At 34.4% G+C, this 144,179-nt stretch overlaps 6 protein-coding genes, 2 long non-coding RNA genes and 2 other non-coding genes across 17 annotated transcripts; 4 read left to right on the forward strand and 6 right to left on the reverse strand.

Annotated features, from left to right (window-relative positions):
- Nucleotides 1-239: 239 nt before the first annotated feature.
- Nucleotides 240-15,377, reverse strand: LOC128214476 (uncharacterized). The gene is made up of 3 exons (XM_052920965.1): nt 13,648-15,377; nt 12,675-12,854; nt 240-875 (listed from the first exon to the last, which is right to left on the reverse strand). Exons 1-3 carry the CDS (start codon nt 15,301-15,303, stop codon nt 726-728), a joined length of 1,986 nt encoding a protein of 661 aa, XP_052776925.1. The 5' UTR covers nt 15,304-15,377; the 3' UTR covers nt 240-725.
- LOC128214477 (uncharacterized) lies at nt 4,755-8,928 on the reverse strand. Its single transcript, XR_008257927.1, has 6 exons — nt 8,858-8,928; nt 8,084-8,211; nt 7,665-7,777; nt 5,949-6,053; nt 5,175-5,302; nt 4,755-4,868 (listed from the first exon to the last, which is right to left on the reverse strand). It is a non-coding gene; the product is annotated as an uncharacterized LOC128214477 (long non-coding RNA).
- LOC128214478 (uncharacterized) lies at nt 8,932-11,838 on the reverse strand. The gene is made up of 4 exons (XR_008257928.1): nt 11,768-11,838; nt 10,994-11,121; nt 10,575-10,687; nt 8,932-8,963 (listed from the first exon to the last, which is right to left on the reverse strand). It is a non-coding gene; the product is annotated as an uncharacterized LOC128214478 (long non-coding RNA).
- Nucleotides 15,378-16,776: 1,399 nt separating the features above from the next.
- Nucleotides 16,777-16,848, forward strand: Trnap-ugg (transfer RNA proline (anticodon UGG)). The gene has a single exon. It is a non-coding gene; the product is annotated as a tRNA-Pro (tRNA).
- Nucleotides 16,849-17,162: 314 nt separating this feature from the next.
- Trnap-ugg (transfer RNA proline (anticodon UGG)) lies at nt 17,163-17,234 on the reverse strand. The gene has a single exon. It is a non-coding gene; the product is annotated as a tRNA-Pro (tRNA).
- Nucleotides 17,235-17,324: 90 nt separating this feature from the next.
- LOC128215332 (BAG family molecular chaperone regulator 2-like) lies at nt 17,325-22,347 on the forward strand. The gene is made up of 2 exons (XM_052922029.1): nt 17,325-17,502; nt 19,726-22,347. Exons 1-2 carry the CDS (start codon nt 17,325-17,327, stop codon nt 20,235-20,237), a joined length of 690 nt encoding a protein of 229 aa, XP_052777989.1. The 3' UTR covers nt 20,238-22,347.
- A 5,601-nt stretch (nt 22,348-27,948) lies between these two features.
- LOC128214658 (ras-related protein Rab-23-like) lies at nt 27,949-60,827 on the reverse strand. 7 transcript variants are annotated; one of them, XM_052921231.1, is made up of 10 exons: nt 60,721-60,784; nt 59,747-59,850; nt 50,327-50,422; nt 47,313-48,537; nt 45,114-45,199; nt 37,266-37,342; nt 34,726-34,805; nt 33,755-33,837; nt 32,931-33,017; nt 27,949-31,829 (listed from the first exon to the last, which is right to left on the reverse strand). In XM_052921231.1, exons 4-10 carry the CDS (start codon nt 47,468-47,470, stop codon nt 31,594-31,596), a joined length of 807 nt encoding a protein of 268 aa, XP_052777191.1. In that variant the 5' UTR covers nt 47,471-48,537; nt 50,327-50,422; nt 59,747-59,850; nt 60,721-60,784; the 3' UTR covers nt 27,949-31,593. The 7 variants fall into 7 exon arrangements, with proteins under 7 accessions (XP_052777191.1, XP_052777190.1, XP_052777194.1 ...); XM_052921230.1 differs by lacking the exon at nt 59,747-59,850 and having other exon boundaries at nt 60,721-60,827; XM_052921234.1 differs by lacking the exon at nt 59,747-59,850 and having other exon boundaries at nt 60,771-60,789.
- Nucleotides 60,828-65,006: 4,179 nt separating this feature from the next.
- On the forward strand, nt 65,007-86,661 carry LOC128214056 (ubiquitin carboxyl-terminal hydrolase 14-like). Its single transcript, XM_052920293.1, has 18 exons — nt 65,007-65,127; nt 68,515-68,660; nt 69,502-69,534; nt 71,129-71,233; nt 72,228-72,331; nt 72,741-72,799; nt 74,191-74,321; nt 74,958-75,038; nt 75,539-75,603; nt 79,188-79,270; nt 79,716-79,747; nt 80,339-80,404; nt 81,201-81,293; nt 82,315-82,440; nt 82,798-82,876; nt 83,686-83,793; nt 85,224-85,298; nt 86,094-86,661. The coding sequence occupies exons 1-18, from the start codon at nt 65,112-65,114 to the stop codon at nt 86,171-86,173; spliced, it is 1,482 nt and encodes a 493-aa protein (XP_052776253.1). The 5' UTR covers nt 65,007-65,111; the 3' UTR covers nt 86,174-86,661.
- Nucleotides 86,662-100,897: 14,236 nt separating this feature from the next.
- Nucleotides 100,898-125,438, forward strand: LOC128213070 (uncharacterized). Its single transcript, XM_052918585.1, has 4 exons — nt 100,898-101,144; nt 123,175-123,417; nt 124,525-124,611; nt 125,065-125,438. Exons 2-4 carry the CDS (start codon nt 123,185-123,187, stop codon nt 125,420-125,422), a joined length of 678 nt encoding a protein of 225 aa, XP_052774545.1. The 5' UTR covers nt 100,898-101,144; nt 123,175-123,184; the 3' UTR covers nt 125,423-125,438.
- Nucleotides 125,439-129,330: 3,892 nt separating this feature from the next.
- LOC128214715 (tafazzin-like) lies at nt 129,331-143,550 on the reverse strand. Of its 2 annotated transcripts, XM_052921337.1 has the most exons (9): nt 142,915-142,953; nt 142,487-142,593; nt 138,942-139,068; nt 138,257-138,385; nt 136,916-137,047; nt 136,124-136,246; nt 134,822-134,937; nt 133,701-133,778; nt 129,331-132,939 (listed from the first exon to the last, which is right to left on the reverse strand). In XM_052921337.1, exons 2-9 carry the CDS (start codon nt 142,511-142,513, stop codon nt 132,847-132,849), a joined length of 825 nt encoding a protein of 274 aa, XP_052777297.1. In that variant the 5' UTR covers nt 142,514-142,593; nt 142,915-142,953; the 3' UTR covers nt 129,331-132,846. The 2 variants fall into 2 exon arrangements, with proteins under 2 accessions (XP_052777297.1, XP_052777298.1); XM_052921338.1 differs by lacking the exon at nt 142,487-142,593 and having other exon boundaries at nt 142,916-143,550.
- Between the last annotated feature and the right edge of the window lie 629 nt (nt 143,551-144,179).

A 144,179-nucleotide genomic window follows, 5' to 3' on the forward strand; every position in this document is an offset into this window, starting at 1 on the left:
TGTGTTCTACATTTTCGCAGCCAGTCAGACTCTAAAGTCTCACTTAAACCGATGGAAACTTACATAGCATGTAGAACCCCCAACACCCCGATTATATTAGTAACCAAACTTGAAAATCCAGGGTTTAGGAACCTCGTGACCCTTCAAAGTGAGCAGTGAATTACATAAAACATTAAATTCAATTTCTTAGTTTTTATTTTCTTTTATTATGAAAAAAGAAACGGTCATCCATACTTTTGAAAAGAAAGATCGCTTAGACTGTCAGTTATATACATTGTTATCCAATTTCATACAAAAGTAGGGTGGCTTATTTCTGCCATTTCATGTTTACGGCCCTTTCGCGAATACTCGTCACATGGTTGGGCGGCAATGTGAAAAAAAGCCACATGGTGGTGCAAAAATGCGCCAAGTGTGGGGAGAAAATGCGAAATAATGATAAATGCGGAGCATTTTCGCCCTGCAACTTGTCATTTTCGCGGCGTCATATGACGCGTTATCGTAGTCTCGCCCGCAACAAATTTTAGCCTTTTCGCCCCACTACTTTCGTCCCCGTACAAAACTCTCAAGAAACACAAATTCGGTTTTCAACATCAGACACCTTCAATAAAGATACAAAATAACATATCAGCTAATGATGTCACAGCCAGAACTGTTTCACAAAAACACACTATATAATTCAAACATCTCTATATGGACGCCAATATAAAGAACATGGAAAAGCTTTGTCAACGGAATGTGTAGATGTAGACGATATCGCTTCTACCGACGACCACCATCTTGTTGGCGCGTGGCACAATGGCGATATCCAGGGGAGCCAATGGCGAGGTAGGAATCATTCGGATACGTTCTCCCTCCCCACTTAGTTGCAGAATACCCTGAAAGATAAAATATAAAAGATCAGAAAACTGTTGAAATAAATTTTATAGGTAACTTTTCTGCACAAACAAGGGGAAGTAGCACGAGAAAAAAAAAGATGGTGGATAGAGGAGGAATTCAGATAGGGAAAAACGGGGAGCGACAAAGTAGATTGTAATAGAGGTTGAAAGAAGAACAGAAGGAGAGGTGAAATAATATGAGAGAGGGGAAATGAAAGAGAGAAAGGAAATTGGAGAGCAAAATGAGGTTAAGAGAAATGGGAAGAGAGAAAGTGAAGAAAATATAGAGATGGAAAAGAACGGAAATAGGGAGAAGGGAGAAAAGAGTGAGGAAAATAGAGAGGGCGGGGGAAAGAGAAAGTGGGAAAGGCATAGAAAGTGGGAAAGAATATGAGAGAGAGAGAGAGAGAGAGAGAGAGAGAGAGGTTGTGAAGTAGGTTCAGAGTGGGGAAGCGGGGAAGGGAAAGAGAGCGGGGAAAGAGAGAGAGAGAGAGAGAGAGAGAGAGAGAGAGAGAGAGAGAGAGGGGGAGAAAAAGAGAGGAGTAAAGTAAAAGAGAAAGAAGAACGGAGAGGTTGCGAGATGGAAGAGTGAGTGGCAAAAAGTGAAAGAGAGGGAGAGAGAGTGGAGAGAAAGGGAAATAGTGGGAATGATAGAGAGATGCATAGGGAAGGGAAAGACGGAGAGATGGAATAAGAGAGAAAGGAAACGAAAGAGAGTGAGAAGAGAGGAGAAGAGGTTGGAGGTTCAGAGAAAGCGAGCGTGGGAAGAGGGTGAGCGGAGAAAGAGGGAGACAAGGAGAGAGTGAAAGGAAGAGGGGCGAGAAAAAGGTTGGTAGGGAGGTTCAGAGGGTAGAAAGATGAGGTTGAGAGAATGAAGAATGGGAAGTAGCTGAAGTAGATTGTGGGAGAAGGGGCATATGAGTAATAAGGGGAATGTAAGCTGCAAAAGAGAAAGTCGAAAGGACAGTTTTCGTAACATGCGCGACCATATGCGCAGGGACGAGTCTGGCTTCGAAGGCCAAGGGGAAAGACAGCTAAGAAGACAGATCTCGTACCATGCACGACCACACGTACGAGCGGTGGCTCTGAGAGCCGGGCTCGAAAACCATCAGAGATGGTTCCCGATATAATCTAACTCAGGTCTGAATCCTGGGATTTTGTTTATCCAAAGTATAAAACCCAGGGTTTAAATGGATGATTGTAGTATCCTTTTCCGTGGAAATAAGAAATTGCAAATATGTGCAGTAGTGTACGAAAAGCCATACATATTAAAGTATTTTATTCATAAATGTTTAATCCAGAATTATAATCATTCAATTGTGTTAAATGGCATATTTTAGGGATTTATAAAAAAATAAATCAGTCTTCCGGTTTCTTCGTCAGTCTACCTTTATTATTAATAAATTTTCTATAAATAAGTTTATACGATTTTCAATGCTTTAGCACGTTTGGCGATTTCAATAACAGGTGCGAAAATATAAATAATGAATGAAAAACGGTTTGAAATAATTCATCATTATTATTATTATTATTAGTAGTAGTAGTAGTAGTAGTAGTAGTAGTAGTAGTAGTAGTAGCAGTAACAGTAGCAGTAGCAGTAGCAGCAGCAGCAGCAGCAGCAGCAGCAGTAGCAGTAGCAGTAGCAGCAGCAGCAGCAGCAGCAGCAGCAGCAGTAGTAGTAGTAGTAGAACTGAGGGCCCTCTTGCAATATAGCTACCAGTCAGTCCACAAGTATTGGACGGACCGAAGCCGAAGGCTGAAGGAGGGTTGACTTGGAGGTACTATTTCTTACATTATACCGCACTTTATAGGTTGGAATTTTTAAATAGTTTTTACTACAAGGAAACACGTATTCTGTAAAACAAGCATATATTAATTCAGAAAACAGTATTCCCCTTAGACTGGTACTGCTCACCGGTTACACACAACTACTTTTTATAAGACTCGCTTAACTGCATGTTGAAATTGTACTGTTTAAAGGCCCGATGTCACTTATATAAGTAAATAAGGAACATAATTATGTAAAAATAAATATAACATATATTAAAGGTAACATATAGAACGTCACACAATATCACGTGACGATATAAAGTGAGCGCAATGTTGTGCAAATTAATCAAGAAAATATGTTTCGATTTGCATCGGCGCATCTTTTTCATTGACTGCCTAGACGTTTTACTATTTATAGTGGTGTACAAATAGAGAAAAGATGCCACATTTTAGCAAACAAATATAGCGTTTTCGTCTTCTGACATTTCCAAAAGGCGAGGGGCGAGATCGTGATTCCGTATTTCGGTTAATATTGTGGAGCGGACGAGGTGTTATGATTCAAAGCAATATATCTGGAACTCTAATTACATTGTGTATGTCTTTTCGAGCATTCTTCAAAATGAACATGTCAATTGGATGTTATTTATAGGGTGGGCTTATTTGCAAACAAATCACACCAATACATTAGAATCAACATCAGCAAATACTAGTAAGATGTTTATTGTAAAGGGGAGTAAGGACGTTATGTCGATCAAAAGGAGTTACACTGCGCTTAATTCCCCTCTGTTAAAACGTGTCCCACATTGTAACTTCCGGTAAAAGGCGTGAGACCACAGTTATTTTTACTATATGTTTCATATAGACACTAACCTGGCTTTTGACTTTATACACACCCCAATTGAAAAACAAGGACATGGCATCTCTAGAACAATTCAAGACACAAAATATAATCACAAGAAAACACCATGTTGACCATTGACCCGACTGTCAAAATTGAGTTCAAATACATAACCCTTCCGCCAGGGAGTCAATCGGCTACAAACAACTAATTTTCAGACTTCCACAAGCTATGATTTTTCCAATATTAACATTGAAAACTATCAATTTCTGCAATAGAGTGTCAAATTCAGTCAAGTTCTCTGCAAAAAGAACATTTTTTGCTTCTTTTTCATTCAATTTTAATAAAATATTGATACTTGAACACAAGCACTCTTTGTTTCTGTATTCACATCCGGATCTTGGTCAACGGGGGGCAGATAACTGTGGTCTTGAGCCTATTTAAGCAACATTTTTTCAGAAACAGACTTCAAAACTCCTATAGTTCAGCTTCAGGCTATATGCAACACATACTGAAAGTTTGGCAATGATATATCAAACACTAAATGAATGAGACAAGTATTAGCACCTGTGGTATTTTCATAAAAAGCAGAAACAGCCATTTCCCTCAAATGTTAAGCCGCAAACCTTTGAAGAGCCATTATTTCCTTATGCATTGGAATAATTTGACCAAGTAAAGTTTTCCTTGTAGCTTTTAATGGTGTCTATAGAACAGCACCACAAAACTGGCCTGCCTACTCTTTTAAGATTTTTTCTAAGCAAAATAAAGTTTTTCCACTTCATCGGCTTAGTGTTTTATATAAAAAAATGACATAGAGCCCAACTGAAATGCCTCAACTTGTCAAAATTTTGCTTTTCTGGTCCACTTATATACAAAGGTAACAGAACTGTTCAGTTTAACACAAGAAATTTAGTGATAATGTGTTAATAGACAGTCTAAACAACACTATATGCCAAATTGTTGGCTTCCGGGACAAATGGCGCAACAAAGGAAATGGCAAAAAACACACCAAAACTTAAAGATTCATGACAACTGCTAGTGTTTTCATGTATGAGGTGGCTACATGATGTAGAAAATGCAGAGATAGCATTATTATGCCCATTTTTAAAAAAATTTTACTTTAAGAATCTGTTTTGAAGGCTAGATTTGGCATTAAATTCAGAGTACAGCACTTCACTATTGTCTATAAGATGCTTTTTTACACCTGATTTGCTATAAATCTCACTCATTGGAATCATTTACACACAAACAAGCACTACAGAGTTGACTTACATCTTCATTCTTCTGAAATATTGGATTCAGAGCTGCATCTCCTGGTTCAGATTGCAGGACTACCGCCTGGGGAAAAGGCCGCAGCTAACTGGAGCTTATTGGCACATCATGATCTGCAAGCAAGACACAAAAGCAATGTTTTACACAAATAAAACTATCTGCCACTACTGTTAAAGTTTGAAAAAGGCCTGTAAACACTCATTTGAGGCATACACAACCTTTAATATAGTCATAAATGTGATAAATATGCAGAAAAGTTCATGAATTCAAAGATTTTCAGGACAAATTTAATAGAATATATAGTCTTTTGGACATTTTGCAATCAGTTTTTAACAACTCAAAGGTAAACCTCATCTTATTGAGTACCCAGATGCATTTTGCAAGCATTCAAACCAGACATGCTTAGAATTTCTTCTTACTTGGAGATGGTATTCCTTTCTTGAAAATCCTTGCCGAGAGCCGGTATGGAAAACCACAGAGACCACAGTTTTACCAGCACTGGTTCTTGTCCTTGAAAATTCCTCTGTGGCTACAGCAACCAGGCTGGCTATTAAAATAAGCAATAAATTAGGGTTTTTAAAACATTTATACTGTATTAAGGTTGTGTTTTTTAATGCATTAAGGGAAAAGGCTCTATTCTTTATGAAAGCTGCTCACTTTTTATTTATTTTGCCTTGAGAAATGTCAAGTTTTTCAATGAATAAATTGAATAAATGAATGAATTAATGAATATATATATGAATGATTGATAGAATGAATTAATGAATTAATGAAAGGTGGCATTATTTCTTTAAAATTGGGATCTCATTGTGTTGCTGTGGTTGTTAAAGTATATGTTTTCTTGTCCATAAGCTGAAAATCATATGCACACTAAATAAAACATCATTCTGCATCCTATGTGCAGTAAGTTTTGTTTAATTGCTTATAGAATTTGCAATTATTGTAATGTTTGCTTAAAAGAGAAAACAAAATGTGTGAATAGATGCACAATACAGACCAAAGACTGATACAAGTCAGCAGTTTCATTAGAAAATAATATTATTATCAAAGCCACATCAGAAATGATTGACAACATGAAAGAAATTCATTTAGGAATGGAACAAACAGTCTCAATGGGCTTTTATGACCAAATTGTCTCACTTTGTACTTCAGTTTGGATACCATTTTCTAATATATTAGCTTGAAGTACTTACAAATTACAGCATGTTGGCAAACACCAAGTACAGCTTAGCCTCTGGTGGGCAGCTTGGTGGGGGGGGGGGGGGTCTTCAACAGACAGTTCCTCCTGGGTCTGCTTCCTATGTTAAAAAAATCCCTCCATTTATACTTTGGAATTGAAAGTGAGGCTTTCATTCATTAGTTACCATCATTTGGAACTATTTCCAAACATTAAATTGAAAGTGAAAGTAGTTTTTTTTTTAAAATGTCAAAAATATATAAGAAAATTATATATTATTAATTTATATTATGTAATATAAGATTTTCACATTTCATACTCAAACACCAATATTCTATGGCTAAGCACTGTCAACTGGCCAAATTTCAACCAGATAGCTGTATAAATTAAGAATTTATAACAATTTAAAATAGGCCACCCCTCCAAAAGCTTCCTCTATATCAGGCGTGAGACCACAGTTATTTTTACTATATGTTTCATATAGACACTAACCTGGCTTTTGACTTTATACACACCCCAATTGAAAAACAAGGACATGGCATCTCTAGAACAATTCAAGACACAAAATATAATCACAAGAAAACACCATGTTGACCATTGACCCGACTGTCAAAATTGAGTTCAAATACATAACCCTTCCGCCAGGGAGTCAATCGGCTACAAACAACTAATTTTCAGACTTCCACAAGCTATGATTTTTCCAATATTAACATTGAAAACTATCAATTTCTGCAATAGAGTGTCAAATTCAGTCAAGTTCTCTGCAAAAAGAACATTTTTTGCTTCTTTTTCATTCAATTTTAATAAAATATTGATACTTGAACACAAGCACTCTTTGTTTCTGTATTCACATCCGGATCTTGGTCAACGGGGGGCAGATAACTGTGGTCTTGAGCCTATTTAAGCAACATTTTTTCAGAAACAGACTTCAAAACTCCTATAGTTCAGCTTCAGGCTATATGCAACACATACTGAAAGTTTGGCAATGATATATCAAACACTAAATGAATGAGACAAGTATTAGCACCTGTGGTATTTTCATAAAAAGCAGAAACAGCCATTTCCCTCAAATGTTAAGCCGCAAACCTTTGAAGAGCCATTATTTCCTTATGCATTGGAATAATTTGACCAAGTAAAGTTTTCCTTGTAGCTTTTAATGGTGTCTATAGAACAGCACCACAAAACTGGCCTGCCTACTCTTTTAAGATTTTTTCTAAGCAAAATAAAGTTTTTCCACTTCATCGGCTTAGTGTTTTATATAAAAAAATGACATAGAGCCCAACTGAAATGCCTCAACTTGTCAAAATTTTGCTTTTCTGGTCCACTTATATACAAAGGTAACAGAACTGTTCAGTTTAACACAAGAAATTTAGTGATAATGTGTTAATAGACAGTCTAAACAACACTATATGCCAAATTGTTGGCTTCCGGGACAAATGGCGCAACAAAGGAAATGGCAAAAAACACACCAAAACTTAAAGATTCATGACAACTGCTAGTGTTTTCATGTATGAGGTGGCTACATGATGTAGAAAATGCAGAGATAGCATTATTATGCCCATTTTTAAAAAAATTTTACTTTAAGAATCTGTTTTGAAGGCTAGATTTGGCATTAAATTCAGAGTACAGCACTTCACTATTGTCTATAAGATGCTTTTTTACACCTGATTTGCTATAAATCTCACTCATTGGAATCATTTACACACAAACAAGCACTACAGAGTTGACTTACATCTTCATTCTTCTGAAATATTGGATTCAGAGCTGCATCTCCTGGTTCAGATTGCAGGACTACCGCCTGGGGAAAAGGCCGCAGCTAACTGGAGCTTATTGGCACATCATGATCTGCAAGCAAGACACAAAAGCAATGTTTTACACAAATAAAACTATCTGCCACTACTGTTAAAGTTTGAAAAAGGCCTGTAAACACTCATTTGAGGCATACACAACCTTTAATATAGTCATAAATGTGATAAATATGCAGAAAAGTTCATGAATTCAAAGATTTTCAGGACAAATTTAATAGAATATATAGTCTTTTGGACATTTTGCAATCAGTTTTTAACAACTCAAAGGTAAACCTCATCTTATTGAGTACCCAGATGCATTTTGCAAGCATTCAAACCAGACATGCTTAGAATTTCTTCTTACTTGGAGATGGTATTCCTTTCTTGAAAATCCTTGCCGAGAGCCGGTATGGAAAACCACAGAGACCACAGTTTTACCAGCACTGGTTCTTGTCCTTGAAAATTCCTCTGTGGCTACAGCAACCAGGCTGGCTATTAAAATAAGCAATAAATTAGGGTTTTTAAAACATTTATACTGTATTAAGGTTGTGTTTTTTAATGCATTAAGGGAAAAGGCTCTATTCTTTATGAAAGCTGCTCACTTTTTATTTATTTTGCCTTGAGAAATGTCAAGTTTTTCAATGAATAAATTGAATAAATGAATGAATTAATGAATATATATATGAATGATTGATAGAATGAATTAATGAATTAATGAAAGGTGGCATTATTTCTTTAAAATTGGGATCTCATTGTGTTGCTGTGGTTGTTAAAGTATATGTTTTCTTGTCCATAAGCTGAAAATCATATGCACACTAAATAAAACATCATTCTGCATCCTATGTGCAGTAAGTTTTGTTTAATTGCTTATAGAATTTGCAATTATTGTAATGTTTGCTTAAAAGAGAAAACAAAATGTGTGAATAGATGCACAATACAGACCAAAGACTGATACAAGTCAGCAGTTTCATTAGAAAATAATATTATTATCAAAGCCACATCAGAAATGATTGACAACATGAAAGAAATTCATTTAGGAATGGAACAAACAGTCTCAATGGGCTTTTATGACCAAATTGTCTCACTTTGTACTTCAGTTTGGATACCATTTTCTAATATATTAGCTTGAAGTACTTACAAATTACAGCATGTTGGCAAACACCAAGTACAGCTTAGCCTCTGGTGGGCAGCTTGGTGGGGGGGGGGGGGGGTCTTCAACAGACAGTTCCTCCTGGGTCTGCTTCCTATGTTAAAAAAATCCCTCCATTTATACTTTGGAATTGAAAGTGAGGCTTTCATTCATTAGTTACCATCATTTGGAACTATTTCCAAACATTAAATTGAAAGTGAAAGTAGTTTTTTTTTTAAAATGTCAAAAATATATAAGAAAATTATATATTATTAATTTATATTATGTAATATAAGATTTTCACATTTCATACTCAAACACCAATATTCTATGGCTAAGCACTGTCAACTGGCCAAATTTCAACCAGATAGCTGTATAAATTAAGAATTTATAACAATTTAAAATAGGCCACCCCTCCAAAAGCTTCCTCTATATCAGGCGTGAGACCACAGTTATTTTTACTATATGTTTCATATAGACACTAACCTGGCTTTTGACTTTATACACACCCCAATTGAAAAACAAGGACATGGCATCTCTAGAACAATTCAAGACACAAAATATAATCACAAGAAAACACCATGTTGACCATTGACCCGACTGTCAAAATTGAGTTCAAATACATAACCCTTCCGCCAGGGAGTCAATCGGCTACAAACAACTAATTTTCAGACTTCCACAAGCTATGATTTTTCCAATATTAACATTGAAAACTATCAATTTCTGCAATAGAGTGTCAAATTCAGTCAAGTTCTCTGCAAAAAGAACATTTTTTGCTTCTTTTTCATTCAATTTTAATAAAATATTGATACTTGAACACAAGCACTCTTTGTTTCTGTATTCACATCCGGATCTTGGTCAACGGGGGGCAGATAACTGTGGTCTTGAGCCTATTTAAGCAACATTTTTTCAGAAACAGACTTCAAAACTCCTATAGTTCAGCTTCAGGCTATATGCAACACATACTGAAAGTTTGGCAATGATATATCAAACACTAAATGAATGAGACAAGTATTAGCACCTGTGGTATTTTCATAAAAAGCAGAAACAGCCATTTCCCTCAAATGTTAAGCCGCAAACCTTTGAAGAGCCATTATTTCCTTATGCATTGGAATAATTTGACCAAGTAAAGTTTTCCTTGTAGCTTTTAATGGTGTCTATAGAACAGCACCACAAAACTGGCCTGCCTACTCTTTTAAGATTTTTTCTAAGCAAAATAAAGTTTTTCCACTTCATCGGCTTAGTGTTTTATATAAAAAAATGACATAGAGCCCAACTGAAATGCCTCAACTTGTCAAAATTTTGCTTTTCTGGTCCACTTATATACAAAGGTAACAGAACTGTTCAGTTTAACACAAGAAATTTAGTGATAATGTGTTAATAGACAGTCTAAACAACACTATATGCCAAATTGTTGGCTTCCGGGACAAATGGCGCAACAAAGGAAATGGCAAAAAACACACCAAAACTTAAAGATTCATGACAACTGCTAGTGTTTTCATGTATGAGGTGGCTACATGATGTAGAAAATGCAGAGATAGCATTATTATGCCCATTTTTAAAAAAATTTTACTTTAAGAATCTGTTTTGAAGGCTAGATTTGGCATTAAATTCAGAGTACAGCACTTCACTATTGTCTATAAGATGCTTTTTTACACCTGATTTGCTATAAATCTCACTCATTGGAATCATTTACACACAAACAAGCACTACAGAGTTGACTTACATCTTCATTCTTCTGAAATATTGGATTCAGAGCTGCATCTCCTGGTTCAGATTGCAGGACTACCGCCTGGGGAAAAGGCCGCAGCTAACTGGAGCTTATTGGCACATCATGATCTGCAAGCAAGACACAAAAGCAATGTTTTACACAAATAAAACTATCTGCCACTACTGTTAAAGTTTGAAAAAGGCCTGTAAACACTCATTTGAGGCATACACAACCTTTAATATAGTCATAAATGTGATAAATATGCAGAAAAGTTCATGAATTCAAAGATTTTCAGGACAAATTTAATAGAATATATAGTCTTTTGGACATTTTGCAATCAGTTTTTAACAACTCAAAGGTAAACCTCATCTTATTGAGTACCCAGATGCATTTTGCAAGCATTCAAACCAGACATGCTTAGAATTTCTTCTTACTTGGAGATGGTATTCCTTTCTTGAAAATCCTTGCCGAGAGCCGGTATGGAAAACCACAGAGACCACAGTTTTACCAGCACTGGTTCTTGTCCTTGAAAATTCCTCTGTGGCTACAGCAACCAGGCTGGCTATTAAAATAAGCAATAAATTAGGGTTTTTAAAACATTTATACTGTATTAAGGTTGTGTTTTTTAATGCATTAAGGGAAAAGGCTCTATTCTTTATGAAAGCTGCTCACTTTTTATTTATTTTGCCTTGAGAAATGTCAAGTTTTTCAATGAATAAATTGAATAAATGAATGAATTAATGAATATATATATGAATGATTGATAGAATGAATTAATGAATTAATGAAAGGTGGCATTATTTCTTTAAAATTGGGATCTCATTGTGTTGCTGTGGTTGTTAAAGTATATGTTTTCTTGTCCATAAGCTGAAAATCATATGCACACTAAATAAAACATCATTCTGCATCCTATGTGCAGTAAGTTTTGTTTAATTGCTTATAGAATTTGCAATTATTGTAATGTTTGCTTAAAAGAGAAAACAAAATGTGTGAATAGATGCACAATACAGACCAAAGACTGATACAAGTCAGCAGTTTCATTAGAAAATAATATTATTATCAAAGCCACATCAGAAATGATTGACAACATGAAAGAAATTCATTTAGGAATGGAACAAACAGTCTCAATGGGCTTTTATGACCAAATTGTCTCACTTTGTACTTCAGTTTGGATACCATTTTCTAATATATTAGCTTGAAGTACTTACAAATTACAGCATGTTGGCAAACACCAAGTACAGCTTAGCCTCTGGTGGGCAGCTTGGTGGGGGGGGGGGGGGGTCTTCAACAGACAGTTCCTCCTGGGTCTGCTTCCTATGTTAAAAAAATCCCTCCATTTATACTTTGGAATTGAAAGTGAGGCTTTCATTCATTAGTTACCATCATTTGGAACTATTTCCAAACATTAAATTGAAAGTGAAAGTAGTTTTTTTTTTAAAATGTCAAAAATATATAAGAAAATTATATATTATTAATTTATATTATGTAATATAAGATTTTCACATTTCATACTCAAACACCAATATTCTATGGCTAAGCACTGTCAACTGGCCAAATTTCAACCAGATAGCTGTATAAATTAAGAATTTATAACAATTTAAAATAGGCCACCCCTCCAAAAGCTTCCTCTATATCAGGCGTGAGACCACAGTTATTTTTACTATATGTTTCATATAGACACTAACCTGGCTTTTGACTTTATACACACCCCAATTGAAAAACAAGGACATGGCATCTCTAGAACAATTCAAGACACAAAATATAATCACAAGAAAACACCATGTTGACCATTGACCCGACTGTCAAAATTGAGTTCAAATACATAACCCTTCCGCCAGGGAGTCAATCGGCTACAAACAACTAATTTTCAGACTTCCACAAGCTATGATTTTTCCAATATTAACATTGAAAACTATCAATTTCTGCAATAGAGTGTCAAATTCAGTCAAGTTCTCTGCAAAAAGAACATTTTTTGCTTCTTTTTCATTCAATTTTAATAAAATATTGATACTTGAACACAAGCACTCTTTGTTTCTGTATTCACATCCGGATCTTGGTCAACGGGGGGCAGATAACTGTGGTCTTGAGCCAAAAGGTTGTGTATTAAACACTAACCTTCCCTGCGTGTGAGGCGACGTAAACGGTGCTCTCCTTGTCCACCGCCATCCCCCGGAAGTCCCCGTATCCCTTGTACGCGTTTCGGAAGACGAGACGCCCCCTAGCGTTGTAGCACTCCACGGCGTCGAAGTCCGTAGAGATGTAGATCTTGCTTGTAGCCTCGTCGTATGTGATGCCCTGCATGAAAACACATCAAAGAATGTTAGCATTTTTAAATTGTTGTTTTTTTAATTCAACGAATTCCCGAGTTTAAAAAAAACGCCAAAATATCGCTAATATTATTTTATGTGTACACAAATCAACATTCTCATTTATCACAGGTTTGATAATGATAAATCTAACATCGAGTGCAATACGCATAGCATCATCACTCTGGTGAACAAGAATGACAAATCAAATGTTGTTGTTGTTTTTTGTGTTTTTTTCGATGCGCCTTTAATGTCATCAATATAAGATAACATATTACACGAATCACTATATATCTACCTAAGTATCATGTATTCATATACAGTAAATCAAATACATTCCATATATGTGATAGGGGCGGATCCAAGAAGTAAGGTGGTGTGTAACTAAGGGGCGAAACCTTTTGACATGCACTCCTCCCTCAGAACGAAAGTATATGGCATAAACTGTTTGTATGGGGATCTGGGGTTACTCCCACAAGAAAATTTTAACAATTTGTAGTCGTCATTATGAGCGTATTTTATTACTTTTTTTCTCCCATATTGATATAAAAAGTAAACTTCGACGAATTAAATCCGCTAGTGTATGTGCTATTGTAAGGTTTGTAACTTAAGTAATAGTTTGTACTGAAGCAAGAGCTAAGACGTTTAATAAATAATCAAAATTGCAGCGCAAATATACCGGCCGCCAGGTGTGGTAGAACACCTGTATGCTGAATAGCCACGCTGTTGCAATACATCGCCCAGCTAAATGGGATATAAAACGACATTGGTACATTAAATACCTGTATATTGTCATGGTTGGCAGTGATGTCAATGGCCACCTTGTGAGTCAGCTGTTTGTCCGACTGTGCGATTTGGACACGCCCCTTTTCCTCTTTCTCCTCTCGGTGCTGAATGGCCAGGTACTCTCCCACAAAGTTGGTGAGCGCAAAACAACTGATGCCCGTGCTGATGGTCCTGAAGTCTTCTAGGCTCGTGTATGAAGATTTCAGAATGTGGATTTCCCGCGATTCCGGAAGTGAGACGCACGCGGTACGGACACCAAGAACCGCCACACCCCAGGGGCGCGCGTTGAAATTCACATGACTGACGAACTCTCCGCTGTTGCGGAAAAGGAGGACGGATTTGCTCATCCGGTCTGAGATTATGACGTCACCGTTGTGAAATGCGTCAACGCCTCGTAGGTCGTCGAAGGGTGTTCTTGCACCAAATATGCTTGTCTCTCGTACTGAACATTCTCGCAGTGGTTTTGATGAACCTTCGTCGTTTTGAATTGAAAGATGGCCAAACTTCCTCACCGTTGTTGCGACCGACCGCAACCGTTCGTCCATTTTGAAGGTATAAACAAGCTCTTTGCATTCTTTCCTGTTTTCTAATGTGTATTTCTCATATCTTCTACACTCATCTTGTATCTTTTCAAATGTTGTGAAGAGTTGGGAGTCAGATGCATGAGTGATGGCCGCTTGCAGCATAGATGCAGTGTTTTCCATTGTTCCAGTAATTCTATTTCCTGCGTCTATGGATGCTTTCAGCTCATGCTCGTGTTCTTGGTGCAACAAATCAAACTCCTTTATGAAAGCAGTCTCCATATCGTCAAGTAGCTCTACAATTTTAATTTTCAGATCTCGAATTTCTTTAAGTGTATCAATTTTCTTAGATACCAGTGCATCTCTTGCATCTCCTTTGTTTAAAAGAGCGGTTTGTTGCTCTTCAATACAAGCATGCAGACGTTTAAGTAACTTGTCTGCTTTTCCTTGAGTGCGAATATCCTTTCCAAGTTTAGACATTTCAAGGACATTCTCACAACGACGATGGACGGCAATGGCGCAAGTTGGGCAGCATTGTTGACGGTGGTCGCGACAATAGAAGACAAGAAATTGATCGCCGTGATCCGGACATTTTTCGTCTTGTATGATGGCAGCCACCGGTTGTGACGCGATTGTGCTAAGATCGATTAAGGCGTGACCACGTGTCAAGCGCATGCCACGATGACTGCCTGTGCATGTGGAACAGAGAGCCTCCCTGCACGAGCTGCACCACGTGATTGCCAGAGCACGTTTCCGGTTTGTCCGACAAGGGTCGCATTTCCGGTCCCCTTTTCGCAGCTCTATTGCGTCAATTACGGTATCAACCAAAGGATTGGACGTAAAATGCTTTGCCCATTCTTCTGCTTTTAGATCTACCGCCGGCGCGGGAGTTGACTCCCCGCAAACCGGACACGGAAACGTTTTCCCGAGGCGCCCGGATGCCATGATGTGCGCATGCAAGCATTTCATACATACCGAGTGGAGGCACGGTAGGCACTTCGGCGTTTTCAGCGTCTTCTTGCACACTGGGCACGTGATTAGTTTCTCCGGAAGTCCAGGGATAAGATTTTCATCCTGCTCATGCAAGGTGGACAAGGTCCCTCGAGTTGAAAAAGATTTTTCGGTAGACATTTTGAATCTTATTAGATTATTCTTAATTCACTTTAAATCAGTACCTGTTTTTATTTTTTAAATATATCCTTTAAATTAAAATATATCACCCGAAACATTTTGCTAGTTTCATATATTTTTATATAAAACATGCATATTTGCATATTTTTACGATTAACAGTTGAATTAAACGTAGTTAAGATAATGTTTCATAACAAATTTGTTAAAATAAAAGACAACAATGGCTTTTGAATTTGATACTTTAATTTGGTAGTACGATATATTTCTAAAATGAAACACTATAGTTTTACGGTGAACTGAGTTTAGACAAATAATGCTGATATAGGGATATTCGGTTTCTGCATACTTTTCCTTCTTCGGCCGTCTGAAGATAATGCATTGAACATATGTAACAGACATATAGTGGTTTGAGGAATGGTGCGTGATTTAAGACCTTAATGATACTCCTGGAAGAACCTTAAATCTCTTTTTATATAACCTGACATATAAATCAGACTTAGAAATACATTACCAGTCCCAAACTCCCATATTACTGTTTCAGGGAATTTGGGAATAATTCAAATTGCATGTTTGTCCATTTATAATGTATTTCTAGTTGTGATTTATGTGTCTATATGTGTGTTGTTATTTAGACCTTGTGGTCAGGGATAACCAGTGAAGCACTTATTTCCAACGAGGTATTTTTTGTAGAAGGGACAGCACGTGAAAGAAATTGTGGTCAGATATATGGAAGTCCGGGTGCGATACCCTAGCTCTTTTCGATGAGACCCAGTAGTTAGTGCATCAGTTTTCCTTAAAATTCCGAGCGCCAGGCAATCGAGCTACTTGTATCAACGTCTTTCGGTATAACGCGGTCGAACCCATGACCTCCCACTCCGTAGGCGAACGCCACAATGCCACGGAGACGGATAGAGTTTATAAAGTATGATTTAAGGTTTACCTTAAGAGTACCATAATTGCCTTAAATCGCTCACCTCTCCTCAAACCACTGTGTTTACAGATGTACTTGAATGCTTGAAATTGTCTCCAACAGCTGTTAGCGGCTTTGAAGTAGCCTAGCTAATAGTAGCTAGCACCAATGTTAACACTAGCGCCGGATCCAAAGGGCGCCCGACCCCCCTCACAACCCCCCTCCCCCGTCCCTTTTATCGTCCGAGTTTACTTTATATTCAATTTATGAGGGAAAAAATGAAAAACGCTCGAAATGCACTATTTCGGACTAGATTTTCTTTAAAGATTTCGGTTTTGAGGGAGGGGCGCAAACAGTCAAGGAGGTTACGCCCCTAAGTTACGCTACCTCTAACGACAAATCCTGGACCGCCCCTGGTTAGGTCTGACAATAAGGAATAAATAATACAAATTGCTGGTCATTTGTAATGTTGTTTCTTCAATACGCTTCTTGGCCAAAAAAAAACATTTAAAAAAGGTTCATTGAGGTATATCTTTTAACTGTTTTGATATTTATTCATGTGCGGCTGCTTGGTCTAGGGGTATGATTCTCGCTTTGGGTGCGAGAGGTCCCGGGTTCAAATCCCGGAGCAGCCCTGATATTTTTACCCAACTTTTTATTCTAACATAGTATGTTTTAAAAACAAGTGTAAATCAATGAGTTGTTACAAATGCGTTATTTAGTTGGTCAAGAATAGTACAATTTCTAATTTGACATTTTAAACGAGTTCAGGTCAGACCCAACATTAGCGACTAATATTGGGGCAATATGAAGCATTTAAGTACCTGTGCGTTCATACAGCATCATGAACACAAGGTGAATGTAATTGATTCCTAAATGGAAGATATATTATACACGTGTGACTATATCCAGGTAAATGAAAATGAGACTATTAAGGACAAAAAGTACAGGGCTGCTCCGGGATTTGAACCCGGGACCTCTCGCACCCAAAGCGAGAATCATACCCCTAGACCAAGCAGCCGCACATATCAACAGTAAGCTCAGGTTAGTTTATAAAGGAGAACTATCGAATGAGTAGCCGTATTATCACGTGATTTTATCTGTTTACAAAATGGCGGACGAAGAAGTTGATACAACAACAAATCGTCTGCATAAACTATTGAATGATGTAGAAAAACGGGTGGAAGATCTTCGAGACAATGCACTAGCTGTTCAAAGAGAAAAGCAAAGTATTTTGGAAATGCTCCAAGATATGCAGGATGGAGCGTTTCAACAAAGAATGTCTGAAGGTGAATTTGTCATGTGTTTTCGCGATCGTTTTTCTTTTATCTAGAAATTTCTACTGTCATTTGATATAGTTTTAAACGGATGGATTCCTTTGGTAGTGTTGTTATGTCAATGCATCTAGACAGGGATCTCTTTTTTTAAATGTTGTTTTTGTCTTTGATTATTCTTATAAGTATAATTTACCGAATATTTATGACGAAATTATGTGTTTCATCTAGTCTAAAATAATAGACATTTTTTATGGGATTCTTCTAATCCCTAACGTCTAGTTGTGCAAATACTGGGGGTTTGAAAAATATTGAAATTGCATTTAGTTAAGTATTTTATGTTTGAAATGGATTATAAAGGTTTATATTCATATTTTACCGTGTAAGTGCAAAGCTATTTTGCACACAACAAGCATTAATTGCATTAAAACACATGATTTACCTTTCCAATAAAACAAAACTTGACTGACACAGACAAAAGTTATGCCAAGCGGAACAACTCGACCCATTCGTAATAACTCGGCCACCTCCAAAAAGCTTCGAGATATAGCTCGTAAATACAATCGTAACAACTCGGCCATGGCCGAAGTGTTCTGATTGATGTAAAACTGTGAACTGCAGCCTTGCATGTATATATCGTTATGTTTTGACAGAATGAAATGAAGAAAAACCCATCAAACTCATAATTACTCGTTGGATATTAATGTTTTTGTGTACGGAACTAATATAAAATAACATTATCTGGTAATATTTCTTGTTTTTATGATATTTTATAGACACAATATGCTTTAACCCAGAATCCCGATCGGAATAACTACCCACTTTTGGTACAAAACAATTTGTACGTGAAAGATTTGCCATATCAAAAATTGTAAAAAAAATCCGTCAACGTACAATTATTTGGACTAGTGTTTCATCTAGCTTCAATAATCAGTCACTGTTTTTTTGTATATTAAAGCATCTGAAGCTCAACTGTTAAGCCTATTGGAAAGTTACCAAATAATGAATTTTACAATAGGTGTAACTTTCTTTAATTATTTCATTAACTTCCTGTTGTTCAATTTTGTATGATGTTATATGTTCTAAAAGGTAATACCATTATGTAACAGAGTCCATATAAACAGCCACTTCAGAGTCTTTGACAATTTTTGATCTGGCAACTGCCAAGAATGACATATCCCAGCGCTCAGTATATTGGGCGGAAAGATAACAGGCACCTGCTCAATGGTTCCAAAAAAGTGATGCTTTATTGACAGATCTAAATTAAACTAATAATTTGTGTTTCATTAAACACTTAAGTGTAATAAGTAAAAGGTATTGGCTAAAATAATTAAAGTGTACCTTTTGTGTTTTTATTTAACAGAGAAGTGTTAAGAATTGTGGAGTAACAGTTGAAGAATTTATTTTACATTGGTATGGATCAGTCAACTTGTGGCGTTAAGGGAACAAAATGAATATCCAAATGTTAAAATAGTTCCCTAAATGCACATTATTGTGGCTAGTAACGGAAATGGATGTTTCGGAAATTTATATTGGATTCGGTGGAACTTGGGCATTGTTGGATTATTATTTACTTATTGGATGTTATGAACGATATAAAAGGAGAGGATAATAATCATTCAAATGATCAGATGATGTATAGTTTGTAATATTTTAATTTTAAGCCTGGTATACATTGATTGATCCATCAGTTGTGAATTGTTCATTTCAATAGCTGCCCAAAATGTCCGGTCATGGACAGTGTTTGAAGCTGGTGGGTGTATAGACAAGTTTATCATAATTTTTTTTAGAACTGTGGGACAGTCGAAGTGTCCATTTGAACGCCACCACCATTATCCAAGTTGCAACAGATATGACATCCGAATCAATAATGTGTTTTATCCATCATGGCAGTGCCCACATTGATAATGTTATTTATGTGTTTATAACTGTCAATGGACATTATTTAATGTTTTAGGGAGGAAAAGTAGTGAAAATATACCAGTCCTGAAAATTTGATCTCATGTTTCTCAAAAGCGTTATTAAGTCATCAATCAAGTTCATTCATTTCAGTTACATGTACATTGTTGTCGTTATCAAATTGGTCTACTAAGAGAAATGATAATTGAGTTAATCTCTGGCAGTCTCATTTTTGTATATCTTGAAGCCTATTCAAGAGGTCTTTGATTTACTCAAAGATAAACATTTTCCACAATATTTTGATCTACATTAACATTCTTACCTGTTTGCTATTTTTAGCTGATCGAGATGACATAGAATTCAACACAGAGAGGCTGATTTTGCGTTGTCTTACCATTGAGGCTTCAGTAACTACACCAAGAGATGATTCCCAGGAGCAAGCCTTCATTGCAGTTGCTGAGATTGTAGAAAAACTGTCATTGAATTGCGGAGAAGATCCGCACGGGAACATTGAAAAACTTGTTGCGTATTTAAACGCTTCTCTGCCTGAGCCACTAAGCTCAAACATTGACTCAAGATTCCAGTCTAAGCTTCTTGGATGTACAGCTGAGGATCAAAAAGGGTTCAGGAAACAATTACAAGCCCTTCATAAAGATGTCAAAGATAAGATTTCAAAGACTGTGCCTAACTGCTCACCTAACTGCTCAGTTGGAAATACTTCCAACCATTGTAATAGACCAGGAAGTGTTAGTTGTTCTACAGGGTATACTGGAAATGGATACAGCAGTGACAATGAGAAAGGAATTGGCAAAGTGGATGTGCTTGAGAAAGGCTCAGAAGTAAAGACTTAGCGAAAGCCCTCTGCGGTCAATGTTAATTGTTATTGAACTGGATTTGTTCATGTTGTTCTGTTTTATGATGTTGAATTGTGCTGAGGGGGGGGGGGGGGGGGTTATAATTCTGCACAATCTTACACAATCATGTTAATGGTTGCCTTTGATAACTGTCAAATTTTTAAAATGATACTGACAACACTGGGTATGTAGTGTATTTCAAAGATCAAATTTTGTACATTCCTTGATTGATATTACAATTGATTTTCAGAATGACCCAAAATGTACATGTGGTTTTAAATGTGCATTAGTTTTATGATTTGTTTTCACAAACTGTTCTAATACAATGTATCATATTTTAAAGCAGTAGAGCTTAAGAGCTAAGTAGTAGGTAATAGTGAAAATATATTGGGTCTAAAAAATGTTTGTTTAGGGAAACATCCCCAGAATCATTTTAATAGGGAGGGTAGATAGTAGTGTTTGAAAATCGGACTCCATTTGCTATCGATAATCAAATTGAATCGGACCAAGTATTTCGATTAACTATCGGACAATAATCGGAAGTTTATAATACCAATTAGGAATACTTACTTTATACATGTTACATTGTACATAGTATAATTATGATCATTTAAATGATTTAACCTGGAATCAGTACGTGTGATGCTATAGTCAAGCTTTTTGCAACAGTCAACAGGGGCGGATCCAGGATTTTGGGTTGGGGGGGCGTAACTTTTATATAGTGCCGAATTATTACAGTAAGGGAAGGCGGGAACGTTTGAATTGCGTGCACTCTGTGTTGTGTACGAGTACATCTCAAAAGGCAATGTTGTATAAAGATACGCGAGCGAAGAAAAAATAGGAAAATATAGTATATTTTATTGTTTCCATACCAAAGAACATGTAAGCTCCGGGAATTTTAGGGGGGGCGTGCGCCGGGTGCGCCCCCCCCCTGGATCCGCTAGTGGTAAATATCCATAACCTTTTTCTGTCTTGAATAAATTAACGTAAAAACATAACAAAAAAACACATACATGTATTTAATAATTGCACATCAATTGCAAAATGATGCAAACCGCAAGTAAGTTATTTTAGCATTTATCCATGTAAAAGCAAATTAAATATTTGTGTACCAGCTTAACATCCAATAACCTGTTATATTATATTGAAGATATCATTAGAATATCTTAATTTCATAAAACCTTCACCAATAAAGTAAATTTGTTAATAACAATTGATACCAAAAATTATTTCAAACACAAAACGCATCGAGCCAGCATCCCCGGTATTTACAGGTAAGACCGGACCTACTACACCATAGAGACAGATTAGTGAGGTTTTATATGAAATATATAAACAATAAAAAACTATTTGTAATTCTGTGAGAGTTTGTAAGTTTTAAAGCAAAAGCGTTTACATTTACCTCATTTGTGTTAGAGAGACCCCTTGTTAAAATGAATTAAATGAGAATTTACCAGAAATAAATATTGATATTTACCGCATTACAAAAAATACTTAGTTACCGGAAGTAACATTAGCGAAATCGATTTTGGACACCCACTATCAATTGTCGCCGACATTGCATTGTCAGCGACGATTTATCGATTGTACTCGATTATCGTTTCATCACTAGTAGATAGAGTATATTTTAAATAGGTTATGTTAAGATCATTTCTTGTAAATGTCACTCATCTATTGCTGTTGTTCTGCAGCTATATTCTGTCAAAAGTTAATGACAGTTTATGTTTATAAAAAAATGTTAACGGTTTTGAAATTACTAGGGTCGGCGACTTTTATTAGGTAGGGTCTGGTTCCTCGAAAGAATTTTTTTTGTTAGGCCCCAGTGTAAATTCTTATTGATTACCGGTAAGATTACAATATTTTCTAACTGATTTAGATAATAAGAACTCTCTTTAGCAGGGGGAAGGAAATTCTGATATTATGAATGCTAAATTATAGAGCTGAAATTTTAAATGATTTAAGCATGATACTAATTGATTTAAATGATGTCATAATTATATGCAATTTTCAGATAGAGATCAAAATTTAAAATTATTATCACCAAAGGCGGGATGAAATGACAATCTTAATTGTATGTTGAATAGCTTAAATAAATTTTTGAATGATGCCAATTGTATTATTTATTATGAAAAGTATAACTGCATAATACTATTCTTGAAAATGTACTGCTTTAAATCATTACAATTGATATAACTTAAGTCGAAATGCAGTTTTTGTCGGGCTTTTTTTTACATTGTAATGATAATGTATTGCTTAGCTCATATTACAAAGAAATCTTTGTATAGGCAACTTAATAAAGATGGACCAGTATTCATAACCATCTTATAGAATTGTAATCTTTAATTTTTTATTGTCACAAAAGAAAAGAATAAGTGTTTGTAGAATAAAAGTATGTTTATTCAATAATATCACGCAATGATGTTAAAGTATTTCAGATATTATTTATAATTAAGATATCATATCCTTAGTCTGATCAGTGAGATACTTCGGAAAATAACTTTAGATAGGAAAAGACTTAAGAGGTTTTATGAATAGTGGTCCAGATTGGCATAATACATAAATCTAGAAGTTTTTAAATGGCTTATATCTTCCTATAACTACAATTGTATTATTGGACATACATGTATTTACATTCAATTATCATCATTATATTTCACCAATAGTGCTCTGTTTAACATAACTGAGGGTCGATGAAAACTGTGCCACAAAACTGTGCCACAATTGAAATGAATTTAATATCAGAAAGGCTCACATGTTGTTTGTTTAAAATTATTGTGTCATACACTGGGCCGCTTGTTCAGAACTTTGTTAAAGTTAACAGCAATGTTAACATCATCGTTGTAAACTTTCAAATCTTTACTGCTCTGGAAGTTTAAAGGATACACTTGTGAATTTCAGTATTTCTAATCATATTAATTCAACGGTTTGAGCTGTACTTGTTTTATTTAAATATATCAGCTAATCATCAAATAATTCTCATTTAAAAGTTAACAACGCTCTCGTTAATCAAGTTGTTGACTTTTTAAAAATTTGAACCATTGGCCCAATATCTTTCATTACATTTTTTTATGAGTATTGTACCATGTTTGAGTCTACTATACATTCCCTCCCATATCAGAACAGTCATAAGTAGGCAGAGCTTATCTATTCAGTAACTTGCATATGGATAAATTACAATACTATTCACTTAAACTTCATGCTAGTTATTGAATGTTGTCCATGACGATATGGAAAACAATTAAGTCACCCATTATCATCTATTCTCATTCATCCGAGGTTTGATTATGATAAATCTATCTGTGGTAGTGACCATACGCATTGTATCATCACTCTGGTGAACAAGAATGCTACAATCATGATTGAAATACTTCCACTAAATCATTTATGTATACTATTAATTTCAATAAAAGGTTGGTGGCTACGGATAAATTAAAATGCTATTCACTTAAACTGTATGCCAGTTATTGAATGTTGTCCTTGACAACATTGAAAAAACAGTTAAGTCACCCACTACTCTTTTGAATAATGATATATACTTGCAATTAATTGTTTATCTTAATTTCAATATCTCGGGTTGTGATTGCATAAACAATATAATAACTTGTATTATCTTTTGTCAGAAGTATTACACTTCAGAATAATACTATTCCTGAAAATATACTGCATTTTAATGATAATAATTGAATGAACTTACATGAAATGCTCTTTTTATTATGTTTTTTCTTTGGGCATTGTAATAGTATTGTGATTTGGTTTTGTAGTATTTTAAAGTATTCTTTGAGAAGACAGCTTTATAAAGCAGATTGGCAAACTATTTAGATCTAGACGCTTTTAATGGCTCATATCTTTTATATATAGCTTTTTTGCCTCATTGGACTTACTTATGTTCAGTATACATATATTTCATCTTTAATAGTACTCTGTTGCGCATAATTGAGGGTTGAAAAAAACAGTGTCACATGGAAATGAATTTAATATGTGAAAGTCTAACATGTCCTACCTATAATCTTATTGTGTCATACTATGTCTTTCATTACATTGTTTTAACATAATTGTACCTTGTTTGTGTTTTCTTTGTATTGACTATACATTAACTCCCATACCTGAACAGTAACAAGTAGGCTGAGCTTAACCATTCAGTAACTAGCATGAAGGTAAATTATAATGCTGTTCACTTATACCACATGCTAGTTATTGAACGTTGTTTATGACAATGTTGTACAGAACATTTGTCTCACCCATCACTGTTAGAATTTATACAAGTGCACTTAATCATTAACATATAATTTCAATCTCTCAGGTTGAGAGCATAGTTCCTATTACATATCAATTTCACTTCAACAGAAGCTTAGGGCCGGATTCAGGAATTAACGTTAGAGGAGGCTTTACTTAAGGGCACAACATTTTAACATTTGCCCCACCCACTGGATCTAATTATGAATGGTTTAAATGTTGGCAGGCTTTTTTTTAAACAATTTCTAGTTAGAAATGGTGTATTTGGGGCATATTTAATAATGTTTTTCTCTGATATTGACATAAAAAGTAAATATGCATGAGAAAAGGGGCCTTCGCCCGGATATGCCCTCCTCCTGAATCCACTAGTGGAAGCCTTTATGCTATAATATTATTATTAATGAAATTTTGATTATTAAAAATGTCCATTTATTTTTCAAGACTTAAATAATATAATTCATGGTGTATAAATAACAGTTGGCTCATTTCTATTTTTCTCTGATCTGTTTCTATAGAAATAAACATTTTAAAATAATTGTCAGTTTTGGTTATGTGATGATGTTTCATTTGTATGAAAAGAAGCTCTGACGCGCTACCCCCGCCAGTGCTCGCAGGATTGAGTTTGCACAACAGGTGGGTGGGGCAATGAGTTTGCTTTGGCTCTTGAGATCCCCAGGACACCAAATTTCATGGAAAGATTCCTTGTTTTTGAAGCTGTTTATTAACTATGTAATGAAGTTGATAAAAAAATATTGCAGATGGAAATATTGACTTGAATAAGTTAGAGGGAAAAACAACAATAAAGGCCTATTCCCCTGCTTGTGAATGACAACCTCTCCATCTCTTAATATATATCATAATTATGTTTTTATCTTTCTTACATGTACCTAGACACTCATGATCTTAAGCAAATTATTCTGCATTCAATTGCATGTATGATAAATAAAACATGTTTGACCCACTCAACCATTTCATTAATTATTTTATGAACATGAAAAGTCTTCGGTATCACTTATAAAAACAAGAGGCCCAAAAGGGCCTATGCTCTACTGGCATGGCTCGTGCCAAGGTCGTTTTGAGTTGTCGCTCTGGTCCCTTGCAGGACGATCTCCGTGGGGGCAGTAATGACCCCAGGGACATAATTTGAACAAACTTTACATGTAAACTTGGCTAAAAATAGACTTTGCCCATGTAGACTTGGCTCAAAATATTGTGTAAACATTAGCTTGTGAACACGATACAGTCTTCATTTTTTATTGTATCTTGATGAAACTTGTACAGTATTTAGATATCCATTAGAACTCGGTTCCTTTTGAAAACCAGCCAGATCTGCCCATGCATGCCTGGATTATGGGTCTTGAAAGTATAAACAAGAGCTGTCACAGAGACAGCGCGCTCGACTATTCCGCCGCTTTTAAGTGTAAGGATTGAAAAGTTTTGGCGAAACATGCATGGATCACTGTTAGATTAGATTTCAATGCAATACATGATGAGCAGAGATATTAACATAAATGTGGTAACATGCAAAATTTTAACGAGAATTTTTAAGTGTAATAATAAAGGGCCATTATTTGCAAAACACAGTTATCTAACTTGATTATTCAATTAGATTGGGTGGTTGAATACCATTGTATAAAGTCTCAATGCAATACATCAAGTAGTTGCTGAGATATTATTCTATGTGTGCTAACATGCAAGACCTTAACCAGAATTTCTAAGTCGCATAATAAAGGGGCAAAAATTAAATATGAAAGATAGAGTTATCTAACTTGATTAAATAAGAAGGTTAAATGGTTGGGAGCCTGTGTGTAAAGTTTCAATGCAATACCTGATGTATTTGCTGAAGAATTGACTTAAAAGTGGTTACATGCAAAACCTTAACCAGAATTTCTATGTTGAATAAAAAAAGGGCCATTATTTGAATTTAATGCACACTAGAGTTATCTTACTTGGTAATTTAAGTAGATTGGATGGTTGAGTACCATTTTATAAAGTCTCAATTCAATTCATCCAGTAGTTGCTGTGATATTACGGTAACCTATGTGTGCTTACATGCAAAACCTGAATTTCTGAGTCGAATAATAAAGGGCAATTATTTGCATTGAATGCAAACTGGAGTTATTTAACTTGGTAAATTAAGTAGGTTGGATGGTTGAGTACTATTGTATCAAGTCTCAATGCAATACCTCAAGCAGTTGCTGAGATATTAACCTATGTGTGCTTGCACGCAAAACCTTAACCAGAATTTCTAAGTCAAATAATAAAGGCCTATTATTTGCATTAAATGCAAACTAGAGTTATCTAACTTGGTTAATTGAGTAGGTTGGATGGTTGAGTACCATTGTATTAAGTCTCAATGCAATACCTCAAGTAATTGCTGAGATATTAACCTATGTGTGCTTGCACGCAAAACCTTAACCAAGGGGTGACGCAGACGCCGAAGCCGACGCTTGGGTGAGTAGTATAGCTCTCCTTATTCTTCGAATAGTCGAGCTAAAAATGATATTTTAAGCAGTCTATTTTTAGCCAAGTCTAAATGAGCGAAGTCTATTTTTAGCCAAGTTTACATGTTAAGTCGCAATTGCTTGTGAAGTTTTGTTCAAATTATGCCCCTGGGGTCATTACTGCCCCCCCCCCCCCCCACGGAATTGCGGCAAATGCAAACAACCTCGGCGACATTGGCGGAGGCCCAGGGAAGAGTTCTCTTTTCCTTGTAAGGGACGGACTTCCCCCCCCTTAAATTGGGAAATGTTAAAAACCTTTTTGTCTGAAACCACTATGCAAATCCTTGCTATTTTGAACATGGCTTTATTTAGTGGTCCACTTCCATGGTTGTTCAAATTATGCCCCTTGGGTCAAAACTGGCACTGCCCTGGGTGTCACTATTTTCCTAGAGACTTATCTAAGAAATATTTTCAAAATCTTTTTCTTTCAAACCACAAAGCCCATACCTTTGATATTTATTGTGGAGCATCATAAGATGCAATTGAAAACATTCGAAATAATGCCCCTTGGGCAAAAGCTGGCCCCACCCCTTTTGACTTACTTATTAATTTTTAAAGCTACAGTAATAAAATTTTGACCATGTGAACAGTTTTGCAAACAAGCATTAATGTTGTCCTCGGATGTCCTTGACTTTGACCTTTGACCGACTTTTTTTTTTTTAAGCAACAGAAATGAAATTTTGACAATGAGTTCAGTTTTGAAAGCAAATATTTTTTACCCTCAGATTACCTTTACTTGACTATATATTTGTTGCCTTTTACTCAAACGCACATGCTCTGGATTGAAAATGACCACAAGAGCCATGCCAGTAGAGCATAGGCTCTTTTGGGCCTCTTGTTTTATTTATATTTGACCTGCATTCACCTTTTGAATTAGGGGGGAAAAGTATATGCCTTCGATTGGGACATGGGACCTTATGTCGGCCCCAAAATTCCTGCCCTGTAACCACAAAATACTAAAGACCTTTGATTTTATTTATTTATTTCATATACAAAATGCATATTTATGATATGCATATATGTAAATGGGACAAAGCTTACCAAACAAATATTGTACCCTTATGGAAATTTACTTCATGCAGTGAATAAAAACATAATACAATTTTACGAGAACAAATTCCACAAAATAATTTTTTCATAATCGTTATGGTAGTTTAATTAATTATACTGCATATTAAGCTTAAATGTATTATGTTTTTGTAGTGAACACCAACATGTATAATTAATATTGCTGATATATGAAATTTCTGAATGATGTTTTATTTGCATCTTGACATACAGATGAATGGGTTTTTTATATAAAGGATAGAAAAATATATTGACATATTATTAATTTATACATGAACCAAAAATTTACACATGAACCGAAATTCTATAGGCAAATCAAAACAATATACAACCACAATTTACTGATACAATAACAGAAAGTCACAAAAATAAAATTGTTAACAAAATAAATCATAATATATAAATAATTAATTAACAGACAAATTAAAATGTTAACAGGAAGGACATTACGAGATTTCATTACAACTTCCAAGGACATTGACATAAATAAGTTAGGTCACAAAGAAATCTTGGGCGAATTCAAAAAACATCTTAAGCCTGTTCTTAACTTACCTAAGTCAATTTCCTAAAAGTTTTGTAGTAGAATTAAACTAAAAATATGTGGGGTTTTTACATAAAAGTATGTCTTTGGAATAAAATCGAAAATAATAAATTATTTCAGTTATCATAAAGCGATTCTATGATATGATAGGTGATGTACTTAACTTAAGAAAATGACTTAAGTAAAGAAATCTCATAAAATGCTTTATGAAAACCAGCCCTTCGTGTAATAATATTTTCACAGTATCTAGAACATTGTTAACAACATCCTTGTTAACTTTTGCAAAGGTGAACTATTTTATGATAAGCCAATTTATTCATAAATAAACAAAGCACAGGCAAAACAGTTGGCTCAAATCTTTTATAAAGTACAGATTAAATTATACTCATGAAACATTAATTGTTATTACACAGAAATCTTGGATAAAAAAGCGATGATTTGATACTAGTGTTGGTATGTATTTATTGACATTACGGTAATACTGTATGCAGTAATTTACGTAAATGCATTAAAAAAATGCTAAGATTGAAAAGTTGAAAAGATCATGAAATCTTTAAGAATATGACACCCGTAAGAATTAAATGCAATATGAAAAGTATAATTTAAAAGCTGAACTCCCACAGATAGACTGTTTTGACAAAAAAAAATAATTCTGTATTGAATTGAGCCAATTTTTGGGTACATGTCTGGAAACCAGTGATATCAGAATAATGAAACTAATGATTACCAGTAGATCACTGTTTTTAATATTTATGTTCGAAAATTGATGTTTAATGGCTAAAAGCTACTAATGCTTTAAGAAAAATGAAATTTTCAGCCATTTTTCAAACAATTGAGATCAGTTCTATTGTGACTGATCTTAAATGTCTGAATTGAAGGCATTGATGCCAAAATCAGCTGATTCTGATAACAAAAAATAAAAAAAGTAAAAACTGTCAGTCTGTGAAAGTGAAGCTTTTATGTTGTTATTTCACTTCTACATCTTAAAAGAGGCTAATCTCTTAGCACAGCACTATTTCAAAACAAAACTTTTGAACAAAATACAAGAGGATCACTTAAAATAAGGATTTCAAATTATACACATTAGACATAAGAAAATTTTCCAATTATCATGAGTGACAATGATGTCAGACCTTTTTCTACCCATCTCACAGGTCAGATTGTCTGACGCAGTCCCAAGGCCAAATATGTATATTTGTTCCCAATTTAACGAGATAAATCCCAAGTGAGATGAAGTTGCTGTCGCGAAGAGCTAATGGCTTCACAACTAACAGGCGCAGAGTGTTGGCTTGGAACAATTTATTTGGAACATTTTTTCATTTACAATTATAAATGCATTTATCAGCACTCCTAGGCAACATTTATAGTTCAATGCATTAATTTCACATATTTTTTTGGTAAAAAATAATGATGTTGTTGATAATTATATTATTGCAAGACTCAAAAAATCTCAAGTTTTGCAGGTCCTTCATCTCAAAATTGACAAAAAATGCCTGAAATTACTTCCCGAATAGGTAAATTTTACAATGCAAATTTCCTAATTCATCTGCGGTCTTTTTTCCCCAAAATAGACATACTGAAAGCACAGTGCATGACCATGACGGACGTGACTATATTATATTTAACCTTATATTAATGTGCCCCTTTTGGTATATATAAAGTCAATCAGTGTGTATATGCTGTCAGGGGTCCATAAAATATTAATGTTTAATTATTTTTTTTCCCCTGACGTCATAAAACTGTTGAGTGTGGTGCTGTTATTTTTACAACAGTAAATAATTGTTGCATGTAAAGATGGCCAGCTGACAGCCGGATGAAAGATTGCTTCAAAAATATTGAATGGTAATATAGAATTTTTTGTATAATATAAGACACCATTTCAGGCCGTATGGCATTTTAATGCCGTGGTCCATTATACACCTTCAGGGGCTGACCAGCTTGTCCAATGTCATATGACCCTCAGTAGTGAGAAATATTACTTAAAAATACACTGTTTTATTAAGCAAAACACCATTTCGGCATTAAACAAATAATGATTTGACTGGTTCACAGAAATAATAAACATGAATATTGCAGAGTTATCACAAGAATCAAGCAGTAAACGCCTGGCACAAAAGATAAACAGACTCTGAAATTGAATGCAAAAACAACTATAAATATATGTAGTTAAATTTTTTTATGAAAATCACATTCAATTAATGAATTTAACAAGAGCATTGGTTGTTGATTCCAATATTGTCATTTTTTTATAAAGTGAATAATAGAAGAAATAGGGGATAATTGTTTGTTTCAGTGTAAGATCATGATATATTTCACTGTGTGAGCACGAAAAGCTATATTATTTCACAAGTGGCATAGTCTTGAGTAAAATATGCTAAGGGAGGTAAGAACTCAATTTTAATAAATTAATAAATATAAATGTTACAAAAGTTATGTTTCTTGTTTCAGCTGACGGACCATAATTTTTTTTTTGTTCTTTGTCAACTGTCAGATTCCAATTTAATAAAAAATACCTATTTAAAAAAAAACGGCATAATGGAGTTTTACAATTGAAATTTTAGTTTCAAAATCATTAAATTTGCCAAAAACACTAAGAAGACAAATAAAACATAAATGTACATAATGTGTAATGTTATACAGCAAATATAACATTTATAAATTGCATTATTTTCTTATTATCGGTGGGTAAGGCCATGAATATTGAATAATTTGTTTGGCATTTCCCAACTGACTCTAAAAATTAAATCCATTCTTAATTTAGTTTGCCTATCCAGTAGTCATTCTTTTCATAACAGTAAATTTACTTCTCATGAAGAAAAATACAAAAAAACAAAACTCTACCCTGATCCACATCATAAAGTACAAGTAAAAGAAACACCAAACATACTATTTATTATTGTTGCCTTAAGCGTTTAAAATAATTGCATTTTTTTTTCTTTCACAGTGGATAATATCCATTATCCCCTTTCTTGAACAACGCTGTTTTGTTCCATGTTTTAAATTTATGCTACAAAATCATGCATTTCCCCATTAACACTGATTTCTTTCCGTGAGTCCGTCTTCGACTTGGTTGTAACGAAATTGTACCTTCGTCGTTGTAAGTCAGTTTGATCTTGCCGTTTTTTGAGTTTTTCACTTTTTCACTTTTTGTTTTCACTTTTGGTGAGTTGGAATGAGTTTTGATGAAACTGTCTCTGTCTATTTTATGGTCGTAGTGGTTATTCATATCTGCATTGATGAAATCTGGAAGGAAATAAATAATTATGAATGCAACCTCCATTGAAAGATTGCATAATGAGATAAATGTTAAGATTTTTGCCTGTTTTGTTTTCAATGTGGAAAATATATCAGCACAAAATGTTGAAGAATATTTAGCTTACTTTATGAACAAATTTAAATATATATTAAAATCTGCAACAATATACCAGTAAACGGATATATTCTGGAACATTGACTGGAGATAATTGAACTGTAATATGTTATGCATCATTTTAACTGGATCTATTACAATATGCTTTGTAGAGAAAGTTTCCTGTTCATGCAAAAAAACTACCAAAAGTGAATAGATATACAGCCTGTATAGTTAAAAATCATTTGACATATTGTTGTAGCCCTAAGATCTATACTTTGTAAAATATTTTAATCAAACAGCCAGGTATATCACTCCTCCAACATGAATGACGCAACGCCATTGGGCCAGGACTGGTCATGCCGTGACCAAATATTTTTTAATATTGGGACACTAATCTTGATATTGTAGCAAAATGGCATCTTATTTTCTAATTAATTTATAAACATTTCCCAGATATTTTAGGCGTCTTGATCCATATAAACAGGTCATCAACGTACTATAAACATTATAGGGTTAGTAGGTGACTGATATGGGATATACAAGGCACAGGAAACAATGATCAGTTCAGGCCTCGCTCTCACCTGATATGGTCTCTTTTGCCCTGTATATCCAATATAGGTTCACAATATATTCCATCAAGAGCTTGAGAGTATATGAGAACAAATGTGCGGCAGAACAAAGGACAATGCTCATCTGCTGTTTTACAGTCAAAAAGGGACAAAACCCAATAATTATCAAAGCCAGAGTAATGGGTCTTATTAAGCCTTATAACTCTGCCAACATGTGTACGAAGTTACATTTGAAAGTAATTGCCAACATTAAAGTATTTTTTATGCTGTCAACACCAACAGCAATGCCAAGGCTATGACAATACCAGAACTTTATCTCTCGCCAAAAAACAGCGAGCTAAAATGATACCCTGATACAGACGACACCAATGCTATGACAATTTTAACCCAAGAAAAAATCACGGCAATCAAAACGCTCATTACTAGTTCCAATCTGGTGGTATGTAGCTGGTTCCTCCTCCTCTTCACAGTTTAACTGCTGAAGATACTTCTCAGCTAGGTACCGGAACACTGGAATAAATATGCAGGGTTACATTGCACTATTTATCAAAGCATGCATTGCTGAGTACTGGTTCGACTATGATAGAATGTAGCTGGAGTTCCTCCTTGTCTTCAAAATTTAACTGCTGAAAATACTTCTCAGCAAGGTACCTGAACACTACCTATCACTGTTTTAGAATAATGAGAGGTTAAGATTAGACCTGACCTGACCTGATTCCTGTCAAGGTAGGTGTGTAGACACATATCCATCAAGACTGCAGTTAAGTGGACACAGTTTCCATCAAATGAGACATTATACAGATCACCAGAAAAAGAATTCTATCATAGTAATCATTTCATTAAACAGTAATCTCTATCCATTTATTCCATGTTTTAATGTCCTGCTTTAAGAATTAACTGAAATAATTATGCCTTTACACTACATTTTCATGAATTTATACTCCTAAATAATGTCATTAATTCATAGCATTAATGATTCATTGAATTTTCATGAATAAAAGACAATAAAGCTGTTGTATTCCTTTGGAATGCTTTTAAAGGGAAAAAAAGTTGCTAACAATTTTCTATAACAACTGACAAAATAAACTTTTTTTTGTTATACAGAAAAGGAAGCACTTAACACATGGCACCAGCACGATACAGATTTTTCAGGACTGGTTGCTGTGTTGTGTTGCATGTAATAATAAGCATGTAATTGGAAATATAAATAAGATTTCACTATGAAATGAGTTAAAGTATACCGGTACCTTCTTCAACATTGAGGTTATCCTTCACTGAGGTCCTATAGAAGCGAAGTCGCAACTTTTTGGCCAACGCCTCTGCTTCTTCTCTGAAAAGAACAATATGATTAACGTAAATAATAGAGCTAATCCTCATACGGAACAGTTTCTGAGTCAGGAAAAACTAAAATCCTAGGCACAATAAAATTATTTTAGGATTGTAAATTTTACAAGAGCACCACAAAGCAAATGCTTATGCTAGTCTGTTTTTGTTCTCATCAAACAAGGGAGATAACTTTGCAATTATATTCAGAGTTATGAGCAGGGTTAAACAAGTGCATATCCTCTTTCGTAACATGTTATAATACCAAGTTTGATTTGAATATCTTTAAGTTATCAAGGAATTTGGCCAACTTTATTTGAACAATGCCGGCATCAACAACAACACCCAGGCCATGACAATACGTCAATTTTTATTTATTTTTAAATTAAAAATGTGGCAATAACAGTTCTTTGCTTATAAATGCAGCATTAACAGATAAACATACACAGCATCAAATTCCTCAGTATTCAAGTCTTGATTTACATTCATGGAAACTTAAACCTGTGCAATCTCTCATATAAATAATCTTAAATTAGAAAATGGAGCTAAACAGGTGATAACTTAAGCATGATTTCATCTTTTTTTATTTCATATTTCGCAAATTATTTAATTTGATACTGCTTAAATTAACATGCTTTACACAGAGTATAATTCAAATCCATAGAAGATGTTAAACTATTTTCCTGAAAAATGCACCAATGCATATATTAAAATATCCTTACAATGGAATTAAATAGCAGACTGTGCAGTGTTAATAACGCGTGGATGCACAGTCGGGTGAGCAATATAAAAGCTCAAGTCACCAGAAGGTTAAGTTACCTGGAGCCTTGATAACAGTCATGTATATAAATCCTGGTTTTCGTAATGTAATGATAACATTTAACTGGGTACTCACGTTTGTACAAGAGCATCGTCAATGAGATCAATCTTGTTTTGAACAATCACCATGCTTATCTCCCCTACCTCATCTTCAACCTGTAATACAAAATAGTCGTGTTAAGTTGTTAACTGAGGACTTTGTGTTCCTGATACACCTTTGGCTTTGAGTTCAATGGTTGTCTAGTAAGCAAAGTGTGTAGCACACTCACTCCTCATTAAAGCGTCCAGGGTTCAAATCCCTGCCTTGGCACATGTTAGTTTGGTTTGTGGTCACAAAGCTATTTGAAGTGGGTTTTCTCTGGGTACTTTGGATTTGCCCACAACACAAGACCACACTCTCGTATCACATTGTACCAACCATAGTGATTTATATTATGTTGTACTAACTTGTTTTACAATCATTGTAAAATAAATAAGTAAAAATACGCCCATCAATAATTTCTTGGATTCTAAGACAACTAACTGTCACATTGGCCCTTTGAGAAGCAAGCTTTTCAAGAAGCAAATGATTTGGCACAATATGGCATTAACAGTAGAAAAAAAATATTTTAATTCGAGGGTTTCGAGTCAAAAGGTGCTAAAATGTCTATAATTTTCATAGGCACCCGGCAAACATTCTTGGTAAAGATTTTATAGCTACAAACATTTTCAGCAAGTTTGGTGAAGGTCAGATGAGAATTGTTCAAGTTAGAGAGTAGACAAAACTTAAATGGCAAGGGCAGTAATCCTGAAGTGCTTCGGGGCATTTGGCTGATTATCATACTTGACCGATTTATTTTACCAACAAATATTTTCAGCAAGTTTGGTGAAGATCAGATGATAACTGTTCAAATTAGACAGTGGACAAAGCAAAAATGGCAAATTTTGACCAATTCAAGGGCCATAATCCTGAAGAGCCTGGCTGGTTATAGAACTTTGCCAAGAATATATACCAACAAACATTTATAGTAGCAAGTTTGGTGAAATTCGGATAAAAACTGTTCAAGTTTGAGAGTAGACAAAGCTAAAATGGCCAATTTTGATAAATTCAGGGGGCCATAACTCTGGAGTGCCTAAAGCGATTAGGCTGGTTATCGAACTTGACCTAGATATTTCACCAACAAACACTTTCATGAAGTTTGGTGGAAATTGGATGAGAAATGTTCAAGTTAGAGAGCGGACAAAGCTAAAATGGACAATTTTAACAAATTCAGGGGGCCATAACTCTGGAGTGCCTAAAGCGATTTGGCTGGTTATTGAACTTGACCGAGATATTTCACCAACAAACACTTTCATGACGTTTGGTGGAAATTGGATGAGAAATGATCAAGTTAGAGAGCGGACAAAGCTAAAATGGCCAATTTTGACAAATTCAGGGGGCCATAACTCTGGAGTGCCTAAAGCGATTTGGCTGGTTATCGAACTTGACCTAGATATTTCACCAACAAACACTTTCATGAAGTTTGGTGGAAATCGGATGAGAAATGTTCAAGTTAGAGAGCGGACAACATTGTGGAGCCGCCCGCCCGCCATGGGTGTTCCCATAATACGGCCATCGTAAGATGGGCGTATAAAAACTAAACAAAACTGAACATTAAGTACTAAATATTTGTGGAACTTCTCACATCGCTAACTGTACTGTAATCTTTGCCATCACACTTCAACATTATGTGACCAAGTTCAAAATATATTTTTCATTTCAAATATTTTCTGACTTTTAGATATGAAACTTTGTATATTCTAAAAAATTCAACAAAATAATATAATATGGTAAAGAGATAAAATTAAACTTTCTTAAAAAGCTGTAGCTGAAATTTTGCTATTTATAGCATCGTTGGAAGAGAACTTTTTTATATCAAGGGAGATTACTGAGTGGGAGATTGGATGTTTGTATAATTTGTTTGTTTTTTAAAAATCACACCAGGAAGGTACAATAAGGAACTAATCTAAAGGTGGATTATCCCATTTTATAGCAGGGGGATATATGTACATGATATTAACTTTTGAAGGAGGACAGTCCAATTTATGGGAGGGGGTTACAAATAGCTCCAAGTTTACCAGGGAAAATTATCCATAAAAATAAATGAAGGGGGATTTCGTAATTGGCCTTAAACCACTTGTACTAAAAACAAAAGCACCATGAAAAACATCAATGTTTGTATGTTTTTGCTTTCTCAGTTATAGAGGGACATAATTCAACAATTATTAAAACCAGATTTATGGGCCTTGTTGACGTAATTTGACTCGTTCCTTTAAATAACATACAGGATAACAAGAGCAATGCAGAGCAAAAGCAATTGTCTACTGTTTTTCAGTCAAAAAAAGTAACATAGCTCAACATCTATTAAAGCCAGAATTATGGGCCTTGTTGTACATGTGTTACCAAGTTTCATTTGAATATCTTACTAAGTTTTGAGTTATGGCCAAAGGTGAAATTTTTGCACGTCAACGAATCTGCCATCTATGACAACACAAAGGCTATGAATTCAAATTTAAATAAATGAGCTTAAAATGACTTAAAACTAGGATACAATATTTATTATACAAGATTCGAGGTGTACTTTCATATTGTAATACCTTTCTTTTCCATGACTCGATGGCCTCAAATGAGTCCCGATCAACGGTAGAAAATGCCAAAACACATGCTTGCGCACCTGAAACATAGAAAAGTAATCAATTATAACTGATCTGTACATGTAAAACATCATTTAAATCTTGGGGGTTTCCTGGAGATTGACTCGACCATGATTCGCATCATGCTTTCAGCTATTGCCACAGACTCGACTATGCTTCCAGTTATCGCCACAGACTCATCCATGATTCACAACTTGCTTCCCGCTATCGCCACAGACTCGACCATGATTTGCATCATGCTTCCAGCTATTGCCACAGACTCGACCATGCTTCCAGCTATCGCCACAGACTCGACAATGATTCACAACTTGCTTCCAGCTATCGCCACAGATTTGACCATGATTTGCATCATGCTTCCAGCTATTGCCACAGACTCGACCATGATTCACATCATGCTTTCAGCTATTGCCACATACTTGACAATGATTCACAATTTGCTTCCAGCAATCGCCACAGACTTGACCATGATTTGCATCATGCTACCAGCTATTGCCACAGACTTGACCATGATTCACATCATGCTTTCAGCTATTGCCACATACTCGACCATGATTCACACCATGCTTCCAGCTATTGCCACAGACTCGACCATGATTCCCATCATGCTTTAAGCTATTGCCACAGACTTGACCATGATTCACATCATGCTTTTAGCTATTGCCACAGACTTGACCATGATTCACATCATGGTTTAAGCTATTGCCACAGACTCGACCATGCTTCCAGCTATTGCCACAGACTCGACCATGATTCACATCATGCTTTTAGCTATTGCCACAGACTCGACCATGATTCACATCATGCTTTAAGCTATTGCCACAGACTCGACCATGCTTCCAGCTATTGCCACAGACTCGACCATGATTCACATCATGCTTAAAGCAATTGCCACAGACACGACCATTATTCAAATCATGCTTTAAGATATATATAATCGATAAAAACTCAACAATGATTAAAATCATGCTTTAAGCTATGATCATCAAAGACTCAACCATGATTCATATGCTCCTTTTCACTATCGTCACTATTTAGCTAAAACAAATTTCCCAAGGTCTTACCAAGGTCTTGCCTCGTTTGTTATATTTACTTCACACATAAAGAACTTTTTTTCTTGCATGCACGCACCATTATCTTTAAGTGCATGACATAATACAGTGAATAAAAGTGTAAATCAAAAAATGGGGCTGTAATTTATGTATTTATTAATTCTACATCAACAGCAAACATTGTTAAGTGCATGAGAAAAGTCATTTTGTGTTTGTAAGGATCAGTGGAGATAGAAAATGAGTTTTAAAAAATTGTTGAATATTTGATAATTTAGAAATTTTATGTCCATTATTGAATTTATATCTGATCGAAATAAACTGCCAACACTTGTGAACATTAATTCCGTTCCACTATTTAGGTGTAAATTTTAAAGTGACACTCAACATCAGTACATACACATCTAAAACAAACATGAATTTTGACTGATAAACCTTTAACTACTACCTAAATATTGGCATTAATGGAAAATATTAATTATTGATTACAAGATTGTAACCATGTATTTAATAGCAGAAAGCGCAATAATATTAAATGATTGGTGAATGCTAAAAGATTTACTGTGTAGTCTCATAAGTAAGAAATACTGTGTTTTATGCTCATTTCTTTCAAAAATTAAACTCGGTGTTCTTCATACCATAAGTAACATTGTTTTCGACATTCTTACATTCTTTTTGGAATATTAAAGGGGCTGTACTCCGTATGATAAAATAGCAAAAAAAAAGAAAATTGTCGAAAATAGACATAAACTTTGCATCTATGTGTACAATGCATTGATTCTTACTAACTGAAGTACCACATAGTTTACAATTTATTTAAGTTTAGCAGTTATTTCGTATTTTTCCATTAAAAAAAATACTGGGTATGTCTACCAGGTAGAATTAATTCCTTATACATGATTGGCTAGTCAGTGTTATGACGTGATATTACCGAGGTATGTCTATAGCTTAATTATGTCACCCAATTAGAGTAAGCCGTCGTAGCTCAGTGGATACGATGCTGGACTGCAATTTTGGCGAAACGGCTTCGAACCCGGTCTCCAAGACATTTTTTTTTACATTTTGGTACTTTTTTTTTTACAATAATGATATCAAAGCGTAACACATTCTAATAGATAATTGTCCTGAGATTAGTTCCAGAAAAAAAAAAATTGGTGCCAATCTGGTGTACAGTCCCTTTAAAACAACATTTTTAATTGAAGTAACTCATATTTGGGAGATAGAGTGCATCTTTAAAAAAAAAAAATGGGTCCCTGACCTACCGTATTTTTTGGCCCCAACCTTTAAGCTTTAATTGCCATTGCCAAATATTTTGTTTTTTCATTATAATTTGTTTTCTTTTTTTAAAGTTAAAAATAAAGTTTTTTTTAATTTAAACAATACCAGTGATGTTAATACTGATTGTTAAGATGTTCTTAAGCATATATAAATTTATAGCTTTTGATAACAGAAAAATCTCAAAAAAACATTTAATAAAAAATAAAATTATTTTCCAACCTACCTACCCTATTTTTAAGGGGGGGGGGGGGGGGGGGGGGGGGGATGAAACCAGAAACGAACATATTAATTTTTATCACTTTATAAGGACTTTTGATTTCATAACAATCATCCTATTGATTATTAATCATCATCGGATAATTTTATTACATCACACATTCATTTACATTATAAAACTTTAACAGTACTCATTAACATAATTAACACAATTATCTTAATGGTGATCCAATCCTTTCTCAAGAATTTGGGTACTTTTCATCACAATACTTAATATTTTTCATACCCTTGGGCGTTAGATTTACATAATATACTATTAAGACAATTACATCATGATTTATAGAATTTAGCCCCAAGAAAATGAAATTCAATTAAATTTTTCACAGTATGGTATGTTAATATACTAAACGCCCGCTTACCGTAGATATTATCTTAGAAGCACATTAAGTGATATAATGGATAAATACAAATGTTACAAAAGAGGTATTTTCTAATTGTGTTTGGTAATATTTGGTCTGTTTACTTTAAGATGTTTAGGAATTTGTAGATAAATAAATTCAACTGCCATACATTATGCAAAAAGAGAAAGTCTCATGAAATATGCATTTTATCAATTTTAAACAATTCTTAAAGTAAAATTCTCATAACGCTTACTGTTTTAAGAATTTTTATCACAGGGACTCTTGACTTTGTCAATAAACACACAAAGACATCTGAATAAAAAAATATATATTTCAGACGAATTCATGCCTACAAAACGTCACATGACATAACATGATTCAAAACATTTATTTTTAGTATTGGTTTTAATTTAATCATTCAGTAACTTTTACATCAAATGAATGTATATAAATTGTAACTTGATTTAACATTACATTCAAAACACTAATTATAGATATTGGTTTTAATTAAATCATTCAGTAACTTTTACATCAAATGACCACAATTATCCAGATATAAATAAACCAAATTTCATCACCAAGTCAAACCTATTAAATGCACACTTTATATACCTCATCCCAGCACCATAAGGCATTCTCCTTGATGTTAATAGCTTATATTAACATCAAGAGCATTTTAAAAGCCCGCTAAATGGACTGATGTCACCTAAAAGTCGTTAAAGGGCTTAACCTCTGTGTCATTAAATCTCAATTTTCTGTTATTTTCTTCTATCCAATTTAATCAGTCCAAATGGTAAACAACCCCTTCCAAATGGCAACCAGTTAAACGAGAAACTGAATAATAATGGGTACATGTGGTGACAGGATACAAATCTTTCAAGTTTTTATTTACAATTGATGAGTTTTAATTCAACCATATTCTACTATTACTGGTAGAGTGTGGCTACATGATCAATTTTCAAAAATCAATCAATTTTTGAAGGGTCTTGTCTGTCAACATTCGTAAATCTTGATGGAGATATGATACATCGTCCAGCTGTGATAGTAATAATGCTAATACTAATGAAAATATGTGGGGATTCTTGACCAAACATTATATGAATGTTAAACCTAATGAATAAATCGCAAACAAAAGACAGCTCAGTCTATTTCAACTAAATTTAGTGATCAGGCTCACGTCTTTGCCAATGGGATCGCCTTAATAATTTATAGATTTAGCTCTCACAACTGAACATCCATGAAGCAGATTACAACCACCAAATTTCTATTTAGAAACAAAAAAAAAAAAAAGCTGTCAAGTATTGTTTATAATGTGACTGGTACACCAATGCTCAAGTAATTTACAAATTTATGGTACCCAATCCATTCATGTTCTTTCTTTAGATAAAAGAAGCATAGTTTGTGAAGTTCTTAAGTCATCTTAATACATACTTATCATCAAAAAGTAAGGCTTAATCACATTTTGACGACACTTTAGTGCTTCCCGGTGACCAAAATATGCACAAGGTGACCATAATATGTACATAAACACCCAGGCAGCTTTTATGACCTCTTTTTTAATCCCAGGTATGTGTATATTTCCTTCCTTAAATGCAAATTTATAACTCTTCAATTTACTTAAAATCCAGGTTTTTTACATCACGTTGAGGGTCACTCAGGTTAACGAAATAAATCATAGACTGTACCCAAGTCAAAGATCACTGCATCACTTAATTAAACAAAATTGTACATAAAAAGTTTATGAGCTTTCATAAATCTTCAAAAAAGTCAGATATTGTATTAAGTTAAAACATTAATTTTTCATTAATTTGTCAAAGGTTATATTTATGACACATCTTAAGCTAAGATTTTACTTTTAAGATGCCTTGTGAACATGACACTAGATCTTCATGATTGCTAAGTAAGATACAAACATTCATGATGTCTGATGTAAATTTAATTCTTGGGTAAAGACCAGTAATAATGTCGTTTTTGAGAAGCCATTGATAAAAAAATACTCAGTCTTGGAATAAAGCCCAAAACCTCTTGAGTGAGAGGCAGACACCTGTTGAACTCGTCAACCTCATATCGTTTATAATTAATAAGAGCATTATTAGTAGCTCTAACTATAAAGTATGTGTGTGGGGGGGGGGGGGGGGGGTTAATTGAGATTTTTTTTCCTGTACATGGGAGGAGCAGTAAGTTTGAAATTGCTGATAAAGGTTTGCTCACTATGTACACCGTTTTTTTTTTTATATGTAACAGTTATGATGGTCTAAATGTTTTAGATATCAAATGAACAGGTCATGTTCACATCTTAAAACAAGTGTCCCGAGGAGTGAACGCCATGCAATACTTTTCTGTTTATATAATTCAGTAGAAATGGGGCATAACTCAACAATTATTAAAAACAGAGTTGTGGGTCTTGCTACACATGTAAATATAGTCCCTTCTAACCTTCGTGCCTACTAACTTGAATATCTTAAATGTTTTGTTTTTTCAATTTATAGCAAAAGTTATTGCACGGCAATGATGCAAAAACCAAGGCTTTAACAATTCTTAAACTTATTTTGGATGTCTGGTTAGCGCAATCATGAGGGCACTTGGTTCTCATGTAGGCAACCCAGGTTCGAGGCCTGCTGCATTCGAATTCGGTTTGTGGTCACCATGCTGGATAAGTGGGATTCCTCCACTGGTACTCCTGTTTCCCCCACATCACAAGACCACACTCTTGTGTAACAGCGTGCCAACAAGTGATTAAAATAATGTTGTAATAACTTGTTTCACAAATCTTGTAAAATAGATAAGTTTCAACTAAACTTACTTATAATATTTTCTTCCGTAAACAGACAAGCAGAGAAGGTCAAAACATTGATTTTAGCCTGATTACTCACTACATTAATTCATTTACAAACAAGTCCAACTATATGTTTACTCTGTGCAAAGAGCTATACCTTAAAGACTAAAACACAGTCTTATTATTTCAACCTATTTTCTTCCATCTGTCAAAAGCTTTTTGTAAATGTTTCATTTACTTAGTTTAAGGAACAACATAAAGTCAAATATAAATCTTTTCATGGGATTCTTGTTACTTTTACCTATAAATCCTAAGTACATTTTTCATAAGCGTTGACGAAGAATTTTAATTGATTTACAGTCAAAATGCAAATAAAGTACTCAAAATATTGGCTTTGAGATTTCTGCTAATATTTGTTCACATGTCATGATAATTTTTCATCAGCAATATTGATATACACTAACATTTCAGATAATAAACCTACAACTTTTGATAAAATGATTGCATTTGGCGATAATAAATTCATGCCATTATTGCTGTTTACAATAGAACATGCAGCTGCACAGAAAGTGTTTAATTGATAAATTACCTATTTATAATAATTAGAGTTTAGTAATACAATACAGAATTAAAATTATGGCATCTATAAATTATGTATGCAGATAGCATTTTCTTTATCAATGAAAAAAACCATGCCATTTCGAGGGCATCAAACTTTTCATGCCTAGACAGTTGTTCACATTAAACATAATTTATATTAGACTCATGCAGTGCTGCTAAAATTTGGAAACTCAATCAGTCTGGTTGCTGTGATCTACCACATGTTTGGATGCCAATTAACAGATATCGATAGATCGTCTTAACAGGTTACACACTGGTCGCATCAGTCTATCTTAGCATGTTTTTCAGGGTAATTAATATTTGTGTAAAGGAAAAACAAAGGTTTAACATGTTCTACTAGCTGACTAAGCAATTTTGAATCAAAATAATCAAAGAAATGAAAAAAATCGGACCATTTTTTTTTCCATTTTCTGTTACTGAAATCGGTCGGCATGGTCAAAATCGGTCAAAGCCGGCATATTGTTGGATTTATGAAGCCCTGGCCCCATTCAATTGTGAAGACAGCTTTAAATCGATATGAAACACTCTCAACCGATTTCCTTGGTAGAGCCTGTACTCATGGTGTCCTTTTTGAGAGGCCAAAAGGAAGTGTTCATGGTTTGGTTTGAATCCAAAAAAACAGGAATAAAAAGTGGATACCTTAACCAATTGACCACCCTCACCCAAAGTGGGGATCGACCCAGATGTTGACACTAGGGTATTGAAAACAAGAGTTCCTTTCTGATGTCAGTTGTCCCTCCAAAGAGCAATGGCCTTGTTTCCTTCATACCTTTAAAGCAGTCTTTGCTTGTTTTACAATGAATCTTCCATTGAGTATAGTGTATAAAAGCTCTTCAATAATTTAGTTAAGATTTTTTAAGTCAGACAGTTCTATAAATATCTGTTTAACTTAAAAAAAAGGAAAGTTGAACACTACACCACACTCACCCTGGTGGAGTTTAAACCCACAACCTCTTGTGTGAAAGCTGCAAGCGAATGTCAATGCTTGTCCACCATGGGGCAAAAGGTAACAGATGTACCAGGTATTATTTATATTAAATCTGAGACCGGATTAGAAAAATGATTGTTTTGAACATATCAATAACTGTAGAAGTTTCAGGTTTCATGTGATTTAAATATTTGTTTTAATTTTTTTTAGTAATGGCAACAACACCAAGGCTATGACAGTACTTTGACTCTTTAAATAACAGACAGGCTAACAAGAGTGCTGTGGAGCAAACACCACCACGCTTGTCTGTTGTTTTTTTATTCGAAAGAGAGTGTAACTCAACAACTATTACAGCCAGAATTATGGGCCTTGTTGAACATGTGTACCAAGTTTCATTTGAATATCTTAATGTTTTTTGAGTTATGGCCATTTAAATTTTTGCACAACAATGCCAACTACAACGTCAGGGCTATGACAGAACTTTGAACAACAGAGAGACTATTGAATCAGTATAGACTAAACTACCTCTGTAGTAGGCCTTGGTGATGGCGTCAAACTCCTCCTGTCCGGCCGTATCCCACAACATCAGCCGGACATCTTCTCCTCCCACTCTGAAACACACATGCAAATATCGTATAAAAGATGAAACTGGAAGTATGAACTTCCTGTCAATCACTTTTGGAAGTTTTACACTGAAATATGGAAGTTTAAGTCTCCATAATGCAATAGCTTTTTCAACTATTTTTCAACAAATATATTAAAAATCAAATAATTTTCACTTTAACTTATATTATTATAATTCATTTTACTTAACAACACTTAAACTGATTGAAATTATGACTATAAAAGTAATATTGACAAAAGATTTTGATTTTTTGAACTTCCAAGCTTTCAACTTTTTCTTCAAAATTATGGATGATTTTGTACTTCCAAGGAATCAATTTTGGAAGTTTTAACCCATTTCTAGGGAGAAATATACTTCCAAACTTCCTTTAACGGAAGCCCTGTTATATGCCACTCTGATACTATATAATTTGCAATAATTATACAGTGAAACCTCGTTGGCTCGAACGCACTTGACTCTTAATCCTTGTTGGGTAGAAATTGATGTAAAATTTCTTTAAACTGAAGGTAAGCATTTACGCTTGGCTTGAATTTTACGAGGCTGGAAGTATTTTCAGGGGCTGTTCCCTGGGAGTTTGAGCCAATGGGGTTCAACTGTAATAGAAAATACCTGTGGAACTTGTGAAATTTGTTACTTAAACCATTAATTACAGTTAATTACAGTTCTGCCTTTAATACTCTTTAATATACTCTAATACTGGTCCCATTAATAGAGCATGGCAGGGGATCCACGTCACCAAATGGTTGGTTCTTGTTTAAAATGGCGTCAACATCGGATTATGAACAAAATCAAGGTCATATATATTATAATTATATTTTTTTCAATTTAAATATAGCCTATGATATGCCCACCCATTTAGTGTTTATACGCATATCAATGTTCATTTCTTTGAAACCTTTCTCCGTTCATCCACTCAACCATATGGTCTAGTTGATTCTATGCCTTGTTAGAATTTAGAACACTGACTAATTTGCATGTAAACATATTTTTGTTTTGAATTTGAACTTAAGTTTAAAATTATTGGAAAAGTCCACTGGCCGTTAAACATATAAACATGGTCGTAAGAATTAATCTCTTTATCGGACAAACTGGTCAAACATCTTACATAGTTCAATACCTAACCGTAAGACCCAAGTTTGCTATACTTGTCAGACAAGTATTTTATTATGACAAATCATCCGACAGTGAGCAGTTTAATAACAATCTGAGGTCTGACCTTATCATGTATAAAGATTGTACTGCTCATACTATGGCTGCTAAAATACCAACAATACTTTCATACATTTTTATCCTGTTTTTTTTTTATTACATTTGTCAATTGATGTTTTATGTTTTATAATAATAGAAACCTACAAAAAATGTAAAAGAAATTAGGTCTACTGTGAGTGAGTGGGCTTGAATGCGTGAGCTTCTTATAGGGTAAATTTTACTATGGTAGAGAAATTGGAGAAGAAATTTGGGAATTTCTTTACCTAAATGCTTCACTATGATAAAACTTCTTTATGTATGTGTTTGTTTACGGAATTATAAATAAAATGGATATTAAGAATAAGTTGTTATTTTGACCTGAAAAAAGGCTGTTCCAAATAGTTGCTTTGTATGCAGAAATGTTTAATCTGTGAATTGTTCACGGGCAAAAAATCTTGATTAATTCATAGTTGCGTAAAAATAATATCTATAATTTTGCCCAAAATAGTCTTGCACCATGCAATGTGTTTCTCAAAATATTTAACACTTCAGAAACAAAAAAAAATTAAAATAAAAAATTTAAAGTTTGCCTGTTACAATGATACAACACAAAAGATCTCACAACTCTCTATTTAATAATTATTTAAAAATGGGACAAAAAATGTAATATTTTGCGAAAGAGACTAAGTTGTAAATTGAATTATCTTAAGTTCAATTTACAATATCCAGCTTGAATGAGAACCTTCAGGTGTCAAACAAGTTTCGTGTTTGTTTATAAAAAAAATTAAAATACAATTAAACAAAGTTTAAAACAAATAATATCTGTGAATGAATGCCTTTATCACTATAATCTCTTTGAAACATTTATTTTATGACGTTTTGAAGCATATTTCCATTTGCATAAAACTTACTCCAACTGCCGTTCCAAGAAGTCGACTCCAATCGTTTTCTTGTAATCCTTCGTGAAGATTCCCTTACAGTAACGCTGGATCATCGACGACTTGCCGACGGCCCCGTTACCGACCACTACCACCTTAATCGCAATTTCGATTTCTTCTTCCCTTAACATAGCACCAAAATATTCTTCAAATCCCACTTTTAACTAACTCGCCTCGTAGTCTTGTGTGTGTATATATATATATATATATACAGCCTTTTCAATTTCTGTTACAGTATTATTTGATCTTTTAAATACATTCAGTTATGTTGCTTCCTTTAATGTCATTTTCATAACACTTTTTCTCCTGGTAAACATTGTTCAGAAAATAAACACTTCAGTCTTTTTTCATCCCATTATTTTATCTTTCAATATTTCATATAACCTCACAAATTCAACATATTTCACTTTCGATCCATAGTTTTATCATACAGATATTAAATCTCAATTTTTCATTCAAAACTCAATCACAAAATATGTCCAGATTTCAGATATGTTTTGATAAATATACCCTTTTCACATCTATTTACTAATCAGAACAGAGTACTTTCTCAAAAGTCCCCTATTTAAAGTCCATTTATAGGAAAAATCTATTCGCAAAACAATCAGTGATATCATATCATGGGTAACTTCAAATAACGTATTGGTTTAACTACATTTTTGCCATTTACCAATACTACCGCTGATCAAACACTTGAATGATTTTTCACACGCTAGTAAATATTTGCGTCCATTATACAGTTGATAAACTCTCAATTTCATTGCATCTGTGTTTTTAATAGGCGTCGAATAATATCATCTAATAATAAACGTGCAAATTGCACTTCGACAAGTATTCCCAGCGCTTTGATCTGTTTATTAGATTTAATATAAATTATTTTCCACAGAGCTAATCAGATTAATTTTCATATCTTCACACAAATTTTTAGATTTATATCACTTGCAATATAACACGCCATCATCTTTGCCAATCTTTTCAATAACACTATTGTCTGGTTATTAAATTAGATTATTAATGTAATAATATGTTCTCTCTTACTTTTTGGCAGTTCTATTGAATTTTGATTCCTCAAAAAATCATTTTTTTCTACTGAATTAACTATTGTTCAATTAAATACAATTATTAATAGTGCCGATCAAAATTCTCTGATCTTATAAATCTTCCATTCTTTTCTGTAAAGACGTATTGGCGACATGACCTGAAAAGTAAAGTTTAAATAAAACATAAATTTTTGCTTTCAGGACATATTTGTAAAGGCATATACATATACTCAACCAAACAATTCAGATTCAATTAGGAACTTTTTGTCAATTTTGTTTGCTGAAAATTTTAAAATATAGGCCCGTCAGTTCATAAAAGCTCTATGACAATTTAAAATGATTATTATCTAACAAAGAAATGAAAAAAAAAAAAATCATGACAATTAAGATATTGGAAATCTTTTTGAAATCCATTTGAACAATTAAAAATAATTGTTTATCAATTCAGGTCTATTTTAGCAAAAAAAAAATGTTTGACAAATAATTACACAATATTATAATATCGCATGTACACTGTCACTGACATAATTTTAGCAAAAAACACACACACAAAATTGCAATTTTGCAATATTGATGGTGACACTGTGTTACCTAACAAATTTACAAGTATTACTTAATAGTTTTATTAATTAAATTTTGTATGTTTTTGCATTACAATTCCCTCATCATAAGTTCCAATCTTCTTTACTGTTACAAAATGTTCAAAGTATTCAGTCCAATAGAAACACACAGTAGTCAAAATAAAAATTCCATCACACCCATCCAGTTGTCCATGGAGTTTCGTCCAGTATCTAAAATATGGATGGACACCTACTGAATTTCCCAAAATATGAACCATCCGCTATCTTAATTTTACGGCTTTGCAATGGTCAGCTAAAGTGACTATAATGTCTTGTCCGAGTGTCTGGTCACTAGTGGTCAGATAGTTACCAAAATTGCCTCAAGTGGACAATGGATATTTCACAAGTGCCTACTAAAGTACCTACTTAGAGATAGAAGACCCCTCTTGGACTGTTGTTTCAAGTTTCAGATAAAGTTTCAATGAATTCCAATAAATTGGACACAATTTTAATCTTCAAACTTATATAAGAGATAGAAACCTCTTCTTGGATGTTGTTTCAAATTTCAGATAAAGTTTCAATGAATTCCAATACATTTAACACATAATTTTAATCTTCAAACTTAGGGATAGAAGACCCTTTTAGGACTGTTGTTTCAAGTTTCAGATAAAGTTTCAATGAATTCCAACCAATTGGAAACATAATTACAATCTTCAAACTATTCATAAACATGCCCATCATGATACTTGACCTCATCCAAGTTTGAGATTGTCTCATTTACATAAGAACCGGTAATCACTCTGAGAATATATTGAAACTTTGCTCAGCAAATCATTTACAAAGTTTATCCAAAACTTGGCAATACATGTGCATCTTAAAATATTAGTTTTGATGTAATTTTCAACCTGATTAATTCAGATTATCAACAGGTTTTTTTATACCCATTTTTAACAAATTCTTTTCGAAATTAATAAATGAAACTTGTTGTCTTTTCAGTATAACAATTCTTCTTAAAGGGTTTAACTTAGGAACAGGAGATGATAGAAATCCCCCCCCAGTGTTTGCAAAGGTGGGGAATTTATCCTTATGATTATCCTACTGTGACTTAAAGGAGGAAAGCTTACCCTGTCGAGAATCTGGTCATGAACTGATAAACTCTTCATGAATGTTCATGAACTTTTCATGACTGTTCATGAACTGTACATCAAGTTCTTAAAAAAAATCATCAACATAGTTCATTAACAGTTCATGAACCAAAGTTGATGAATTTTTCATGAACTGTTTATTAAATTCATCAAAAGAAGTTCATAAACCTTATGCCATAATTATAAAAATCACCAAATTTCTTGCACAGCATGAAAAAATTCAATTAATTACCTATACATACCCAAATATTATTCCATCACATTTTTCATTCATTTCAGGTTCCCATTGGTAAGTCTGCTCATGGTTTTAAGTTCCAATATCAGAATTTAGTCCAAATCTGAAAATACAATAACAAAAACAATTCTTAAACCATCGATAGTTTAGCGTAACAAAATACCAAACAAAACGATGATAAATCATCCAATATATTGTTATGCTAATGAATGACCAAGGATAGCTCGTCAATAAGTAATTAATGTTTGATACAAGTCTGATGCATACATAATGAAGTTTGGAAAATATATCCTATTACTATTCGTACCAATTCAATAGCTGAATGAGTTTCATTATATCTTCTATAATACTTCGCTTTTATTGGTACACAATGAATTAATTATGCTTCTTTTATGAAATTTGAATATAAAATGATATCAGACTCATAGTTACTGCATAAACCTAACAATTATTTCAACCAAGGACTTGTTTATGGACTTTTCACATTTGATTGTGTATTTTTTTCCACATTTATATACATCAAGGGCCAATATCGAAGTTGCATTCTGACAGATCGACTGATTTGACAACTTTTTTTTTTGTCTCTGCATCAGCTGATTAATGGGCTCCAATGCTTTCAATCTAGTCATATAAGATAACGCACATTATAACAGATCACAGTTGTTTGGAAAACTGCTGAAAAGTTCGTTTATCTAAAGATTAGTAATGCCTTTAGCCTTAAAACATATGGAGCATAAATGTTAAACACTGCGATCTGATTTTTTATCAGCAGTCTTATATCACTAGTTTTCAGACATTTACACAAAATTTGGCTCATTCCAAGATAAAATATAAAGAGTTGTCAAAATGGTCAATCTGTGAGAGTGCAGCTTTAAATGAATGTTTTTTTCCATTTCTAAATAATTTGAAGTTTTGCTTTTTTAACATCATTCTGTAAAATTGATGACATTGATAGAAAAAGTAACATGTTAACATTGAACCAGACTTATTTCAATCCATTAGCAAAACCAGGGACCATGATTACGAACAACCTAAAGTCTGAGTTCAGACTTAAGTGAGAAAACTGCAAAAACTTCTTTTCATTGTAACTTTCTGTCTAGTTGAGTATAAATGATGCAATTTGCTGATTTTTATGACTATCTTAATTTAGTAGTAGTACAATTATTAACATTTATTTGTGTAATACAAATGGAAAATATATCATTCTTTGTAATTCAATTTTATATATTAATATTATTAATTTGCTTTTCTGAGTCTGATCGAGTCCAGACTTAGACATTAGACTGTTCGTAACCCTGGGCCCATTTTTATGAGTTTCTGAGTCTGATCGAGTCTAGACTTAGACTGTTCGTAACCCTGAGCCCATTTTTGTGAGTTTCTGAGTCTTATCGAGTCTAGACTTAGACTGTTCGTAACCCTGAGCCCATTTTTGTGAGTTTCTGAGTCTGATCGAGTCTAGCCTTAGACTGTTCGTAACCCTGAGCCCATTTTTGTGAGTTTCTGAGTCTTATCGAGTCTAGACTTAGACTGTTCGTAACCCTGAGCCCATTTTTATGAGTTTCTGAGTCTGATCGAGTCTAGCCTTAGACTGTTCGTAACCCTGAGCCCATTTTTGTGAGTTTCTGAGTCTGATCGAGTCTAGACTTAGACTGTTCGTAACCCTGAGCCCATTTTTGTGAGTTTCTGAGTCTTATCGAGTCTAGACTTAGACTGTTCGTAACCCTGAGCCCATTTTTATGAGTTTCTGAGTCTGATCGAGTCTAGACTTAGACTGTTCGTAACCCTGAGCCCATTTTTGTGAGTTTCTGAGTCTGATCGAGTCTAGACTTAGACTGTTCGTAACCCTGAGCCCATTTTTGTGAGTTTCTGAGTCTTATCGAGTCTAGACTTAGACTGTTCGTAACCCTGAGCCCATTTTTGTGAGTTTCTGAGTCTGATCGAGTCTAGCCTTAGACTGTTCGTAACCCTGAGCCCATTTTTGTGAGTTTCTGAGTCTTATCGAGTCTAGACTTAGACTGTTCGTAACCCTGAGCCCATTTTTATGAGTTTCTGAGTCTGATCGAGTCTAGCCTTAGACTGTTCGTAACCCTGAGCCCATTTTTATGAGTTTCTGAGTCTGATCGAGTCTAGACTTAGACTGTTCGTAACCCTGAGCCCATTTTTATGATTTTCTGAGTCTGATTGAGTCTAGACTTAGACTGTTCGTAACCCTGGGCCCATTTTTATGAGTTTCTGAGTCTGATCGAGTCTAGACTTAGACTGTTCGTAACCCTGAGCCCATTTTTATGAGCAGTCTCAGAATTTAGTCTCAGACTCAGCCTCAGAAAAGCAATTTTATTAAATTACTAATAATTTATCATCATTGTTTCATTCATTTTACAAAAAGAAAATGTGAATAATTATAAGAAATTCTAATTGTAAAATTTTTAAATTTAATCATTAAAACTCAAGTAGAAAGAAAGTTCAAATGAAATTTAGATTTGCAGTTTTGCCACTAAAGTCTGAACACAGATATGAGAATGTTTGTAATAATGACCCCTGTAATGGTATAATCTGAATCACAATGAATTGACATGCTGCATCGATTCATCTGTTGTTTATTAACGAGAGAAACAACAACCATAACATTTCCTTAATCAATCACCGGTCAATAAAAAATTGATTCAATGTTTTCAGTAAATCTTCATATGACAGAGGATTCAGCGGTGACCAATACAGTGTGGAAAAAAATATTATATGACCATAAAAAGTTGTCCGTCACTGCAAAAATGGTAATATATTACGAGACTTCATGACAAATAAAAGTCGTTTTTACTGCATAATATGCTTTAATGTAACAAAAATAACAATAAAAAACTTATAAATGTGATATTACTAGGAAATGATATCCTTCAAAGTGATGTGGTGTAGACAGCGACACTTTAACGAGGTAGCCCACAGTGTATCAAATGATTAACCAATAACATTATCTCAAAGAGATTTTCAAAAGTGAAAGGCATCTTCAAACATTTAGGAAATGATTGATGGTTATTAGAATGTACTTAAAAAATATAAGCATTAATGCGCAACAGTTGCATATCCATTTATTTTGTGTAAGTACATACTAACAATTTTTCACCTTTTTAGTGGTCTACATAATGTTGTGTAAACTACCCACTTACTCTGTTTCTATATCTACCACTTAACCTGATAACAATCAATGACAGCTGCCAGTATACTGTTTTACTGATATAAATATATTGGCATTTTAAGTATACTGCCTTCTCATTGGACAAAATATTATGTTGACCACTAAACAAAGAGTTTGGTCATTTACTATGTAAATATAACATCATTTCCATTATGTAATCTTACTTAGAGGTAAGGCAAAACAAATTATGGTTTGGTTACAGGGTAACATCCTTTTCAAAAACAGAAAGGGTACTCTGGTAGGCTTTTTATTTTATGTTTTAATAGGCTTTATGTTAGAAAGGTTAATGTCATCATTGAGAAATTGCATTAAAGTACTGTAATATTCTGTAAAAAGACTTTAAAGGTATGAAAATATACACTTTAAAACCAAAATTTGAAAAAAAAAACCGGAACCAAAAGTTGTTTTTTATAAGGCCTTAATCAAAAACAGGAGCATTAAAAGTGGATGCATGCCAAATTTCCATTTTTTTTTCTTTTTTCAGTTCAAAAAGAGGCACAATGCAAAGAAATAATTAAAACAAGATAATGATTTAACTAATGCCAAATTTTTCTCTGGAAACATGAGTAAAATTGTTATTTGGATATCTGTTTATAACCAACAATGTTTGAATAAGTCTTTGCAGAAGATGGCATTTTAACTATAACACCGACCAACTTGGACAAAACACATCCTTGTTTATATGATCAGAATATGTTGACTGTTATTCAAAGCAAAAAACTGGTATAAATTTTGTCACAATGCAAAAAATATCTTTTTACATAAAACATGAATCTGCTACTTTCTTAAATATTTGCTACCTAATTATGATACTGCAGTTTTGATGTTCAATGAGAACAATATGAACTCATTTAATACCAAATTGATCACCGAAAGTGATAAAATATTATGACAAAGCGAAGTTCGCAAAGTCACCTTATGTACAGAAATTGAACCCTGAAAACTCACAGTGCACAGACTATCAAAGGTTGTCAGACAAAGAGACTTAAAAACTTGAAACCAAAATCTGACCCTTGAAAACTCTGACATCACACAGACTTACATATCCTTTTAGTCATGTAACAGTTTGACTAATTTACATCACAGAATATTAAACACGTAATATTTCTTACGTGCTGCGAGTCGATCCACATTAAATTCACGTTTCCTTACGATTATCCCTGTCGAGAACCAAAACCCACAAATAAGCTATAATCCTTTCCAAATTCTTAAATAATGATAAGTAAGTAAAACAAAGTTCATCCGAAAAATTTAAACCTCAGACCAATAATATTAAAACAAATTTAAACATAACTGAAACTAAAATATCTACAGCCATATTCACAGCAAGTTATTCATAAAGACTTGTTGAGTAATTTGGATTAAGAGAGATTATACAGATTATTCTTTAAATTAAAGTAACATTACCAAAATATAATTAAGCTCTCAGTTCTATCACAGTTAAATGCCCTAAAAACTATATATATCTCCAAAATATCTCAAATTATTCAAAAGTAAACACTTAAAAGGGAAATGTGATCCTCATATAACTTTAAAATAGCTTGCACTTTCAAGTCCAATAAAACATCAATTAAGTCATATCCATTTCACAGTAACCTGCCTTCAACATGATGAATTTTGTACACCCAAAAGATCAAAAATCGAGATAACCTTACTAAGTGGTTTCTTCACATTGTTGGTATTTTATTTACCTACTCTGACTTTTATCCAGACTTGCAAACAGTAAATCAACAATTTTTGGAAGATAAACACAAGAATATTAGTATCAAATACCTTTGAAGTGTAACGGAGTATCGTCTAAGTCAAGAAAATGAAAAAGAGTAGAGAAAAAAGCTGTCCCATTAAAATATAACTTACAGAAATTAGTAACCATCTACAAATAAATTGACATATGATTAAATCCGAGGTGTTTAAGAGATTATGGTAGCCAATGAAGTTGATATTCGAAGCTACCCAATACACGTATCCAAGTTCTTTATCAATATTTCACAAGAAAACTTCCAAAACAGTCTTTATGTAGGTTGTTCCCCAGTCTTATAGCACAATAGATATATCTACGCTTCAAAAAAATAGATATTTACAAAGAACTAAAACACTGTGCCATCCTTTTAGCAAAATAAACAAGGCAAGCCGTACAAATTTGTTCAATGTTCGAAGCACATCTGATTTAGGTTCCTGGCTTATCATTGATTATCTGTTCGGATAAAATCGAACAAAAGATAGCCAATATTGCTGATGAATCATTACGTTGTGCACGCTTCAAACAAACGATTTAAATTCGATACCCAAACGAGGACAGTTTGAGAGTTACAGGTGCGAGAGGGACGATGAGAGATTTGTTTAAATCTTAGTCAGAATGATTATGATAATGAGTTTAATCAAATCTACATCAAGTACTATTAAAAGCATTATGGGCAACCGACTGACTGATTGCACAATGAAACCTTTCTCAAGTGCAATAGTATAATATGACAATTTTTAAATCTTATGCACTTGGGTGAGTTGCAGTGTAATTGTTTTCTTTCTGAATGTGACACATGCCATTACTTTAAACTGAGAGAGCATTGGGGGTTCAAGGTTTTTGTGTTAAAGGGGTGATTCATTAACTGGAAATACGGGGATATAGCGATTAAATGTGGCCATATGGGTTTTTATTGTGTCTCCCTTATGAAAGATTTGGTGCATTCTGGTGTACTATATATTAATATTTGTTGTTTGGCATGCCGGATCCCCGCCCCTATCCACTATTGCAGAGGGTAGCCAACAATGGCGCATTATATTAACATACATTTCCATACAAAGATTTTAACACAATAACCAATGGTCTTTCAAATTTTAAGAGCTCTAAGGTATAAAAATTAATGTCCAGTGACACCTACATCGACCTTTAAACCCGGTCCTTGACGCTTACAAGAAAAGGTGTGCATAATTTTTGTATATGCATTTAACAATCAAAAGCAGAAAGCACTAAATTTAAGCCAGTTTACATCTTTCTAACATAAAACAAATAAATAAAGAAAATTTCTAATTTTCGATTACATTATTAATACAACCTTCTCGTCCATTACATTATCATTTTCACGCTATGTAACAAAAGTTTTCCAACAGAGCAGCACGCCCGATGACCCCCCAAGACATTTAAACAATAGAAGTGAAGTGTCACTGCTTTTATTCAATTACGAGGGCACCGAACCCTGACACCTTTCAATCCTATCAAAGCAAGGTTATAAAAATATCTCTTGAACCCGTCAAAATAATCATTGTCATCAGACAATTTCAACAATGCAGATGAACTTACCCTCGAAAATTGACATAATGAGAAAATAAAAAGAAAGTAAAAATGACCCAATGTCGACAATAACACTCTGATTGAAACAAGAGATGTTTATAAAAAATTTTTTTATATATGTCACACAGACGACAGCCCTTTGTTATATGGAATTTCCCTGCTTGATTGTATCTTTATCTTTAAACTATTGTGTTTTCCATGTATCTGCTTGAAAAAATGGAATTTGACATGTATGCCTATGAGTGGTGCTTATTCCACAAAATCCAATATTGTTGTTATTAGATGGTGCAGTTTTATTGCTATACTGAGTGTTGCACTGAAAAAAATGTGTTTTTTTTATATTATGCTCCTCCACTGAAGTTTAGTCTAGCAGACATTGAGTCTTTTCGCATCAAATTTCTGTGGGGTAATGTTATGTTATGACTTTCAGGTTTTTTGGATAATAGGCATACTTATTGGCCAGTTCTAAATGTTGTTTTATAGTGTCTAAAAAAACACAATTGGTTTGTGTAGCCCAACCCAACCGTCAAAGTAGTAGCCCAAACTACCATTTTTATAGTCAGTTGGTAAATATGTAGTTCAAAACCTTTATAGCGATATACAAAAGATAACTTTAACATCATTCTGCAATGATGACAATAAAACTCTTACATAAAATAAAAAGTGCCTACCCACCCTACCTATTTTTGAAAGAAAGGATGTAACCCTAACCAAACCTTCTTTTTTGGCCTAGGAATTGATGATAGTTTCCTGTAAAACATCTTTGCATCCCCCTGACAGCAGTTAATCAGAATTATGGACAATGCAAATTAATACAGATATACAGATAGCTGCTAAAGACCAATGGATGTGGTAACCAATATGTTTATTAATTATATTATGACAATGGTCAACTTCTTGCAATTTTCAAGTAAAACATTTCAGTAAATCATCATTGTATATTTTTGAAATTCTGGTTTTGAAAGATAACAATGACTGGTCAATCTCGTAACTATATGTTGATTTAATAGTTGATATTGGTCTTCACTATGGTTCTACAGGTCATGTCCAACCTCCTCACCAAGTTTGATGTCCAGGCTTTCTTATTATATCAATCAGACAAGACTTTTGTTTTCAAGGTCACTGTGAACTTGACTTTGGACATGCTTTCCTAAAAATCAATATAGGTTATCTGCAGGTTATGACTCACCTCTCTACCTAGATTGATATCTTTAGGCCAAGGCATACTATAGTTTCCATTCCAACAAGGTGTTTGCTGGCAATGTCACTGTAACTGTGACCTCTGGCCTACCGACCTCAAAATCAAAAAGGGTCGTCTACTGATCATGACCAACCTCTCTCCCAAGTTTGGCCCAAGCATACTACAAAGTTACCAATCAGACAAGGTTTGGTCTTATAGACTAACAATATACCCTTAATTCTTTGAAGTGGGGCATAATTTATGATCTTTGAGACAAAAATTTGAAATACAAATTAGCAGAAATGAGATATATTATGTAACAAAGTGTATATCATAACATGGTTAAAGATGGACGTGCTGATATTTAGCTATCCATTAAAGCGACTATCACGAATTGTCACATTAAAACTTTTGAGAAAAATGTCCTCCTAGCCCGAATGCAAGTGTCGCATATTGTTAGTTATTGTAAAAGTATGTTACTGATATCTTCCACAATGCAAAAATTATCTATAAATGTACCAATTTTGTCATAATTAAGTCATCCACTTTGAGCATTTGCACATGCAGTGGTGACCATACAATCTATTTATGACTTAACTGCAGGTGCTTGATCTAATTTTGATGTGTGTGGGGGTTTTTTGCTGATAAGCTTTATTTTGCTGTTCATGTGTTTGGCAAAAATCAACATTATCGCGAAAGAAAATTGATACATTTATCAATATTAAGTGTTTAATGCCGATTTAATGGATAATGCCGGCTGAACCCTTTTTGGCATTAATTACAGAGTAATCAGGACTCCAGATTGTCACAAATAAAGCTATACTATTTTATATTTGACAATGAAACAATGCTGAACGATGCAAAAAGAGTAAACTTCTGTGGGACCCGTGACAGAAGATCAATGACATGACTATAGGTAATGGCAATAAGGCTATCATGTTTTCAATAACATATATGGAGAAATTGTAATTCCCAGGTCCTTAATGAATAACAGCTGCATCGCAAAAGAGGACGCCCCTAACACCTTATGCACCAAACCAGCTCAAATGAATTCCCTAAGACATCTCCTGTCACTGTCAATTCTCCGCATTTGTACAAAGGGATATTGCTATTAGCATTTAAAGGTTATGAGGGAGGTCTTGATTACCTGTATTTTACCTATCACTGATTCAAATATTCAAGGCCCTCTTAGTTGATTATCCAAACATCTTTTCATTTAACAATTGAATAAAGCTTATTGCAAAAGGACGTTCAATTAAGTTAATCACAAATAGAATTTATAAAGGCCCCTTTAAGTGTGCCACATTTATTACCATGGAACTTGTGTATCTATCAGTGAATACAATGTCTAATGTTAATCCCATACCAAATTTTTTTCACTATTAAGTAATATAATAATAATTTTACTCTTTGATACCGCATGCAGGAAAAAAACAACGATTGGAGTATAAAAGAGCGGTTTTAATGACAGTTTTGTAATTTTTCTTGACTGTACTGGTGTGGGTTGAGTAATCGGAGTAGACCGTCTCCGTGGCCCAGTGGTTAAGCATCCGCCTACAGAGCGGGAGGTCGTGGGTTCGATCCCTGGCCGTGTCATACCGAAAGACGTTAAAAATTGGTACAAGTAGCTCCCTTGTCTGGCGCTCGGCATTTAAAGGCTAGTGCTTGGAAAAGTGGTGTTCTCATTACTGGTTTAACCCAGGAAAGTTACGTAAAAGAACCAATGGGTCTCTTCGAAAAAAAACTAGGGTATCGCACCCGGACTTACTTGTATCCCACAACTCCCTCTTCAGCGTGCTGTCCCTTCAGCAAAAAAAACTGGACCCCGTTGGAAATAAGTGCTTGCACTTTCACGGGTTATCCTTGATAGGTCTGAAGAAATACATACATACACCAGTACAGTCAAGAAAAATTACAAAACTGACATTAAAACCACTGGACCACAAGGACTCTTTCATATGGCCATACGCTGAGGGATATTCTAACCTTTCAGTGTTATAGGCGTGAACTTCAAAGGCAATATTTATTGAAGGGTTCCAGCTGTCAGTATCTTATTTTTAACACTCCTAATAATTTGCCACACTTTATTTGGTCATCAAAAAGTGCATTTTACAAAACATGAGCGGGTCCTCTTAACTTGCAGTCAACAGAAATGATTTTTTTTTTAAATATACAAACATATATTTACCCAGCTATTTATACCATTTTTGTAAAAATTTACATTTTTAAACCTATCATTATTTTCTATGTCACATTCATGTATTACATGTTCTAATTTCATAACGTGAATGAACTGATTGCAGGTGACCATCTTTTAATGTCTAATGTTTGGTTTTGTTTTTAATATAAATCATTTATTCATTATTTTTTTCATGAAAAACTTTCAACTCTCAATACTAAGTGTGTTTAATATCAATTTTAACTTCAAATAGATTCAGAAACCATAAAAAATCGGGACCAAAAGCAGCCCATAGCATTGTTCTGCTCCATTCATTGAGTGAACAACAAACGGCCTGATGTAATTTCATCCGATTCATGCACTGTCAGTGTCAGACAGTACCATGCAGCATTCTATTGTGAAATAAATGCATATTGACTATGAACGAGATAACATTGTAATGCATGACAAAATGAAAAATTATTTTACATTTAACTATTTTTATTTTAGTAATTTTGGGTGACACTGCTTTATATAAATTTAACAGGTGAGGAATGCAATATATGGAACTGAAAAGGCCTTACCATGACATCACTGACAGAATATCAATACGTTTATGAAATGAATTTCCCACCTGTGGATTTTGTTTTCATTCGCTACCTGTTTGACTGCGGGATTAATACTGAGGTTCGTACTCAGTGAACTTCGTACATATGAAGTGTTTCGTACCAGTGTGATTTCTTAAAAAAGCCATCCTGGACCACTGATTATGATTAGAGTTTTTTTTTATTTAAATGAAAAACATTAACGATATTTTTGTTCAAGAGTGTTCAAGTAATAATTGTAGAGATCGAAACAAAATAAGTTATTCTAATGTTGCTAAAATGCGGAACGGAAATAGGAGACCTGCAAATATAGAAAAACTAAAATAGTTCGATCGTTGCACAAATGCGCTTTCCATGGTACTTATCTTTTTAGTTATTTTGATGGTGGATTAACGATTATCATCAAAGACAACACGGATGCCTCTAAGATTTATATAAAGTCTAGTGCTGAGATTATAGCCTCTACCATACCATGCTAAATTCTTAAGACATAAATTATAGTGTGTGCGCTCTATCGTCCACCTGATAACAACTTTGGAAGGACTGCGTAGATACCCAACGTCCATATCTAGCATCCATGATAAACGTATACTATATGTCAGTAGGGATGATAATTTGCCAGACATCGAATGGTCTTCAAATTTTGTATCAACCCACAAATAACCTATTCCTGGAAATCAGCTGACTTGGAAAGCATATATAAATAAATTTATTTCGACAATGACTGCATAACATGGACAATTAAAACAACATGTACAGTAAATATAAAAAGTAAACTATTACCTACATGCAAGTATGAATGGTCCATGCCTGCACATCAGCGTCAAGGATAACTCAAAAAAGGGGAACAGAGAACCCTTATTTCCATTGAGCATTGGTACCCAACTTACAGAATTTTCATCCCAGTTCCCTGCAGATTACTGTACTTCCACGCCTATCAATACATTGCGGAATACCATCAAGAAGAAGTCTACTGCTACTATAAACGAGTTTGTCATGTCCAGGGTGACGTCAGCTCGCTACAGCCAAACGTGGTGTAACCGCTCCATTCGCCGTTGGGCTGTCATACTTTTCAACCCTAAGACTATTCAACTCTTTTGGCATTTCTGAAATTAGAGACTCGTCAATCCCTTTTTTCATTATAATATATTATTATATTATAGCAGATAAAAGTGCTTTGCACCTCCTCCACCCCAACAAAGACTATTCAACACCTTAATTTCTCACCTTTGTAAGATAATAACTACAACAATAAACATTTTTTTCTGTAATCTATTTTCAAAATCAAGAATATATCAAGAATAAATATAGTAACATACAGGTCAAAGGAATTTCAAACAAATATATAACAAACAAAAATGTACGTTAAAAAACATATGATAGTACAATTATTCATAAAAAATATACAGGGAAATAAATATCAAACATGCATGGCAGTTCGTTTAGCTGTTTAGGCGCTTAGCCATAAATCTCTCCCATTTCCCTGAGGAAATCCTCGTACAGCATAGCTTGTGCGTCGAACTGCTACCACCACTCTTGGATGCGTGTGTCCATGTTTGAGTTTACCTCACGCCTATTTCGTCCAACACCCTCTCCTACCAACTGGGCCTGGAGAAGGACGAGTTTCGCCTCCTTCATTAAAAGCCCAAACAAAACAATATAGTTGGTGTTTCCCTCGCCCTGCCCTCGCGTTCGTGCGTCGGTGCCATCATAGATAAAAAGAAATGAAAAATAACGTATGTTTTAAATATGCATTAAAATTTGTTTTATATCATGAATGATAATAATAAAAGTAAGCATTGACTCAATGTTCAGGTTAATTTAGGCTTATATTCAAAATTTATATATACATGTATATATATTATTGTTTTATGTAATTTTAATATTTGAACTCACTTTCGGTATCGATGTTTGTCCGGACGTTTTTCATCAATTAGACCACTCGTCTGGTAACCACAGTGAGTTATCAAGTCACTGGTCGCTTACGTACTCGAACAGTTCCCCAGCAACTGCTAAAAGCTGAAATCTGAGCGGTCCTTCAGTTTCTGGAAAGACCGTGGTACGTCTCCAGACGGCAGGAAAGAGAACCAGCAACTTCTGCACATGTTGGTGGACGCCTTCCCGTTTCTCCTATGTAGCCTGTAACCCGACTGCCTGAACTCGTCTTTGCATTGCTTGGGCCCAATAAAATTCGCAGCAATGTACTTTGAATCGAGGAAACACCTCTCGCAAAGCCTGCCAAAACCCTGATGAGAAATATGTATTTAGCGTAACCTAATTGTGTTTTCATTAAAAGATTATTTTTTTTACTTAATTTATGTTTATATAGTGTTGGCATGTTAAATAATATTATCAATTTATCATTAAGTACCTTACCTGCTTCAAAGTTCATCGTGAAGGCCTCTACGGCTGGTGCCTCCGCCAGGATGTCAACGATTTTCCTCAACACATCTGTCAAATTAAGGAGAATGCAATAAATCATGGTACATACAGTGTCATACAAATGACATTGTTATTTATTTCGTTTATGTTTTATACGTTTTAATAAAAATGTATCTACTTTTAACAGCTTAATCTGGCTTTCTCCGACGAGGTTTTAGCCCACCGAAGCGGAACCCGCTTCGTCGTGTCACCTTGGTGACGGAAGGCATGGACGGACCATAGCTGTGTAAACGGCTTGTTGGCGACATAGAATGTGCCGTCAAGATACCAAGTCCGGGCCCTCTGTAGTAGTCGAAGCTGGTCGGCCATTGTGTAGATCACGTGGCGCTCGTCCACACAAGGAAGTCCTCTCCAAGGTAGTCAGCGTTGAACTGGAAATATGAAAATAGTTTTGGTAAATATAAAGTTTGCATTAATTCATGTTATATATACAAACTATTTAATTTATTATGTACTATTTTTATGTTACATCTTATGTTTATGTATGTACATAATAATGATATGTAAGAGTACATCACAATACCTCAAACTCCAGGGAAGTAGGTTCTTCTGTTTTGAGCTTCTCTCGAGCGCGGTTCAACTGTCTGACCAGTGTATCAGGAGGCGCCAGATTGAAGTCCCCTCGGCCAGCGGTCTCAACCATCTTGTCGTCAACGACTCACCCGGCAGGTGCACGGACATCTCAAACAGCTTCCTGTCTGATCTGAAAATACGGCACATGGTCAAAATATAAATATAAAATGTTTAATATTAAATGATAATTAATAATGTTAAGTTAAATGTTTGTTGCAATATTATAAAATAACAATTAAACGTATTATTCAACGACACATGATAACAATATTTATATTTATATATTGCGTCTCGCTTCAGTGTCACATGCTTCTTCATCAGTGAATCGGCCGGTTGGATGTGTTGTGCAGTTCTAGTTCTACGCGTGAAGATGTCTCCACGCTGATTTACGCGTGGATCCCGTGCTGAATTCAATGTTGAATGGCATCCCACGTACAGTATCAGAAAATCAGTCGAATAAATGTAAAAGATACATAGTTAGCAAAAACATGTTTTAATCATCAGATAATTTCATCTTACAATACAAAAAAAACATATCATCTTTTATTCTTCACTATGACGGCAAAGTTCTATTCAGTTCACGCTCGTGCATTCTTTAACTATATTATTATGGAGACACATGTGTGTGTGCGTGTGTGTGTGTGCGTGCGCGTGCGTGCGTGCGTGCGTGCGTGCGTGCGTGTGTAAGGGGGGAGATACCCTAGCTCTTATTCGAAGAGACCCATTATTGGTTCTTCTACGTGCGCGTAGTAAAGCATCGATACACGGGGTATTACTTTCCTGGGTTAAACCAGTACTGAGTACAACAGCACCAGACAAGGGAGCTACTTGTACCAACTTTTAACGTCTTTTGGTATGACGCGGTCAGGGATCGAACCCACGACCTTCCTCTCCGCAGGCGGATGCTTAACCACTAGACGGTTTAAAAGGGGTTTAACACGTAAAATTTGTTGCTAATCTAGTGTTGAATGAAGCACATTGGAAATACACTCAGCAAGCGAGAGTCTCTGATTCGTCGGCTGCTGCAAGTAAAACGTCTGTCAAAAACTCCTACTGGGAACCTAATCACTGGGAGCTGCATGGTACAACTAGCTATCAAATCTCGTTACGAAGTTTAGAGTCACCGAATAAAGCAAACACCAAAAAATGCGGTGCGATAAAATAAATATAATTGTGCCATACTCTTTTTTGGTATTATGTGTTTCGTTCAAATTAAGTTTTATTTTCTTTATTCATTGTTACTCTTTTATTATTTTATTCAGTTCGATACTGACTTCTTACAACGCATGCGCATGTAAACATCCGGTAAGAGTTCGCCGGTGAAGTTTGAACAAACTTTAATACATTTATTAGACATGCCTGTCTTCAAAGGTAAACATAATTGATTAAAAACTCAGTCGGTTTGTATAAACAATCGACTAGCTCTTCTGTTAAATGTCGTTGGGGCATGTAAAATCTGTAAATTCTTTGTATTCCCAAGTCGAATATGTTGTGAACAGTGACAAATCACTTTTTTACTTTAATACATAATGACTAGATGTAATGAATCATATGAAAAAAATGAAGTGGCATTGTTATTAATTCTATGAAGAGAATGGTTGTTTTAGAAGAAAATAATATGAATGATAGTTTTTTGGAACTTGAACATTTTTTTCATTTTGATAGAAATAAAAAAATAAAAAAAGATACGGGAATGAATATGGGTCATGTCATCACAGTTGTATTTTTGGTATGCTTTTAATTATTGTTGTATGCTATAAGTTCTAAAACTAATCATAAGAACTAATTCTTAAAACACTATATTTGATATCGCAGACTTAATGTCACTTACTCATACAATTGAATACATGGGTCACGGACACTACGGACCATGGACATTACGGACCAGACATTACGGACCAGATTTAGGGACACTACGGACCAGATTTAGGGACATTACGGACCATCTTCAGAAACTTACGGACCATCATTTATAATGTTTTTAAACATTTGTTTTTTTTTAATTTATTCACTCATTGGTCTTAAATTTGTTTATAAATACTTGAATATTAGTGCTCAGTATGAAAATTATCTTTAATGTAACTGAAATATCCCGGGAAATTCCAATGTTAAACATCAATGTATTTTTAATAAAATATTATAATAATTTGAATAATAATGAACGAAATATGTGTTTATCCTATAATTGTAAATGTGAATATTAATGTTTTCATATGTGATCGATTGCTTTCTGAAATTAACTTAAAATCGTCATATTTGTTTGTTTTTCGTTTCATCTGTTTTAATTGAAAGGTTCAGTCAGTGACCAAATGGTTGGTTTCAGTGCAAGATGGCGTCACCAAAACGCTCGACTCGAGCCGAAAATCAACGTAATACTTATAATTATGATAGTTTCTTGGAATTTAAACATAGCCTATCATATGCCTACCTACCTAGTGTGTATTTACATATCCATATTTTCCTTGAAACTGATACCGTTTTCGAAAACACTTCTGCAATGTTTCCAACATGTACACAATCCGACTGGTAGGTTACAGTTCCTTTTATCATTTTGGCTCAGATTAATAGAAAATGAGATAAAAGTTCGGGAAAACCGCATAAAACACTTAAGTTTTGTAAACAGGTACGGGTATTTGTGAACAAATGAACCTTTCAATTAAAACAGATGAAACGAAAAACAAACAAATATGACGATTTTAAGTTAATTTCAGAAAGCAATCGATCACATATTTTTAAAAGATATGAGAACGAAAAGAAAATGATAGGTTGCAGCTCCGATTTTTACAAAGATAGGCTGCAGTTGCATATACTGGGCAGTTGCCTAATTCCGGATCAATTTTGAAGTTTTCTTAAAATACTGTCGCAATTACTGAAGTATAGGCTTCCGTCTTGACTGCGAATTCTTTGACTCTTTTTAGTGTCCAAACCAAAAGTATAACCTTTAACTTTTTTACTTACATTTGAACAAGATCAACGAATTACACTCGACTGGTTTTTAATGTCAACATGCCAAAACTGCAACAAACACACATCGTTTATTTATTATATGCTCGATTTATTTTGGTAAATAAACTGTTTTGGAAAATATTTCTGCTCGATTGATTTTGGGAAATAAACTGTTTTGGAAAATATTTCTTCTGTTGCTTTTAACTGATTTAACTGCCGATCTTTCAAATTTCGTTCATTATTGTTCACATATTCGAACTTTATGGGATTTTTCACAGTTTTATGGAAGATATAACGTCATACTGAGCACTCATATTCAAGTATTTATTAACAAATTAAAAACTAATGAGTGATTAATTCAAAAAAAATATGTTTAAATCATGGTCCGTAAGATTCCGAAGATGGTCCGTAATGTCCCTAAATCTGGTCCGTAGTGTCCCTAAATCTGGTCCGTAATGTCTGGTCCGTAATGTCCATGGTCCGTAGTGTCCGTAATTCGAATACATGTACATTAGTCCAAATAATTGAACGTTGACGGATTTTATTTTAGATTTTTGATATGGCAAATCCTTCACCTACAAATTGTTTAGTATCAAAAGTGGGTAGTTGTTCCGATCAGGATTCCGGGATAAAGCATATAGCGTCTATAAAATAACATAAAAACAAGAAATATTACCAGACTGATAATGTTATTTTATATTAGTTCCGTACACAAATATTAGTTCCGTACACAAAAAATAAACATCCAACTTATAATTATGAGTTTGACGGCTTTTCTTCATTTCATTCTGTCAAAACATAACGATCTATACATGAAGGGCACCTGCAAGGCTTCAAGGCACAGTTTTAAAACGCTTGGAACATTTCGGCCATGGCTGAGTTGTTTAGATTGTATCGAGTTGTTTCCCTTCGCATAATTGTTGTCTGTGTCAGTCCACTTTCGTTTTATTGGAAAGGTAAACAACTTGTTTTAATGCATTAAATGCTTGTTTAGTGCAAAATAACATTTCACTTACATGGTAAAATATTAATATAACTCTTTATAATTAATTTCAACCATAAACTACTTCACTTAAAACAATTTCAATATTTTTAAATACCCCCGTTTTTTGCACAATCCCGTTTAGACGTTAGGGATTGGAAGAATCCCGTATAACACGTCTATTATTTTAGACTAACATGTACATGTGCAATACAGACGTAGTTTGTGTCTCAAAATAAGAAGTCTTTGCCAACCTTCGTTTTGGGTTTGATCTGTTGCAGAAATAAAATAAAAATTACACAGTGCAAGTACACAATCTATTTGATAAAGCATGTAGCGATAAAAGCCTAAACTTGTGATTTACCATACATATTTCAACATAAAAACATCACCAATCCCCCTTATGATGCTGGATTTTAAGAATTTCAAGAGATTCAGACTGCATTTAAACCTACCCCCAAATAAACAAAATGGCTAGCTAAGGGTTGTGGACAAAATGATAAAAAAATGGTTTCTAAATTTCAGTGCATGTTTTTTAAAAACAGGATACTTTTTAGAACTTTGAATATAGAAAATTTTGGTCTCTTGATTAGTCAGAAATACTGACTCTTGATTAGTCAGAAATACTGGCTCCTGATTAGTCAGAAATACTGGCTCCTGATAAGTCAGAAATACTGGCTCTTGATTAGTCAGAAATACTGGATCCTGTTGGATTTTTAGGATGCAATTGTGAGAAAAATATGTACTTACTCCCATTGAAAACATAGATTATTAATGGCTATGGAAACATTAAAAAGCCCCCTCTTTTTATTTTCAAACTTCAATTTCAGTGAATGTAAAGTGGGGTAAGGAGAAGTTCAGTGATGTGGAATGTAACACAAATGAACCTCCAGAAGTGTTCAAGGCCCAGCTGTTTGCCCTGTCTGGGGTTCAGCCAGACAGACAGAAGGTCATGATGAAAGGGACAGTTCTCAAGGTAAAACAATGTGAAAACATATAATCAGGGCCTTTGGAGCCTTTTTTACCCTAACTGATACCCGGCTACTTTCCCAAGGGTAACCCTGTTTTTTCATCTTCTGAAATTCCCCATTTTCAAAAAAAATAGATATTTGTTTAATTTTATATTTTTTGAGAATCTCATGATTCATTAAAGGGACTGTACACCAGATTGGCACCAAAAAAAGTTTTTTTCAGTAACAAATCTCAGGACAATTATTTAATAAAATGTTTTACTCTTTGATATCATAATTGTTAAAAAAATACCAAAATGTAAAAAAAATTGAGTTTAAGACCAGGTTCAAACTGGTGTCACCAAAATTGCAGTCCAATGTTGTATCCACTGTGCTATGAAGGCTTACCCTAAACTGTTGAAATATTTAAGCTATTTTTCTAACTTGGTAAATCATGTGATAACATCGACTAGCCAATCATGCATAAGGAACAAATTCTACAAGGTAAACATACCTAGTAATCTTTTTTAATGGAAAAATACGAAAAAACTGCGAAAATAAATTAACTATGTGATATTCAGTTAGAAAGTTTCAGTGCATTGTACACATCGATACCAAGTTTATGTCAGTTTTCGACAATTTTCTTTTTTTTCGCTATTTCATCATACGAAGTACAGCCCCTTAAAATGATGTTTGCTTTTTGACTATTTAGTACTTGATTGGTATTTTACTCCATTTGTTTCCACAATGTTTGGAAAAGAACTTAAAACTTTCCCCATAACTGATAATAAGGCACCGATTATGAATATTATTTTATCTCTTCCTACATACAGTAAACTAGTTTATGATCTTTTTTCCATTTTTTAGGATGATGGATGGGGAAACATGAAGCTGAAGGATGTGAGTAGCATCATAATTTTTTCAATGCTTTTATCGTAGAATTTAAATTTAGAAAACACTTAGAGCACTGCTGCGGAAGTTCCGGATTTTCGATGTCCTCATGGATCACTTTTCCAAATCGTGTAAAACTGTTGAGATTTCAGAGGGGGTTAGGGGGTATAGGCCTACCTCAACCCTGACTTCGACTTTCAAATTGTTGAAACGAAAATGAAAGTAAATTCCAGTGACTCGATCTGTTTTGCGAATTATTTTAGTAACGTCATTGCAAGGTGCTCGCTTACGGGTTTTTACGAAGATAGTCCGGAGCATGTTTGGCTACGGCCGTAAATAGACAAGCTGGGTTCAACCGTTTCCGCTAATAAGTTCCAAACGGGAAATCCTCATCGCTCCCAATCGGGAATGTTCGCGATCATCAAGACATTGCAGACGCTTTTTAAACGCCTGGGTAGTGGTGAATTACGATATAATACGACAATTCTGATTTGCTCGCTGTACGCTGTAGTCCAATAAAATAGCTGGTCTTTTGGCGGTTAGGTGATTCTTTTAAAAAACAACAACAATATTCTTGTGATAAAAGATCGTTGCAAAAAATATTGAAAAATGAAGTTTCTACCCCCAGCTGTATGCTGACTTAGTAAGTAAAAAAACTAACAAATGGAGATGGGCATGGCTATCTGAATGTGACACTAAAAGTGAGAAATGGGGGATTTGGAATTAGAGTCATGTAACTGTGAATGTGTTTCAGTGTGTGTTTTTCTGAATGAAATTGTTGAACAATGTGCTTGTGAAATTAAATTAAAATAGGTTACTAATCTTCCTACTCTTAACCTATGATCAATGGTGATATCATGCATTTTTTGCATGTGCATAATATATTATGTTGATATCAATTACATGGACACAAGAATAAAAATTCTAAATCTACATCAAAGAGTATGTTTAGGGTATATCCATGAAAAGAGCTGTTAACAGAAAATCATGATTTTCTGCATGATAATAAGTCAGTTTCTTTGGCAATCATATAATCCTGGAAAAGCGCTGTACAAGCACTCAAAATCACTAATTCCCAGGAGTTTCCGGGGGGGCTTTGCCCCCTTGGGCCCCTATCAGGGCTTTGTCCTGGACCCACTGGGTGACAAGGCGGCCCCCAGGGCCCCAGCTAAATTTTCAGGATTCTCAAGTTTTCCAACTTTCACCCATGCAGTTATATACACAATGTATGTTTACTGTTATTTACTGACTACTATTGTAAATAATGGGAAAAAAAGTTCCATAATGTAAGCCAGTGCTTTTTATTTTAATCTTATGGAAAAGACAAAATGATAATTTTCTAATGTTCTCTAAAAACTAGTATTTCGGCTCAAATAAGGTGCTATGATTTTTCAAGGCCAAAAAAAGCTGATTTCTTACAACATTTGCAATTCTATTATTGTATATTCATTTTCTGCTCTTAAAACCTTTTCAAATGATATCAAAATAAAATGAGGTCACAAGGCATCCAAAATTCATATGTTTGTGGGTCGGACACCTAAACTGCTGAGAAATTGATGACAAATAGGCTTAACAAATGATAACGATTTTGTTTATTCTCCAGGGTGCGATGTTGCTGATGATGGGTACAGCAGAGGACCTACCCATGGAGCCAGCACAGAAAACAGTCTTCATGGAGGATATGACTGACCAACAACTGGCATCTGCTGTAGGTTTTCATTTGTTAAACTGGTCTTGATTTCCACTAGTTGTGCTCCTGTATTTAAGTAAAAGCAAAAGGTGTTCTGAAATTTTGCAATGCTGCTAGAACTACCCCCTTGAGCGAGGTGCTGGCACAAAAAAAAATGTCTTCTTAAAGGTCATGATAGAGTTTGAAATTAGATAAGGCCTGCAAACCCAACACTGGTGAAATACTATTTGGGCTTGATCAAAATTTGGTTAAATATAACAGGGCTTGTAAAAGAGATTTGATGGCAAGCACTAGTTTAAAGGTTCATGCTTGTTAATCCAAATGTATGATTTCGATGAATGTCATGTCTGGCAGACATATGGCTTGGCTGTAGGTAGAAAAGCAAGATAGTTTGGTTTTGAGATGTTATGGCGTCCTTCAAAGAAAAAAGCTAAAATTCTAATTAGTTGACTAATTATAGATGGTTCTTTTAAGCATAACTCCATGAAGTATGAATTGACAAGATTCTGTTATCTATAGATTCAAACAGTAACAGTATCAAGCAGGGTTGAGAATTTCTAGAAGGCAAAAAACAATGTCCTTTTTGTTACTCTTAAAAAACTAGTACATATAGTTTTAAAAGCAGTCTTAGGCTCATTTAATGTTTTAAAGCTTGGAAGCTGTTTCAACAAAGGATTTTAGTTACTACAATAATATAAAAACAGTACAAACATCAATTTTTTCATTTCCACAACTTTTTTAAGATTGGCTTAAGTTTAAATAACTGAAATATGTAGCAAAATAATTAAAACTATTATTATGACATTTACGACAATTTATGACTACAATCAACTGAGATCTTTATTGAAATGGGCCTTTTGGAGCTTAAAGGCGGCTCCAACCACTGTGACCCACTACCACGGCCCTTCCCTGGACCACCGATGGATTTTTGCTTCCAGAAATCCACACCCCTGATGAAGGCCTATATAACTATAATTACAAGTATTCAATTAACATTAATTATTGTTTACAGCTTGAAGTGCCAGGTGGCCTGACCAACCTGGGAAACACATGCTACATGAACGCCACTATCCAGTGTCTGCGCTCTGTGCCGGAACTTAAAGACGCCCTCAAAAGGTACTATGATATTATTTTGTGTTTGTGGTTTTTAGTCATTTCAAGTTTAAAGTACTTATAAGTCATCACAATGTATGTTAAGAAGAGCATATATAATTGGAAATAATTGTTAAATTGGATTTAATGCACTTTCCGATGATAATTACCTACTTTGTTTATTAAAAGGCGGTATTAAATCCAAGTCCACATGTGTTTGTAAGTTCATGTTATCGTGTGACCACTAAATTTCTCCAATTGATATTTGTATCATTGTAGTTTGGCATCATGTCAATTCAATGAATAAAATATGAGTTGCATATTTTGGGCCTGAATCCCTAAAACTAAATTTTCAGGATTCTATGCATTGGGATTGTTGGTCTATTATTATCCCTTTTATTTAAGTCTGATGTTATAATTTACTGTATTTCAGCTACAAAGGTGGTCTGGCAACTGGTGGGGCAATAGTAGCAGCTGACTCTATAACAGCAGGTAACTATTATGCCCCCCTATGAAGAAGAGGGAGTATATTGTTTTGCACATGCTTTGGGTCGGTTGGTCAGTCGTTAGATCAGGAGACCAAAGCTTGTCGGAGTGATAACTCGACAATGCCTGGACCTATGGTCCTCAAACTTGACTTGGAAGTTGGGCGTGACAAGTAGATGGTCCTATTGATTTTAACATCACCTGCTCAAATGTCAAGGTCACTGTGACCTTGAATGCAAAAAGCTTGTAACAAGAGATAACCCGACAATGCCTCGACCTATTGTCCTCACACTTGACTTGGCAGTCGGCCAAGACCACTAGATGAACCCTATTGATTTTTAGGTCTCCTGGTCAAGATCACAGTGACCTTAAACACTAAAAGCCTGTCCAAGTGATTAGTTGCTAATGCCTCAACCTATAATCCTCAAACTTGACATGAAGACTGCCTGACCAGTAGACTACCTCTATTGATTTTGAGGTCATCAGGTCAAAGTCACAGTAACCTTAAATGCAAAAAGCTTGTTCGAGTGATAACTTGACAATACCTGCATCTGTGACTCTTTATTTGACATGAAGGCTGGGCATGACTAGTAGATGTCCCATTTGGTCAAAGGTTAAGGTTACAGTGACTGCATAAAGCTTGGGGATGATAACTTAATAATACTAGCACACCTGACACTCAAACTTGACATGACGTTTGTGGGTGTGACCAGTAGATGACCCCTGTTGATTTTGAGTTCAAAGGTCAAGGTCACAGTGGCCTTTAATGTGAAAAACTTCTCTAAGTGATTACTAAACAAACTTAATGGGGTGGGTAGATGACCAAGTGGATGACCCCTTATGATTTTGAGGTCATCAGGACAAATCAGCTGGCATTTCGGTCAATGCATATTTTATTCAATTGTCCAAATATTCCTGACAACATGGCGCTCAGGTAGGGATCATGTTTGACAAAAATCTCATGTTTATTCACTTATTTACCTGTAATGAAAACATTAGACTTCATGTAGATTTATACAGTCATTAAAATTGAGATTTTCCTGAATAAGCTGTTGCAAAGATACAGATGTACTGCTGGACATAGACATCCTCAGCTGAGTGCCTATCAGTCACTGGGTGTTTCTCCATTTATCTTGGTCACCCTCTAGATTGCAGGGCAGGTAGTAGTGGTCAGTCACTACCTTGTCTATGTTGGCTTCCAAGTTGGTTCACTGTATTGTAACTAAAGCCAACTGGACACTCTCTGCAACTATCCCAAGAGCGTGGACAGTGGTCTCTCTGACTCTGCTGTTGATGCCCTAGAGGCTCCCAGCACTTTTCACACTGACTGAAATAAAAAGTCTCTGCATCCAACTTCCACTACCATCATATAAGCGAATGTTTTCACTGTTTTCCAGGAATGCGGGACTTGGTGGTCTCGATGGACAAATCTGGTCAGGCCGTCCCTCCAATAGTGTTCCTACAGGTGATGCATATGGCATATCCGCAGTTTGCCGAGAAGAGTGAACATGGAGGATTCCAACAACAGGTATATATAGGTTCAATTTGTACATACTTAAGCTGGATTGTGACATAAGCTGATAGCTTTAAGAATCATCCCCTGAAAAGATGTTTCATGGGTGAAAGTGGGGTAGTGGTATAGGTGTCCACCTCTCACCAAAGTTGTTGCAGGTTCGATCCCCACTAGGGTTATTTTCTCATTGCCTCTCAAAATGGGCACCAGTAGTGGTTTCTGCCCAGGAAACGGAATTGTGTGTGATTCTATAAGCTGTAAGCTTTCGTCACAATTGAGCTAAAAAAAATAAGTAAACACGAAACCTTTTTCAATGCATTGAAACCAAAGTTCTTGGCCAGTATTCAAAACAATTCTTATCCTTAGACATGACCCAGTGATTCCATTTAGTCTATTGGCCATTTTATTCTTCCATCTTATCAATTAAATCAGATTCTACTTTTAAATTTGGGTTAAAATGAAGTTGCAAATTGAATACAGACCCTACAATCCATTTTTGAATTTCTCTGGCGATAATCAAAGTTATGACATTTGGGATGAGTGACACCTTTATCAACCAGTACACAATGTTATTCTCAATGTAGGTGGCTATGGAAAGTGTGTAAGTTTATAGTGACGGAAATCAAAACTTGCATTTTGTATTTTTTCCAGGATGCCAATGAATGTTGGACAGAGATTGTGCGATGTCTCCAGCAAAAGTTGCCGTCTATCACAGGCACTCCCGAGTCTCAGGTACATGAAAATCACTCTTATGCCACAATTGATTAATGCCTATGTTTTATTTGGCATTTCACAACTGAATCACAAAAATATAAACCTTTTTCAGCCTCTGCAATGTTCATATTTTTTTTATTCTTTTTTCATTACTGACTAAAAAGAACAAAAATGAGGGTATGGAAATGCCAAACAAACAATTACTTGTGGCGAAATAGTTCCTTTTCCTTAGTGTATGGACTATAAAACTTACCTATAACTCAGGGAAAGATAATCGTTTCATAACTCTTTCGATGCTTATAAACGGAGTTTTGATTACTGTGCTGACCCCTCTAGATAAAGACATGTAATTAGAGCAAAAAAAGAACTCTGTTGTATTCTTACTTTAATATTTTAGCTGGAGATGTTTAATGATATGATGTAAATGTTTGACTTAAGTCCTCCTTTGTATTAATCATCATTCTAATATATTTTTAAATATTAATTATTATTTTATATTGAATATCATTCCACTGCAGACTGCATCAGCATCATCTGCCAGCGGATTCATGGACCAGTATTTTGCTGGAGAGTTTCAAGTCACGTATCCTTGTAAACTAATTTTACACTTGAACTTGTGTCTGAAAGTGTTGACTGATTTTGAAATTGGAAACCAGTGAGATAAGATTGCTGATTAAAGATCAGATCTTAGATTTTCATTTATAAGTTTCAATATTGAAGTTTTATAGCTAAAAGTGTTACTTACTCTTTAAGACAAATGCTAATTTCGGTAGTCTTCCAAACAATTGAGATCTTTTCTATTGCAAGCTATCTTGCATGGCTGAACTGAAGTCTTTGATGCAAAAATAAGCTGATTTTTAAACATTTTTTAAAAAAATCTGTGAAAGTGCAGCTTTAATAATGATTGTGAGAATTAGTTTTTATGCCCCCGAAGGTGGGCATATTAAAATCACTCCGTCTGTCCGTCCGGCTCAATAACTCGTGTCCGGGGCTGTAACTTTCCCTTGTATGGACAGATTTTAAAATAACTTGCCACATGTGTTCCACATACCAAGACGACGTGTCACGTGCAAGACCGGTGTCCCTGCCTCTAAGGTCAAGGTCATACTTAGTGTTTATTCACAATGGAGTGCTGCATATAAGGACATAGGGTATAGGTAGTCGTGTCCGGGCTGTAACTTTCCTTTGTATAGACAGATTTTAAAACAACTTGCCACATGTGTTCCACATACCAAGACGACGTGTCGCGTGCAAGACCCGTGTCCCTGCCTCTAAGGTCAAGGTCACACTTAGTGTTTATTCACAATGGAATGCGGCATATAAGGACATAGAGTATAGGTTGTCGTGTCCGGGCTGTAACTTTCCCTTGTATGGACAGATTTTAAAACAACTTGCCACGTGTGTTCCACATACCAAGACGACGTGTCGCGTGCAAGACCCGTGTCCTTCCCTTTAAGGTCAAGGGCACACTTAGTGTTTATTCACAATGGAGCGCTGCATATAAGGACATAGAGTATAGGTTGTCGTGTCGGGGCTGTAATTTTCCCTTGTATGGACAGATTTTAAAACAACTTGCCACATGTGTTACACATACTAAGACGACGTGTCGCGTGCAAGACCCGTGTCCCTGCCTCTAAGGTCAAGGTCACACTTAGTGTTTATTCACAATGGAGTGCTGCATATAAGGACATAGAGTATAGGTTGTCATGTCAGGGCTGTAACTTTCTCTTGTATGGACAGATTTTAAAACAACTTGCCACATATGTTCCACATACCAAGACGACCTGTCGCGTGCAAGACCCGTGTTCCTATCTCTAAGGACAAGGTCACACTTAGTGTTTATTCACAATGGAATGCGGCATATAAGGACATAGAGTATAGGTTGTTGTGTCCGGGCTGTAACTTTCCCTTGTATGGACAGATTTTAAAACAACTTGCCATATGTGTTCCCCATACCAAGATGACGTGTCATGTGCAAGACCCGTGTCCCTACCTCTAAGGTCAAGGTCACACTTAGTGTTTATTCACAATGGAGTGCTGCATATAAGGACATAGAGTATAGGTTGTCGTGTCTGGGATGTAACTTTCCCTTGTATGGACAGATTTTAAAATAACTTGCCACATGTGTTCGGCATACCTAGACGACGTGTCGCGGGCAAGACCCATGTCCCTAGCTCTAAGGTGAAAGATACACTTAGTGTTTATTCACAATGGAATGCTGAATATAAGGTCATAAGAGTGTAGGTTGTCAAATATGGGTGGTATTTTTTTATGTTCAGAGGCAATTTAAAATAACTTGCCATATGTATTTGACACGTAATGGCAAGATCAACTTTTCATGTACTGACCTTGTTCATAGGTCAATAACACATTCGGGGCATACGTCACATACTGTGCCAGCTCTTGTTACAACATAGTATTTAATCACTCTTTTAGGGATGATGCGAATGCAAGTATGTGACCTTTTGTTGTCGGCAAACGGAGTATCGGAAGGGAAACCATTTATCTGGGCAAGTGGAATATCCACTTATCTGGCTTGGTAACAAACCAAACTCACAAATTTCTTTGGTTAAAATCGCATCAGTGGAAGCAGGGATGACAATATTCTTCTTATCAACTGATTTCCTCTGTTTTTGACTACAAAATTTCAAAATTAGAATTGTCATATTTTATCTGTTTTAAACAAAATAAATATTGTGCATAGTGTGATAGGGATACTCGTATTTTGTACTGGTTTCCTCTTTTTTATGCCCCCCTTCGAAGAAGAGGGGTATATTGCTTTGCACAGGCATGTCGGTCGGTCGGTCCGTCGGTAGACCAAAGCTTGTCCGAGTGATAACTCAACAATTCCTGGACATATGGTCATCAAACTTGACATGAAGGTTGGCCTGACCAGTAGATGACCCCTATTGATTTTAGGGCTCATCAGGTCAAAGGTCAAGGTCACAGTGACCTTTAATGGTAAAATAATTTTAAAGCTTGTCCGAGTGATAACTCAACAATGCCTAGACCTATGGTCCTGACCATTAGATGACCCCTATTGTTTTTGGGGGTCATCGGGTCAAAGGTCAAGGTCACAGTGACCTTGAATGGTAAAAGGATGTCCGAGTGATAACTCGACAATGCCTGCACCCTTGGCCCTCATTCTTGACTTGGGGGTTGGGCCTGACCAGTAGCTGACCCCTATTGTTTTTGGGGGTCATTGGGCCAAAGGTCAAGGTAACAGTGACTTTGAACGATAAAAGGTTGCCCGAGTGATAACTCAACAATGCCTGCGCCCATGGCCCTCAAACTTGACTTGGAGGTTGGGCCTGACCAGTAGATGACCCCTATTGATTTAACGGGTCAGAGGTCAAGGTCACAGTGACCTTGAAAGCAAACTCGACAATTCCTGGACCTATGGTCATCAAACTTGACATGAAGGTTGGGCCTGACCCGTAGATGACCCCTCTTGACTTTGGGGGTCTATAATCATCAAACTTGACATGTAAGTTGGGCCTGACCAGGAGATGACCCTTATTGATTTTAGGAGTCATTGGGTCAAAGGTCAGGTTCACAGTGACCTTGAATGCGAAAATGTTTCAAGTGATAATTGAACAATGCCTGCACCCATGGCCCTCAAACTTGACTCGGAGTTGTGTCTGACCTGTAGATGACCCCTTATGATTTAAGGGGTCATTGGATCAAAAGTCAAGGTTACAGTGACCTTGAAGGAAAAATGCTTGTCTGTGTGACAACTTGTCAATGCCTGCACCCATGGCCCTCAAACTTAACATTTAGATTTTTGGTGACCAGCTGATGACTACTATGGATTTTGAGGTCAAAGGTCATGGTCATAACACACTCTATCCTCAAACTTTGAATGGTCATAATCTTAAAACTGCCCCAACGGCATACAATGTTAGCGACAAATCAGCTGTCATTTCGGTCCATGCATATTTCATTCAATTGTCCATATAATCCTGACAACATGGCGCTCAGGGGGGGCATAATGTTTGACAAACATCTCTTGTTTACAAATTTGCTTTGGCATCCTAGTGAAAGCTGAGCGTTTGGTCTAATTGACTAATTGGTCCACCTGAGGGACCCCTGTTGTTTTCAATATAAGGGCACTTGTTAATCTGTATGAAAAAGTCTTTGAATGTTTTGGCCTTAATTGGTAATCAGTATGAAATGTGAGGAATCGGAAGAGGAACCAGCCACAAAGTCTACAGAGAAATTCCTCCAGCTGTCATGCTTCATAGAGAAAGGTAACATTCTCTTTTGATCAGACATTATAAAAGAATATTTTTTTCTGGTACCTCTATCTACTGAAAGTTTCACGACCCCATTTTTATTAGCTTTTTTTGGCATAAATTTTTGTTTGTTTCCTGTACTGAAACATTGTGAAATATTTTGCAGACCAAATAACAACAGTTTTCACTGTGAAAGTAATATTAAGAGACAAGTTCACTAAAACTAATCCAAACCTACCTAACCAATAAAGTATCATGTTTTATTGGAATATAAAAAGTAAAAGCTGATTTGATGGGTAATTGAAGATGAGTTTAACATTTTCATTTTTGTATTTTCTTTTAAGACCCATTCGACGAGCATGTTTTTGTGATTTTGCTATCTTTTTTAAAATTTCATGCAAACTGTATGGTAAGTTGCAATTGTGATCACATAAAATACCGGTATGTTTTCTTGCTTCAGATGTGAAATACATGCATACCGGATTGAGATCTGTAAGTACCTCTTGAAAATCAGCTTCACATGTGGGAATAGATTTATTTCATGAAAATAAATAATATGGGGACTTTGTTTATAATTGTTAAATCATATACATGTGCTATCTGAGAATAAATTGCAAAAACAACCCAATGAAGAACAAGTTTGTTTTGGAACTGAAGTTGGCATAAGCTCATGTAACATAACATTGGGAAGGGGGTCAGGGCTTTTTTAATTGGAAAAAGTGCATTGTTTTGACCAAACTTTGCCTAGAAATTAACAATAATGCTTTACGAAATACACAGAAAAAAAGAATGTGATCAAATTTGTTTTTTTAGAGTACATAAGTCGTTCAATACATAAATTGGTTTGGGAGTCTTATGAAATATTATAACTTAATAAAAATAAAGTATATTGTATATTAAATATTATAATATTTAAAAAAAAAAAAAATCTAAGCACATTGATAATTTCATTTTCACATTTAGGTGAAAAGGTAAACCAAAAATATTGTTTTTGTCCCAGAATTCCTTTTTATCATATTTGATGAAGAATGCATTATTTCTATTATCATATTATTTTGCTTATGTTAAAATGCTTTTTTGCAGCGTTTAGAAGAACACATAACAAAGAATTCACCAACCCTGGGTAGAGATGCTGTGTTTAAGAAATCTGTAAGTTCTAAGGATCCTTTAATCATTCATCCAAAAACAAATAAACAAAATGAAACCTGATCAATTGAGCCAATTGTATAAAACTGGTCAACTTATTCATAGGCTATATATTCTCAATTGTCGGCAATCGAGATACTTTCATGCAGTACAATTCATACATAATTGACTGACAAAATCTCGTTTTTATAAATATGGATGAGGCAGGGGAGACAAATTTTCTTTAAATGTTATAACATATGACAAATAAATACTCTTCAATAATATTGTTTTGGCTCCACAGGCGATTGGTCTAAGCTGCTGTTTTTAAGATTGATAGTGATAAGGCAGACCAAATTTACTTCCAGCTTTCGCAAGAATACTTTTTCTATAGGAAAGCATTAGTATAAGTGTCTATGCAGGTTTCCACATTGGTACCTTGTGGAGGCAATGAAACTGATACATTAATTATTCATGATTATGATATTTTACTAGCCAAATCACCCACAAAACATATGTAGCATAGCACAGCAGTTTTCAGCGGGGTATTGATGATGCATTTTGGCTAGTTTGCACAAAAAGGCAATTTGATTGGTGAACAGTTATAATTGGATAAATATTGACCAATCAATAAACATTTTGGGTAACTTTGACCAATCTAAAATAAATGATCAGGTTGATTATATAACTAGCTGATGGTTTAAACATGGGTCTAAATAAAGCCATTACAATTAAATGTTCAGGTAGATTGCCTTGCCAATTTGTCAATTGTTGTTTTATTTCCACGATATACTGCATTTACATATTTTTTGTGTTTCAGAATAAAATTAGTCGGCTACCAGCATACTTAACTATACAGTTTGTGAGATTCTTCTATAAAGAAAAGGAATCTGTGAATGCTAAAATATTAAAGGTAAGTGCTAAAAACAGATATGGGGTAAGATAAAATAAGATAAAGATTTCCACATCTTTGCTTACCCAGATTAAAATTTTGCAGATATTGTGAATTTTTAGCTTGTCTGTTGTTGTTTTTTTTCAGTAGAAAATTGAGGTGTTGTCAAAGCCTTGGTGTTGTTGTTGTTGGTGGTGTAGTTGTGCAAAGAATTGAGCCATGGCCATAACTCTGACTAATAGTTGCTTGGTAATGCCCCTTTAGCAACGAAAACAACAACATGCAAACACATTGATGTTCACTATTACTCAAAATTACTCCTTCAGGATATTGAAACGAAACTTGGTACACATGTGGCTAGAGACAATACGCACAAGTATTGCAAGTTCCATAATAGTTAGACTTAATTTTTGAGTAAAAAAGACATCATACAAGACGAGCTTCGACATTTGTTCCATGGCATTGTTAATTGTTTTACGGTAGTTAAGCTGTCAAAGAATGATGAAAAAAAATTATTCACTGCTTCAACTTTATTTCTTCATATATTTTTAAATGAATGAATAAATAAAGAAGTAATGTTGTGAAGAAATAGCTGATGACTTCAGTACTGTATATTTCACTTTTAGAATGAAGAATTTCCATTGGATGAAACCATTGTACGTGTTTGAACTTGGTTGTGACATTGTGAAGTTGGGAAACTAAAATTTATCCTTTCCCAATGTAAAGTTCCAACAAAGCCTGGATGTGTTTGAACTATGTACTGCGGACCTTAAGCAGAAAGCTAAGACTCTTTGAGAGATATATGTATTTCTCATGTATACTGTGCATATATATTTCCTGTTTAAGATACCAAGCTCCAACCACGTCTGGATGTGTAGTGGAAACTTATTTAATAATTTTTTCCCATTTATTACAGTGTTAAGTTTATATATATTTCCCAATTAGGATGTTAAGTTCCCGCTTAGCCTTGACGGGAAGCTAAAACTCATTGAGAAATATATGTATTTCTCATGTTTACTGTGCATATATATTTTCTATTTAGGATGTTAAGTTCCCACTTAGCCTGGATGTATTTGAACTGTGTAGCGAGGACCTCCAGACAAAACTGCTTCCACAGCGGGAAAAGTTCAAGGCACAGGAGGACAAAGAGGCAGAGGAAGCCTCCCAGGTATGATAAAGTATTCAGAGCTGAATACATGGCGGAGGCGGGCCGTAACATGATAATTGGCCAAATGCCTCATAATGGCCTGAGATTTTGTCAACACATGATGTAGATAGAGGATAAATAATCATGGAAGGGCCCAGCTTAGCCATGTTTTAAACTCTTTAAAACATCCATTTTGCTTATTATAAGTTTGCTAAAAAAATGAAAATTACCTGTGCTGATTATTCAAGGCTTGTCTTGTGGAAGTAATTTGTTTGCAGATATTAGGACCATTTGGTGTTTAGCCCCTGTAGTTCAAGACGGTTGTGCCACTCTGACGTACAAGAGCTATTCAGATGATATATGCCTTATTGTTTACAGTTGAAGGCGGCCAACAAAAAACCTGGTAAAGAAGGGGATGGAAAGAAAATGCAACAGCATCCTTACTCATTTCCTGATGGTAGGTGCTTTATGAGAAACTTTGAGAAAGATATTGACGAAAAAAATGAATCGCAAATCACACTGTTAAATAATAGATATGAATCCCCTGAGGAAAAATCATTATGTCAAATGTCTATTTTTAGATGGAAATTAGAGTAAATTTGGCACTCTTACATTATGTAATAATCAGTTTTGAATGACACATTACATCCAATTAGTATTAATTATTTTTTATATTTCTAATTACAATACTTGACTTCAAAAAATCCATTAGGAAAAAATAGGCTTGGGAGATTAGCAGAATATGTGAGTAAAAGTGTCCGCGAATGTATGCATGTGAGTGTGTGTGCTTACATGACTTGTGTGCTTTAAGATACAGATAAAAAAAGCAGAATGTTAGAATGCCTTGAATTAAAAATATATGTATTGATTTGTAATCTATGTGAAAAATAAATGAGAAAAAAACGAAACTTTGATATGAAAATTTTTATTATAATTATTGGTTTTTGAATTGAGATTTTTTTTTTGAGAAAAACAACAACTTTGATATGATTTTTTTTATTATTATGTATTTGTATTGTTAATTTTTTCGAAATGTACAGTACATGTAAATCAACAGACCTGAAACTGTATCTGTGAGGTGTGTGTTTATGAGACTCTGTCTCAATGAGATAGAAATTGTTGCTTCATTAAAATCTGTAAATGAGTTCTTAAAACAAACAAACAAACTGCTGTTTAATATGAGGATTTCCTTCTTTTCATTGTTATTTCGAAGAAATACAGAGGGTTTTCTTTAATTTTTAATGTCTTTTATTTATCGTTCTGCAGATGTTGGGTCCAACAACAGCGGATACTATGAGCTACAGGCCGTGTTGACCCACAAGGGGCGGTCAAGCTCTAGTGGACATTATGTTGCATGGGTCAAGCGGAAAGGAGGTAATGTTTAAATCTTTCCCAGTTATTCAAAGTAAACATAACAAAATCTAGGGTAGTATTGCATACCGGACGTGTTTCCGGTCATGTGACCGGTGCTGGAAAAACTCATCTTACACCCCCCATGTAAGATGAGTCATGTGCAACAACGCGCCACTTCTTATTTCTTTTATTGTATGGTTTGTGAAAAGTATATTATGCAATTTCAATAAAGCGCAATCAAAAATATAATCATACAATACTTTTAGTTAAAATTGAATATAAATTATCGTAAAAGAAAATATTTGACGTCGATAGTGATTTAAAATTACTGCGCTTTATGACGTCAGTACACAAAGTCGCACACGCTTTTTGGCGAAATGTACAAAAGTGTGTTTTCTACGTCAAATTTTCCACAAATTTATAATTTAAGGTATGCAAGAAAAAATATCAATCATGTTTTTCTGGTCCGGATAAAAAAAATCCGACCCTCGGGCACGCTACGTGACCGGTAACTCGGCAAGCCTCGTTACCAGCTTACGCGCGTGCCCGAGGGTCGGATTTTTCTATCCGTACCGGAAACACACGATAGATACTTATAGTATTCAATATTATATATGCTTCTTCAGTCAATCTTATGGTCATACATCATTGACTCCATTCACTGTGTAGGTCCTCTATTTATAGCATGTAATCAGATTAGCTACATCGTTCTTAGATCGAATTAAGACTTATATTGAATTCAACCCCAGGTCTTATTGTATATAAAGTTTGTTGTTATACGGTAGCTATCGTTTGAGAAATTTAATTTTCCATCAGGGTTTAAACAGATGATATAATTCGTCAATCCTGAAAGATAGCTGTGGGTCAGTATTTAATATGAAGGATTTATGTCTGAAGCAGCGTAAAGGGGCTTAGATCCCTATTGAAATTTCCAATTCATTTTAATGCAGATACTTTCTATTGTTTTTTATGTGATCTGAGCAAAAAACCCACAATATTTACGCTTTACAATAGTCTAATAGTCTATAGATAAGAGCTATCAATCCTGATTCAAGGACAAATCCTGAGACATATAATCCCTGCAATTTCACCTGGGGTCATAATCATAAAGAATCTTGGTGAATATTTTCAACTTAGTGAAATTTTAAGTAATTTTTACAATGGTTATCTTAGATACCTACTACTTTTCATCAGATTTATTCATATACCTATATTTTTTACAACATTTCTTGCTTATTTCATATTTGTTGTTGTAAAAACATAGTTCGTTTTCTAAAAATAAAAATCAGAGATAAAGGCAATTTTCCACTAAGTTTAAAATTGTCTCTGAGATGCTTTGTGAATATGGCGCCAGATTCAAGCTCTTAATTGTAAGTTTAGGATTTGAATTTAATAATTTATTGATGTAAGAGAACAAGTTCTAAAAAATAATGTTCATTATATACTTTCAGATGAATGGCTTATGTTCGATGATGACAATGTAACAGCGGTGACTTCAGAAGATGTTCTTAAACTTTCTGGAGGAGGTATGAAACTACTTTTTCACAACAGATCTTTCTGCCTTTTTCATTGGCTAAGAGACTGTCATGTGACAAACCATATTTTTTATCTATATTATAAAAAGATTTGTTGTTTTTTAACCAAATCCATGTACCAGCACTGTGTTCAGTTTAGTTGTTTGCTGCAATCATTTTGGAATTAATAACAAAAACAGCCATTGCAGAGGCAATGTATTTGTTCATTTATTTAATATATATAATTATCAGTTATCAGCAACAATATCCTCTCGAATTATTCCGAAATTGTGAATGGTCAAGAGCAGTCAATTGCATAAAACTTGTGACCTTTTGGCTTGTTAGCATATCTGATGTGACCTGATTGGTTAAAAGTAATTTTTGGATAAATATTGGCCAATCAATGATCGCTTCATATGACTTTGACAAACACAAAAACTTAGACAGCGCACACAGGGCTGGGTCACAATAACAACGATGTCACTTCCAAAATGACATTACATGCGCATTCAAATTGGCATGTTTTTCTAAAAGAGTGTAATAAAAGGACATTTAACTTCAACTTTAGGCATATAATGAAAAGAAAAGATGTTTCTTTAAGTGTAAGATAGCAATATATTTCACCTCATGAACAGCAAAAGGGAATATTTCACTCTTGTCTACGCCACTTGTGAAATATATCTTTTGGTGCTCACTCGGTGAAATATATTACGATCTTATACTGAAACAAATAATTATCCACAATGAAATGACAAGCTTGTTTGTGCATCAAAGACCTTAAATAATATGCACAATATCCCATTGCAGGTGACTGGCATTGTGCGTATGTATTGCTGTATGGACCAAGGGTTCTAGAAACCCAAATTGAAGAGATGGAGACCTCATAGTTCTAAAGAGCTCACCCTTACGTGATAAAATTACGTGATAAACCAGACAGTGGTTAAAGACTTAATGCATGTGTTCTGTCTACACTTTGTTGTGCTCTTTAAAAGTGAAATATTTAAGTTCCTTGGGCTGTAATCAATATTATTTTTATCTTAAGAATTGCCTCAGTAATTTCATTCACTTGATTGGCCAGTTATTTTTACTGTCCAATCAAATCTCTAAAACTTCCAAGATTGACTTATTGAATACAGCACCTTATTTATTTTTGTTTTCACTTTTATGGAAACCTGATATGTTGGAACTTAATGTTATGTACTCAAATCAACAGTATATTAACAGAAATGCCTTTCAAAATAAATGGTTATACTGATTTACAACATTCTCAAATACCTTGGCAGATGAAATTTGTTCCTGTAAAACTATTGCTTTTATTAAAAATAAGATATATGTACAGTGAGCTAAAAGAAGAAATAAATTTGGTATATCTTTGTCTTGGAGTTGAATGTAGTCATTGGATATTTTAAAGGTACTCGCTCATGTTTTTGGACCGAAAAATAGTTTTCCCAGGTTATGCATCTGAAAACAAAAAGTCCATGTTAAACCACAAGGCCACCAAGACTTTAACAAAAGTAGTGGATATTGTGAACTCTTAACAATACATTGGTAACATCACATGATAAAGTCAATCACCAAATCACTTAAAAGTTGAACCTAAAAAAACGTTCACATGTGACATACTTGTTTAAATGTTCTTAATTTGTTTTTTTATACTCTTAAATGCTTAGATCAAGTGAAAATAATACAAAGACAATTGCCGAAAGTAAACAAATATGACGGATTTTTATGATATGGTAGTGTCTGTTAAATACTGTTGGGCTAACTGAAATAGTTCAAGCTGAACAAGAAGCGCCATGCTCTTTCTTACATTTTGTGACTGCGGAGAGATTAAAATCCAGCATTCTGATGATTCAACTACCTGATATCCAATGAAAATCCAGGATTTCTTTTGTCAGCCAATCAGATTGTCTGCGAGCGATTCACTTGTCTAGATTGCTCCAAATCGATGAGGTGCTATTGGCGGATAGACACATTATCATACATTATTTGCACTAAAATGTTCATCTCTTGCCCTATAAAATAAATAAGAGTGTATTTTAGCCGTACACAATAGAGAGTTAATTTCACAACAGATTATAATGTTATCGTCAAACAAAAATGGCAGCCCCCGCATTTTTGAAGTTGACATTTGCAAAAGAAATGGATAATCATAGACTTGAAGACTCCACACAAGCACATTATCGTAGGAAAAGATTAACAAGAATATCCTTTCATATCAATTTGCATAATTGTTTAAGGTAAGAACTCTTCCTTGAAACTTGGCTTGACATAATTCCGTACTATGTTTTTTATGCACCAACCAATTGTAACCACGCCCCCCCCCCCCCGGTCTGGGGGTATACCAGGGAAATGAGCAGTGTTTTTACCTTCCAGGTGGCCCCGCATTGCCGGGTGAATGCGGTGGTTTTGTCTTGTTGCCAAAAAATAGCGGGGAAATCCGAATGGGCCTTGGCTGGGCTACGGGGGGATTTTACCCGGGTTTGGCGAGACCTAAAGTCAAAGTCTCCGGACCTGGGGGCGTGGTTACAATTGACTGGTGCATTACTAGTATGAATATTGCAGATTTTGTTTTCCCAAGCCAGCGCATCGTGAAGTCCCAATCTAAATCCACTCGAGTCGAATACAACCTCCCGGAATGAGACGTAGTACTAATAACTCTTATTATATACTGTTTTGAATATCTTAACAGACACATGAATTCATAATGAATGCCATTTGAATGGCGGATAATTTTGTTTACTGAAACTCATTTTTGGCCCAGAAATATGAGCGAGTCCCTATAAGGAATATATTAGAATGAAAAATTCTTTCAGTGTAAGACCGCAATGAATTTCACCTCGTTTTCACCAAAAGTATAAATATATATATATAGCTTCTTTAACTAGAGGCTATGCAAATCATGAAATATAACTGGTGGAATTTATTGCAATCTTACACGAAAACAAACAATTACCCTCCATATAAATAAAATAAAGAAACAAACTTTCTCCTGGTGGGAGATATGCATTTTATTAGTACAAATAAAAAAAAGTGAGTTTAAAGCATTTTAAGGCCTTGTTATATAATTTAAATAACGTCATAAGCACAGATCAATGGAATTCTTCGGCATTATCATACAATAACATAGTCTCCGTACAACAATCTACACACAAGACAAACAATCGGTTGTAAATTTGTGCGGTAAGAACAGAAATCTTTCGTATGCATCATTCGAGCAATGGCAGTCTACAGAGGCGGCTCCAGGATTCGACGTTAGAGGGGGCGTAAAGGGACTTGCTCCCTTACCTCATAACCAAAATTTGTTTGGTTTAAAGTGTTAGCAGAGGAGGGGGGTAACAATTTCTAGTTCCAAGTGGTGCATATTGGGCGTAAAATATTACTTAATACTTTTTTACCCTAACTTTAAATAAAAAGTAGACTTGGAAGAATTTACGGGGGGGGAGGCGCCGGGTCCCCCCGGATGCCCGTCACCATTGTTTCGTCCTAAGCAGGTTCTTCAAATACAGACTCAATACCGAATCACTTTGTATCGCACATAGATTTAGCCCGCAATACGGTTGTGACTGCACATCCATTGCTGAGGTTAACGTGGTAACAATTGACTGGTGCATTAAATTACAAACATATGTTTGTTTCCATTACCCAACCGACAATATTGTTTCCTCCCGATCATGCACATGTGTTGCCATAGTGTGGATTTTTTATTCGTAATTTCCTAAAAATGTTCATTTTTTTAAGGTTAACATGTCATTTTTTACCACTTTATATTAAAAACATTCTACAATAGTGATATACCCTGCTGTAAGTCGGATAGTACAGAATTCCGGGTTTCAAAAAGAGGTACACAAAAAAATGTTATGCCTACCGATACATAACCCTATGTTAGTGGAAACAAAACACTGAGTTGGCCTTACAATTTTTACAAGTGATATATGTTTTCTAGACGGCAGCTGTTACATAATGTTTATCTGAGCAGAACGACTGCACGTCTTGTAGACAATTATTGACGGAGAGACAGTTAAATTGGTTGTAAAATTCTAAAACAAGCAAAGTCAGAGTCTTAATTTTGTGTTCCCTGTATTTCTGTCTCGTATGTATATATATACCGTTTTAAGCTGGCCTAATGATAAGGTGCAAAAATTTGAAGCCATGTTGCGATATCAATTGAATATTTACAAATTTAATCGGAATTTTAGCACCACTGTTATCGATCTGTAATACGGAAGTAGACTTAGGACCTATTCGGCAACAGCGCCACCAAACGAGCACCTGTTTGACAATGGCAGATAACCGACTAAAGTTACCCATTGGTTGGCAGTTCTCTTCCTCAGACATTCACCCCGGCATTGCAAAATGTGTTACAAATATCTGGAACAAAGTGTACTTTGTAGTAGTGTTACAATATATTAATGACATATAGTTACGTTTTATAGTTAAGTCGAACCCCGTTAGCTCGAACTCGCTAGGCGCGAATTCCTTGTTGGCTCGATTTTGATGTAAAGGATCGATTTTATTATGCTGAAGGTTATCAATCCCACTTGGCTCGAATTTTCCGAGGCTCGAGGTATTTTCAACGGTCTCTGTGAGTTCGAGACAACCGGGTTCGACTGTATTTCGACACATACTTTTACAGTCAAGACTCCATATACTGTGTAAAAACACAAGTTTTTTTAACAATCACAACAAGGTAAACTTGGTCAAAATATGAAAACCCTGTATTTTTTGACAGATGAAATTTCTCAATCATATACATGGTATGCGCAGTAAAATGGATAAATCCACATTCGTGTAAAAAGTGGCATCATGGCATTACGGCACGACGGATTATGTACAATTGAATTGCATCTATTGAAAATTCCATATTTGAAAAGCCCAAATAAGATTGGTTCCAGGTTAATAGTAATTTAACGGTAACTTTCGAGGCCCGTCTATATTTGATATAGTGTCATGTCAATTGAAAATAAATATATCCATACATGTACTATAACATGCTTAACGATCATGAAACATACACTGAAAAAGCATCGTTCGAAAACAAAAATAACTACCATTTACTTCGACGATATTCAGCTCAAGTCAAAGCTGCCAGCAACATCCAGCAACATCCGGATCACCAGTCATGCCATAATGAAGCTATTGGATAGCATAACAGTAATCAAAAGCTGCAGACTCAGATAGCAGCATCTATTATAAGAACTAGCAACGAAACCGACACGCTTTCTCACCATAATTTACGAAATGTCACGAAAAGTATGAAACTGGAATCAAACTCAAACAGTATGAAAGGCTAATATCTAGGCATTCTTAAAATATATATGAACGGAAGCCGACATGAAACAGCTCATTTCCGAACAAATTCTAAGACATAAGGTGTTCATCAACAGCTTCTTGTATAAAACAACTCAATTCCTTGTTTTGGTTAAAGTTAGCCAACATATTCATTGATTGGTCAATAATTATCCAATAATTATTACTGACTAATCAAGTTGCTTTTATCTGCAAACTAGCCACAAGATAACCCGTGGATAACCTATCCAGTTGTATACAAATGGCTGCCGCTATAAACCTATGGGACACATGGTTAAATATCATGTCACGAATCAATGGGAAATACAGTCGAACCCAGTTGAATCGAACTCCGAGGTACCGACAAAAATACCTCGAGTCTTGGAAAATTAGAGCCAAGCGGGATTGCTTACCTTCATTATTAAGAATTCAGTCCTTTACGTCTAGGTCGACCCAACGACGAATTAGAGCCAAGCGAGTCCAACGAGGTTAAACTGTATTCCCATTGAACCAAAGATTTTAGAAAAAGAGAAGCTGCGAACGACTACTATTATATTTCACCCCTGAAAATGTCTAAACTCTCTAGAACACTGTTAAATAAACGAATGCTCTCGTTATAGACATCGCCGAGTTTTTTTTTTATTAATATGCCACAGCCTACTGTTTCATTAGGTTTACCATAATGCCATTCATGGCAAGACAAACACTATGGATATCGTACTCTCGGGCAGTAGTTAAAACAGTCGCTATGGAAGGATCAATGTTATATCCAGACAGCGTTCAGACCGGTCTACCCAAGGGGTCCGTATTGGGACCAATCCTATTCATGTACCACATCAACGACGAATACGAGTTGTTTGAGAATACAACGTCTCCTACCTTCCCATAGCTCTAGATACGGATCGCTTGTCCTAGTCTACAGAGACCTTAACAACCTGACCAATCCATGTTAGGTACTCTCCATCACAGGCAAGCGTTACACTATCCAGTATGGATACTACCGCTTTAGCCGCACAATACGGCATCTCCTTTATGATAACACAATCAACAATACATTAGGCTATCATAGAACTCCTTTGATCAAAAATAAAATCGTTCTAAAGTCGCTTTAAATAAAAGTAAGACACAGCCTACAGAAAATTGGCAACAGCAATTGACATGCACAGACTAGAAATAGTCCAAAATGAAAGAACACACGATTTGTTTAACACTTGTATTACAATCCACAATCCGTATGAAAATCCATAGAATAAATAAAAGAACAAAATTGTCGTAGACTCGTGTTACAGTGAACTCGGGTTTCAATGACCGTTCCAAGGCAGCAATCCAAATTTATCTGTCAACCTTTTTTGACGTGTATGTGTGTTGTCTGTCTATTTGTGGTGTTCGTCCGTGTTGTTTACGTTTAAGATGCACTCTTACTCACAAATAAGATTTGCCACAATTAATAATATTGTTTAAATAAACCAGAAAGGATGAATAAATGTTGAAAACAATGATTCTTATGAATGATTCCGAGTTTAATTTGAAAGAACTGTGCAGAAAACACGATGAGACTACAGTAGATCACTGTAAATCTTTTAGCATTCACAAATCATTTAATATTTTTTGGTTTTCAGCTATTATATACACTGTAACAATCTTGTTATCAGTAATTAATATTTTCCATAAATGCGTTATTTAGTAAGTTGTGCAAGGTTTTTCACTCAAAAATTGTGTTTGTTACACATGTGTATGTATTGATTTTGAATAAGAGTGTCACTTTAAGCTTATACATTTGTACTTGATTTTTTTAGTACTGGACATGTCCCTGTAGTTTTCATTGTATTATTTAATAGAAAAAAATCAACGTTCAATCGTATGGATTTTATGACTTAAATCTTTGTTAAGACTATTATCTTTATTTAGAAATCATTTGATGTGCCTTACCTTTTGGGTATTGTCCATTAAAGGAACTATATCAACACGATTGTCCAGTAAACTAGCCTTCTTGCAACGTTTACTGACCGCTATATTGATAAATTGAAATGAATAACTTTAGTTGTTATCTTAATTATGTTAGTTTGTCCGGACATGTTCACATTAAAGTCTGATAATGCGTTTAACCATATGGTCATTTATGGCCATAAAATGGTGAACACCAATATTATCCTTCGAAGTTTTTGTATTTATCATAAAGAGTTGACTTCGTGCTAGCGGACCAATACTTCTTGTCATAAAACTTTCGTGTGCTCTTATTCTTCAGGTGGAGGCGTTTTCAATAATCTAAAAAATACCTTAACATGAATATCCTTATTGAAACCATTTTGATTAAAGTTCAAAAGTAGTAGTACATTACGTAATTCAAGAATCTAGTTTAAAAAAATATGATATTCTGCTGACTGCCGTGTCACTAGTTTCATATCAATATCATCTTATAATGTTAATATTACGTGTACAATAGCAATGTGGTCGAAAGATGCTACCATAATCTTATTTCGAATGCAACTCATCATTTGTTTTTGAATTTATTGGTTTTGTAAATTGTAATACTTCGTAGAAATAAGGCTATTATCGTTTCCGTAGGATAACAATTACATTCAGGTAGGTTATTGAATTAAAAAAAAAATCGAATTCTAAAAGCAATTTGAATTTATTGCCCATAAGAAATAACCTTTTCTGGGAAGCAGCGTATTTGAAATACTGCTATGCCGTCGGACAAATTATGTTGTTGGAATAAACCTTGCTGAATGTTATTGAACCGAGTCTAAATTTGGGCCGCTATGTATGTGTTTTAAGATGTGCTTGTTGGTGTGACGCGTCGTCAGCGAAAATGATACCTTTGGAGGAAGTCACGTGACAAGAAGATAATAAAAGAAGACAATACGATATTGTTTTGTGTGATTGGATTTGGGAAACAATAGGGATCACGATGTGCAGCCTTGTTGGATCGATTAGTCACTGAATTTCCAGAACAGAGAATAAGGTAACCATGTTCTCGACGAAACCACGGGTAAATTATACGCATCCGTTGCCGTTTTTGCTGCATAATCATTCGTTTTAAGGCTGTAGGGTAAAGGACTGCAGATTGTCAGATCTACTTTTTGACATGGCATGTTAATAGAATAAATGCGCCGAGGTTACAAAGTGGGACATATTGAGTTACGCGGAATTAAATAGAGCGAATTAAAAGACTGCTTTACTTTAATATGTTCATAAAATTGCAACGTTTAAGTGAATTTGAGAGCAAGCCTTATACTCTTAAATTAATTCTTGGTGCGGAACCTCCTGCAGCGAACGGAATGCTGATTATGCAGCAAAGACAACAGACAACATATGCGTATAATCTACCCGTGGTTTCGCCGAGAACATGTTTATCTTATTCTCTAGGTGAATTGGTAATAATAGATAATTACGCAGAAAAGTAAGTCCTGACTTAAAGACCCTGCCATAATTTACCTACAACAAATATTCAAAACGTCCTCAGCCGATATAGGACTTCATTTAGAACAATAATAGATAGAAATAACTTAACATGAGCAAAAAATCTTGGAAGATGAAAGCAGTGTTCATATATCCAAATACACATTTTGGTTTATCAGTAACTGTTATGAAACTAGCTAATTGTAGAAACAATCATCCATGTCCATTACCTTTTCTTTGGTTATGCCAAACACTTATTGATTACAGTTTGGGGCCACTCAAAATGTTTTTGGATTCGATTTTTCCTGTGTGAACAGAATTATCAAAAAGAAAAATCAGGCGTGTCACGCCTACAGCCTTTCAACGCTTTCAGTTTATTTTTGGAATGAATTGCGTGATTGATGTCATTATCGGGGTACGCACGCAGTTGAGCTGGTTAAAGTGTGTGGTGTTCGAAGTAATTCTTCCTCATCCATCCTGTAAATAGAACGAACCGACTGTAACCGGAAACAGTTGATCATATGACGTGACAATAACGCAGGAAAAAATAAATCACTTCAAAACACTTTTTAACGTTATATTGGAACGCTTATGACAATAAAACATTTACCAAATCACGTATTAACACTTTTAAACATGTTGATTTAAGTTGTTTTATGGCCTGCTAACACAAACAATAACAAGAAAAACAATATTCAATTGATGTAAAAACGCACTGATTCGCGACCCGAACATATTCGAAGACGTTGCGTTCATCGGAAAATATTCGCAATTGCCGAAATGCCGCTAATTTCAGGATGGTAGAACTTTGAAGGTTACTGCGTTATCCGCGCATGCATTGAAAATCAGTATTACTATGGAAAGAAAATGTTATTAAAGGGGCTAGACACCAGATGGTCTCAAAATCGACAAATTCAGTATTTCCCCCAAACAAACCTCAATACGAGCTAGCATGAGGTTGATAATACATCATTTTACATACTTTAAATAATACTTTGTCACTGTCTCAGCTGTGTTTACCCGTTTGAAAATAGCGCATAATGGTTACCCAGTTTATAATATGTATATTTAGCACGCGAATGTCACGTGACTAGTACAGATGCTATTGTTAGATTAACTGGAAAAGATACATACGTCGTAAGTGATGTGATGCATCAGTATGTCATTCGGAGCTCCTCGGCCATTTTTTTCAAAAACAACCTCGGATGTATTTGAACGGTTTACATACTAAAAAAATCTTTTTAAAAGAGGTACGTCTGCTGAAAGTAGATCGCGTAGTGATTTTATTTAGCAGTTAAACTTTATGGGTTTACTCTTGGAAATCTTAATTATGTTTGCAATAATTAAACTTCACTGGCAATCAGTTTAAACTTAGATCAATAAATACAATTCTAAAACACTACATTTCTAAAATTTTACTTTAACTGATGTACCGGAATACATCCGAGGTTGTTTTCGATAAAAACGGCCGAGGAGTTCCGAATGTCAGTATGTACAATCCAATGCGTTGTACCCAACGATAGTGATTTCATATATTTTTTTGACAGTTTTCTTGTGTTGCGATTTTATCATCTGGTGCCCATCCCTTTAACTGTGAAGTATATCCTTACACATACTCTCTATAGATAGACCTGGCAAAACGATTTTACATGTAACATAGTCATTAGTTAGTTTGAGAAAAAACATATTTAAATGTAGGAACTATAAAAATTGTCCAAGCTTTGTTACGTTTTAATTGACTTAACGTGAAATTTAATGTCGTCCTTGTAATAATTCCATTTAAATACCATTGGAATTCATCGCAAAACAGTCTAGGATTAATGTTTTTTTTATCAATTTTCTGTAAAAAATCCAAATCTTCCATTACCGTGAAAATTCCCACACTGCGCTATTTGTCACGGAAGCCAAATCGAGCAGAAACACTGCAGTCCTACGTTGTTCTCCTAGAGGGATTGCGCACGCATACAAAAGTGCACTGTTATCAAGTGGATTAGTTATCACGCGTTTTTGGCAAAAACGGACTTAACCTTTTCGAAAACGCGAACGTAACATTTGCGCTGAAATGAAAATAATATATACTGTCATTGCTTCGTTAGTAAATATTAGCCATACCACTTTGGAATGATTACACACGTTCAAAACAGTAACGACATTTTGGAGAATTTAGATATTTCATACAATACAAATATAATTATATTGCATTTGTAAATAACCACCCATGGAGGTTGCAGACGGATTAATTTCTTGTTTTGTATCTGCGATTCGTCTTCTGCTGAGCACCAGTGGATATTTGTTGTGTATCAAATTACCATTTGCACACCCGATATTAAACAATCTTTTATGAACGATATTTATTTTATTGTTCTGTTACTTAGGAATCACTGCCAATACACATCTGAAAACTTGAGATGAAGAAAAACATGCTTATATGTTATAGAAAACAGGTTCACATGGCAATTTTGAACCGATGACGATGCCATGGTATACCACTATGTCCGACCTTCAATTGGCAGTCTAAGTTTAGCAGTTTTTTCGCGTGATATGGACTTAAAAAAAACCTTGTTTACCCAGTGCCATTAAACCGGGTTTATGTTTAAACCTTTTGCTACTGAGCTTGTTTCTGTAGCTTTTCGCATAAATCTTGTTATAAACAATAATGATAACTGTTGTTCAGAACTCTTAAAACCGATATATGTCCCAATTACATTGACACTCTTATTCAAAGTCAATGCATACACATGTATAACGAACATCAACAAACCTTTAACTACTTACTAAATAATGCATTTATGGATATATTTATTACTGATAACAATATTGTAAATGTTTATTTAATAGCAGAAAGCGCAAAAATATTAAATGATTAGTGAATGCTAAAAGTTTTACTGTCGTATACTATAGTCTCATAAGGTAGTCATACCGTATTTTATGCGTATTTCTTTCAAATTCAACTTGGTATCCTTCATAAGAACCATTGTTTTCAACATTTATTCATCTTTTGGGAATATTAAAACAGTATCACTAATTTATGTAAATCTTATTTGTGAATAAAAGTGCATTTTTAAATTGTAAGTAAAGAAGAGCAAACTTAACATATAGCTCTCATCGGATCAAGCGGACAATGAAGTATGTTAAAGTACAAACCATATAAAACATTGTCTCCAATACAATTCAAGTAAGGAAAAGCAAACTTGAAATAAAGCCCTCATCGGACAAAGCGGACAATGAGGTATGTTAAAGTACAAACCATATAAACATTGTCTCCAATACAATTCAAGTAAGGAAAAGCAAACTTAAAATAAAGCCCTCATCGAACAAAGCAGACAATGAAGTATGTTAAAATACAAATGATATAAAACATTGTCTCAATTAAATTTCAAGTAAATAAGTAGAGCAAAGTCAAAATATAGCCATCACCGGACAAAGCAGACAATAGGTATATTCAAGTACAAACGATATTTACGCCAGGCACAGGCATCAGCTGCAAATAACTGAACTCAGCCGGAGCAACTGTGCTAATGCGTCCGAGGTGCGATGTAATCATACACAGACATCCATCTGACAAAGCTATCTAGACTAACCATGCTAACTATGTAGTCCTATAGTCATCTGGTGATTGAACCATTGTTAACATCGATGAGACAGAAGAAGGCAGTTTCCAAACCATCACTAATTCGTCTGAGTGCCGTGCAACATATCGTAGACATCTTCTATCAGCGTATTTGCAGCGCCCAATTTACATATTTAAACAGGAAGATATGAACACATAAGAATTCCAAAAAGTTAAAGATTGTGTCTGTTATGTAACACACAAAAATTGAAGATGAACTACATTTTGTTATTGGATATGGGTTTTTTTCGTTGACCTCAGGGAAAAAATTATAATACAGTATTTTTATGTAAGACCAAGTATGTTCAAATTCATTGAACTAGTAAACAGTTATAACGGGGCATGCAACAACTTGTAATAGGCAAGAAGTCGGTCAAATCTAATATTCAGTGACAGTGTTTAATCATTCATTGTAACATCAGTGTTTAATCAACTTATCAGTGACATTTCCATTTTTTGTTTTCTTGAACGTATCATAGTTGATATCATTCATGAGCATTCTCCATATCTCATAACTGACCTTAAAAATCTATTTTTACAGCTATTTCAACGACGATCACTTGTATGAAATGATATCTGTATTTTGTATACTAAATGCGTTTGTATGACGAGATGCTCTGTTGCAAAAGTATAAATCAACTTCTGTTCTTTTCTGTATAATTCACTAAAAAACAGGTCATGTAAGAAGTAAATGTACAAATCTTTTATATTAATCAAAAATAATTAAAATCGAGATCTCGACCGAAAATAAATTTTTAATAGCGATAATTTCGGAAAAACGGTGTTCGGATCAACGGTGTTTAAATGTATAAGATTTTTTCCTGTTGGTACCTTTCACAGTTTGACTTATCTGTATGCTTGTACATGTTTTGCTCACTTATTTCTTTAGGCATTTTCTCGTATTGCTAGTATACTTATTGTACGACATTTTGCAATGTTTTATCATCAGTATATCTAGGTCATGGTCGCTTGGAAAAGCTTAGAAAGGCGGAATAGAGAATCCTTTTTTTGTTTTTGTTTAGTCTGTGACAAAGGATGAGAACAGAAAACAGCCCGGAATATTAAAGCGATGGTGTACAAAAGAGAATGTTATTTTATGGTCTCTCCTCAGGCGCTTAAGATTTTCTGCTTCAATTTAGAAAATTGGTTGACAAAATTTATGACTATTTGCTTTGAAATGCGGAGCGAGTTCTAAGTGAAATGTGGTTATAGTATTTATGAATGCTCATGTACGTTTAAATAACGTTCATTGCGGATTTCAAATGTACGTTATTTTACATTCAAAACCGAACAGAATAATAGTCGATGAATATTTATAAAATAAAAAAGTTCTGCATTGTCTGGCCTTGCAATGCATAAAATGAAGACGGTGAAAGGCGCACAATATAGGTCGATGTAAAATATATTTATTTTTTAATTGTTATGCATGTTTTACTCATTCGACTTTTATAACTACAATACAAACAGCATATGATTTAGGAACAAATAAAATATATTAAAGATATTTTGGCGGTTTTTAACGGCGGAATATGTGTGCACGTAGCTATTTTCATAGCAATTATTTTAAAAACATTTATAAAGGTTAACTTCTGTACCTAAATCATATGCATTTGCATCAACTTATATTGTGCACCCTTAACTGAAGAACTTTCTAATCTAAATTGTTGATGTTACTCAGTTTTAAATGTCAAAAAGATCCAAACTGTATACCCTGAGGCCTTAAGTAGCGTGAATAAATATTCAATGATATAGTAAAATCAGAGATTAGCCCAGCAGACTGAAAGCCAACAATGCTACAAATGTCATATATAGCTTACCTCAATGGCAATATACCGTTTATCATTATATATTGTGTTGGATTGGGTTGATTTAAATCTCTTCTCCTCTCATTATCATTTTTACTCATTGTAATGGCATATTGCAATTTTATTGTTTTGCCGTATGCTTAAATAATAAACAATGGTAGGTTTAAAAGCATGTTAATATAACCTCTTAACGATCTTTGCTATGGTCAACACGCGCAAAAAATGTAAAAAAATAAGGATTGCACATCCAATGCCCTGTATAGTTCTTGTTTGTGTTGTCCCTTGGGGAAAGTTATGCTTATTGCGCCATACAGTTTCGGTCATTCCTTTCTTGTGACCATATGATCTTGGCGCCATACATATTGACCGCTGATTTCTTGTGACCATATGATCTTGGCGCCATACATATTGGCCGCTTATTTCTTATGACCATATGATCTTGGCGCCATACATATACAGTTTGTGGCTTTACTTACTTGTGACAAAATTGTCTTGGTGACATACAGATTGTTGCGCTCCTTTCTTTTAGCAAAATGATCTTGGCGCCATACAGTAAGGTCCATTCATTTAATGTGGCCAAAACATATAAGCGCCCTATAGTTTGGACCGTTCACTCCTTCTAGCCAAATGTTTTTGCCACTTTTGGGCAGTTCTTTTCTTGTGGCCAAAGAATTATGCCTATGTACTTACTTTAGTTGCTTCTATGCTTTTTTCCGTTGGCTATATTTCATTTGTGGCTATATTTCATTTGTTTATACTCTAATATATTATAATTTCTGTAATTATGTATTTATATTATGTGTGTAGTAATTAAGATCAGTAATTTTGCGTGAAAGCGCCCATGTAATTGCCATTCTTTTCCGGATGTAATAATGTCATACAATTACATATCAACGTTTAAGAAGGTGTCTGCCCCTTTACACGATTACTGTTGGGTAAACCAAGGTTCGTAACCAGGTTCAAAATACAAGAAAACTACAGGGACAAGCATTTTAGATAACAAATACCACTGAGATTGACCTTGAAGATTAAAAAAAAACGTAAATCACCCCAGAACATGTTCAACAGGTCACCGGCATTCAGAGAGCTGTGTTAGGATACATGGTGGGGTAAGTGTGGGGTACTGCCTATATAAGTTTACCCTCTAGTGAGCTTTAGTTCAAGTGAACTATTCCTTCACTGTCTGTACCAATGAGGAAATCCAATCATATATTGATAAAGCTATTTTGATGCTTGTGTGGTATGATTAAGGGTTTGTACGTATGTATATCTCGTTCAGTGCCGCAATGCCATTACCTTGTGCCTCTAAATCGGGTTTATATTTGATAACCTGCTAATATTGGAGGCAAGATGGCTTTAATCGTTTTGTGAATTCCAACAAATGAAAAAACCGCTGTCGAATCAACCGATTGGAGTATGATATTGGCATTACTGAAAATAGTCGCGCACTGTCCACAATCGTCACAATGCGTTAGAAACCAGTGGACAATTTTAACGCGCAAAAGGTTTCATCCTCGAAGGGATTGACTTGACTGAAAGGGAAATTCGGATAAGCAATTGTTCAGATGATCCCTGCTGGCATTTTATTATTGGGCCAAAATTATTGTGATGCTAATTATTGATTGATAGAGTCTCATATGTAATTAAGTGGTGATTTCAGATTAAAATTATTTCTTCGTCATGCGGACTACTCAGAAAACGGTTGTTTTGGACTGGCTTTTAACTGTCTGAGGTTGGAATAGTACCACAAAGGTGAGAACAAATATTTATATTTAATGTTTTAATAAATTAATAAACATGTTTCCGAAGAAATGTTTAATCTTGTAAAATGTTTCCGATATCATTTTATTTTTTCAAATACATTTATGCATTATCTATATACGAATAACTAAGTAGTAGATCATAATCATCATACTCTTCAAGTTATTAAAATTTATAATAATAATAATAATAATAATAATTATTATTATTATTATTATTATTATTATTATAAAACATAAAATAGTATTATTATTATTTTATGTTTTATTATAATAATAATAATAATAATAATAATAATAATAATAATAATAATAATAATAATAATGATAATAATAGCATACTTTTTTAGTTTTTATTTAATGTAACAATCAGCCATATATAAGGACATGATGGTATTTAGACGGAATTTAACATGTATGATTTTATGTTAGGGATAGCTTGATAGCTTGCTCTGAAATACGATTACTTGAATATCTCTATTTTTAAGCTTATATAATTCTATATATTGTGTATCTTAAATGCCAATCTTATATATAAACTGCTTGCCATATATATATATTATATATATAGGGTGAACATTACTGATCGCTCTGGTCTAGGTTCATGTGAATTTTCATAACATTCGAATTGTCATCGAGCATATGTATTTGTTTCTGATTTCACTGCCCCCTTCCCCAAAGGATTTATAAAAAAATACATTAATTCTTCTTTCCGATGTACCAAAATGAGAGAGAAAAATGACAGTCAAAAACAAATTGTCTAAAGGCAATACAACACTGACGATCGGGCGGGAATATAAGGGTAGGTATCGAAACAGAATTTTTTATGACCAAGTACTATTCGTCCCTGGGACATAAATTATCTTTTTAATGGACTATGAATCTCGCCAAATATAGTTTTATCTACGATAAATATATATGGACTACTGAGCACTCCCTGTATTTTCTATTGATCAAAGTATTTTGTTTTGTTTTGATACCTTATAAAAAAAGTATATTCAGTTAAGGAAAAACTTGAGCTTAAAGCTATATTACATGTCTTTTTGGCTTCAAAGTTTGTCGAATTGTGACCCTTCAGTACCTTTATACAAAGTACGTAACTCGTGCAATTGTTTTGCAGTACTTTTATACAGAGCATTTGCAATTATGTTACAGTACCTTTATTCAAAGCACTGCAATTGTAATGTAGTACATTTATACAAAACACTTACAATTGTCTTGCAAAATGATAAAAGCACAAGCCTACATCCAGAAAAAAGGGAGAGAAAAAATAATATACGGAAATTTGAACTGTAATAAGATTTATTTACATTTTGCTTACAGCTAATTTCAACGGCGTCTCGATTTTGCTTTAGACGGCTTCTGCTTAATAAATGTAAAATATTAAGTCAAGGCACGCCTGTTAGTTGTTTGAATTAGCATCAAGTGAAATCATGATAGTGGAAGATTTAATTTAGGATTTTAAATGCCAATGTAAAGTTTCTACTTTGCATTTCTCAAAAGGCTAGGCGTACTTCTAATGTATTCTTTGGAGAAAATAATAACACATTGTTAATGGATTTTTCAAAGGAAAAAAGTTTCATTTATAGGCACTAATCACAAAAAGAAATAATTAAGAGTACCGCCTTTGATGATCTTGACTCTCCTTATATTTATTATATATATATATATATTCATCAACTTATATTCTCTAAGTAAAAAATGGCCGATAAGAGCTCTTTTCATTTATTCTCAGGACTGAATGGATTTGCCCACGGCTTATAACGTTTGGTAATGTCGACGTAGTTTTACACATTTTCAAAACGTTGAAATGATATAGCAGAGGCAGGAATTCGGAGATATAATTACAGTCATAAAGCACTATTGGACGAATCAGACCGATTTAACAATACTATTCCTCATGTCTGAATATTGTTATTTAAAAAATACAGAAAAATAAAGTGTATCTTTGACGTCTTTTATTTTGACTTTAATGAAAGAAATGAATACTTAATTATTTCCGCATTCACAATTTGAAACGGGCCAAAACAACTATACATCATTTTTATTATTTATTTTTTTATAGTTTTAACACTTCCACATGTGTTCAATATGTACTGCATGTGTTCAATGCGTATATTTCATCGGACAAATTGATGACCAATTACTGGTAAACATTTATGGAATCGAATTCAAAATATTTCATGATCAATTGACATAACGAATTTTCGAGACACGTCAAAATCTCGTTTATTTTAAAAGGGTTAATTCTACAGACAATATTGAAGAATTTTTCACTTGCTTTTCCTGTGTAACATGGGTAACATATGTAACCACTACACGAAAACAATCGGAACTCATCGGCCATTATCCATCAAAAACAACTTCGGATGTATGCCGTTGTATCATTAAAAGTACTTCATAAAATTGTATATACTATTCTTAATTAATTGTAATTTTTTAACATGTTATTTGTTTAATAAGTTTCAATTGATCCCAAGTGAAATAAATTATTGCAAAAATATTAAAATTTCTAAGAGTTTAGTCCTTAGGTTTTACCGCTAAGCTGAAATTACTACACCATCTACATGCAGCGCAGTTAAATGTAAAGAATTCGGACATTGTAAACCGTACATATCCATCCGATGTTGTTTCGATGGAAAATGACCGAGTAGTTCCGATTGCAAGAAAATTGCTTTCCGATACACTATCCACACTTTTGTGATGGTAATTTGCAAATTACACCTCTAGTCAGAAATGAATAACTGTATGGACACCCGCAGAGGGCTTTGCATTGTCTCTAGTCGCCACTCCATCAAAAGGAGCCTCTGAAAATAGATTTCGGACGAGCATGGTTGTATGAAATCGCCATGGGGATGTTATTGTCAAAATTAGCGGGGAAGTTGTCGCGATTTTGACCATTGGCGCAGACTTCAATTTCGATAATGGTAGTACATTTCAATAAGCATTAATATTTTTACGAGACGGAGTTCTGAAAATGACATTTCGATTGGTTAGCATTGCGGCGCATTGCAAGATACTACCAGCAGACAGTTTATTGAGTTTATCCCCTGTATTTTATATTAACTTAAATGACCGGTCGCCTGTTTAAGCATTGTAATCAGAAGAGCTGATCGCATATATTTCTATACAATAAATTATTTGAAATTAATAATTTGAAACAATTTTAAGTCAAGTTAACTATTTCTGTCGAGTAAATAAGATTAATAGTATTTCTATAGAGAGTTATTTAAAACGGGTTCAAGACATGTGGCACTCGATCGAGTGATCCAAACGATTTTTGTGTGTGTGTCGCTGAACGCATCAACAGGGCGCTAGCTTTAGTCAACATGTCGACCATACTCGAGAAAATAAATATTTTTACGAGTATGGAAACAAGACTTCATCTTCACTACATCTGTCCCGTATCGACACATGCACGTACAGCATTTACTGCTGTTTTGTGTCCATGTCATATAGAGACATCGCGAACAACTTTAGAAACACACTCAATCAGAATTCCGCGGCCATTTTCCATCGAAAACAACCTTGAATGTTCAAATACGGTTTACAATGTCACAATTATATACATTTAACTAAGCTGCAAGAAGTACGCGTAGTAATTTCAATTTTACAGATTTTGCTAAGGACTACTATTAGGGATATTAATTATTTATGCAATAATACCGGCCTTCACTTGGAATCAATTTGAAGTTAGTGATACAAAGAAACTACACGTTAAAGACGTGCACTTTATTATTATTATTATTATTATTATTATTATTAGGAGGAGGAGGAGGAGGAGTATAGCGCTTTGCAAACAGTACATGAGCAGTTGCCGTATAAGATTGGATAAATAAGTAGAGAAATACTGAGCATTTTCAATTGAAATGTCACATGAAAAAAATAAGCTCCTTTTTAAATAAATGTGATGCAAGTATTTTCGAATGAAAAATTACCAATGTTTTTGTGAAAAATCGCAGATAGGCACTTTGTATGACAAAATAAAGTGAGGCAAATCAGTATGGTCAGGAGTGTTAAAACTAAGATACCAAAAGCTGGAACCCTATGAGACCACAAGTTTCATACTGGCGTTAACAACGCGAATAATCACTTAATTACATCTTGATTGTTGCGTAATTGGTTGACTGACATTATCAAGTGATGTTATCAATGTATTGTCAAGAGTTCAAAATATCGACGACTTATGTAAAAGTACAAATGGCCTAGTAGAGCAGGGCCTGTATTCAATATTGATATTACCCATAACCATAGACATCCCCCAGTGATTCCATTCAGCCTATTGGTCAGCTAAATATACAGGCCAATTAAATCACTTGATTTCTAATTTTAGATTTAAGAATAATCGAAATTGCTTATTGAATAAGGCCCTGAGGCCTTTATTTTCTTTTTTTTCTTGTCTTGACCGGCGTATGTTCACACCGCACTTAAACCAAATTACCCTTTTTATACTATAACTGATTTTTTTTTCTGCAATTTCGATATTCATGGTGTAAAATGATGAAATAATTAGTGTTTTCATATGCATTACCGGGGAAACTATTTTTAAAGGAATATAAAGATATACATCCATAATATAAGTTTACATCACTAACACATTATGGGACTTTAAACGACAGCAAAGAGAAAATGCGTGTGTCTTAATTTTGTCTAATCTCAAAGGGCCGCGTTTTTAATATTCTCAGTTTTAAGCTGCGACAAACGTGTTCAACAGATAAAGCCAAGAATTAAACCGTTATGCATTCGACCAATAATGTTTCTAATTTCTCTTTGTCATTTCCTGTGAATCATTAATACTCAATAGTTATAACTAATCTTTTCCAGATATTACTTTTTAATGTAGTACCTATAGAATTTCATGCTTAAAAAACGTGAACTTATTAAAGAATTTCCTGCAATGTGTTTTTTATGATAAATTACTAAATGATGTAGAAATAAAGTCGCGCTGGATCAAACATTTCAATCACGTACAATTATACTAAAAACAGGGGATGAAAGACATTACTTAAACTGATATATAATAGGTTTTTGTTAGTATATTTTTAATGGTCATATTATGGCAAAGGAAGACATCAAATATCAGGGTAAAGGAAACATAAGTTTAGAAACATATTTAAGGAATAGTATAAAATGGCTTAAACTCAAAGTGGTTTAAACCTGTGTGTTTTTTTCCTTATATTGCGAAGGCGATAAACCTTGTATCTAGTAGCAATGAAAGAGTAGTTGCCCAGTTGAGTGCCATCCGACTTCAGGCGATAAACCTTGTATCTAGTAGCAATGAAAGAGAAGTTGCCCTGTTGAGTGCCATCGGACATCAGGCGATAAACCTTGTATCTAGTAGCAATGAAAGAGTAGTTGCCCAGTTGAGTGCCATCCGACTTCAGGCGATAAACCTTGTATCTAGTAGCAATGAAAGAGTAGTCGCCCTGTTGAGTGCCATCGGACATCAGGCGATAAACCTTGTATCTAGTAGCAATGAAAGATTAGTTGCCCAGTTGAGTGCCATCCGATTTCAGGCGATAAACCTTGTATCTAGTAGCAATGAAAGAGTAGTTGCCCTGTTGAGTGCCATCGGACTTCAGGCGATAAACCTTGTATCTAGTAGCAATGAAAGAGTAGTTGCCCTGTTGAGTGCCATCGGACTTCAGGCGATAAACCTTGTATCTAGTAGCAATGAAAGAGTAGTTGCCCTGTTGAGTGCCATCGGACTTCAGGCGATAAACCTTGTATCTAGTAGCAATGAAAGAGTAGTTGCCCTGTTGAGTGCCATCCGACTTCAGGCGATAAACCTTGTATCTAGTAGCAATGAAAGAGTAGTTGCCCTGTTGAGTGCCATCGGACTTCAGGCGATAAACCTTGTATCTAGTAGCAATGAAAGATTAGTTGCCCAGTTGAGTGCCATCGGACTTCAGGCGATAAACCTTGTATCTAGTAGCAATGAAAGAGTAGTTGCCCTGTTGAGTGCTATCCGACTTCAGGCGATAAACCTTGTATCTAGTAGCAATGAAAGAGTAGTCGCCCTGTTGAGTGCCATCGGACTTCAGGCGATAAACCTTGTATCTAGTAGCAATGAAAGAGTAGTTGTCCTGTTGAGTGCCATCGGACTTCAGGCGATAAACCTTGTATCTAGTAGCAATGAAAGAGTAGTTACCCTGTTGAGTGTCATCCGACTTCAGGCGATAAACCTTGTTTCTAGTAGCAATGAAAGAGTAGTTGCCCTGTTGAGTGCCATCCGACTTCAGGCGATAAACCTTGTATCTAGTAGCAATGAAAGAGTAGTTGCCCTGTTGAGTGCCATCCGACTTCAGGCGATAAAGCTTGCATCTAGTAGCAATGAAAGAGTAGTCGCCCTCTTGAGTGCCATCGGATTCAGGCGATAAACCTTGCATCTAGTAGCAATGAAAGAGTAGTTACCCTGTTGAGTGCCATCCGACTTCAGGCGATAAACCTTGCATCTAGTAGCAATGAAAGAGTAGTTGCCCTGTTGAGTGCCATCGGACTTCAGGCGATAAACCTTGCATCTAGTAGCAATGAAAGAGTAGTTGCCCTGTTGAGTGCCATCCGACTTCAGGCGATAAACCTTGTATCTAGTAGCAATGAAAGAGTAGTTGCCCTGTTGAGTGCCATCGGACTTCAGGCGATAAACCTTGTTTCTAGTAGCAATGAAAAAGTAGTTACCCTGTTGAGTGTCATCCGACTTCAGGCGATAAACCTTGTATCTAGTAGCAATGAAAGAGAAGTTGCCCTGTTGAGTGCCATCAGACTTCAGGCGATAAACCTTGTATCTAGTAGCAATGAAAGAGTAGTTGCCCTGTTGAGTGCCATCCGACTTCAGGCGATAAACCTTGCATCTAGTAGCAATTAAAGAGTAGTCGCCCTGTTGAGTGCCATCGGACTTCAGGCGATAAACCTTGTATCTAGTAGCAATGAAAGAGTAGTCGCCCTGTTGAGTGTCATCAGACTTCAGGCGATAAACCTTGTATCTAGTAGCAATGAAAGAGTAGTCGCCCTGGTGTGTGCCATCCGACTTTCGGCGATAAACTTTGTATTTAGTAGCAATGGAAGAGAAGTTGTCCTGTTGAGTGCCATCAGACTTCAGGCGATAAACCTTGTTTCAAGTCGCAATGAAAGAGTAGTTGCCCTGTTGAGTGTCATCAGACTTCAGGCGATAAACCTTGTATCTAGTAGCAATGAAAGAGTAGTAGCCCTGGTGTGTGTCATCCGACTTCAGGCGATAAACCTTGTATCTAGTAGCAATGAAAAAGTAGTTGCCCTGTTGTGTGTCATCGGACTTCAGGCGATAAACCTTGTATCTAATAGCAATGAAAGAGTAGTTTCCCTGGTGAGTGCCATCCAACTTCATGCGATAAACCTTGTATTACTAGTAAGTAGTAATGAACGAGTAGTTGCGCTGGTGAGTGTCATCGGACTTCCAGGAAATAAATCTAGTATCTAGTATCAATGAAAGAATAGTTTCCCTGGTGGGTGCCATCGAATTTCAGGCGATAAACCCTGTATTTAGTTGCAATGAAACTGTAGTTGTCCTGGTTGATGCCATGATACTGCCACCGGACATCATTGCCATTTTCATACCAAATTAATTAATTTGAAAAAAAAAAGATATGTGTAAAGAAAATTGAATGTGACGATATATGATACAAACAAGTGTATTTCTCTCCCTTTTGTTCTAAAGGATTTTTTTAAATTGGAATTGTTCATTCAATACGTTACAAAGAAAAAAACCTACAAAACTTTTGACTTGGTCTTGAGTAAAGTAAACGTGAAATCCAGCCGTGCGATTTGCATGTGTCATACAACGGCAGCCATGTGAAACGAACTCTTATTTCGTTATGTTGCAGGACAGTTTTACTGGTAACTAGTCACGTGATTTCTTTGTCAATAGAGTGTGAGGTTTATGTTAGAGAGTCAAACTTTCTATATTTAATGTCGATTTGTACTATTTGGCACTAACCTTATCATACTTATTGTTTTATGTTGTTTCGCATTGCTGTTCTGAAAAAAAAACATGTTCCATATCAAATGTATGCTAAGAAGCAATTTTGTCAAATAATTCAAGTTTTAGTTATTCAATTTTTATTGGCAATATTGGCAATACAAAAGCCTTTGGCCACGAACAGTAACATAAACACATATTAAATGAGATGAACACAACACACAAAGGTTGTAAAAATACATAAAACAATTAAATATGACCTAAATCAAAAATATACTTGACTTGTAGGTATTAAAGTAAGAAGCATCTGCATCAATGGAGACCTTGCATAGCAGTGAATATGAATTTAGCCAAACATCTTAAAGTGATATTATTATTTGATGACATTATCTTTACAAATCTATTCAGTGAATTCCATGACCCATTGAAACACTATATTGTGAACGACGGAGTAAAAGAAGGACAGAATAGTTAATAGCGGTATTCACATTCTACCACACTAGTATTACATAGTTTGCATTTACGATTTATACGTAAATTATATTAGTATACCTTCCAACCTCGATTTACAGAGAGTGTGAACACCATCGCAGTCTGGATAAAGCAATTTCTATATTTTTCATTCATTAATTTGAAGATATTTCTCGAATTTAAAATCTTTCTTAAATTGTTTAAAATATCTTAGGCTGCGAATTAATAGTATCAGACCAGCGCTGTACATACTGACTACGAATATGTTTACAAAACCTGAGATAAAGTTTGTTATCCTATTTCATATCATAAATTCCCAAAACTTTACATCCATACATAGGTATTTAGGCAATCAAGGAGTCAAACAATGACAACTTTTTCATAACATCAAGCTGTACTCTACTGAACATTTATACAAGGTGAGTGTACGCTTTTAAAGTTTGATCTTCCTGAGACTTTACAGCATTAACTTAACTTCCAGTATAATAACATTTTATATCTATGTTACAAAAGCTATCAAAAATTTCAATAGGTTGATTGTCGATTGTCTAAATAAATGATTTAATGATTTACGTTTTTCAAAGATACATTTTTTGGTTTTAGCAACATTTATTTTAAGACCCATTTGCATGAATATCTCTGCACAGAACCAATTGTTACATATACAACGGCAGGTGGTGAAAATACTACTATTGGTCGGACTATCAAATCTACATTGTTTTGAATATCATCTATTAGCATAATGATTGAAAGAGGAGAAAGGGGTTCCCCTTGTTTTAAGCCAAAATAAATATCAAAGATATCTGAATATGGCATATTAAATATACAAATCTTTGACACATGCCTTATATTTGCATAAAAATATTTTAACATTTTTAACGTTTGAGTCCTTATACAAGATTGGATTAAATTAATCCATAAAGCATCATGTATAACAGTGCCAAAGGCCTTTTCACAGTCAGTAAAAGCATGGTATAATCTTCGTTTCTGGGATGACACGTTTTGAATTACTATATACAACTTAAATAAACAATCCACCGTGCTGCGGCTATCGCGAAAGCCAAACTGAGCGTTTGTGAAATCATTTTCAGTTTAACACATCTAATATAATTTGTCGTATATCTCATCGATAATGAGAATATTTTGGCAATAACATTGACCAGTGTAATACTCCTATAGAACGAAGATTGGTTTTATTGCCCTTTTATAGATAGGCACAATAACACCTTTAGTCCAGGCTTCTGGATATAATCTATTATCAAAAATATAGTTGGAAATAGTAACTTAATATGTTGAAATAAAAAGTTCTGCATCGATGAAAAAATGCAACTATACCACTGATATCACAACTTTTGTGTCTAGACATACAACAAATTGTATCACAAAGCTCTTCTAAAGTAAACGCACAATCAAGATTATTTACTGAGATATTCTCACCTTCATTAAAAATATCATTACGAAAGCTACTCTCATTTGGTGAGGATGACCTATTTTTAAAATGATTTACAAAGTTTCTAAAGGTACATCATGAGAAACCGTATTACCTTTCCTATTAAACTTTTTATATACTGCCAGAACTTTCGAAAATTATTTTTACACAGTTTACATAGGTTAGTCTTCTCCTTTCCATAATAAAAATCTAGGTTTACGAACAGAACAACAATCGCTCCGTGTATTATGAAAAATATGAGGATGAAATATCATATACAATCATATCAGATAATATATTCATACAACTATCAACATCAATGTCACCACTAGTGAATATAACTTTTAGTTCATTGAGGTGGCACTCTTATTCAAAATCAATACATACACCTGTATCACAAACATCAATTTTCAATGATAAACCTTCAACTACTTACTAAATAATGCAGTTATAGAAATATTAATTACTGATAACAAGATTGTAACCATGTATTTAATAGCATAAAGCGCAAAAATATTAAATTATCGGTGAATGCTAAAGGATTTAATGTGGTCTACTTCAGTCTCATGAGTTGGAAATACCGTGTTTTAAGCTTATTTCTTTAAACTACACTGTTTTCGACATTTATTCATCCCTTTTGTAATATTAAAACAATATTATTAATTGTGGTAAACCTTATTTGGGAGTAGAGTGCATCTTTAAACATGGACCGTTATGGTCTAACAATGGAAACAATTCATTTGATTTAGATTCTTCCCAGATCAATTTATCATACAGTACATCATTTCCATCGGAATTAAATGTTATTAACCTTCAAAAATAATTCAATAGGGCACTAATAATGTTGAAAACATGTGATATACATTGATGAATGCAGTTAAATTTAAACTATAGTTTGCAGTTGTTGTTGTTTTTCGTAAATTCGGCCCAAATTTTCCTCCTGAATAGTATATATGTTGCCCCTACCTAGGTAAAAAATACCCCTTATTTTATATTTTTGTGGAGCATTGACCTCTTGTCATTTAGCAAATGTAGCAATAAAGTAAAGTAAAGCATTCATGAATATGGCGATAGGTTTGTTGAATGAAGCGTTTGAAAATAATTTAAACATTTTATGAATCATGTTAGTATGTGTCCCCTTTTTGCCATAACGGCGCTAGTTTCCCCATCAAAAGGGCCTCGCCACCATTTTCTTAAAAGCGACAAATAAACAGTGGTTTGTGTATATCATAAATGGATGAATTGCAGATAACGGTTTTACTTTTGTGGGATGGTAACATAAGATTTCAACACGGGCTCGTGCAGTTTGTTTTTATTAAATATAACATAAAAGTTACTGTTAACTTGAACACATGCCATGTGTTTCTGTTTTTTTTGTAACAGCAATGAAATGTATATGCTCACGTTAATAATACATGTTCTGTTCTGTTTTTCAATTTGTTTTTATTATAATTGATTGGAAGTGAACATGAAATCAATTAAAGGGGCTTATGTAAAACTTTGACTCAGCAATGTTTTGAAATAATTAGAGGTCGTTTCACAAGTGCATATGTATGGACAATTCCCCTTTGCAATAATGGATAAATATATGATTGCCCAAAACTGTATATGAACGAAAACGGTCCGTATAACATCGCACAAATACAAAATGTGTGGTAAGGGTGACAGTATTCACTAGCGAATCAAGGATGGGGCGCACCCGGCGTCCAATCTCCTAAATCGTGCAACTTTATTTTTTCTTTCAATATAGGAGAAAATGTAATAAAATAGACCCAAAATGCACCATTTCGGACAGGAAATTGTTGAAATCCCAACAACTGCCAACAGTTTTAACCAAATAAATTAGGTTTTGAGGGAGGGGCGCAAGTCAAAAGCGTACGCACCTAAGTAACCCTCACCCTCTAACAGCAATTCATAGAGCCGCCCTTGGTATTTGCACGATTTGTTCAACAAATATTTATTTTATGAATAAACGATCTACTAGTATGTCAAAAATCCTATCATGTAATTGCATCCACGTTATCGTAAAACAATTTTACAGACGACCAGTAGATATTACTTAACGTAAATCCCACATGGAAAAACAGAAGCAATATCCAAATATATTTCCATTAAGAATGCAGCCATGCTTCAACTACGTGATTTAAATTTTGAAAGGCGGCTAGAATCCGCGAAAACGAATAATAAACACTGTTTCTGTATGACGGGTCAAAAGCCTCGTATGGTTACATTCAAATTAAAACAGCTGAATTTGTATATTTGGGAAAGTTGTTCAAGGGAAAAGTAATTAATCAGAACCTTTTAAGAGTAGCTATACCTGACTCTAATGGAAGGTTATGAGAATAAGCAGACAAAAATTCGCAAACAAGGAACGTTACACCGTTAAATACTTCTGAGAAAGTACTGGTTTTGTAAAAGTGACGTATATTTTGTAGTTATCCTCGAAGGGGTTGGTTAAAAATCCTATGCCACGGTACGAGGGCTATTTAAAAACTTTGTAAGCTTTTTTAATAACTTAAAAGCTAATGACGTATGAGAGTTGATAAAATTTGTTTTTTTATTTGATGACGAGTGACAAATTCTTTTTAGCACATGCCCTTTTCCAGTAACAAATAACAAAAAAGAACATAACTGTTTCAGCTGCGCGGATGATGAGGCGAATAAATTACAAGTTAGCAAAGCAATGCTGATTCCCGCGTTTCATGCATTGCAGAAATGTAGTACCCGGAAGCACAGTGGCTTGGTTTTTGAAAATTAAAAAAAATCTTATGATGACGTAGTAATTTTGAAAAATGTTCATGACGTCATTTCATTTTTAAATACAAAAATCGTCGAACATTCTAGGAATAATTGTCAGGAAATCAAGACAAAATATCGCGCTTTTCTCTTATGATTTAAATGATAAAAAAATAACAACTTCATTCAATAAATATTCAAATCGAAATAAGAACTCAACGTATGAGTTGCTGGAATGCATGTAGTACCAATTTAGCAATTTTTATCACACATGTTGCAAGACTAATGGTTATATTAAACCGGAAATAAGGTAAAGCACGAGATAAATAGTAATTTCCTTGTTTAATCGTGTTGGTGTATCAACGTGGTACAACTGAGAGTTAAAAGAAAACAACTGCCTTTACAACACAATGCTATTTAAAAATATAGAACAAATTGATGAAACATTGTAGTATGCCATGTATCATTGTGACAATATAAATTATTTTCTTAAGTAAATCATGTTTTGTCAAGAAACTGTTATTAACATGTTCACGAGTCGACAATAAACAATTCTGTCTGTTGAAAGAGATTTTCATACAATACTGATGTGGGGGTGCAATTTAACAGTCCTTTTTACTTATTCTTAAAAATAAGAACATAAACAATAATTATGTCAAACAATTATCAGTTTCTTCAAGTAAAAAAATAAATATACCCATTGTGAAAATTTTGGGTACAGCGCCTAACTTGCCCCCGAGGTATTGAAAAAAACTAATAAATCTATGAGAAAGTACGATGTACCAAATTTAAAAAAGTATGAAAGTAGTTATGAAAACTTGACACGATCTTTTCTTAAAGCCTTCGTATATAAACAAACATGACTGTCTGTATTTCAGAATTAAACAAATCTTTCCATACATCCTCCTCCTTTAAAATGAACTATTCAATTCGCTTTGATTTTTAAGATTAATTTTCTTTTGGTTTACTTATCACTGTTTTAAACGAAATTGCTTTTGAAAGCCAGGCTTTAATATCACAAAAATACCAAAGTCTAAATCACAAATTTTCTCATAAAAGCAAAGAATAAACCAACATATTGTATGTTTTAACTATTCAAAAAAATCGTAGAATGTTCTGATAAAAACCTTTGTCCATATTTGAAAGAAAACTTATTCTAGAGCAAAAATTATACTAAAGTTATTGTTAAAAAGCAATGAGTTATACTAAATTACATTTTGGAATAATTTTTCTTTTAAATCTTGCAGATTTCAATCAACATTCACTACGAGAGAATTTGATTTTAAAGCGTATAAATACGATTTTGATGTTATGCGAATTAAAGGGCTGAGATTGAGATTCGATTTAAGTATTTTGTGATATTGGAGCCAGGTGGTTACTAAGCTAGGTTTGGCTTGGCTAAAGCTCTCTGCTTACGCAGCTCTCTGCTTACGCAACTCGCACACAGTGTTACTAGGGCCAATATTCACTATTGATCCTATCCTTAGACATGCCTGAGTGATTCCATTTAGCCTATTGGTCAGCTAAATATACAGATCAATCAAAATACTTAGTTTCTAATCTTAATTTTAAGTTCAATCTAAGTTGCATATTGAATACGGCCCCAGCTGATCTTTATCAGTAGTATTGTTCAATAGACAAACAATCTTCAAAAATGTAGTGCCATACTTTGTTTAATAGTTTGGTCAATAAAACTTAAAATTCAATGACGTCTTTTGGACTATATAAACACATTTTCCCCTTTGGCCAAGAGAACGCGTAAATGTTTATCACTTTATTTTCGTTTAATTGTTAAGGCAGAATAGAATTTCTCAGACAAATCGCAGTAAATATGACAAACGTGTCAACATGACTCATTTACCTCATGGAAATATTATATAACGTACAATGTCAATGTTTTAAATACACTTTGAAAGTTTCAGCTGCTTTTCTCTTCTTTTAACATGCATATATCAAAGTACTGCTTAATTTTTTAGAGTATGTCTTCAGGCATGCTCTTTCTTGTCACTATGTTGGAAATTTACGCAAAATTGTCTATCGAAATAAAACAAATCTTTAAGCTTTTTTTGTCCGCCAGACATTACCCTATATCCTTATTAAAAACACTCGGCAATGCATTTGGGAAAGTGAAGCTTTACAAGAATCGGACATTCAGTAATTAAGTGATGTCCTTTAATAATGTTTAGTTAAGATTTATTCCTATTTTTCGTGAGTCCATGCAGTATGATCGCTCTGCCGCAATTTTGCAAATCCATAAATGCGCGCTCAACAAGCATTTATACTGCATGAACGCACGAAAAATAAGAATCAATTCTTATATTAACAATTCCCCCCTTTTCATTACTTTGTTTTTTGCGGTAATAATGGTTTGGGTTGTAATAATTATCGCCTTTATCAAGAACATTATCCAGATGTTTTAAATTGTGTTTTACATATGCATGACTCAGGAAATTCCTCCTACACAGTTCACGAAAGGTCGACTAGCTTATGCAAAATGAATGTAAATTATATCCTACAGAAAATCAGCTGCAAATGTGAATAAATAAAAGAGACCATGCCGTATCACACTAATGCTGTTAAATTAAACCGTGCACGCTCTCTGATCAAAACCCGGACACATTGTAGTACAGCTTACAATATAGAATACTTAAATTGTCTATATCCGCAATTTCGATATCATAGAGTAAAATAATGATAAAATAGGTGTTTTCAAATGCATAACCGGGAACACTTAATTTTGGTCCAAAAACATGAGCGAGTCCCTTTAATCGTCTTGCAAAATACAAAAACATATAAAAGCATCGCACACGCAATAAATCAATTTTTGATGAATATTTAAAGGTCTGCACCTTTCAAAAAAAAAAGAATTTGACTGCCCAGAATCTAAAGCTTTGAACAACAATGCTGGAACAGTCACGTCCACACGAAATTGCTTCCTGATCTAATCCATAACCATCGGGGAAATTGCATGTCAAACGTTTGTTGTAGTAACAGCAAAACACTGGCAATCGCATCTAAAGTCGATCGTTAAAAAATGATAGTCTTTTGATTGGATGAATAACAGGTGCATTCACAATGAACTACGTTATGACATGTTCGCAAATTAACATATTTTTTCAAGGTGTTGAAATGATGAATGATCGTGGCTTTAAGTTCACCCCCCAAATCAATCAAGAAAATTTCAAAGCAAATGCAACATCTTTAACAGTTATAGATGTCGCACAAAACTACAATGGCACTGTTTTGTTAAATATCGTTTTTTAAATACGAAATAAAGTAGGACAAACCATTAAAAATGTATGAATGAAACTTTGATATTGACGGCTGGAACCCTTTATCAAATGTTGATATACATGTATATATGTTCTAATATTGTCCGCAAAAGGCTTAAAGGTTAAATTATCCTTCAGCTTCAGAGTCCTTACGGCGAGCGGTTTGTTTGTCAGTTTTCTAAAGAAATCTTGACTGTATCGCTCTCCATTAAATCCATTAGATTTGTTGGCAATTATCAAATAGTAAAACAATAAAAAATATTAGTATTTTTAGATGCATAACCGTAAAGAAACATGAGCCAGTCCCTAAATAGGCACAAAGCTAAGGCCAGACAGTTACAAAAAGATGTACTGGTTTAAACATACTGGCAAACTATAAACATATGACCAAAAATGGCGAAAGAAGAATCTTCATTTTATGACTTTTATTTATAGATCTTTAGAAAAGTATACGTACTAGTATATGCGTAGCCAAAGAAGTTCTTTGTTTCCACTAACATGGTAGATAGGTAGGCATAACTTTTTTTGTGAACCGGGATTCTGTACCAAACCTGCTGATATCACGGTATACCAGTATTCTAGAAAAAAAAATATGAAATTGTCAAATTTTTCACATATTCACCCTAAAAATGCTCATTTTTTTTAGGAAATAACGAAAACAAATTCACGCTTCAAAAACAAATTGTCGGTTCGGGAGGAAGAAAATAGGGTCGGTCGGGTTAATGGAAACAATCAATTTTATGAAACGCCTTCCAGTTCATTTTTGGCAATCTTAAGAAAATTAGCACTCTACCTCGGATCATCAAAATTGGCTTAAAACCTTTTTGTATTTTTTGCTGGGGCATTCTTAAGAATTGATATGCGTAAAATATATGAATACACAATTTTTTTAAATCTTCGATTGTCTTGGACCTATACCAAAAAATGCAAAAAAAAACAAGTATATACATATGCATCCTTTTACTACTTACACTAGTTTAAAAAGTAAACCTTCGTGGAAAATAGACTGACCGAAATATACTCTATGAAACTAGTTTTGGTCCACCCGTCAGCATCGATCTACGTTAAATTAACATATAAAAAAAAGAAAAAAAGATTGTAACTGGCCACACAAAGATGAAAATACCGTCTACTTCTACAGACCATAGAGTGGGCTGCCAATAATCATCTAAATTGATCTCGAACTTATTTGTTGTTGTTTTGCTTGGGCATTCGTAAGAATCGATCTACGTAAAATATATGAACAGACAATTTTAAAATCCTCGATTGTCATGGGCCTATATTAAAATGTGAACACCAAGTTTATGCTTCCTTTTGCTACTAAAACTAGTTAAGAAGTAACCCTTCGAGGAAAATGGACTTACCGAAATATACACTTTGAAACTATTTTTTGGTGCATTCGTCAGCATCGATCTACAAAAAAAAAGAAAAAATCCTCGATTGTCATTGGCCGACACAAAGATGCAAGTACCATCTACTTTTACAGTTTAAAATTAACGTTGCTGAGAAAATGAAATGGCTACAACAATGTGATAGAACAAATATAAACGTACTTAATGAACATATTATTTGTTTAAAACCATAGCAACACTTTAACGTTCACAAAGAGCTGTGGCAGGTATATTGTTTTATTGTGTTTATTTTGAAACCATTTATCGGCCATATTAAACCACAGGTTTTGAATTTGTAGCGTTAGAATAATCAATCGTAATCATAAAAACAAACACTAAGTAACACATTATTAGCTTCAAAGTTTCAAAGTTTATTCATACACTCAATGCAAACAGAGTTTAAAATCATGAGGATATTATAAGTGCTAAGTATAACGAGGCTTTATGCAGGCACATAGTACATACAAATATAAAAACAAAGTGTACAATGAGGTAAATGTTGTCTGAAAGGAATGATACATTGAGTTTCAAATTACAAATAGAATTACAATTATCAATAATCAGAATCAAAATTATGTCAAGTTTAATCATTTTAAAACAGAAAAATCAACAGTATGACAATTGTCAAAAATCTCCGGAAGAGTATGTACTTTTAAAGAATATAGCATGGGAAAATTCTCCAATTTAATACGCCGAATAAACGAGTGATATACGTTTACATAATGAACGGTTTTTAACACTAGGTGGTAAACGATTTTAATATGTGTTTAACAAATAGTTTTCTAAAATCATTTTCATTCGTACTTGTAAAGAGGTTTAGGAATTTAACATAACTTGGTGTAACATAAAATACAGGTTTTATTAACGTTTTTCTCAGATTTAAAAAAAATCAGGACATTCTATTATATAGTGGTATTCGTCACCTATCGTTTTATTGCAACGCGTGCATTTTCTATTCTCGTATGGGACATTACTCCATCGACCAGTTTCACATGTTAATTTGTGATTTCTCATTCGTAATTTTGCATAACTTTTTGTATTTATGTCATAGGTGTTATAAAGATATTTTTCCATTTCAAACTTTTCTTTAAATGTTTTATAAAATCGGAAGGTAGTGAATGTGTTTAATGTACTGTACCAGTCAGTTATAAACAAATCTTTTAACTTTTGTGATACTGAGAGAGTTAACCATCTACAGTTAATAAATGTATGTGATAACCAAATTCCTTACATTCCTGTTTTTATTAACATAGTTTTAATATTATTTATCCAGATTAATTTATTTTGACTCCCGTTATTTTGAAGATCATCATAAAGACAATACATCGCATAGTAAAGTTTGGTAGACAGTTTTATTTTCGACGGTTGTACTAGGTGTGCCCAAAATTTAACCATCCGTGTTCTATATCAAATTGTATAGGAAATACACCAGTCTCACCATACACCATTGCGTTTGGGGTTGAGGATCGAAGGCATAAAATGTGCTTCAAGAATTTAAGTTGTACTTTTTCCAATAACTCCAAATTTCCAAAACCCCATATTTCACATCCATAAAGAAGTATTGGTTTAAATAGCTTATCAAACAAATCAATTTGCATATTTATTGGGAGGTATAATGATTTAGCTTTTTTTATCAGACAATACATTGCTTTTGTAGCTTGGTTTGCAATATGTTTTTTGGCAGAAAGAAAAGATCAAGAACGACTAAAATATATTCCTAGATACTTCACAGTTTCCATGTTCATATTATCAAATTGGAAAGTGTGATTTGTCATTCTACCAGATGAGAATATTACAATCTTTGTTTTATCAATATTTTCTTTTAAATGCCATGTATGACAGTAGTCATAATATGCATTTAAACAATCTTGTAAATCATTTGCAGTTTCACAGACAATTGCTGTGTCATCAGCATATAAAAGTATAAATATTTTCATATATGACAATAACTGATTTTCACCGATTTCGATGCCATTAAGCTCTTTAGTGTTAAAGAATACGTGCAGATCGTTAAGGAACAGGGAAAATAACATTGGAGAAAGATTTTCCCCTTGTCTGACCCCTATATTACTTTAAAAAAAAAATATTAGACGACTCACCATTAACCCTAACACTCAATTTAATGGAATTATACATATTTTTAATGACCCATAAAAATTTACCACCAATGTTATATGAAATAAGTTTCGACCAAAGACATGAACACCAGACAGAGTCAAATGCAGCTTTGAGGTCAATAAACGCATAATTTCTTCATTTTAGCTCTTAATATTTGTATTAAACAGTGCACCACAAACATATTATCTGTTGTTGAGTAGTTTGAGCGAAATCCAGCTTGAAAGCTTTTATAAGGTCTTTATTTTCAGCAAATGTTTGTAGACGGTTATTTAAAACACCGGTGAATAACTTACCTAAACAACTTAAAAGTGTGATCGGCCCATAATTGTCTGCACCTAGCGGGCTTCCTTTGTTTTTAAAAATTGGTTGAATAATTCCCTGTGTCCAAGATTCAGGGACATAACCAGTATATAACACTATGTTGAATAGTTTTACATATATATTTTCAAATAAATTTAAAGTAGATTTAATGTGTTCGTTTAAAATCAAATCTACGCCATCAGCCTTGCCATTTTTCAATTTTTTAACCACTTTTTGTATGTCTTCCTTGGTTATTGGGGAGTTAAGAATACTATTAATATGCTCCGGTGTCTCAAAAGGCGAGTTATTATATATGTTTGTTTCATCGTTAAAAATAGTTGCATTAACACTTTTGAAATGATTATATAGGTCTTTTAGTGATGCTTCAACATTAGTTTTGCTTTTGCCATTCAATATTTTCCAAAATTGCTTTGGATCTTTTTGTTTAGATTTCTTAAGTTTTGTAATGATCTCTTTTTAATGAGTGTAAGTTTGCATGATTCTTTTTTAATTTGTAATTATATTTTGCTCGATGGAATTTCTGTCTGGCTATTTTAGTTTTTATTGTACCAAATATACGTTGTGTTGTTTGCTCTGTTTTTGAATTTGTATTTTTGTCTTTTGTGTTAAAAGACAATTTTGCACTGTCAACAAAAATATATTTTAGTGTTACATCGTTACTATTTATGATATCTTCTAATTTGTTCATCAATATTTTCGATGAATAGCTCTGATTTGGTTTTATCCCACATTACAGGGGTCGAAGCCTGATTGGTTGTATTCTTAATATGTTTTGAGCTTATATGAATTGTGAAATATATCGGACAGTGGCCGTCTGACATCTTTGGACAGAAATCAAATACATCAAACCGGTCAATAAATTTAAACATGGCAGTTGAAGTGATGATACAATAGTCAATAACGCTTGTTTCTTTAAATGTGCATTTACCGATTTTATCACCATTAGTCCTACCATTCAATATAAACAGATTATTTTTCAATAAAAAATCTAAAAATTTACTTCCATAATTGTTCACTGTTTTATCACAGCTAATTCTTTCTACACTAACATCTGTTTTTTCAAACATTTTTATTTCAGACATGTTCTCATCGTAGATATCCAACAGGTCAAGTTCATTAAATATATCATTATCAACTTCTATAAAAATCTTTACAGTTTTTAATCCTGGAGTTAAAATCTCAAAACATACATACGTTATTAAACTTTGTCGATAACAGTTCAATGTCGTTATTTATTTCCAAAAAAAGGGTCATCTGATGCAAAAGTTGAATTTTCAGGTGGTATGTACACCACACTAAAAACAGTATGTTTTGTTTGGGGAATCAAGTTTGAAAACGAAAGCCAAAGCGTTAAATCAGCTGTTTCCCTTTCTTTCGTCTGAAACAACCAATCCTTCAATGGTTGCAAAGGCGAAACAGACGATTCATTGCACTTTCATTACAAAGTAATTGTTGAATAGTTTGCTGATATGAGTTTTAGATATTGGCAATGATAAATATTTCCATGACGACGCCAACGAAGACACTTAAGCTTTGACAATACATGTTTTTCCTCAGAACACCAGACCGACATAATGTGTAAAATATTTAAGTAATAATCGTATTTATAATCATTATACACATGTATGTAACAAACATAATTTTTGAGTGATAAACCTTTAACGACTGACTTAATAATGCATTTATGGAAAATATTAATAACTGGTAACAAGATTTTAACCGTGTATTTAATAGCTGTAAACGCATGCATATGGTGTGTATTAAAATATTTATGGAGATCAACGATCGTCTCATAATGTAGAAATACCGTGTTTAATGCATTTTTTTTTTCACGCGGTTTCAATCTAAAGAACCATTTTTTCGATATTGATTCATCTTTCCCGGTATGTCAAAACAATTGTATTAATTGTGGTACCTTTTATTTGGCAGTAAGAGTTCATCTTTAATTTAGTACTAACAAAACTAAACGTAAATTTTAGTTATTGTCCTAGTGCTGTGGGAGAACACGGAGGAAGCCAACTTGTCCGGCTTGGTTACCACAAACCAAACTCACCTACGCCTTGTACTTTAATGTACCAAGGCATTAGTCCTAATGTTTGTATTATTTAATATACATATAAATGCAGTTGTGTTTAAATGTTATTTGAATCATGCACAGATACGGTTTTGCATAAATCAATTTTATGCTGAGTTTTGTTGTCTGTGTTGGGGTACACGAAACAAAGTGTTCCAGACCTGGAACATAAAGTGCTACAAAGTTGTTTAAACACGGCTTGTCCTATTTGCTTGATATCAATTTGTATCATAATCTCAACTTTTTTTTACTCCAGGAAGTGGTCAATGGCAGGACAGGAGCTGGTATTTCTGCTCTGGCTTTTCTCCAACTCTTTCTCCGTAGTGGTCACGTGGTCAACAGCGGTAATGGACGGGGCCAGAATCTGTGAGGAGCTTAGTGGGACGACCGACTGCCAAACAAGCGCATCTTGCCTAAAAAAGTTTCTGAGTTGTGAGTGTGTACCTGTCGAACTCTTGCCGTTCTTGAAAGACGACCATGCATATTCTACACTCTGTTTGTAAGTTTAGTTATTCGTATATTTTGATAAAACCTAGTAAAACAAAAATCAGGACCTGGGGTGGTATTCAACATGCAACGTAAGTCAATATTTTTCCATATTTCATACATCACGGACTCCATTCAATGTATATGCCCGTTGTTTATATAGATCAATCCGATTAGCTAGATCGTTCTTAAAACCAATTAAGACCAGATTTAAATACCACCCTTGGCTCTAATAACAAAAATAAAACACTTAAATAAAGTCCTTAATCTCAGCTCATTTGCACACATACAAGCAGATTAAAGTTTAAAATCCTGCATATTTTGACTATCTTTAAAAATGTATTTTCTCACAAAATGTGTTGTTAAAAACTTTTCTTTTCAATATTTTAAAGAACAATTATTCAAAAGCAAAAAAAAATAAAACAGGAGTAATTGTTTAAAAAAAACAATTTGTTGTACTCAATTACATTTTTGCTGTAGATTTTTTTCGGAATATTGACCAAAGTATTTAATCACCATATTCTATGAGAGATTGAGCTTTAAAGACTTGTTAATACTTGATTTGATGCGGTTATATGAGTAGAAAATAGAGATTTGAGATTTGACTTGGGTAGTTTCGTTATACTGGAGCCAGTTTATCAAAGAGTGTACGACATCATTTGTAAAGTCTTTAAAACATTTTTAAATATTAGGTTAGTGTCACAAGCAAATGGATCCATTTTATTTAAAAATCCAATAAGTTTCTCAAAGAGAGCAGACAAGCGATTCGATTCACAGCCAGTCCTATGACTTCTAAGAACAACATATTCCGATAGAGTGATCGATCTATATCATTATGAACTTAATTTTCTTGAAAATCCATTCAAGACTATGTTTTGCAATCGTGTTCTTGGACAATGACATGTTTTACTTTGATAGAGCCTGGATTGTTGTTCAAATAGACATAGTCGTTACTTGGTTTACTTTATTTAAAATACCATAGTTTGAAATTTACAAACGAAATTCAATCGTTAAGATGTCCGCCTTAACGGAGCGGAAGGTCGAAGGTTTTAGACTCACACGGGGCTAGACCTCTGCCAAGGTCGGTTGCTGCAGTCTTACAATGTGTATCATCTTTCAGGTTTTCAGTTTACTATACAGGGATAGGAGAACCAGAATGCTGTCCATACATGCATCATGAGAAAAGATCCCGCGATGAAACTTACAAGTACGCATAATAAGTCATAGTTGTTTCTGATATTCTTTTCCCATAAAATAAAAAAGAAGTTTGTATCCTGAGACATATTCACATTGAATCATTTACAAGAGCGTTGACAACTCAAAATATATCTTAAGCAGTAAACAAGACCGCCAAATTTGCATATTGTAACGAACACGATCGCCAAACTCCTATTTAGTCACTGTATGGTTTTATTAAGCGAGTTATTTAGAATCTCACGCATGCGAACTGGCTAATATAAAGGTAGTTGAGCGACATTTTGCGCTGAGCACTTTTGACACACCATTTCGGGGCTTTATAAGGACCGACCAGACCCTCATCTTTGCTATTAAAAACTACAATCAAAATGGTAACACGAACATAATACTTAACTGAATATCTTGACCTAAATTGGTTCAATTGTTCGTACGACTGTAATTATGGTGTTTATTTTTGTTTCAGTGGGTTATTTCCCTTGCTAACACTCCCCCTTCTTCCTGATTGGTCAGCTTTACCGGAAGTCAGAAAACGTGGACATGAACGTGCTACCAACAAGTTTGGAACCTCTGAACCAGATCGTCGAAGCATTGACTCTGATGAACGTGCGACATCAGAACAATTGCAACAATATGAGAATTACCGCAATGATATTGAATCAACTGTTTTACTATTGACAGATATAATTACCAATGGAGGAGATAGCGATGTATGGTTGAATTCTGATCTGAGTAATGTTCAAGGACGTACAAACATGTTGTTCCAATCAAAGAGGGGGCTAGGAAGTATTCTTTTACATGCAATATATTATAATGACAAATAAAAAAGTATGAACATGAGTCTTTGTTTTACAAATCAAAACGAAATTTAAATAGAACATCATTACACCACTGACCCACGTCGATTTTCACAAACGTACGTAGCAATGTGCTTTATGCCCATCACAAGCCCACATGCAAAATATATTGAATACTGTACTGGGTACGTATTCAACGCTAATGCAATCAACATTATTAATTAAATAGACCGGATAGTTCGCAGTAACATACACACCATATTTTCGGCAAAATACATAACGAGAATAATAAGGCAAATCCATGCTCATTATTCATAACACGTTCACTACGACCGTACATCATGTGCTAATAGTAACTCCATGAATGTCATACTTACTTACTTACTTGGTCTTACTTGGTCTGTAAGGGCAATTTTATAGCCCCGAAGGCTAAATAGATACCCTTGCATCTTCTTCAGTAAACTGTCTCCACTTTCATAAACTTATCATACGGTACAGCATCAATAATTATGTATATATAATAGTTAAACTCCAATGCATGTAAAATTGACATTAATAATATTGATTGGAAAAGTTTAATTACTACTAATATCACTAATACACACCCATTTCCCTAGAAAATTATCTATGAACTGGGTTGAAAATCGATTTAAATTCAGGCGACAACAGAAAGTTAAAAGTCAAGGACACGCTTTAAAGCTAACGAAAATCTGTGTTTACAAGGTTACATACCACTATGTAAAAGACTTGTCTGGATTACCTGCCCCAACCAGAACAAAGTCAATTGTACAATCCATCCTAAATTTAAACTGCTAGCGAAACGTATTGGTTCGAAATTGTATAAGAAAACTTGAACATGTTTGGGACTCCTTTCCTTTAGTTCGTTTATATATAAACCCCATATCGGAGCGATAACAAGTAGGCGTAGCAAATTATTTTGTTACTGACATGCAGATAAATAACATTGATATTCAATTATACCGCACCTTAGTTATTAAACGTTGGCCTTGGCAACAGGATACAATACAGTTACGTTACCCACTATTCTCGTGATAGAGAGTATACACTTTCGATGAATCGCTCGTGTATAGTTGACATGAAGTCCTGTAGTTGCCCGTGCACTAACTGTGACATCTATTTGAGATTTAAATATACTGTTATAACCAATACTTTAATAAACTTTACGTGATAGTGCAATTTTATAAATATTAGTGCCATTGTTGCCCAAACCCTTTATGTAGCACTTGATAAATCACAACATTCTGTCATAATTGAAAATGGCAATGGACGTCATTTGTACCAATTTATAAACATGTTATACACGTTTTTGTTTATATTAAATTACGCAAGCTTCCCGAACAATCCCAGTTCTTTAATTGTTTTATTCCGTTGGAATGTAGTTTAACGAGAAAAAAGAGGAAATAATACTCATTTCTTTTGGCGTATTGAAACTGATTTCGAGTTCGATAACAATCTATAAAGTCAACGTTCTCCACATTAGATAAATGTGAAGCCAAATTTAAAGTGGTACTGCTAAATGCATTTAAACGCGTATTATAAAGGTTTATGCACAACTTAATGATAAGAATGCATATGACTTAAAGGTACTATAAAACTATGTTAGCGATTAATTTCGCGCTATTTTTACTGCAGAATCTGTGGCCATGTAGCTTCTTTTTTTTAAAGATAAAATTCATAACGGTAATTATATTATGTGTACCTAAATCATGTGCCTTTTTAAAGATCATAAAAGACTAAAGAGTAAAACATGATAATTCATTAAATTGGGGGAAAAATGCATCAATCTATATTGTGCGCCATTAGAACAAAAGTCAACGAGGTTTAGTCCTTGTGATTATCCGTTTCAAACAACTGTTAAATGAAATACAAGGTACGCTAACAAATGTCAAGCAATTCTATAATACTGGTATAAAATTGTCGTGGTTGAATTGTTATCATGGAGATACTATGGTGAATTTTAATAGTGAATTTTAATGAAGCAGTATATGTCTTTTAATAAAACTCCTCATTATCACTAGTTGTGCCATTAACCTGAATACAATGTCCTTAAACACGGTTCTTGTGTAAATGCGGGTGTAAATGCGGCCAATGCTTACCCACGCGCAGTCATTCGGAACTCCTCGGCCATTTTCAATCCGGCGAAAACAACTTCGGATGTATGCCGGTAAATCAGTGGAATTAGTTCGCATTTTTAAAAAAAATAGTATTAATTAAGTGTAGTGTTTTAACGTGTATATTGCATATCTATGTTTAAACTGATTGCCGGTAAAGCGTTTTATTGTATAATAATAATAACAATAATAATAATAATAATAAAAATAATGATGATGATAATAATAATAATAATAATAATAATAATAATAATAATAATAAAAATTAAGATTCCGAAGACTAAAGCCATTAAGTGTAAATGCTAAATTAAAATTACTACGCAATCTACTTAAAGTGTAGTTAAATGTTAAAAATTCTGACATCGTAAAGGGTCTGTATACATCCGAGGTTGTTTGCGATGGGAAATGTCCGAGGAGTGCCGAATAGCACGCAGTACGACACAGGCATGTTTCGGATTGATTCACCAATTAAGATCAGCTTCAAATTTACGTAACTTTGTGAGGAGTAGGCTGTGGCTCACGGAATATATACTAGGCATTTCTTCCCATTATGGAGATATTATTTTAAAGTTATCTCAGTGATATCTCTATAAATGTTGGCGAACTTCACTGAGCATATTCAAATACAGCCAAAAGTGTAAAAATCATTTTCAATGGCACTGAGCTCTAAGACGAAATAACCATGGGTCTTAAGATATATACCAGACACGACTTAATATGGTGATAATATGTAACAAGTATATGAATTACCGTATATCTTTTAGACTGGGTACCTTGGGTCTCGAAATAAACGCTAGTCTCTTCTATTCAGCATGCTCTTCTCTGAAGGGATCTGTTGGCCTTGTTGGTCTTTCGCGCGTTACACATCATTGTGGTAATGTGTACAAAGTATCGGAGTGATATATCTAATTATATGGGAGAAGGTCGCTCCAAAATAACCAAAAGTGTTATAATCATATTGAAGTGCATACATCTCTAAGACGAAAAGTCCGTAGGTCACAAAACATACATGTATACCAGGCACTACTAACTACCACAGTGTAATGTGTACTAAGTATCTGAGTAATGCAGAGTAACTGTGGGGCAAGATCGATTCATAAACTCCAATAAAGAATAAGTGTGAAAATCAAAGGCTCACCTTTCTACGACGAAATGGCCTCTGGTCACAAAAATCTTCCAGACACTACTGCCAATCATGGCGGTAATGTGTATCAAGATACAGAGTGATACCTATTAAACTGTGTAGGTAATTCTTTTCACCAGCTCCAATAAAGCCAGGCGGTTAAAAATCATATTAAAAGGCACACAACTCTGAACCCAATCGCAATGGGTCACGAAAAACTACTACTTATCTTGGTGGTAATGTGTATAAGAATGATACCTGTTCAACTGTGGGAGTAGGTCTCTCCACAAACTCTAATATAACATGTAAAATCATATTCAAGGGCAAATAACTCAAAGAGGAATCGTTCGCAGATACCGATAAATACACCGGGCACTACTGATGGTGACTCCAATATACCCGCCTTCAGAATTTGAAAGGTTATAAAAAGAAACTTGCTTTAACTTAGGCAAACGCGGCTGCTTTGATTAAATTGTACCCCTCATCTGTCAATATGTGTTACGTTTTTTATTATGTTTTTATAATGTTATGAAGGGGGATTTTAAACTGCCCTGAACACGTTTGTAGTAGAAATTTGGGGCACTGAATGAAACACAAATCCGTTGAATGGAGACAGCTGCCATCAGATGTGTGTTTCTTCATTCACATATTAATAAAACTATAAAACGTGTAAAGCCACATTAATATTTTTCATTGTTTATTTACTCTGATCATTACATGCAGTACAAGGCAAATTTCACCAAAGTTAAAACATGTTGTTCAACAACAGCAAAGTGTATCCACATAATAGTCAAATGATGCTAAATGCTTATGCATTGAGGCTCAAAGATATAGCCCAGACCCGCTACTAGAAAAAAGCACTGTTATTGTGTAATACAAAACCTGAAACAACTTAGATAAAAATAATTTATGTACAGCTCAATCCCTTTAAATGCAAGTCATTTGACAGGAAACACATATAATCACCGATGGTAGGCTGGCATGTGTTTCAACGAAGTTTTACACACTATCTGTACATGTATAAAGACTAGATAGCACATATGAGCATACTATCTTGGGTAAATTAACCCTTTGCATGCTGGGTAAATTGTCGTCTGCTCAAAAATGTCATCTGGTTTATTCTAAATTTCTTTCAATTTACTTAAAACTTTGGGGATATATTGACTGAGTGGCAAACAGCTTGGAACCTGACCAGACGCCGAGTTACTCGGCGTCTGGTCTGGTTCCAAGCTGTTTGCAAAGCCTTTAAAATCGCCATCAGCAGCCTAAGGGTTAAATAACCAACCAGGTCACTTCAGCTCAGATACGCTATGAGCGATTACCAACACACAATCTCCACTGGAACCAAAATAAAATCAGAATAGATGCCAAAGCAGTATAACAATGTCATAAGTAATGATAAATGTATTTTACTTGATCAAAAACATAAGACCAATGCATTGCAAGAAAAACATTAAGCAATGCATAAATTAGCATGCTCAAAACCTATATTTCGTCAAAAACATTGAGATTCACATTGTTAAATAATAATTCGTATTGTTAATGTTAGCAGTTTTGCACTAAAAAGCTGCTAAAATGATGGATTGTTGAAAGGAGTATAGAGGTTGCGAAACATGACATATATATGTACTTGAAGCTACACTTTACATGGGAAATCACCAGTTCAATACAAAGATACATTTAGTAACTTTGAAACTCCAGCATTAACCTCATTTTGTCATCTAATGTCAATCTAAGCATGTACACAGTACAAATACCTGGATGATATAGTGCACAAAAAGTAGTCAACAGGTATACCTGGATGGCATAGTGCACAAATGTAGTCACACAGGTATACATGGATGGCATAGTGCAAAAAAGTAGTCACACACCTATACCTGGATGGTGCCATGCACAAAAAGTAGTCAACAGGTAAACCTGAATGGCATAGTGCACAAAAAGTAGTCAACAGGTAAACCTGGATGGTGCCATGCACAAAAAGTAGTCCACAGGTAATCCTGGATGATGCCATGCACAAAAAGTAGTCAACAGGTAAACCTGGCTGAAATAGGGCACAAAAAGTAGTCACACAGATATACCTGAATGACGGTATGCACAAAAATTAGTCACACAGATATACCATGATGATGTAATGCACAAAAATTAGTCAACAGGTACACATAAATGCACAAGTAGTCTAATGTTAAAATTTATAGCCTGGTGCCCGAATATAATACTGGTATGATATATCAAATGAGAGGGTTTTGTTTGCAGATTACAAATATGTAAAAACTCACAAAAAACATCCATTGCTGATAAAGGTTTTTAGGAATGAAAAGGCCATAACAAATAAATTTCATGTTTAACGTTATCTGCTGGTAGGTGTTGGGTCTTCTTAAAAATAAAAGCAGCATTTTTAAAAAAATCTAAATACAGCTAAGAAACTATGTTTGGAGGCGGATAACTGAACAGCTTAAAGATGCACTCTTATACTCCCATATAAGATTTACCACAATTACTACTATTGTTTTAATATTCCAAAAAGGATAAAAAAATATCGAAAACAATGGTTCTTATAAAGGATACCGCGTTTAATTTGAAAGAAACGTGCATAAAACACAGTATTTCTATCTTATGAGACAACAGTTGATCACAGTAATCTTTGAGCATTCACCAATTATTTAATATTTTTGGGTTTTTAGCTATTAAATACACAGTTACAATCTTGTTATATACCAGTTATTAATATTTTCCATAAATGCATTATTTAGTAAGTAGTTAAAGCTTTATCACTCAAACTTTATGTTTGTTATTCATGTGTATGTTTTGATTTTGAATAAGAGTGTCACTTCAAGAAGTACATCATAAACCATCAAAAAGAGTAAAATTCAAGATCAGTTGTTCATTAACATGCAATTGTCTAGCATTGACTTTATGCTTAACAAGGCTGGATTGCTCTTCCTCATTCATGCTGGCTTTATCCCAAAGGTTCAATTAAGTACAAGATATTTGATGTCTTGTTGCAAATTTTTTTTTTTCCTTTTTCTGTCTGGCTGGTATGTTCTTAAAATTGACAACTGATGCTTAATATAAAATCAATTTGATGGTGCTTTCCTGTGTTATATATCTCAAATGGAAATAAATCTGAATATTTTTTTCATTCAATTTTTCATTGCAAAAAAGCTATGATTCCTTTTTGTTTTTTTCAAGTATCTTACACTCACAAAATGTTTGGCTTTTCAATGGTACCAAAAAATTATGACTTTGTGTTACCATGCATTTAAAGCTGCACTCTCACAGATTTACCGTTTGGACAACTCTTTTTGTCTTTGAATGAGCCAATATTTGCGTAAAAATCTGCAAACCAGTGATATAAGACTGCTGACAAAAGATCAGATCACAGATTTTCTTATTTCCATTCGAAAATTAATGTTTTATGGCTAAATGGGTTATTAATGGTTTAAGAAAAAAACACAAAGCATAAAGTTTTGAACTTAAGTATGAAATTCTGCGATTCACGTTTTGCCAGCAGTCTTATATCACTGGTTTCCATGCATTTTTGCATAAATTGGCTCGTTCCAAGACAAAAAAAAATGTCAAAATGTTCAATCTGTGAGAGTGCAGCTTTAAAATGACCTATAGTGGGTGGAAATTGAAGTACATGTACATTGTAGTCTTTTGTTTTCAGAAAAATAATCACAAAACATGGTGAATAATTTATAATTATAATGTATCTAAATTTCTGTGAACAATTTTGTACAAACCAACAATGGTTCAAAATCATACTAGATTTTAAACCATAGTAATACTGAGAATAAACATAAAATACTAAATCCTGATCCAGCGTTTTTAATATAAAGCAGCCAACAAAGATTAAAAATATTTTTTCACGCCTGCTGGACACAATCACAACACAAATGCATTTCTTTTCGAAAAGAATCCTGAGCAATTCTTTGAAGATAAAGCATAGTTATATCTGTGTCTAATGACTTTTTTACATAAACATAGACATGAATGTTTTTAATCATTTGATTAAATTTGATAAAAACATGTCAATCAAACTTAACACAGAGATGTTTTCATTAAATTAGGATAAAACTCTTTTTTTGACCGGGTAATTAAAACATAACAATCAAACTTAACACAGAGATGTTTTCAATAAATTAGGAGAAAACTATTTTTTCTTGAAGCACGACACAGACACCTTCGATCACGTTTCAGACTTTAGTCTCATGGAGTTCTTCCGTTTTTGTCCGTAATTTAAATAAAGAGTCTTGTATTTTGTCTGTGATGTGTTTTCTAATTTCCTCCTGCAAGAAAGAAATAAAGTTTATTAAAGCTGTACATTTAATTCTAGTGATGAGGAGATTTCAGGGGTCTTGTCAGAAATACAAAGTTTCAAAAAAATATTATTTAAATTCTTATTTATTGTATTTATTTGAGTGAAAAGGAGATTTCAGAAAAATTGTCAGAAATATAAATCTCAGATTTGAGTTAAATTTTATTTTATAAGTATATCTGCTTTAGTGCATTGCAGTCTAGACACATTTGGTTTAACAAGCTTTGACTTTTTTCTTTAAACTAGACGCAAAATGGTGACATTTTGAGCCAGTTAAAAGAACCTTTGACACAGACATAATGCGCTTCCATGCAATTGCAACACTGAATAACATGAAGCTGAACAATACCTGAAACTTGCAACTTCAACACAATTTGTTTTTATAAAATCCTATCTTACATGGTCAAGATACAGCCCAGACAAAATACGGTCAAGGTGAATACATGCACATACACGGAACTGCCATCGACGCAGACAGTCTCGACAAAAACGGATGCATTAATAATCAACATTTTTTTAAGATATTGAATTATAAATATAAAACAAAACCTTTGTCCTACAGTATGTGAAATATTTTTTGCATATCGGTGCATGACAATGACAACCAAGCTATGACAGTTTCGCATATTTTTCGTCCTAACATAGACAAACTAATAAAAAGCTATGTTGTATTATTGAAAATGGCATTGAATATTTATCATTTAACTTTATACATTCAACACCAATACTCACCTGTGTTTTGTTTTCGTTTCTCAGAGTATTCAGATCGTCAGTAAAGTCCAGTGGTTCGCCAATAAGCACTGTTAGTTTCTGTGTCCGTAAAAAAAAAGAACACATATTTTACCACATAAACATAATTTCATCAGTTTTTACCACTGAAAATGAAATTGAAGCTTAAAATATAATATGCTCATGACGCTTTGTAAAATGACAGTATTAATGTTTTTTCTATACTTTCAAGTTGTTTAAAGAGATTTATCAGTGTGAACTCAAATTGTTTAGTGCGAACTTAAATCAGTGTGTGTATACCATGTGATAAATTACGTCATATATGCTATGTCGGAAGGCAGCATTTAGCTTAAATAAACACTTATATCAAAGATAACTTTTCTTTTACACCACCATTTTAAATGAAACAAAGGGCAGTCTATGCCGCTTAAAGGGCCTCGCATTTGTTTTATTACCGACATTTGATAAAGTCATTATTTTCATCAAACACTTCGACAAACCTTTTTCAAAAATCATGTTTTGACAGTGCTCCGTCAGACGGCCGTATTGTGAAAAGGTTTGTCGAAGTGTTTAAAGAAATTAAACTCGCAATCAAACTCTGGTAAAAGGCTGAAGGCAGGGCTCCGTAAGCGGCGTAGACTGCGCTTTGTTTCATTTTAAATGGTGAAGAAATAGTGAATTTATCTTTGTTTAACGCCTTTTTCAAATCAAAATATTGCCTTCCGACGTAGCATTTATGACGCAATTTATCACGTGGTATACACACACTGTAAATTGTTATTTCAATGTTTCAAACAAAAAGTGTACAATTCCCTTCAATAAACTTTTATAAGCAAAGAGGGTTTAAACAGTTAATACAACTCTACTTTGCCAGAATAGTTAATACAATGCTTCCTTGCCGGAATAGTTAATACAAGGCTACCTTGCCGGAATAGTTAACACAATACTGCCTTGCAAGAATAGCTAATACACTGCTACCTTGACTGAATAGGTAATACAATGCTACCTTGCCAATATATTTAACACAATGCTACCTTGCCAGAGTAGTTAATACACCTCTACCTTGCCAGATTAGATACATGTAATGCAATGTTACCTTGTTGGAATAGTTAATACAACATTACCTTGCCAGCTCGAGGGTAGTATGGTATCTTCATCGGCCAAACTACTTCCATTCCCAAATGCCAGTAGGGTAAAACAATTGGACAGACCTTGCTTTCTGCTACAAGTCGGCCTATACCTTAACAAAGAACAGTCAAATGCAGCTTTATGCACAAAAAGGACTTTATTTTTTATATTTTATATCAGGGGTGGTCTGTACTACCGAATGTTATATTTATGTTATCAATTCAATTTGTACATAACACAAAGTACATTGAGGTATATTGACTAATGGCTTAGTTTAAATATTATATATTCACAACAATTGTGATGAAAATAAGTCTAAATTATACCAAGTCATGCTTGTTGGCACAATGTTGCATGAGAGAATGGTCTTGTGTTGTGAAGGAAACCGGATTACTCAGAGAGAACCCACTTGTCTGATCTGTTTACCACTGACCAGACTCACATGCACCCAGGCTGGGAATAGAACCCAGTGCCTCAATGAGATGCAAGTGCGATAACCAGATCACCAATGGATTAAACAAAAATTAGTCAACAATGGACCTTATGTTGTTTGTGGTGTTCACCGTTATTCTTTATCTACCCCACATAAAATAATGAAGGTTTAAAAGGAGTGCTGAGGAGCCGGCAAACACCAACACTCGCCTATAGTTTACAGTGAAGCAAGTCAAGTCAACAATAAAAAAGTCATGAGTGTTGTTTTCTGTTCTATATTTGCATATTACTGTCTCTGGCAACATGTGAGCCAAGTTTTAATTGAATATCATAAATTATAAGTAGTTCTTGAGATGTGGCCAAAATTTTTGCAGAAGGACAATGACATCAAGGCTATGACAATATCATGTACATTTAAAAGTCTTAATTGGAGAATCATGCCCCCCGCCTCCCCCAGGTCCGGGGGTATACGGGAGAAAGTTGTGGAAATGGGCCTTGTTTTTATTTTGAGGTGGCCCCGCAGTGCCATGTGACTGTGGTGGTTTTGCTTTCATTCCAAAAAAAGAGGGGAATGGGCCTTATTTTGGTATCCCAGGGTGCCAGTGCATTTGGCGGGGATTTACCAGCAGTTTGTCCCTACAGGGCGGGGATTTTACCCCAAATTGGCTGGACCGAAAGTTTGAGTCCCCGATTTTCCCCCAAATCAGGGGGAGCCGTGGTTACAATTGACTGGCTCATTAACTACATATACACACATATATCACATATTTTCAATGTCCATTAACAAATTCTTTTTAAAAACATCACTTTATAACCAGGTTTCACTTCATGGTGAAAACCTGGTTAAAAATTATTCGAAAACTTACCCCATTTAAAGCGTATATACTCTTGTTCAGTGTTGACCTTGCCTTCCGGATATACGTGGACCCAGCCATTTGCATTCATTATATCAGTACAGAAATCCATTCCCTTCTGGTACACACCGTCACCTGAAACAAACATTCAACGATTTATAGTTTATAATAATTGATTTCATGCTTCTTAGTGGTTTATTGAAAAATAATGCAAGTTTCTACCTTTTACATGACAGAATTTGCCCTTAAACTTTAGCCTATGTTCCGAAGTCAATCAGAGGCCAAAATTTGTATTTAAAATGATATGGAGTTATGTTACCTAATTGTGTGATGGTCCTAAACCAAAACAACTGTGTGATGTATGAAGTGAATTGAATGAAAGGTATTGGAGTATTAAGTGATAATGCCAACTCGCCCAAATACTTAAATTAGATGCCTTTGCCAGTCGGAGTAGTAAAGCTGATTCTTAAAGTAGTTGACCCAACAAAATGCCAAGAAAAAATAAAATGTCGAAAACAAAATAAGATCAATCAAGAACAAAGGAAATACCACTTTTCTTTTCAGTAAAACAAGGCAGATAACTCAACTTTTATTGAATAAGAAGTAATGGGCCTCATTATAGATGTTTGTACTGGGCTTGAAAACATGTGTACCACCTTTCATTAAAACATCTTGAATAGTTTTTGAGTAATGACCAAGGTCAATGTTTTTTGTGCAACAACACTAATAATGCAGATGACACAAAGTCTATGACAATACTCCAACAATTTTTCTTTTTAAAATACAAAAACTTTAATACCATACCTCTAACAATCGGTATCACCCTCCCCAGCTGAAAGAACAGCGAAGACACGTATGTTTTACAACAGACATCTTTAGCCCCTGGAATCCAACGCCTCAACGGAGCCTGCAACATCCGTCGCCATGAACACATGTCTGAAAGTCAAGTAAATGTAGAGGTTAATATTCTTCTATCTTAAAATACAATTGATTTAATAGGATAATATAGTATTGCTTTTTCTTCAGGAGATGCCCTTGGTGGTATCTGGCAAAATGAGCATAAGTTTGAGAGTCAAGGTCATGCAGTCAGTTGTCACGTTTTCGCCACCCCTCAATTTTAGGCCCCAAAGGTTATCATGGTTCAATGACTCTCTCAAACTTTTTTGCAAGTCTTGAAAACTCATTATTTTGTTTTATATTGCTAAAACACAACAAGAGAGCCCCGAAAATTGTATTGGTGTTAGTTTTGATATCTTATACAAGTATTTTGAACATAAAATATCAGAAGCGTCTTCAACATTAATGTTGTTGCTCCAGCCAGGACTGAAAAGGGCAATTGCCAGGTCAATAGGCCATTTTTTATTTGCATTGAATGAGCCTAAATGGGACACTTGTAAGGGCCAATGTTCAATGGCCCCTTCTGCCCTACTGGAGACAGGCATAGGCACCCTTGTGCCTTCATAGATTTGACTGAGTGTCCAAGGCATTTTTTGTGCACAGATTATTCTAAAAATATTCATTTTGCAAATACCCATGTCAAAGCTGCACTTTCACAGAAATTGTCTCAGAATCATTTGATTTACACATCAATGCCTTCAATTCAGACCATAGATAAGATAATTCACAAAAGAACAGATCTCATTTGTTTAGTAAACTGCCAAACTTTTATTTTTTTAAGGGGTAAGTGATGCTTTTAGCCATAACATCAATTTTTAAACGTAAATATGATAAACTGTGATCTGATCTTTTGTCATCAGACTTATATAACTGGTTTTAAGACATTTATGCAAAAAAATGGCTCATTCCAAGACAAAAATAAAAACAGTTGTCAAAGCGATCTATGAGAGTGCAGCTTTAATGGGTACTCAGGAAAAACAATGAGTATAGGACTCATGATGCACCACAAAAATTGAATCCCTGTCTGTCTAGTAGACTAGTTGAGTGAGACACCATTGGTTGAAATTAGCAGAAGCATGCAAGCTCTGCACTGATAAAATGCTTTCGGGCTTGCTAAAATTCTGGGTTTTATACAGCAGGGCTTGTTCAAAAATGTAAAGCTAAGCAATAGTATATGAATTTGGGCTTGTTCATCCAAAAGACTAATTTCAATGACTAAGATACTAAAATAAATCAGATGCTACATACATCCTATGAGAAAGTCGTCGACCATACTGTAGTGGTTCGCCACTGTGATCAGTGGTCTTGCTTTGTCATGTCTCTCGACGTGCTTCAGAAACTGGTCTTTGTTATACAGCTTTGGTTTGTTTAAGTACCCTGAAATATTTCAGAAATCATCAAGCAATCTGCCGACAAATTTGAAAGATTTGTTTAAAGTATAAAAAATAATACAATGGGTCGATTATTCAGAAATTTGTAAAAGTTAACAACAAGATTAACGAAATTGTCGTTTACTTTTAAACATGATATAGTTAATGATATGTTCATATATTTAAATAATAATAAAAAAAATTGTGATAAAATTACCAAGAAAATTCTTAACATTGCTACTGAAGAGTTAGGATTTTATTGCATCTGAAGTGAGGCCATCGATTTTACTGGCACCGGATTTTTCAAACTGAAATGATTTTTTTTTTTTAATTTAAACTAAAAATGTGATTTTTTTTCCCCCATAAAGATGAACTTTGTTCTGTCTATATATATATTCACATACAGTCAGTACAAAGCGCATATACATGTATATGGAAAAAAAATCAATATTTTTTCACATTTTTGGGTTTGAGTTTGGAATTCTATGATTTTTTTTTATTTTAAAAACAATAATTTTAGTTTGAAAATCCTGTTCTAGTGATCGATATGTACTTTCACCTACCTACGACAAGTTTACTACATCCCGTGACAAATGCAAAGACTGCAGTGCTAGAGAACCGCCACAACCTCGTCTCTCTTCCGGGAGTGGGGATCAGCCATGCATCCACTACTGACATACTTCCTAACAGCTGAAAGTTTTATAATAAAAACAAATTTTAAAAAATAATAAGAATATTGACTTGAATCTTCTTTTAAAATCGCTAAAAATGATTAACAAAGTTAAGGGAAAGAAACATACTACGGAAATTTGGGAGAACAACTATTGCCATATGTAACAGCCAATCAAACCCTAGGTTTCATATACTAGTATGAAACAAGGTCCTTTTTTAATATAAGTAACATGTACACTTACCATTAACTTTTGTAATTAAAGTATTCATTATCTACCTTAGACCAATAAGATTGACTCGACCATAAGGTAAACTGCTTCATGCCCAGGTTCTCATTTTAAAATGGTTCCCTTTGATCATATTGCAACAACCAATCAGGTATGAAATGTTTCCCACCACTGCTTTTCCAAAAAATCTTCCATTTTGAGACCATGTGACTTGCCAGTACCACAGTTTTGTATAAGCTGTGTTAAAATGTTAATGAATCCAATCCATAATTATTTGGCTTAATTGAAAAAGATCTTGTTTTTCTAAAAATCCTCCATTTTGATACCATGATACTGCCAGTAATAAAGTTTTCTACAGAAAACAGTGAGATGTTGTGTTAAAGAGTTGAAGAGTCCAATCCATAATTGTCAGGTTTGAATGTCAATGTTCTTGTTGTTGTTTTTTGGTGTAGACGTATACATGTTTGTATATTACTGTGATTTCTTTGTATCTTTTTTACTGTGTATTTTGACCAATATGATTGGTATCTGTTTTATTGTACATATATGTTGGCCACTAGACACCAAATGAGTAACTTGCCATATATAATTAGAAATGTATAAATACATGTGTAATTAAAGAAAGAAGTGTCTGACATGTATGTTTATTTTAATAAGACAAAATATATATTGTATACTTAAGACAACTTATCGCCTGTTTCTATTCAGGATTCACTGTTCTTCTGCACATTCTGATGTGAATAAAAATTCTCCATCACCGAACCTGACTCTTACTCTTTATTTCACCATATGGACTTGGCTCTTACTTAACAACAGGTTTATACGTCATTGTATATATATATTTGACACTGAACCAAGAAAATGGATTCTAACACACCAGATAGGCATTTCTGGTGAATTCAGCTATGCTGTAAAATTCCATCTGGCACCCCCTATGCCAGATGAGTCACACGCTGTGACGCAGTACTTTTTATTTCTATAATTATACACTTAATGTAAGCATGATTATGATAATTCAATAGATGATTTCAACAAACATTAACTTAACAAAAATGAGAATAAAGGAAAGGCAAATGTTTTGAATGACTTCTTCGCATCAGTCTTTACAAGAGAAGATAATTCTAACATTCCACCATTTGATAACATAGTTGACCAACAAAACTCAATATCTGATATTGTTATACAACCAGAAGTAGTTTTAAAACATTTGAAAAGTTTAAATACTTCAAAGGCGTGTGGTCCTGATGATTGTCACCCCTTTTTCCTGAAGCAGTGCTCAGAGGAACTGTACAAACCATTGAGTGCTATATTTCAAAAATCAATAGAGAGTGGTCTTTTACCTCAAGACTGGAAATTGGCAAATGTTTCTTGTATATTCAAGAAAGGAGATCGATCAAATCCTGGGAACTATTGCCCAGTATCTCTAACTTCTGTAATTTGTAAAATGCTGGAAAGAATCATTAGACAGAATATTGTTGACCATTTCAATGAAAATGGATTATTGTCAGACTGCCAGTTTGGGTTTAGGAAAAACAGAAATACTATTCTTCAGCTCCTGTCGGTACTTGAAGATTGGACAGAGGCGACAGATAAAGATTTGCAGGTTGACACAGTTTATTTGGATTTTAGTAAAGCGTTCGATAGTGTACCGCATCGTAGACTTCTGAAGAAGGTGGAATCATATGGAATATCAGGAAAAATACTAGTTTGGCTTCAAAGTTTCCTGAGTGATCGCTTGCAACGTGTTGTATTGAATAGCCATAAATCAAACTGGAATTCAGTTATATCCGGAATACCTCAAGGATCTGTCCTGGGACCAATTTTATTTATAATCTTTGTAAACAATCTACCTGATGTAGTAAGAAGTATATGTAAGATGTTTGCTGATGACTGCAAAATTTATACTCCTCTTTCTTCGAGAGTGGATCAACAACATCTTCAAGAAGATATAGATAACCTGTGTCAATGGAGTAAGGACTGGCTTTTAAAATTTAATGTGCAGAAGTGTAAAGTAGTTTCTTTTGGTCGCAAAAGAGTTGACACCGACTACCATATGACTGACAGAGATGGAAATATACAACAGCTTAAAAGGGAAGACTCTGAGAATGATTTAGGAGTACATTTTACTGAAAGTTTGAGTTTTGAAAAGCACATCAGTAATACTTTGAACAAAGCCAACATGATTATTGGATTAATAAGAAGAAAGTTTACTCATATTGACAATACTCTATTCCTGACCACCTTATGCAAATCACTGGTCAGATCGCATCTGGATTATGGAAACCTGATATATTTCCCAATAACAAAGAAGTGTAAACAGATGATTGAAAACGCTCAGAGAAGCGCAACTAAATTAATTCCGGATTTGAGGGGATTGACTTACAACGATCGCCTACGAAAATTAAACCTCCCATCTTTAGACTTTAGAAGGAAAAGATTCGACATGATTCAAGTGTTTAGAATAGTACACAATATTGATGACATTAGTATGACAACATTTTTCACCTTTGCTGACAATAGTGGTACCAGAGGACACAATTTGAAATTATTTAAACCTAAAGCAAGGAAATCATTACGTCAAAATTCTTTCAGCAATCGTATAGTTTCAACTTGGAATAATTTGCCACATGAATTAGTGAACACCACATCTGTGAATGCCTTCAAGGCAGGTCTTGATAAACTTTGGAAAAACAAACGGTTTGATACTTCTGAAGTATATTAAGTCCTACCGAAGGCGGAGAACTTACAGACGAAGCAGTTTAAAGGGATTTACTAGCCTTTTCGGGCTAAAGAAGTTCCCTAGACGACAAAAGGTAGGTAAAAATATGGCTCCAAACAACAAAATAACCTCTAAAAAGAAGTTAAATTGAAGGAACTTCTTCATGTATGCAGTGAATAAAATGACAGTACAAAATGTGTTTTTCTATGTCATTTTTTCATTCAAAGGTTATTTAAGGTCTGCTAGCAAAAATATCAATCATGACTCATGTGTCTCTGGTCTGGATGAAAAAAAAACACCAACAGGCATGCTGGAAAGCCATTAAATCGGAAACCCTGGTTACCTGGCAACGCAGGTGCACTCGGGTCAGATTTTTCTATCCCGACCGAAAGCACATGACAGATATCATTATAAAAATTCGCTTATTCTCATTCACACTGAAAAAACAAAAGTATTATATATTTCAATAATAACATAAATGAACATGTACCTGGTAAATGTTAGTGGGCTGCGCCATCCAATTATTTTGACAAACGTTACGACAGACAATTTCAACAGAACTTGCCTGATTGTCTGATTGAAAAGTTAATGTTGATCCCGGCAGGTAAATTAAAGATATATTTCATTTAACCTTGCGATGTTAACCAGATGTTTCAATTATGAAAATGTCATTCAAGCATACCAATTGCATTTTTCGACCAAAATTTGTTATACATCGTTGTTTCTGTCAGTAGGTGCTCACAAAATGAATATAAAAACATCATTTCGATCCAACATTGGCAACATTGAGATTCCTGTGACCGTTGTTACGTACTCAACATCAAAGAAATTATGTTAAGTGATTTTGTTTATTGCGTAGAAAGTAAGCATTAAGTTATCAATATATTTGAAAACAGAATAATCACAATCAATAACTCACTTATGAAACAGTGTGTTTGCATAGCTTTGTGACATTCGAAAATGGCTTATTTTAATCTAGGGGAAGTAAGTATGCTAGCGCACGCCATTGATTCCAGTTGCCATTCGGAACTGCTCGGCCATTTTTATCGAAAACTCCCAAACTCCGCGCAGTGTTACTTCCCTTGCAGTACAGTAATCACTGCCTTCACAAATATCACGTGATGATAGATAAAACGGCACGTGATTGCAATTTACAAAATGGACGGAACACCTTTAAAAGAAATTCCAGCAACATGTTTTGTCTTCCTCTGCAAGAACATGCCGCCAACATTCGATTTGTTTTGGTTTTGCTTGCAATCCTGGTTCAAAACGTTCGATACATGTCTGAATAGCTAACAACACATCCATGTTGATATTGTAATTTGTAAATCCTACTTTCAATTTGAAAAAAGACCGAACATTTCCGAATGTTTTTTTAATTGTTATTTTTTTATAAAACATATTATGCCTATCAACTGGCGTAAAGTAATTATTTAAGAAAGGATATAAGAATAAATATATATGATTAAAAAAAATGCCATTAAAAGTTTTCATCCAATTTTGGATGAAAATCTTGTGGTGGCAGTGATTACTGTACTGCAAGGGAAGTAACACTGCGCGGAGTTTGGAAAACTCCGATAAAATGACTGAGGAACTCCGAATGTTCAGTTGCGTGAAAGGCTACACGCTACCATTACAATTTTCGATTTTAAAAATAACATGTTTGATCAAAATTTAAAGTATTTCGGAGCGAATGCAGATTATGACAACCATACATATTTTTAAAATGAAACACCTACACTTCAGTTAAAACGGACGCGTCATTTGATTCCTAAGAAAATTAAACTAAAAAAATCACATGGTCCGAGTGAAATTCTGTATTCTACTGTATGTGAAATGTTCCCCACTTCGATAGCAGTCGATGTAAATTCGGATTGTTATTGATGAACAGACATACAGATAAACAAACAGTTTATTTCTGTCATGTACAATGTACATTGACAACAACACATCCGTTTTAAATCCAAATATGTCAACTTGTATATTGCATAGTAACTATACATATTTTCGATACATGCGAGTCTAGTATACAAAAAAAATAATAGTGTGTGGAGTCCTAAGGCCAGCCCAATTGCGTTCATATCCCCGATAACATGACATCAAACCCGCAATTAATTTCTTATATTTACACCAATAGTTCATTATTTCATTCAAGAATCATTAAAACAATACTTCATTTCATT

Source organism: Mya arenaria, chromosome 13, assembly GCF_026914265.1.
Source record: "Mya arenaria isolate MELC-2E11 chromosome 13, ASM2691426v1".
Lineage (NCBI taxonomy): Eukaryota > Metazoa > Mollusca > Bivalvia > Myida > Myidae > Mya > Mya arenaria.

What these genes read in the sequence shown, in the direction of transcription:
- LOC128214476 (XM_052920965.1), bottom strand. Translation starts at nt 15,303, where the DNA reads ATGTCTACCGAAAAATCTTTTTCAACTCGAGGGACCTTGTCCACCTTG. An exon ending in CCAACCATGACAATATACAG is followed by an intron (nt 12,855 to 13,647) that starts GTATTTAATGTA and finishes GTTTTCATGCAG; the next exon opens with GGCATCACATACGACGAGGC. An exon ending in TCGCCTCACACGCAGGGAAG is followed by an intron (nt 876 to 12,674) that starts GTTAGTGTTTAA and finishes TTTATCTTTCAG; the next exon opens with GGTATTCTGCAACTAAGTGG.
- LOC128215332 (XM_052922029.1), top strand. Translation starts at nt 17,325, where the DNA reads ATGGCGGACGAAGAAGTTGATACAACAACAAATCGTCTGCATAAACTA. An exon ending in TCAACAAAGAATGTCTGAAG is followed by an intron (nt 17,503 to 19,725) that starts GTGAATTTGTCA and finishes TGCTATTTTTAG; the next exon opens with CTGATCGAGATGACATAGAA.
- LOC128214658 (XM_052921230.1), bottom strand. Translation starts at nt 47,470, where the DNA reads ATGTTAAGGGAAGAAGAAATCGAAATTGCGATTAAGGTGGTAGTGGTC. An exon ending in CACCAAGGCCTACTACAGAG is followed by an intron (nt 37,343 to 45,113) that starts GTAGTTTAGTCT and finishes TCTATGTTTCAG; the next exon opens with GTGCGCAAGCATGTGTTTTG. An exon ending in TAACCTCAATGTTGAAGAAG is followed by an intron (nt 33,018 to 33,754) that starts GTACCGGTATAC and finishes TATTTATTCCAG; the next exon opens with TGTTCCGGTACCTAGCTGAG.
- LOC128214056 (XM_052920293.1), top strand. An exon ending in ATGGAGGATTCCAACAACAG is followed by an intron (nt 74,322 to 74,957) that starts GTATATATAGGT and finishes TATTTTTTCCAG; the next exon opens with GATGCCAATGAATGTTGGAC. An exon ending in ATGCTGTGTTTAAGAAATCT is followed by an intron (nt 80,405 to 81,200) that starts GTAAGTTCTAAG and finishes TTTGTGTTTCAG; the next exon opens with AATAAAATTAGTCGGCTACC.
- LOC128213070 (XM_052918585.1), top strand. Translation starts at nt 123,185, where the DNA reads ATGGCAGGACAGGAGCTGGTATTTCTGCTCTGGCTTTTCTCCAACTCT. An exon ending in GCATATTCTACACTCTGTTT is followed by an intron (nt 123,418 to 124,524) that starts GTAAGTTTAGTT and finishes ATCATCTTTCAG; the next exon opens with GTTTTCAGTTTACTATACAG. An exon ending in TCCCGCGATGAAACTTACAA is followed by an intron (nt 124,612 to 125,064) that starts GTACGCATAATA and finishes TTTTTGTTTCAG; the next exon opens with TGGGTTATTTCCCTTGCTAA.
- LOC128214715 (XM_052921337.1), bottom strand. Translation starts at nt 142,513, where the DNA reads ATGGCGCAGCCCACTAACATTTACCAG. An exon ending in AGCCCACTAACATTTACCAG is followed by an intron (nt 139,069 to 142,486) that starts GTACATGTTCAT and finishes TAAAACTTTCAG; the next exon opens with CTGTTAGGAAGTATGTCAGT. An exon ending in GGTGATACCGATTGTTAGAG is followed by an intron (nt 136,247 to 136,915) that starts GTATGGTATTAA and finishes TGTTTGTTTCAG; the next exon opens with GTGACGGTGTGTACCAGAAG.